This window comes from Thunnus thynnus, chromosome 19, assembly GCF_963924715.1.
Source record: "Thunnus thynnus chromosome 19, fThuThy2.1, whole genome shotgun sequence".
NCBI classification, from domain to species: domain Eukaryota; kingdom Metazoa; phylum Chordata; class Actinopteri; order Scombriformes; family Scombridae; genus Thunnus; species Thunnus thynnus.
Window position 1 is genome coordinate 27674590 of NC_089535.1, and position 121896 is coordinate 27796485.

Sequence of the window (121896 nt, forward strand, 5' to 3'; positions counted from 1 at the left end):
ATGTCCAGAGCTATGAAAATAACATCCAAATTTTAAACAAACCCAGTAGTTATACTATAACTTTAAAATTGGGAGCATGTTAGCAAGACAAACACATTCATATTTACATTTACTTCACCATGACTGCTCAGTGTCAAAAACAAAAGCAACTGTATCAAAAGTTACATAACATACGACACATAACTTAACATAAACGTTTTATATAACATAACATCAAGTTTTCTTTATAATGAGCATTACAGCCTCACAGAGCTATTAGCATTGCTTTATGTTGATAGCTAATGTGCTATTACAGGCAAAGCCGCTAGAAGTGGCAGCCATGCCACTCAGAATTGATTAAGTCAGAATTTATTGATTCAAAATATCTGTATGACGAAATGGACAAACTTTTACAGCAATTTTTACAGTGAGGGTTCTACTTTGTATTTCATTCATTAGATTTTTATATTTCCTCAAAGGCCTGTGATCCCAATAACTAAGCTGCTCTGGATTTATAATCAGTGGAGATAGACTCCATGATTCTTGACTTTAGTAGGAACACAACTACAACAGGGCCAAGAAGATCAACGCTCTCCTCTATGTGTATGCCATTTCTTCACACTTAATCATGATATAACTTCTTTTCTTCAGGTGTTAATGCTAGTTCCAGAGATCATGAATACATTTAGGGTTCATACAGTGTTTGTAATTGTGTGTGGAAAGATTATTCAACAAGAGATTTAGCGGCAGTGATGTTTACTGTACACTCTAAATGTTTATTGCAGTAATGGTCAAGTTTTTGAGGTTTAAACTGATCTACTCTGTAGTTTATGAAAGAGTGAAGGATGGGATGACATGTTAAAAGTGCACTAATATCCTGTTGTGTTGTGTGCTACAGTGTATGAATCATCTTTTCTGTGTTGCCTTTTGTTTTTGTTTTTTTCAACCAAGTCAGAGTTTTTATTGCTCTAAACTATGTATGGGAAGAGAATCAGTCCTCTCAGAAGAACTAATAATAATTTAGCCATTCAGCTGTGTGTCTTCTATGTGATGAGCGTGTGATAGTGTGGGGGATGATTTGGTTAAAGCTACAGTGAGTGTGTAGCAAAGAGTTGCAGATATCCACCGCAGACTGAGGAGTAAGTAAGAAACGCTTGCAGTTCTCAGACAAACATGGCTGATTACCCACAGGAATGGGATTTCAAAGGCCTGAGCCGAGGCCATTACAGAAGCAATTAAAGTGGGATGCGCTGGAGGCCTGCATGGGCTTTAGCTCCACTCCAGTGTTGCAGCCTAATGAGGCCTAATCTGGTGAGCTGGTCTAATTAAAAGGGAGGGAGCGCTTTCCTGTGGGCACCAGGCAGGCAGCAGTTTGTGCTCTCCATAGCTGTGTGAGGGGGGGGAAAAGGAAAGTACAAGACAGAATATGCATTGTTTTCAACCACAAAAACTTTCATATTCCTTCATCTTCTGTCTGTTCAAATTAAAAGATTTAAATTGACATTTTTAACATGTTTGCTGGTCTCTGATCTTTCCCAGGTCTCTACTCTGGTTTGTCATGATTGCTTTTTGGCATGAAGCGTGCCTTTAAATGAGCCTTTTTATAAGAACATTTGGCATGGAAACTATAAGATCATCTCTTCCACGCTAATTTAAGGATCACTCCTTCTACATATTGTTTGTGTGGGTTTCTACTGAGCAGAATTAAAGGCTGGAGTGAACCACGCAGGACGGGTAGAGGCACACATGAGTGGCCAGCTGTGACTTTTCAAATTAACGGGCCGGGAGAACTCAGCAGCTCCTCTCTCAGGGTTAGTCCAATTAGCTTCACATTCACAGTAACAATGAGGCTTTTAATGGTAGTGTTTCAAAGTGCTCTTTCATAATGACAGAGGGTGAACACATTCCTCTGGTTTTTCAGTCATGACTCCAAACCTGAGTCACACCAAGTTTCCACTGAATTGGCTTGAACGCTATTTATTTTGTCTCAGTTGTTTGTCGGGCTGTAGCTTCAGACCGCAATGAAGAGATTTGGGGAAACCAGAAAAAAAAAAACATGATGCAAAATTACATCAAATGAATTCCTTAATCTGTGAAGTGGCTGATGTACCAACCTCAAGAGTTTTGTGACTGGCCCCATGTATTCTAGCAATGAATATGAATAGCAATGAATATCTGGAAACAGATTTATCTAGTGTGAGGGGATAGGAAGCTTGCCAGCGCATTAGCTGCAGTTTTTAAAGCAGCTATGATAGCCTGTGACACTCTTTTCTGCCTGATGCAGAGCTCTGACGAAGAGTCATCATTCAGAATTAACACACTAATTAATTTCGTGTTCCAATGTTAAGTAAATGATTCAAAACTGACAACACTAGTCTGTAAATGTATGCTATTATTCCCAATACATATGCATAAATGATACTATTTGTGCATGACACCATGAGCTGCAATTCAAGGATTATACATATTTGACTGCATGATGCCTTCAAGGGGTGAGATAAATTATATGAGCAAATTTATAATGTTTTCAATATTTATTGATGGACAGAGTTTAAGAAGTGATGACAATGATAAAATTAGTTAATTTCTTATCAGATGTTAGTATGCTTACAGGATGAACTAAGATGGCGACCAAGAAGGTCCAACCTCAGACCTCACTGGGAGGAGAGTATGGTCCCTGTACGTGAGGTGTATCACTTCCATTAGCGGCCATTTAAAAAAAAAAAAGTTTAATTTTACTAGATTTACAAATGGTCACATTGCTCAACAGTTATCATAATGTTTTTGTCACGTAAAAAAATAGATAAATATTCGTTCATGTTGTGTGTGAAAGAAATGCTGCGGTAAATTGCCAAAAAAATACAACATGGTTGACGTTACACAAAGTGCAGGTGATGTTAGCCTGCTGGAGAAGCCAACATTTATGTTAGCCCTATTAAACCATGTGAAACTGTTTGTTAATATCATATCTACAGGAATGGAACTGAAAACATGAAGCTGTTGTGTTATTAGTGACAGTGTTTGGTTTTAGTGTCTTATACTGCCTTCAGAAACCATAGGTCCACACAATATAGAAACTAGACAACATTACTTTACAGTATTTTTCAACTCCTCCTCGACAGCACTTGTTATACATGTTAGCATGTTAGCAAGGTAATGTTAGCATTTAGCGCAAAGTCCCGCTGTGCCTAAGTAGCGAAGGGAAAGCATTGTTGGTTAGTTTGGTGTGTTGGTTGAGCCTTAGAGCATTACAGACTCTTCTTAAGCTGTGTTTGGAGATGACTTCTTCATATAAATTATATTACTGATTACTTAAACCTGCATTAATTCATTTTTGGCCATTTGGGGGCAGCACGATCCGCTGTAAACACAACATAACACACATCCAACAGACACAGAACAACACTAGCATTCATTTGGAGTGACCTGGAGAATTAAAGTCCAATACCCACTCTCCTTTTGTCTCTGGTTTTGGTCTCTACCAGCTACTCCGGTAGCATCCAGATCTACTGTAGCTGTGAAATGCTCCACCATGTTCAACAGATACTAACTTTGTCATTAGTGCTGAGTGTACAGGGGGGTTTATCAAAGCTTTTTGCTTAAAACAAGTGGGTGAGAGCAGTGAAAGTGAATCAAAACAGCTATATTGGGGGCTATTAAACTAAAACAATGAGCTGAAAGACACTAAAACACTGCATAGTGGTGGGATTATTCACTACAGGTTTATCAGTATGAACAGCACCTTTCACATTACTCAGAGTTGAGTCAGAGTTTTTTGACTTATTGTTAATAAAATGTATTGATTAGTGCAGCTTTAAACATGAAGGATTGTCAGCCTTAAAGAACAATCTTTCTGCATTTTAACTACACGGCAAAGCAGATCAAGATTTGATCATGAATACAAGCAGGATCTTACTAAGGTGTTGCCAGTAATGGGAAAGAAAGAAAGCTGTACAAACACAATACATTATTGTTAGTATACAATATACAATATATTATTCATCATTCAAAATGATAAAATTACGTTTCTTAAACTAGCGTGTTGGTGTTACTGTCCTGAAATTAAAGGATATTATAGCTGAAACTGACCTTGAATCCCAACATCCTTCATGCATTATGGTATATATGAACTGTACATGTGAACCAGTTGTAAGTCATACCCTCTGAAAACTTTCATTCTCTTCATCATGCAATCTCACTAATTGGTTCTTGAATTTGTCAGGCTAATTAGTGATATGCAGATGAGGCTTGATTGGTTTGAGTGTGGCATGGATCTTGCACCATGGAGGGAGATTGGGAGACCCCCTCTTTGCTTATCAAGATATGGAGATAATTGCAATTAAAGTCATTTGCATGTGTTAATGAATTTGTCTTATGCTTTTCAAGATCACAGACATGGAGTAAATAATTGATTTCCTATCAGTGCAGACAGGCTGAGCGTATCAAACTGCTTTTGTCACAAACTGTGTGAAGTCAACAAACTGAATGCTGCCAGTATTATTCCATTACCAGAGAAGGATTTTCTTCTGAAACTAATGAAATCAATAGCTAATAAGTCTATATGACTGTGATAAATATGTAAAGACTTTGTAACCTCTGTGACCTCTCTGGGTTACAGGCCTCTCCCACCATCAGTGCCGACAATCCTAACCCCCAACCTCCTTGATCCTCCCCCTAAAGTTACTATTTCTGTCTTTCATTACAGGTGGAGGTTTGGCTGTGCTCATAGCTTAGCTTTACATGATATTCATTCATGTATGTGAGGATTATTTTAAGTGTAAACACAGGAATAGGTCATGGTTGGCTTTTAACAATAGATGGAAACAACTGGATATTTAGTAGCAAAAATTCAGAAATGGGTGTCAAGACTAGAGGTGTAAACAAACAGTTAGACAGTCTGATCATTGAATGTAGAATACTGGGATAAGACCCTCTCACTGGCTTACTGTGTGAGATATCTACATTTGTTTTTGAGTAAAAAGTCACAGTGTTATGAGATGATGGGATAAAGTTGTAATTTTAACAAATACAAATCCCAATTCTTCAAGCATAAAGTCATAATTTTACAAGAAACGACGCTAAAGTCAAAGTATTAAGAGAAAGAGGTTGCTATATTTGGAAAACAAATCCTGACTCAATTCTTTATGAAGTGAAGAACAGATTGCTCTCACCTGTTCACTAAAACGTGTATTAAAGTAAACATCTCTTAATATTCTAACCTTTTTCTAATACATTTGACTTTATTGTGATATGAGTTTTTCCTATTATCATTATTTTTCTCAAAATAAATACATATATACAGTACCAGTCAAAGGTGTGGACACACCAAAGTGTGTGTAACACATTTAATCTACCTTCACACAGTATGATCTTCTATCTTTCAACAGCACCACAAACTACAGGCTCCAAAATGACGGTAAAGTTGAATCAACACCTCTCTAAAATAGTTTCAACAAAAAACTCAACATTACAACCTTCACGATGGGATTTATTGCAAAAGGCTGTTGTACGGGCCTTTTTCACAGCAGATATTTAGACTCGTCACAGTATGAAAAGCACAGGTGTTTCTCATAACATTAACGATGGCTCTGTTCTATTCAAGTGTCCCAATAAGTCACGACAGTGTGTCAGTGAGGCAGCATTCACAATACCAGAACCCTGAAACTGAAGCAGCTAAATGGAATTCAGCCATCATTCATTTTATTATTTACACCTGTGTTTTTATACTGTCTCATGTCAGAATGTCTGCAGTGAAAAAGGCCTGTTAGACTGCATTCGTTTTAACCAGGTGTAGAGTACCTAATAAACTGGACACTGAGTGTATCTAGAATGTCTGTTTTAAATTTATAGCCTTTAAATTTCTAGTAACGTTATTTATAAGATCAGCTGATCTGTTGATTCACTGCCTGAATACACTGAATTAATTAGTCAGATTTGTATTTGATAGTCCACATTAATTATAAATGTTAAGCCTGTGGGGATAGGGTTAGTGTTGTTCATGGTGCATGTACAGTATGTGTCAGTATGTGTACTATTAATGAACCTGCGCACCTGTGGGGGAAAAGACTATAAAGCAGCTGTTACATGTTTTGATGCTGTAGATGTATTTTCCAGATGGCAGCAATGAGCTGGCTGCTGTCCTTGAAGATGTAAATATTGTAAAGTGATGGGACCTCTATTCTTCTCATTCCTGCCTTTATAATCCCCTGCAGCAGTGTGCAGTTGCTTGCAGTTGATATATTAATAAAGCAGGTGGCATTCATATGAGTCCGTTTGTGATGCAAACACCAACTGTCAAAAGCGTCAACAAATGATTCACAGGAGAAATACTTGGAAGATGGTTATGTATGATGGTTATGTATGAGGTTGTTAGAAGTGATCCTCCACATTGTTCCTGATCTAAAGCTATGTGATGGACAGCTCGTAAAGTTCTTACTTTCCAAGTTTCCCCGCAGAGAAGTTGTCCTCAAATGTTCAGCAAAGTGTTAAATTCAGTTGAAGATTCTGACAATGACCTATTCACATGATGGACAGTGACTGCCTAGAGTTGTCACTGGTTGCCTGGCAACCTCACAGTGACAACAAGACTCTATGAAGTCACTGCTCCATGTAACCCCCTGTAAACAACACCAAACAAACCACTACACCACTAGCTTTAGAGGTGCTAGACACATTTTTTTAAGCTTTGGACAGAGCCAGGCTAGCTGTTTCCAGTCCTTATGTGAAACTATACTAACCAGCTGCGGGCTATAGCTTCATATGTAGTGAACAGCATGTTATCAATGTCTAACTATTGTTTTAATGTCCAGCAGACTAATAACATCACATACACTGCATCTAAATTCACCAGTTTAACTTTTTTTGTTACGGTAAGTAATTTCGTCACAACAGACAATGTTTTGCTATTTTTTGGAACTGACCCATGGCCATTACCTGACAAATGTATGTGAGGAAAAACTTTGTTGAATCTCCCTTAATATAGTTCCTAAAGGGACACCCTAAGGACATGAGGAAGTGATATACCTCTCTTCTGGGGACCATATCCCCTTCTCAGTGGCTCTCAGGCCCCTAAGTGTGGGGTCTGGGGTGTGAGGTCTGCAGTGGGACCCTCTTGCTGAAATGGGAAACATCTTGTAACTATTAGTGTTTCCCTCTTGCCCACCCCTCCTCAAGGTCAAAGGATAATGGTAAGACCTGGATTTAATGGACTTTAAAGTAGGCTCTTCCCTTTATTGTTGATGGACGGTAATGTTTGAGGAACACAGGTATTGCTGGTGGTTTGATAAGAGTTGACCTTTCACATACACACCTAAGGGGAAAATTAAATGAATCCACATACACTATATATATCTACAGCAATAAGCTACCACCCATCAGTTACTCTATGAAATGGATATGCTCTGAATTTGAGAGGGTAAGATGGGAATTGGAAGCATCAGTTTTTTTGGTGGGTGAGAAGGGGGGATGGGGTAGTAATTTCATCCAATCAGAGTACTTTGAATAATTAAACTGATCAACTTAATTAGCTCAATTAAGTTGATTTGACCACAGAACACTGCCATATGGCGCAAGGAAACAAAAGAGGGGGGAACTAATTAAAAGTAAAATAATGAGGATTTTAATTAACTGGTTCCCCAGACGTCAGCAAGCGGGGATGTGGAGTTGTAATTAAAAAGTCCTGTAGTGCTGGCAACATTCTCTCCCTCCCTGTTTTAATAACGGCAAGGGCTCCATCCATCTAATTAAATCTGTAAATGAATTAGCAACATTGAGGGTCCCTGCTTGAGTTTTACACCCCACCTCCCACAGCAAACCTTCTAGATAGTTCTCTCAATTCTGTAATAATGGGAAGGAAAAGAGAAAGAGGGAAAAGATGAATGGAGGAGCATTCCTCTTAACAAAGCAGGAACTACTGCACAAGAAGAAGAAGAATAGAACACATGTCACTTAAACACATGTGCACCCTTCTGCATGACTTCTGGCTTATAGCAAACACATAAAGCTTAACATTCCAGTACATTCAGAAGGATAACTGATGGCTTCAGCAGTTACTATTGTTACATCCTACAAATTAGGAATGAGGAAGTGCTTACTGGGCGATCAATGTGGAGATATTTATCAACTTTGATTTTCAGTTGGCAAAACCTTATGTCTATGTGGAAATTAGAAAACGGTGTGGCTGTATACCAGTTGTGCCATATTATTTCCTGTACAGAGAGGTGAGGATAGTGACTGTTAGGCAGCAAATACTGCTAATGAGCTCTGAATCTGTAATGTTGCAAGAGTCCTCAAATGATAGGTAGACACAAAAAAGAATTCGAAAGAAAGAACTTTTTGTGAGAGTTTTTATCAAAACTTAGTCCTTAGAACAGATAAAGTAATTATAGCAGCTGACTTCAAAAATCATGTGGATGTTGATAATGATAGCCTTAGCACTGCATTTATCTCATTATTAGACTCAATTGGCTTCTCTCAGAGTGTAAGTAAACCCACTCACCGTCTTAACTACACCCTTGATCTTGTTCTGACTTACGGCATTGAAAGTGAACATTTAATAGTTTTTCCACAAAATCCTATTTTATCAGACCATTACTTAATAACTTTTGAATTCCTATCACTGGATTACATGCCATTAGACAAAACTGTCTTGACTAGATGTCTATCTGATAGTGCTGTAGCTAATTTAATTCCATCAGCATTGAATTCAATGCCATGTCTCAATACTACAGAGGACTCTTATGCTAATTTTAGTCCCTCCCAAATTGATCATCTTGTTGATAGTGCCACAAGGTCACTGCAAATGACACTCGACCCCATTGTCAAAATATCACGAAAATTTGAAAGGATTTGGCGTTCCACCAAACTAGAAGAATCTCGCTTAGTCGGGCAAGACAGTCTTAAACATATAGAAGGCCCTCTGTAATGCCAGAGCTGTGTATTACTCATCATTAATAGAGGAGAATAAAAACAGCCCTAGGTTCCTTTTCAGCACTTTGGCCAGGCTGACAAAGAGTCATAACTCTATTGATCCATGTATTCCTGTAGCTCTCAGTAGCAACGACTTTATGAGCTTCTTTAATAATAAAATTCTAAATATTAGAGACAAAATTCATCACTTCCTGCCCTTAACAGGCACCGATTTATTCCCAAACACAGGAACCTTAGAAACAGCTGTAAAACCTCAGTGTTTCCTCTATAATTGTACAGGCCTGGTGGGCTGCCAGGCCAATGACAACCCATGCCAGGCCAAAAAAAATTTTTTTTAATGCCAAAAATAACGCCAAATATCCATTCATTCGGAAATCAATAGCATTTGGGAGCCTCTGTGCAGCGCTGTTCCAAAACGTGAGTCAACATCTGTGTTGTTGCTTGGGAAACTCTTGGTAGCTCCTTTAAGGAATAGGGCAGTGCGCATTATCTAATGATATAGCTACTCTAGATGGCATTGCCCTGGCCTCCAGCACCACCGCAAGGAATCTTGGACTTATCTTTGATCAGGATATGTTCTTCAACTCCCACATAAAACAAATTTCAAGACTGCCTTTTTTCACCTACATAACATTGCAAAAATCATTACATCCTGTTTCAAAAAGATGAAGAAAAACTAGTCCACGCATTTATCACTTCTAGGATGGATTATTGCAATTTCTTATTATCATACTGCCCTAACAAATCTCTAAAGACTTTCCAGCTGGTCCAGAATGCAGCTGCAGGTATACTGACAAAAATTAGAAAAAGATATCATATGTCTCCCATATAGCTTCACTGCATTGGCTTCCTGTAAAATCCAGAATAGAATTTAAAATCCTTCCCCTCACCTACAAAGCCCTTAATGGTCAGGCACCATCATATATTAAAGAGCTCATAGTACTCTTTTACCCCACTAGAACACTGCACTCCCAGAATGCAGGCTTACTTGTGGTTCCTACAGTCCCCAAAAGTAGAATGGGAGGCAGAGCCTTCAGCTATCAGGCTCTTGTAACCATCTTACAGTTTGGGTTCAGGAGACAGACACCCTCTCTACGTCTAAGAGTAGATGTAAAACTTTCCTTTTTGATAGAGCTTATAGTTAGGGCTGGTCCAAGTTTGCCTTGGACCAGCTCCTAGTTATGCTGCTATAGGCCTAGACTGCCAGGGGACTGACTGCTGTCCAGTGCGTCACCTCATCCCTGCTGCTATTACTATTAGTCATTTTTGCCCACCGCTACCAATATAATTATTAGTCACATTTTTATTATTACTATTATTGTTATTGTTATTATTGTTGTTGTTGCTGTGGTTCTCTGTCTCTTTCTCCCCCTTTCCCCCTCCCTTTTTCTCTCTCAGTCCAACCAATCATGTCAGATGGCTGCCCACCTAGAGTTTCTGGTTCTGCTTGAGGTTTCTTCCCGTTAAAGGGAAATTTTTCCTTGCCACTGTCGCCATGTGCTTGCTCATGGGGGAATGTTGGGTCTCTGTAAATTAAAGAGTACAGTCTAGACCTGCTACTGAAGTTTGCAGATGACACCACCCTCATCGGACAGGTGGAAGACTGATCATCTGGTGTCCTGGTGTGGCCAAAACAAGTTGGAGCTCAATGCTCTAAAGACAGTGGAGATGGCTGCGGACTTAAGAGAGAACCCAGCCCCACCCGCCCCATCACCCTGTATGACTCCACAGTCAACACTGTGGAGTCCTTCCACCCATCATCAGCCAGGACCACAAGTGGGAGCCAAACATCAGCAGCCTCACCAAGAAGCCTCAGCAGAGGATGTACTTCTGCGGCAGCTGAAGAAATTAAACCTGCAAAAGCCAATGATGGCAAACTTCTACACCACCATCACTGAGTCCATCCTCACCTCCTCCATCACCATCTGGTACGCTGTTGCCACTGCCAAGGACAAGGGCAGACTGCAGTGTATCATCCGCTGTGCTGAAAAGGTGATTGGCTGCAACCTGTCATCCCTCCAGGACCAGCACACCTCCAGGACACTGAGGCAAACAGGAAAGTTCAAGGCCGACCCCTCCCACCCCGAACATAAACTTTTTTGAACACTCCCCTCCAGCAAAAGGCTGCAGTCTATCTTGACCAAAAGCTCACACCACAAGAACAGTTTCTTCCCCACAGCAGTTGGCCTCATTGTCAAGGCCCAGGACCCCCATTGATATGGACTCTATTTCTCCCATGTACATTACATATTAACATAAAATCTATAATTTATATTGCACATCTGTGAACTCATCACATCTAACATGGTGTGTTACATTAACACAACTATTTGTATTCTTTGTATTATTACACTTGCACATTACATATACTGTTTATACTGTGAACATTTGCACATTCCCAGTCAATATGCTGTACATTATTTTTTAAACTCAACAGCTCTCTTCACATAGAATATATTTCTACTTATTCTTTATTGTAAAATTTTATTTATATACTTATACCACCTGTCTTTTGTGGTAGTTGTATTTTTCTCACTTTGTATAGATATTTGTTTTTTTCCTCTTACCTTCTATTTTTGGATTGTTATGCACCACAACACTAAGTCAAATTCCTTGTATGTGCAAACTTACTTGGCAATAAATGTGATTCTGATTCTGAGCCCTTTACCCTCCTATTTCAAACTCTTTAAATCCCTTTTATACCTCTATCTTGCATTTCTGAATCAATGATGTGCTACAAATGTTTACACCATAAATATGTCATACTTCGTCTGTGGGAAAAGTTTGAGTGGTTATATACTTCCATTTAGCAACAAGTTTACTTAGACAAGTGGCTGCAATGCAAACGGTATTCTTCACATACTTACCTGTGTGCATTGTATGCACCTGGAGGGTTGAAAACAGGAATGGGGAGAAAAAAATCGATTCACATAAGAGTTGGTAATTTACTATGATTTTGAATCAATTTACAGAATCTAAAAATCCATTTTTGCACATTGGCAATGACATTATGGCTTCTCCTTCAGATGTTCACAGAAAAAAAGCATAATTGTGTGCAATGCAAGAAGTCCTACAAATTAAATAAAAAATACAATGTTGGTTCTTGTACTCCAAATGACACATTGAAGTGTTTTCTGATCTGATGCCCCACCATTAGCAGAACATCATTTGTCTGAGCCTTCCAAAACCATTTAAAATCATGTTTTAGATGTGACATCGCTATGGTTAAGGTTTGGTTTGGTTTAGGCTCCAAAAACAAATGCTTAGGTTGAGTAAAACATTGTGATTTGGGTAAAAATAAGTAGAGATTGGGGTGTGACCATGGTCATGTTTTTAAAAAAAAACAATGTTGACTATGCATGTATTAGTCAGAGCACGGGCTGAAACGTCATGGAGCTCACCAAAGTGTGCACTGCTACATTCTGCAAAACGACGCCTGTTTGGGTGAAATAACACGTTTTTAGGGAGTCCTGTTTTGGGGCACTTGCTGAAATGATGATACTGGCATCTTTCTTGGGAGGACTGTCTCACTTTGAAGTATTTAATGCACTTGATAGTTAATATCAGCTGGAGCAGACATATCAGATCCTTACCTCTTGCATCTTAGCCCATTTACTCCCTCCTTTACACATATTTAATCTAACACTCATTACTAGTATGATCCCAACTACTGGACACCAACTTCAGACGGTACACTAAAGTTTGTGATTTCAAGTAGTTGAATTATATTTCAATCCAGCACTTTGGAGAATATAATGAAGAATGAGTACATATGTGCAAGATCACATGACGATTGGGAGTTTTCCACAGTTGTCAACAATGTCAGGGTACATCTGTGCCAGTCTACCTTTGCTTAAGTGTTCGGTGAAGCATGTTATATTGAAAGCCTTGCACAAGAAGATGAAAAGTTTACTGCTTCCAAGGCAACATCTTGGCAGGAGTCTGAAAAGGTCTTCAACAATTCTTGTTCAATGTAATCTGATCTTCTGATCTTCTGCTTACTTTATCTGTTGTAGTCATGTCGCACAGAAAAGAAATGTGACTTTTGGACAGATCTAAAACATGAAAAACATTTTCAATACCAGAGGGAGATGTGCTTAATGGAAAACTGGTGGTATATGTTTTGACAAAATTTCTAACTTTGAAAATAGAGAATATAATTACACTAAAGCTTTTGAATGAGATGAAAAACAAAAGACATCTGAAAGAGAAAGAAACCTTAGTGAGACATGCACCTCTAACACAGGACCTCGAACCTAAAAACAAAAATGCCCTTGAAGTTTTGATAAGTGTACAGGTCATCCTTAATGTTGCAACTGAACATAAAAGCAGGTTATTTTAAGCTTTTGACCATGACAAGTGCAAGCTGGAAGGACGCGTCTTAATCAGCTGTGGAGGTCTGAGTTCCCCTGATCACTTGCAGCTCTGGGACTGCTGTTTTTTTGCTTTTAAACTTCAATCTGGAAAAAGGTCTAACTAAAAGATGTTTAAAATTGCTTGCTGTAATCATTCCTCCAGTTCATACTGACCATTAGAAGATCCCATCATAATGTGTTTTTATCTCCCTCTTTTATAACATTCCTTCCACTGTATCTCAACAGGGAAACACAAAGAGGCAATATTATACTAATATGACTAACTTTGGAAGATAAACACTTGACTAACTCAGACCACTGGAGCCTCATATTTGCTTTAGATACATTTTTCAAATACACACACACACACACACACACACACACATATATATATATATATATATACAAATACATTTTTGCACAGAGCAAGGACTGTGGATTTTGGCCCCCATCATATATTGACAGCATCTTACATTACAAAGTGCATTATAAAATGATCTTTTAATGGTCAGTATGAACAAGAGGGATGATTACAGTGAGGAAAACCTGTTTTAATGTTCATATGGACACCTGGCTATTGTTTTGAGGCAGGCTTGAATAATTGTGATCCTACTCTATAAACTTTAAACTCCACATTCCTCCTCTAACTGCTTCACAATAAAACCCTTCCAGTGGTTCCCTGTTGGAAAGCTTTTAACATGAAGAGATTTTATTAAAGTATTGACAGCTAGAAATACATACAGTATGGCTGTTGTCAACTGCACTATTAAGTCTCATCTATTTTAGGGTTATAATGGAGATCTGCCAGCAGCCTGCTGGGATGATGAAGACAAACTGTTCAATGACAACCAGAGGACTGAAGAGTACAGCAGCTGTTATTCCATGATCCCATGATCAGCTGCTGCCCATCACCTTTCTGTCTTCATCAGTCTTCGGGAAGCACTGCATGTATTTCATTTTGTTTATGACTATGTGTGTGTCGTCACTCTCGTCTCTCCTGTGAGTGGCAGAGCCAAGGTGCCAAGCCGGTCCTCAGTGGGCTCACCAGGAATACAGGCTTTCATTAGCACTCTGTAATTAGGAACAGATGCAATTTGCAGCACGACACTCAGCTCACACAGTGGCTCACACACAAGAACCTGCACACATGGAGGCCCAGTGACACGAACTGTACTTCAGTCACTGACACAGACCTGTGGCCTGTTTCACCTCACAGCAAACTCACATTCATATGACTGTAAAAATTTATAGTCATCAGTGCTTTTAACGCGTTTTGCTTACCTTTGTGACGTGACTTTCTTTGGAGCAAATATTCATGTGTCTCTTTGCATTAATCAGTATTTTTTTTGTATCACATATCACATCTTCCCTTCCTCCCACCCGCCCCACCGTACATACATTACATACATACATATACATATATACCCACATACCCACATGCATACCTCATTTGGTAAATGTCAAATTTAAGAAGTTTAGTTATCAGGTCTTGATTGCAAAAATGTAAGAAATTAATCCAATATTTTCTGAAAGATATTTTTGTTTGATGTAAGCCTTTCAGTTGCTATGCAAGAAGAAAGCTCATTAATCCAAAACTTCAAAGATCAATAACAAACACTTTTCCAATGTCTAGCAATGAGGAGCTTCACTTGTATTTGGCAAAGGTTAACCAACTTACTTTCATGAGTTCTCAGGGCCAATGTTTCTGGAATAAGACAAAGAATACAAATCTCTAGGCATACAGGGCTTTCTCTGTGAATGATGTTGGAAATTGTGTCAATTATTCCTTTCCAAAAGTCTTGTATGTGTTTACACTTCCAAATGCAATGAAATAGGGTTCCTTTCTCTGCTCTACATTTCATACAACTGTCTGAGATATTGGGATGGAATTTATTGAGATTTTCAGGAGTTACATACGTTCTCATAAGACAATTATACTGGATCAATTTAAATCTACTATTAATAAATAATGTTTAGGCTTGATAACAAGCCTTTTCTCATTCCTGCTCTGTAATATCTATCTGAAGATCCTCTATCCACACCATTTTTTTATATTTCTGTAGACAGCCATACCAATTTCTTGTATATTATTGAAATATCCCCTTCAGCATAGGGGTCTGATGTTGCCAGTTCTTCAATGATACTTAAAGGACGGCATTGGTATGACTGAATCCTAGAGCAAATTAAACTCTGTATTTGAAAATATCTGAACAAATGAGGATATTTAAAGGGGACCTATTATGCTCATTTACAGCTCTGTATTTTTATTTTTGGACCCCAATAGAGTAGCTTTGCATGATTCACAGTTGTTGTTTTTTTTTAAAAACTCCTTATTAACTTATACTTGCCCTTTATGCAGCCCCTCAGATCAGCCTCTGTCTCTAAGAGGTAGTCTTAGGTCCTGTCTCTTTAAGGCCCCACTCCTGATGAGCCCACTCTGTTCTGATTGGCCAACTTTCCAGAAGCTGCCAAAGGGCAGCACGTATTACAATCTTGTTAAATTGCTGCTGATGCAAACCCAACATTTCCTGCTTTACGGCTTCAAATTAAAAGCTTTTAAATTACCAAATAACAGATGTTATATAATGTTGGTGGAGTGGAGCAGTGAACTCATGCATGGAGCAGATGACCATATAAAGAAATCCATCACAAGCGACATCAGCTCAGGCTGAAAGTAGAAAAAAACTGTTGCAAACTGAGCATTCAGAGCAGTCTGAAGCTAGTGCTTTTTGCTCACAGGGATTACTTCTACATACGTTTACCTCATTATTTAACACATTGGCCACTTTTAACATCAACATCCAACATTGTAACATTATATATATGACTGAAAATAAGGAAATGCATAATAGGTCCCCTTTGATCATTACTTTTGATTACACTGAGGTAAATCACATGTGAAAGGGATTACTTGTTTATCACCCAACTCTGCAGCTCTGTGGAGCTTTTAGCCTCTTTAGCTCATTGTTTTGGTTTTATGGCATATTTACTGTATGATGCAGTTTCATCACTCTCATCAACCCCCACAGGCAGCTGTTTCCAGTATAAAAATTTGCTCTGTGTCTGCGTAAATAGGTAAACATCAGTCATAACAACTTTATATGTTGATGATATGGTGGTGTATCTGTCTTGATTGTTCTGAATATTTTTCTTGGCCAAAAAGTGTTTAACAGACAAGAAACAAGGGGAGAGAGAGGGGTATGACATGCAATGAGGGACCCTGGTTGGAATTGAACCATGGACAAAATGTTGGTCTCTACTGTGTCCGTGCTGATGATGAAAAAATGGAAATTTACCTGGTTTAGAGAGTCTAACAAAAACATACTATTGATTGCATTCTGGGAAGTTTAGGAATCAGTGTTTTGGGAATCTGACCCATACTAGAGACTAAAAGTCAGTCAGTATTTCAGCCTCTGTCTCTTTGATTTTGGTTCTTTTTTAAAAATGTGTCCCCTGCATGTCCTCGAACTCCATGGAAATGCAGTAGGGGACATTAGAAAAGTTCATGAACTTTTCTTGGCCAGCTAGACTGTTTGTCAGGTTAGCTGGCTCGATAGAGATGAAATAGGCTTTCAGTGTGTTGATGGTGGAGTTGATGAAGGTACAGGATTTTTCCCACTAGTTCAGTACATACTGTTATGAAACGCATAAACATAATAAGTACCTGACAACCATTCTAATCTTTAAAGCTGCAAATTTGGAGCACTTCTCGTAATTATCCTCAGGTCCTAGATGGACTGGTGTTTACCTCTTAAAGCTGGAGTGTGGGACTTTTGCATATAAATGAACGTCCATTACATTCAAGCCCTTGCCAAATGAGTTCACACAATGCTGATTAAGCCTGTCACTGCCAGATTAATCTCTCTGTATTTCACAGTATACAGACTTTTGAAATCTGGTGTCTGGTATGATATTCCTGCACTTGCGTCAATCAGCCTTTATGTATTTTACATCAACCAGCAATGATTGGTTTCCCCTCAGATTTGGAGATGTTTGGCCCTCAGGTGTCTGTGACTGCAAGGCATACTGGATATGCAAGCTGTTCTAGTTTTAGCTATAGGACTGTATATGTCACTTTATTAAGTTTAATATTTTTTCAGTTGAGAAAATATCCATTTAGATTACCAATATGTGATCAGTTTATCCAAATAACACCTATTTAGAAATTTGCTCTGATGTTTTCAGAGTTGTGAGAAGCCACTGGCTGTGTGAAACCAGCCAGTCGGCATACGTCATAAGGCACTTGTCGACAGTATTTTTGTAATTACTCTCACTGCCAGAAGGGGGAGACAAAAGTTCTGCACTGCAGGTTTAAACTTTTTTAATTAACATTTTGTATTTTCTTTATTTTTTTATTTTATTTTTTTTTTTTTACAGCAGGTCATTCCTGGAGCCTGCAGCAACATGTCTGCAACCCTACACCCCTGTCCTCTCTCTGCCCCCACGGCCTGCACTACACTTCCCAGTTCCCCTCAAATCTCCTGATAGTCCTGATAGTCCAGATACAATATCACTAATATCCCTAATTGCCTCATTAAATTGACACACAAGCCAGGACCAAAGCTGAGGCGAGGACCCTAATTAGACACCTAAACATGAAGCCAAGGGCATTTTATGGAGGGGCACTTTGGGGAATGTTTTAATGAGGACATGGTGCTGAGAATAGCTTTAGAGTCATTTGTTGACGCAGGAGCTGCACCCGATGGCCAGCACTCCCTAACCTTATTCAGACACACACACTGACACACACACAGTAAAATAAGGACAAAACCTTAAGTTGAAAGCCCTGTTAGTGTCCCCTAGAGGCTGTCATGTTTCTTACACATCAAAATATCAAAGTGCTGGATGGAGTAAACTACATCCTGAAAAGTTTTTGTTTTTTGTACTCATTTAGTGGGGCTAAAATTGTAAAGTTTGTCTTGAGGGTGTCATAAGAAGTAAAGCCACGGGGTCATTAAAATCAAAAAGCTTCAATCTCTGAGGAGCATGAATGTTTTAAAGGGGTACTCCAGCGATTTAGTGTTGCACTTCCATAAAGATGGAAGACTGGCTTTCTGTCAGAACATTGTAGTCTAGTCTTTTATGTTTAACTTTTAAACAAGGAAAGGCTTTAAGATGAGGACTTGGTGGTTATTTTTGCAGATGTACATCTAGTTAACTTCCCCAGCTCTGATAAAGAGCAACACACTGCTACATTTCTAAGCTATTCTATGGAGAGCATATTGACATTTAATGGGGGTGTATCATGCACATCACTAGGCCTATATTTATATTCTGGGGCTCTACTGGAATAGTTTTTGCATGATTTACAGTTTAAAAAACTCCTTGTTTATCTTATACTTTCATGATTCCTGCCTCAGTCCTGTGTCTCTCTATCTTATGCCACTTTCCCAGTGGCTCTCTCCCTCTCTCCCCTTGTGTGTGTGATTGTGTGAGTGCAGACAGGTGTGCTGGAGTCAGAGCAGAGCCCCCTTGCCGCAACTCACTCCATAATCAAGACCTTTACTTATACTCAGCCCTGCCAGATCGTAGCCTCTGCTCATCCCGTCTGCACTGGCTCCATTTCCTGTCTCCAGTACCCCGCAGTCCCGTCTGCTCTGTCTCCTGTCCCTCATCTTGACAGCCCTGCTTCCCTGCCCCGGACCTCCGCTCCTATCAGCTACTAGCCCAAGCCCCAGCCCCAGTTTTCCAGCTACCAGTCTAAGCTTCCCCAGGCCTGCATCCCATTTCCCCCCTCCATGCAGTATATACCTTGTCCAACCATGTCCCTGTCTCCTCGCCTCTGAGTGTCTGCACTTGGGTTCACCTGCTATACCCCCACTTAACAATACTGGCTCTTTATGCAGTCCCTCAGTTCAGCCTCTATCTGAAACAGGCTGTTTTAGCTCCTGTCACCCCTTGTGTTGAGCCCACTCTGTTCGGATTGGTTAGCTCCCAGAAGCTGCGTCTCAGCTAATTTCCCGGGACTGAGCAGGCTATGTCAACAAACAGAAGTAGAAGGATTTCACTTCTTTTTCTCCTTCTTTACTTGAAATGGAAACTTCTCAAATACATCTGTACATCAGATATAGAGGTGTCTTCAAGGACTGTCAAAGGGGGGCCCCTGAACTCAGGGACCAAAAATATCTGTGCTTCATATTGTTTTCACGCTAGCAGTAGAGAAAAGCATACACTAAAATATCACTATATGCACTTGGTAAATGGACTGCATTTATGTAGCGCTTTTCTAGTCTGACAACCACTCAAATGGCTCTACAGTAGATGCCAACATTCACCCGTTCACACATATTCATACACTGATGGCAGAGGTGCCAACCTGCTCATCAGGAGCAATATAGCACCTTTTTTTTTTTCAGTCGAAAGCAATACAGTACAATGTTTCTAATGCTCACTCATTCACACACACACACACACACACACACACACACACACATATACACACATACACACACACACATACACACACACACCAATGGCACAGCCATCAGGAGCAATTTGGGGTTCAGTATCTGGCTCAATGACGTTTTGACATATGGACTGGAGGAGGTGAGGTGAACCACTGACCTGCTGATTAGTGGATGACCAGCTCTACCTCCTGAGCCACAGCTACAGCCACCCCTTCTATATTTGGAAGAAAACTAGTTTCACATTATGATATTGGAATCAGAGATGTGGCACTACTGTTACAAGGCCAAATATCGTGCTGTGGAATCAGACACAACAGCATATGGACAAGAAAGTGTCCTCCGGAGCTACGTTACATCAGCCAGCGCCTGGTGAAGATCATCAGAGAAAACAATGACAGACTGAAAACTCTGCGCTGCAACAAACTTTGCGGTGCTTTGGTAAACCTGACTTTATTTTCTGACATAATACTATCTTGGACTTTGCCAACTCTGAATACAGAACAGCACAACAGTGACTATGTTACCCGTAACTTAATGCGGCTGCATTCAGCTTGAGCACAATTAGGTCTTGGTTCCTCATTGTCCATCATCCAAAAAAAGAAACAGCATTTGGTTGCAGTTTTATACCCCTTCATCCAATATTGTTTCCCAAACCAAGCTGAAATAAAGACTGCAGACTCATTTTTGAGGTTTTTTGACTGTTCAGCGGCACCAGTGTGCTCAGGCAGCATTCTGGCTTTTGTGCAGCTCTCAGTAAGTTTGCAGTGATCCGCATAACTAACTCCAGTGTGCCTTTTGTTTTTATGATCCTTGCACACCAGTATGATATATCCAAAATCGATGAGGGAAAACCTTCATTTTTAAATGAAAATAAGCCCCAGTAAGGGATATAATGCTGATCACTACTAACTTGCTTTTGCTAACCAGCTGCTCTCCTGGTTCACCACCTGTGTTCCATAAACACACCATCAGTAGCATTGGATGTACTATGGTTGTTGTAGGATTTCCCCCTTTAGAGCGATCAGGGAATCTACAGCATTTTTCTCAGTTTTTTCAGGTCATAAGGTACCAACTTCAAAACATTTCTACTACATGGGTGAGCTATAGTTGTAAGAAATCATCATATTTACAGCGGTATAATTCCTCTTTAAAACCCACTGTACACTACCTGTTCGTTGTCAAACAGCAGACAGACAAAGTTAGTGACTAGCTGGTGAATGTAGCAGAGAATTTAGCTGCTGATACACTAGATATTTTTCTCAGGCGTTAAAGGAGAGAAAACTGAAACTTAAAGGAAAGTTGACCAGAAGCACGACTCAAAATGAATTTTCTGTATCTGCTGGATGTTTAAAGTCCAGATGAAACAGCATTTCGAGAATATCTAACCTCTGTATGGTGACGTATTTCTGAGTGAAACAGAACAGACAGATGGGACATAATGTTGGGAGGAATTTGTTTGAACGTTGAAAAGTGGAATCATAGCTCTGTGCTGCTAAAAGTGCTCAAGATTGATTGATGGGTGGATGCCATGATATTATTGGTTGAAATTGGTTGGTTGAAGCTTACTTAAGCACACGTCATATTTTGTTTTGCAGGAAGAGAACAAGATTGGATTTTGATATAAAAATACAAAGAAATGGATTTTTTTGTCATTTTTGGGGCATATATTTTTTAATAGGTGCACAATATAACCAGGGATGTAATCTAAAATGGTTTAAAAGGCAATTTTCATTTCATCTCGACTTTAAATAGGCAACTGTTTGCTAACAGGTTCACCATATCAGCTTTTTAAAATGTGATAATATGTCAGTCTTGTGTTCGCTGCCCACAAGTGGACAAAAAAAATCAGTTATTGCAGTTCTAAAATAAGGTATGCAGAATATAGAAAGACAGTATATAAATTCCACTGTCAGCTAGTCATGATTAGTTTCAGCTGGTGCTGGCGACCAACTGAAAGACATTGACATGATTTCAGCATTCATGGAACTCTTGAAGGTGAGCTTAAGCTTTATAACAACATTGTCATGTGATGTCTGTGGCTTTTCCTGCCCGACACAACTGTTCCACACATCTCTGATGTGAATAACGATTGAGTGGCACAGCTAAAGAGCAAATGATAACGTAATATCTCTGACAAACAGAGGTCATTATTTCCATTTCCCTCTTAAACACTGACCACCTCTGTCTTTATCTGGTCCACTGTCAGCAGCCCCTCAGACAGAGTCCAGGTCTGAACTCAGGATACTTCAGAGACACGTTCAGTGCAACTGCAGTAGACTGAAAGGCACAAAGAGCCCATTCACAGAAGCACAACAGGAAACAGCCATACAGCATGCTTCCTCATGGAACATGTTTTGATCCCAGTTCTGCAACACATTCTGGACTCTAGCCTGGTGATGAATTACTGAATCTTGTTTTCTCACACAACAGATCACACTTAAGCAGCCCCTATTAGGTTAATTCTATACAGATTATTATTCAGTGATGATGTGTTAGCTGGAGTTAAGGGCTTTTCCAGCCAAAAACATTTTATTCATACTGATACAGCCCAGACGGGAAATGACTTTATATCACAGCTATTTTCTTCTCAATACATCCTCTGAAATGCTCTACATTTCCAACCACAACATTTAATTGCTGTTGCTTAACCTTCAAAGTCTGTATGTGGATCTAAAGCCATATGACCTGACCTGACTCTTAATTCATAAATAAAGCCATTAAAAATGAGCAAACCTGCATGATCCAAAGAGGCACGTTTCATATTTCCCCAGGATAAGGCGGCCATCTGTTGAGTAAATAAACCTCTTCATTGGGTGTGAGGTAATGCACTTTAATTTGATGTAATGTGATAGTCATCTGTAGGAAATTGCATGTGAGCATCAAAAGCCATTGAAGCATTATGAGAGAAAACAGCTGGGTGACCAGATGAGTCTGCAGCTCAGGAAGAGTGATCAATTTCGATCACGGTGCCTGTCGTTGGTCTTTACTGATCAGCAGGGTGTGAAACATTCAAGGCTGTAAAATGCTCAGATAGAACTTTACTAACACATAATGTAGGTCAGGCTAACTTCAAGTAGACATTTGAGGTGAGTAACTCATTCTAACCTGCCACAAGAACATGTTTGAATGGCATGTTTTGTGGAAGAATTCAATTGATTTCTGTGGTAGTTGAGGGTTATTTGTGATTAGTGATATGTTGAAGACTTCCCACTTAATCTGACATTGGTTTACCAAATTGGTATACTGATCCGATTGGTTTAAAATTACGATTTTGAGTGTCCCACCTGCAATATGACATGAAAGTGGCCAAGCTCTCCAAATCTTGCGACAAAATGTATCTTTGAGAAAACAATCTTAACACAAGGTCTATTAAGTAGCTCTACTGGAGCTTTCGATCATATCACACAATCATCTTGGCAGATGGACTTGTCCTGCTGTCTCAGAATTGTAGCTGTTCAAATTTCAGTTTTTCAGAGCACTCAAAGACTTCTCATCCATGTTGGCTTAAAAATTTAAATTTAATGTTCATTCTTGATTTGATTGAAGATGGAAAGCTCCAAAACAGTTAATAAATGGACCTTGTGGTGAATTTTTTGTAAACTAACATTTCTATGGTCAAGAACGAAATCTTTAACTTTAAATCTCTACAAAATATAGGACCTATGTGAGTGTTGTCTGATCTGGCACCCCTATTTGCAGAATGACATTGTAAGATTCTTACAACACCATAACTATTCACCATTACTATTATCTGATCTCCCACAGCTATGATTAAGGTTTGGTTAGTTTAGGCACAAAAACAACATAGTTAAGAGTTAGGGAGAGATCATGGTTTGGATTAAAAAATAACTGGTTAGTGAACCAAGGTTAAAAGAAGAACCATTTAGAAAGATCAGGGTCATGGTTAAAACTCAGACAACTTAAAACAGGAAACGAACTGTAGTCTTCCATATCAAAGTCACATTTCCTACCAGATTCTAGGCTCCAGGCAACAATACACTACTTCCTTCTTTGCTCCTGGCAGACAGCGGTCATAATTTACTCATCCACTTGAGGTTACTTGTAGTCAACAATATTTGGACAAATGACTGATGTTGCTGATTTTCTTATAAAACATAAAAATATTCTGGAAGAAATTACCTCAGTTTATTATGATTCTTTAAAGCCACAGTCCAGAACGATCTTTTGGTCCTTGTACTAATATTCATGGTGCCCAATGAATGAATCCTAATAATTTTTGTGATCAACTAACCTTTCATCTAGCACCATCATCATGTCAGAGATCCAAATTGTCCAATTCTTCATCACCCAATACCTGCAGAACTAACGACATTTCCATCAGCTTTAGCTGTGCTTTGTGTTTAGTGCTAGACAAATGTTAGCATGCTAACGTGTTAAACTAAGATTGTGAACATGATAAACGTTATACCTGCTAAACATGCTAGAACTGTCATTATTAGTGGGCTGACGATAGCATTTAGCTCAAAACACTGCTGTCCCTGAGTATAGCCTCATTGCTGCTAGCATGTCTGGAGCCAGTATACTCCGTCAGATGTGCACTTTTGCACTCACTTCACGCAGTGATTGACCAGCTGTGTGAAGGTGAGAAAACTGTCAGGGTTTTAACTTGTCTCTTTAGTTCTCTTTTACATTTACATATAATTATATGTCATTGTTCACAAGGCCACCACTGACTCAATTACACATACACAGTCAGAAATACACACTAGAGCGCTAAATGCATATTATAGTAACTTGCCGCTGAAAGTAGTCCCCGACAAATGCAATATTTCGTCCTGTTTGAGATATGTTTTCTAAAAACTACAATGCCCAGCTGTTTTAGGCACAGGGTAGACAGGTTAAAGAAGTCAGAAAGTATTTCAAGAAAGGCTAACTCATGTTGGTTTCTTCTTCTGAATTTGGTTGTGAGATTTAGGGTTAAGAATAAATATTGTTCAGAAGGGTGAAATAAATATTCACAATCAGGTCAACCGTGTTTGAGAAATGCAGACATCTGAATAACTCAAAGGTGCAATCAGTGCTTCACCGGCTGTTTTTAATTTTCTTTTAAATGTTACTCTTAACCTGAATTTCAAAGGGATCCAATAAAGTTTATTCTTCTGGTTTATTCTCTCACTGGTTATTCACTAAAACACCATAAAGCCTGAACCCCAGTTTTTAAATGTAGCAGGTGGAACAAGTCAAGTGTGTCCACATTGTTCACAATTTTACGAAAAAAGTCTCCACATATTTTTTTTAGGTTTAATTGGCTCTGGAAACCAAGACTTCCCAAATCCCCTTTCACCACTGACTTTAACTTTAAAGTGTTTATTATTAGGCTGAAATGAGCCTTGTGTTGGCTCTGTTTGTGTGTTTGTGCAGCTTTCATCCTTGAGGTCAATGCCTCAAGGATGTGAGTTTGGTTTGGACCAATTCTAAATCTGGCAGTGTTTGTCAGCCTTGTACTAGCAATACTAGCAGTATTTACTGTGGTGGCTACAGGAGCAGTAGTAGACATACCAGTAGCTTTAGCTGTAGAACTAGCAGTCATACTGAAAGTGGGGTAAAACTTGTGAGTAGTTACTAAGGAATGAATGAGGAATGAATCAGTAATGACCTGATAATTGATGAATCATTAATAAAAGGTTCCTCAGTAACTCAGAACTGAGGACTATACAGTAGATAATGGTGAATTACCAGCAGTGGAAAGTAATTAAGTACATTTATTTAAGTACTGTACTTAAGTACAATTTTGAGGTACTTGTACTTTACTTGAGTATTTAAGTTTCCAGTTTCAGTTTTCAGTTTGTAGTTGTGTCTTCTTGTCATGTTTCAGGTGTCTAGCCCCTTTTAAATTTTTCAAATAAATAAAACCCAAAAAGGTAAAACTCTGATATTTCACAAAAGCACAGACGAGAGAAAAGGTCTGGAAAGTGAATCCAAATGTATCAGAACTTTCTTCTTCTTTCCTACACAAATTATCATCTGACAGTCCCTCAGATTTATCTGGTGACTCTTATAAAGTCCTGAAGATCCAATAATGACAACAAAATGCTGCTTATGCACTGATTCATCAGCATTATTAATGTATTTCATTAAACATATTTGTAGTCACAGCTCAGTTTTCTGCAAAACAAGTACTTTTACTTTTAATACTTTAATATTTTATAATACTTTAAGTAAATTAGCAATACTACTTCTATTTTTACTTAAACAGGACTTTTACTTGTAGGTCTTGCTTACAGTATGGAGTATTTTTACATTGTGGTATTTCTACTTTCACTTAAGTAAAGGATCTGAGTACTTCTCATCACTGTGAGTTACTAGAGAACAAACTGGGAGATACTATGTTAATGAATCATTAGGTGGTGATTAGTTCATAAAGTTTCTGTGAGTTGACAAACTGACCACATCCTTCATGAGTTGTTTCTGGTTTATTCTGTCTTTCTCCTATAAAAGTTGGACGGACACTAATTAGTAAGCTGTAAGTGGCTGCACCTGTGTCTGATGAGAACTCTGGGACTGACTGGCAAGTGTTTAAAGGTGGAGAGTTTATGCCACATTCAAGACATATCGGAGTTATCATAATGACAAGATCCCAACTTGTAAATAGCACACTCATCAACTTCCAAGTTGGAATTATGACTGCGACAATTTCAGCATCAAAGATTACAGAACAGACAGCCATTGATGGACATGCACATTGAGCCAATGTCATCTTGTTAGGAAAGTAAAAAACACTGCAAGTGAAGTGTGCAGTGCAGGCTGAAGCCCTGACTTTTGACTTTCAGCATTTTTACATATGTTCACCTTGAGTTTTGGAATTTTGACCATGTTTAACATAGATATTCGACATCATAACAGTATATACGTGACAGAAAATAACAAAAAGCGTAATGTCCCCTTTAAGAGGTTTAATTTTATTTTCCACTACAGTCAATAATGTGCAGACAACGGGATGAGTCTTATGTCACAATAAATACTGTCACAATGTCCAAATGCTCAAAATAGCCCTCCCCAAACTGTGTAGTTGCACTCTGCTGAGCAGGACACAGCCATGTTGTTTTTCATCAGAGACAAGTGGACCATCCCAGAGAAGTGACTGAGAAAAGACAAAGATGAAATGTGGTAGACCATTCACTCAGCCTCCCCACACCACAGGTCATATGGCTGTGGTCGTGGCCTTTTTTATGCAAAACATACAACTGCATTAACCATCAGTAAGGATTTGACAGTATTATTGTTAGAACTACAGTATAAGCATGAAAATATTGAGTGTTATCACTGATGATCTGGTGTGACCTTTTACAAGATATTAGGGCAGATCCTGGATGAAACACAGCACCCTGAGAAAACAAGATATTAATTTGTGAACATGAGGTTTTTAGTTACAGAAAATAAACTAGTATAATCCACATTAAAACACACACACACGTAGTCCAGACAGGGCTGTGTAATTACAGACCTGTGATAGCACTCTGTTTCAAAAGCTGGCCTCTTGCCATACGGCTAACTGACTCCTCCTAACAGGCCACACACACACACACACACACACACACATTCAAAGAAATTTTCAGTTTCTCAGGAAGTCCACCTCATAAACTCACATTTCCATCATTTTTCAATTGAATTTGATTTTTTTTTTTTTTTTTTTTGATCCACAAACGTATTTGGAAATGTTGGTGAACTGATAAAAACAACAAAGTGCAATGGAGACAGATTTGGTGAATAAAGCATGAAGGGCATGTCACCCAATCTTCCACTGAAGAGATAAAAACATCAGATCTGTGTGGAGCGATGAGGAGACTGTAACATTCCTCAAATTAATACATGAAACAAACAGAAATGTCATATTTTCATCATGTATTCCACATGGTTTTCCATCTTTTGAGCTTTGACTACCGCTCTTTTAACAACATCATCTCGTTGTATCCTTTTCTTCTGCAACGGTTTAATGGTACCGACTGGAGAATCAGTGCCACCAACAGTTTATCTTGATGAACCAACTGCTAACGGGATAGTTTGCATTTTCTGAAGTGGGGTTGTATGGGGCACTTATCCATAGTCAGTGTATTACCTGCAGTAGATGGCGTCCACACCCACCCAGTTTGGAGAAGCAGACAGGAGCAAAGACACAGAAGTTAAGCACTGTACTGCAAAATGTATTTTAGCCACCCAAAAAAGGTCCACCTAAAAAAATCAGTATTAGTTTAAATGTATTCTATATTTAAAATATTTTCAACACTTTACTTTGCTGTCAGACAGCCCTTTCCTTTGGCACTACATTTTCTTAACCGTAGAACTTCCATATTCCTACGCATGCTGCACATTGTATTTCCCAGCAGATCAGCTGTTTAGGTCAGAAAGTGCTGTTGCAGAGTTACACTCTAACTACGGCGTAACTACACTGTACGTTGTGGGCTGTAATCTAAAGCGTCACCTATTCTTGATTATCCCGTTATCAAACCAGTTGAACACAGCTTTGGACAGATGGTACATGGAACCCCAGTCCTCCCACCAGTTAAAAACAACAATGAATTTTGGTCTTTTTTTCACTCAAGACGCATGTGGAGACACATTCTAATGCCAGGTGTGAACAGGGCCTAAGTAGCAGTGAGTATGTAATTGAATCCCTGTTTATACTGCATGATTACACCATAATTTGTGGGCCGTAATCTAAAGCAGTGGTTCCCAGACTTTTCTGGACCATGGCACCCCTTCAAAGGAAATTCTTGGAAACCACTGACCTAAAGTGTTACCTGTGTTTTTATTATTTGGGTGAACAGAACCTTCAATGATAAAATGGCTGCCAAATTAGATTTACATTAAAACTAATAAATAAAAAACTCTATACAATATCATTTATTATTGTTATCATGTAGTAAAATGAAAGATGCAGGTTCAATGTATTGGTTCACCAAATCCTGCAGAGATGGAAATATGTAATGTGACAGTTAAATATTCATCATAATCATATCTGTCCTCAACCGGCAATAATGGACATAACCCTAAAATAAGAAGTTTACCTTTCCAACAAGTGAATGTTGTTACAGAAAGAATTTTTGTTTTGCTGGCCTCCAGTCTTTTCCCTGAGGGGAAAACGTGTGCAAGTTGAATGTTAAAATGCATCTCCAAATCCTGGCTAAAAGCTCTAAAAACACGGGCAATAAAAGGGCAGTTGTCCTGTTGGCAGGCCCAGCTGGCCACCAAGAGGGCACTCTTTACTGACTTGGCTGATAGAAATCTGCAGTGACATTTCCCTCTCCTTTCTATCTGAAAGAGCCCAGGACTGACATTACAACTAAGCATTTCAAAGGCTCAGTCAAATTGCTCTTTTTGATATTCAGTCAGGCCAGCTCTCTGGGGACTCGTGCTTTGGGGAATCATATAATAGAAGAGATGACAAGGAGTATCTAAGACCTAGACACTTTTCAACAGAGCAGGGAAGAAGCTGCAATATAGAAGGGCTGTGACCGAAATACAAGACCTCTGTGAACTTTATGAACTCAATAATCGTGTGTGTCCAATTGGAAAAAGTCAGAAATATCTACCTGTGATGGCTTTGAAAGACTTCACTTAGAGGCATGAACTTTACAGAAAACATGGTTTTGTTGGATGTGGGAGTTCATGCTGAGGATGGAAAGAAAATGTCTGAATTCAGAATGAGTGATCACCAAATTAAGACACTCGTGACATTTTGTGTCCACAGAGTGTTTCAAATGGACGGATTATGAGACAATGGGTCCCTGGACCTCTATGCTGTGACCGTTTTTCATCCTTTTCAGCACCATTTCTCAGTTCAACCATAACTCTGTAGTGCTGTTGTTTGTTGAAAACTGCTGTCCGAATCATCTCCAAAGCTTCCTGCAACAGCAGATTCACACTGACACAAATACTATAGAAGCCCAATAGAAAATATTATAGGAAACCATCAAAGGAAACTAGGGATCCAGTGGGAGTCATGGAGAAACAAAAAACAAATTCATGCACATAATTTAATGATTCATGCTCTCAAATTAATAATTTGTGTGCACAAATAATTGATTTATATTATGTATTTTGCCTCCTCCCCTCTTGCAGAGGATGGTGAATGCCTTTGGCACGGCAAAGTTTAAAGAAGACAATATTTATCAGGATTGACCACTCACGTTTTCTGCACTGTCTCACGTTCTCATGCTGCCCAAACAAATCCCACACATAGCAATAACTGTTTAATGAAAAATATACAGTAGCTGTATAGTTTAATTAGGCGGATTCCACACACAGGACAACATCTAAGCATCAGGCTTTATTTCCACATTTCCACACAGACCTTTAGTTTAGCTTCTTTCGCTTTATGTAATGTTACTTTTTGTAATGCATTAGATCAATAAATCTTAGCAATTATGTTCACATGTCACTGAATAATGTGGAGTTTTGGAGAAATGTCACCACTGTTGTTCTGTGTGTATGTAGGACTCTGTCCTCTCAGATTATTTATTACTTGTAGCCATCACACAGCAGCAGGAATTATACAAGCTCACATTAAATCTCAGTTTAACTCATGTACGTGCGAGCATGATTTGTGACATCACGAGTTTGGAGCCAAACATGGTCCAATATGCAATTTACACAAGTGTGATGTAGAAACTTGAAGCCTCTAGTGCACATACACTGAGAATGGACTAGAGAGTGAAGTAGTAAACATGTGCATCCAGCAGTTGAATTTTAAAATAAAACAAATTTGCATATTCATAGATTCTGTATTTTTCAATGAGGGAGAAGGAGTAGGTGTCATTTTAAGAATTTTTAATGAGGCTATTGAACTCAGACCCAAATTATTATTCAAAGCAGAGTATTTTATATGTTTTAAAACTGTCTGGAGGGGTCTTTAATTATTCTATCATTGCATTCTGTACTTTACTACATATTAGACAGATGTCAGAAGTCAGTCAACCACTGCTAGATTTGAAGCTTAGATGCTGTTTCTAAAATACTAAAATACTGTATAATATAGTATAGTAATTGTCATACTCTGTGCAGCTGTATTATGTTGTCTCAGTATCAGTAGATTAAAAACTTTGACTGAGACTCTCTGACTCTGGGCCCCTTGACCCTGTCTCCACACGTGTGATTGATGATATTTAATGTGAGGTAGAGGCTCTAGTCATGGTTTAATTGGTCATTTCAGCCTTGAAAAACACAGTAACCTTCCCCATTACATTCACACTGACATACTCTCTCTGCTCAGGTTACTCCATGCTGCTCTCTGCTGGTAGAACACAAAGGAGGGCCGATCGATTCCCTTAAACTCATCACATTTTGGCTTCGGCTTTATAAATATTACTGACACATACTTGACATTTTCAGAAGCTGTTGAATCTCAGCATTTCATTTTCAGCACAGAGAATATGAAACAATCTGGCCATGGTACAGTTTGTAAAAATGCATTTGACTGATTCTTGACAAGTGGGACAAAACAGGATTGAAATAATAATTTTAAAAAACTGAATATATGTTTGTGAAAAGCTATGATTTGGCTATCAACCATGTTTTAGAACAACCTCTCAGTTTTAACACTGAATAACAGTTTTCAGACACCAAAGATGTGTGCTGTTTTCATAAATACAGTTTACCAGAATCATACTATTTTTAAATTACCCACATTGGTCTTACAGTTAATCACTTGAGATTTATTTTAATATTTTTATGACACTTTGAATTACTTCCTTTTAGGTGTTTTATACATCGTCCCCTTTGCATTTAATATCCAAGAGATAAGATCATCCCAGTTTAAATAAAAGCAAACTTTGCATTTAGACTAGATACGTACTGATTCTATTAAACAAACTCTGTTGAAGAACCAACCATCAACCAGTTTTATTTTCTTAACCAAACACTTCATTACGTATAGGAAAATGGAAAAAAAATTAAGTTTAGAAATTCTCAAAGTATTGAAAAAGTTTTCTGCACACCTGAATATGTGACAAGTGTGTCAGAGGAAAACACAACTTGAATAACAATGAGAAAGTGAGTTGTGCTGCCTTGTATTACAAACGCCAACAGCCATAGTTTCTGGTGCATATGTCATCATAGAATACATTAAATATGAACATTTGCAACTTTGCAGATGTGTCCGTTAAAAATATTTCCACTTTATGTTGATAACAAATGTAATATAGAGGGCAATACATTTCTTTCTGTTGCAGATTATTAGTATATAAACATAACTTTTAAAGTACAGGGTTGCATATGTCTTTTTCATGATGGTCATTAGAATATACTTTTCACAGACTTTATGTTTTATTGCCCAGTTCATTTATAAGCAACATGTGTTTCAAAAACTTCTCACTCTGCAGCACCCCTACTGCTTTTGTAAGCATATCATAATTTTAAAAATAATTACATCATAACTTGTTTTTCCTACACTTCCTGTTGGTTCCCATTCTGTGCCATGTAATAATTTGAAGCTGCACTAATCAATATTTTTTTTATATAAAACTCACTCACTCAGCAGTTCTACACACGAGTATTTGTAGAGTTGGAATCAGTACTCTGCAGATATTTTTCTTAAGATATGTTTTTGGGCGTTTTTGCCTTTAATGGACAGCTGATAGTGGAGAAGCAGACAGGAAACAAGGGGAGAGACAGTAGCATAACATGCAACAAATTTCCCAAAACAGAGTTGAAGCAGGGATGTTGTAGTTATGTGGAATGCGCTGTAACCATTCAGCTACCAGAACACTCCAGTACTCTGCAGATATGATGATAGATCTGCTCAGAAATGTCAAAACTCACAACAGAACTAAATCATCAGTCTAGTACTTCTGACTCCCACCAAGCCCCCCTGAGGTTCACAGCTTCAAAGTGATGGTGACAGTTGGCAGCAGTCTCACATATACTCTTTAAACTGTGAATTCTGAGTGCTAAAGTCTGGCAAACTTCCCAACCAGATTCAAAATCTGGTTTAATTCAGGTTTAGTTTCTCATTTTTACACAGTTATGTTGGACATGAATCTCACTCTACATTCAGAAAGTCCCAACTGTAAAAATTAACATTTTACAAATCATGACCCAATGAAAACATAATTGTTGATTTAAAAATTACTCAATTGAAACATTCTGTAAAACACTGGACTCCACAGATTTGACAGATAAATGTCAGTTTAATGGGATGGATATATAGCTGTTTACACTAATGTCTTCTGCGGCTGTGGAGGAACGTTGTCAAGTCAGAGAAAATGAATGTTTGGGCTTGGAGACTTAAAATAGGATGAGTGGCTACGGTGGCCCTGAGGTGCAAAACATAACATTGGGCAAAACATGTTAGAACATATGGTTCAATCAAAAATGAGTTTAGTACTGAAAATTATGTGAAATTGAATGTGTATCTCTCTTTGGCCAGCTGAGATGTGGTATCTTACCATTACATTTGGAAATTACACATGTTGGTACTGAAAAACAGGATCAGCTTTGTCAGTTATGTGAGCTAAATGAAGTAGAAAATGCTTTCAGTTTTGTTTTGTCTTTTGTATTATAATTACAGAGAGTTTCATTCATTCATATTAACAGATTAGAAAGCACAAAAACAAGTCAGAAAACCACCTACATTTCACAGAACAGAAAAGGTAGAGACAATAATTGTTGTTTGTGATTGGACTGAACCCTAGTCAGTTCAGAGTTTACGTGATCAAGATTTGGTCAGTGAAGTAAACTCTCACGAATGCACTGACTGGTCATGAATGTATAGTGGGATGCTACTGGGCCAATTGTTTACACCATTTTGTCTGCAGCCAAGTTGTCTTGTTAGCTTTTTCAGATAAGACAAAGGCAACCTTTTTCTGATTGAGGGGCGTCACTCTGCAATGTTTAAAGGACAGGTTCACAATTTTTTTAGACTGTCTTAAAACAGCAGTCAGGTGAACACTGAAAAGAGGTTTTCAGTCTTTTTAGCATCAAATTCCCTCTTTGTGTTTCCTCAGACAGTGTTTCCCTGTTGAGCTGCAGTGGAAGTATAGTAACAAAAAGAGGAACTTTGGCACTAAAAAGACTGTAACATTGAAAGATATCTTCTTGATTTGACTCATTTGGACACTGAAGCTTCATATCAGCTTCAGATAAACTTTTAAATACATTTTTGCACAGAAGGAGGACTGTGGATTTTGTCCCCCATCACTTCCATTGTAAGGTCATTATAAAGGGATCTTCTAATGGTCAGTATGAACAGGAGGAATGATTACAGCAAGAAAAACGTGTTTCAATATTATTTGGGCTCCTAACTGTTGATTAAGACAGACTCAAAAATTGTGAACTCATCCTTTAACTAAAAAGTAGGTCCACCCATTCCACCCTCATCCTGCACATCTACTGTAAAATGCAAACTTCTACCTGGCTGACACCATGCATATAATTAAAGGACACTAAAAAGAGAAACAAATCTCTTCTTCCTCATAACTTATTTTATCATCTTCCCCTCTTTATACTATTATACTACTATTATACAGTCTATATTTTAACTTACATCTCTTTTCAGGATGTAGGAATGGAAATTTGTGCAAGTGTGGACATCTTTTCCTCTTTTCACTCATTCACTTTTTTTTGCAACTATTGATCTTAACAATCAAATATTTTCTCAAATGTATTTTGTATTGTATCTGTATGAAAAGAAACTGCTACAATATGTACTCCATTACAACGACATCATGAAGTGTGTTTCTTAACTCTTTATGATGGGGTGAATATGTGAGGAGAGCAAAGGAGAAAATGAAGTGTTGGTGTGGTTATGGAATATGTAATGTAGAAACCCAGGGGATGTCCAGGTGCACCACATGTGTCGATGACCCTCCTCTAGCCACTGGTCTCAAACACGAAAGAGCAGATTAAAATGGATCATTAAAGCTGCAGTGGAGAAAGACAGTTTCTCCTTTATGATAGCAATTCCTTTGAGCAATGTAACACACAGAGCACCCCAGGATTTTGACAGCTCCTGTGTGTGTGCCCTTTGATTGATGAGCCCTATTCCAAATGTTTTTTCATCCAAGTCAGTGGGAGTTTAAGTGCCTTGTGCATGTTAATACCAAACAAAACATTAGCCAGAGCGGTCCCATTGCTAACTCCCTCTGCTGATTTCATCACTCATCTCTCTCTCTGTGGCTCCACATGACTCCAGGACACAGAGAGGTAGAGATGGAGGGAAAACTAGAGGGCCGACTCCATTAGAGGTTAGTAATTTTACACACATGCTGCTATGAGATTTCCACAAGTTTTATGGAATCTGTCATTTTATCTGTTTTGAGTCAGCGATTCTGGATTTGTTTAGAATGAATACATGAAAGCCTGCTCATTTATTGACAAGATCAAGCCTAACAGGAGATGATGGATGACTGAGCTTTGTAATGCTTAACATGTTCTCTGTGTGGTTAACAGGATGTAAACCAACACATAAAACACACAACAGAAGCTTGTATGACCCTGGCCTATGTTGGACTTATTCATATGAGACAGCTGTCACTCTGTCACTGTTTGCAGAGACACCAGTCTGCAGCTCAGTCCCATACACTGATTTACATCAAATTCTGTTTTAAACAAACATTATACGCTTTCTCTCTCCTTTATCTCTCATTCTTTTTCTCTTTTTGGAGAGTTGGTTAAATGACATTTAAACTTTGGTATAACTAATTCAATTTCCATCTCTGATAGAAACACCAGCTCACCAAAGTTGGCCAGTGTCCAACCCATGACCAACAGTGGTGGAAGAAGTATTAGGATCCTTTACTTAAGTAAAAGTACCAATACAGCAATGTAAAAATACTCCATTACAAGTAAAAGTCCTGCATGAAAAATCCTACTTAAGTAAAAGTAAAAGTAATGAGCTTGATGTAGTTAAAGTATTGCAGTAAAAGTACATAAGTATTATGAGCTTGATGTAGTTAAAGTATTGCAGTAAAAGTACATAAGTATTATGAGCTTGATGTAGTTAAAGTATTGCAGTAAAAGTACATAAGTATTATGAGCTTGATGTAGTTAAAGTATTGCAGTAAAAGTACATAAGTATTATGAGCTTGATGTAGTTAAAGTATTGCAGTAAAAGTAGTGGTTTGGTCCCTCTGACTGATATATTATTATATATGACATCATTAGATTATTAATAGTGAAGCATCAGTGTTAGAGCAGCATGTTACTGTTGTAGCTGCTGGAGGTGGAGCTAGTTTACACTACTTTATATACAGTTAGCTAGTTTAGTCCAGTGGTTCCCAACCTAGGGGTCGGGCCCCTCCAAAGGGTCAGCAGATAAATCTGAGGGGTCGTGAGATGATTAATTAATTAATCTTTGATTTTTGCTGAATTATTGGATCATTTGAACATTTATTGAAATGAAAGCATGTTAGAAGTTTAGAGGGAAAAATCACTATTTGGTGGAGCTGTTAACAACTCATAGACATGTGAAATGTGACCCCGACTACACACTGCTTTTTGTAACCACTGGTTTCATCTTTAACAATGTGTTGTATTTTAAAAGCTTGTTATATTATCCATGGTGTCAAATCTTCATCTGAAAAGTAACTAAAGCTGTCAAATAAATGTAGTGGAGTAGAAGTATAAAGTAGACAGGCTTATCAGCACAGCTGTGCTTTTAGCTCAATGCTAACATCAGCAGACTAACATGCTCAGTATGACAATGTTCAACATGTTCACCATCTTAGTTTTGCATGTTAGCATGCAACATTTGCTAATTAGCATTAAACACAAAGTACAGGTGAGGCTGATGGGAATGCCTTTCGTTTTGCAGTTGTGAAACTATAGCTTATTATAAAAGTCAGTAGGATTCATCAACTGGAAACCATGAAGGTACCAAGTTTTGTGCCAATCCATCCAGTAGATGTCAAGGTATTTTACTAAATTAAAAATTAAAGCTTTGACCTGCTGTCAGCACTAACAGAAAATCAAGTCATTAAAATTTATCTTCCGGGCACCTTAAATATCCGTACCAAATTTCAGCCACACAGACTAGTACTGACAGACAGGACATTGGATTTTTATTTGACTTTATATCTTGTATAATTTATTGTCATATTACAAACCTGATAATATAAAGTTTAATTATTTATCAATTTTCTATGACTACCCCAAATAAAATGTTTATTGCTTCAAGGTGTCACTTTTATGGGTGCCAAGACTCCCTGTCTCATCCATAATTTGAACTCTAGTTTTCAGCTAGCTTTCAGAACTTTATTTCCCCCAAACCTGTGAATTATGACACTATTTTTCTTCCGTACAACTTAGTTACCTACTAAACGGTGTGATAGCATCTACACTAAAAAATCAGTGATAGTAGTCTTGAATTTCATGATTTCAGATTGTTAAAACTCTTCACAGCTCAACTCTCAAGTCAGACTCTCATCCTCCGCAGAAAGACATTTAGCAACACAGGATGAGCAACTGGGAGCTGCCATTTACTCCCCACAGCTCTGTGAGCCGCTGCAGAAAAGCTGTATATGAAATCCGCCTCAGGACTGAAGCAGAGGGTTTGAGTGCCACTAATGGCTTGATGTGGCCCCCTGACTGTGTTCATTTCAGAGCAACCCAAGCTCATCCTCTCCCTACTGGGCAGCTAATGCAATTACACCCTTGCATATGCAGGGGGCTCCCTCTGTCTCCATCTCCACCTCAGCCCACTGCACTCTTAGTGACTTTGTGTGTGTAGGTGGGAAGGTGTGTGTATGGGTGTATGTGTGTGTGTGTGTGTGTGTGTGTGTGTGTGTGTGTTGTGAAGGGAGAGGTAGAAGCTGGGACTGGTAGATCTCATGCTCACGATTTACGGTTAATCAATCATCGTGCCGCCTTAATGACACCCTGCTGCTTCCCTAATGTCTTCTGGCAGAGGCAGCCTGCCGCTGGCACAGAGCTCATGCAGGCACACATATGGTCGCCTCAAGTGAGTGACAGGACCCCTTTCATGTGCGCTGCCCTGCACACTGGATGCCATCAGCCACATACAGCCACTGCTGGCTAGGACTGAAATGGTGGTGATGGAGAAAATAAGAAAAGAAAGAGAAGGAAGAAAGTGATGGAGAGAGTAGAGGAGAATTCCTGCACCACACTTGATTGGCATCCCTGCCTCCCAAAAGTAAATTACCAAGAACAATGTAGCATGGGTAAGTGAGGAAAGTTTTACTCTCAGCCTCTCTGCTGACAACGTCTGCAGTAATAGGATAAATCTTAAGATGTTTGGGAAGAAATGTACACTGAAGTACATCTGGTAACTTATTTGAGAGTCCAAATGGAAAGTAATTACAAGATACTCACAGATACCACAGATAACGGCAAAGTGAAGGCTCAGACAGACAAATGCAGTTAGAATTTACAAAAATATGTACATATTTTGAGGAAGTTAAGTACATTTTTGAAGGACTTGACACACTTAAGCAAGAGTTTCCTTATGATATTCCACAACATCCAAGGATGGTCCTTTAAAGAGGCTTTGAGGGAAGAGCTCAAATCTACTTTTATATTGTTATATATGTTAGAGTTGTGTGATTTATGTCACCACCTGCAATGCAATAATAACATTCAATCCATGTACTGCAGCAAAATGAATGGAAACTAGTTGCTGCTGGGAAAAAGCAGGAAAAAAGCATTCAAAAACCTAAACCTGTGGTGGATGATGTGATTTATACTGTGTAATGAATGGGATAAAACACGCAAAAAGTATTGCGTTTGAGGGTTTGCTCTTGACTTGGGACACAATAATTTGACAAAAAGAAAAACAAAAAAAAACACACATACCCCAGTGCCCACTTACTAACTTTTTTCCTGTGCTTTCAACTGCATCTCACAGGCTTCATCAGAGGGTGGAGTCTACTCATTTGTCATGTAGTTTTCTCTGTTGTAACGGGGAGACTCTTTGAAGGACCGCTATGACATTGTGATGGTCACATGACTGACGGATACAGCTGAAGGTGTCAGTAGGCTAGCTTTCAGTAGCCTTGCTAGCTTGTCTAGTTGTGCAGTGGTAGAAGGTGAACAGGAAGTACATAACACAACTGCCCTTGAATAACTGGTAAAACTTTCTACAGCAAAGAGAATGATGTAGTAAAGTTGCCATTTCTTTATTCTTCAACCTTTAAGTTTTGATTAGTTGTGATTTGAACAATGCAAAAGTATTACAACATAAATACACTATGATGATGAGAGAAACAAGCAAGCTAGCCTCCCTCTCGAATATGACATATCCGTTATGAATGACCATGCAAAAATAACTTGCAGTTAATCAGATTTTGAAAACTACATTGAAGGATCCCTTGTCTGACAGTTATATTATCACAAATTGTTCTCAAATTCTTGGGTTTGAGTCATTGTGAGCATGCTAACATGCTGACGTTTAGCAGCTATTATACTGTCCCCGCAATGTGTGGCCCTTATTCAAAGCTACACAGCTAACATTGTGAAGTCCTCCAATAATCATAAGGCGAACAGTAACTTTTCCTGGATATTTAATTTTATATATATATATATATTTTTGTAAAACTGCATAATGCAAACAGAAATCAGAATCTAAACAATGCTCATACTGACATGTATGTAAGAAATACAAAATGGCGAGGACCACCGGAATGGGATTCATCCTCTGGGGATCATGAATGTCTGTACAAAATTTCATGGCAGTCAATCAGATAGTTGTTATATTTCAGTCTGAACCAAAGTGTTGGGTTGACTGACTGACCGACATCACCATCCCTAGTGCCAGATCAAACTCAAAAAATGTCTCCTGAATCAGCATTACAACTAAAGAAGAAGGACAAAAACAGCAAATGGCCATCAAAAGTAAAGCAGAACTTTACTGGATGCAGCCTGTAGTCTCTTGCTGCCATTGGGATGGTTTAGGGAAAGTGGGAATGTATGAAGGGTTTTATCTGTGTAGATGACAGGTACTTTTCTTGAGATGGGGTTTTTCTTCTGATTCCACTGAAGATATTGTGACATGTGGACTGTAGGAATGCAGAGTATGTATCAGGCTGTTCAGATTAAATGACCTCCACAGAGCAGAACCTCACCAAATATAGCAGTGATGTTTTTGGAGCAGTCAGGAGGAAGGCCCCTGTGAGTCCAAAATGACATTTATCCCAATCTGACATGGCATTTGCCCCGGACAAACCCTGTAGCCGAGTGTCATCACATCAGTCAGAAAAAAGACTACATGAGCCCTTTGGAGCCATTTCACAGGGTACCATACTGTGGCCCAAACCTGGCACAGGTTAGAGCGCCATTTTGCATCCCGGCCTCTCATCTATGCAGATAATCAACGGTGCTGTTTCTATGGCAAAGAGTTGGGAATCCATTTGCATGCAGGCCGCTGCAGTTAGAGGCCCATCTGTCCATTGGAGCGCTTTCTAATTTATGTTAGTTGTTGTTGTCACCGTTGTCAACACACAGCACACCGTCCCCCTCAATAGAAGTGACAGCAGAGGAGCTGTGGAACTAAAAGAGCAATCCATCATCTGAGTAAAGCTCCAGTTTGACAGCTCACATAGACTGAGGCATGTGAAACTATGAGCCTGAGGTGATTTGTGACAATAAATGCACATGGGAAATATATACATATTAATAAATTCCTTTTCAAAACTGTTTTTCTCACCATTTATATATTTTCACTACAGTATATATGATACACAGAAAAAAGGGTTAACAGTTCTACATAGAACACTAAAAAAGCGTTTTTTCCACCAACATTTTATGCAAAGGTTCTTCAAACCAGTAAGAACCATTCCACTTTAAAGAACCCAGTTCAGAAGAAGTATTTTATGAATCTTAGAAAGTTGAAAGAAATTGTTAGATTAATCATCATACAGCCAACCCATATTCATATACAAGGATATGACATAAAATATGTCTGTCCTTTTTTTCAGATGAGCTACAGCATAACATCTGAATTCATCTTTTTAAAACATCAACATCATGTAAAATATATCCTTAACATAATTACGCACCAAAACTTGGCTCTGGACCAACTTAAAACTCTTATGTGAGGTCAGTAATTCTTCTTGCTGTATATTACCAGCCAGATGAAGCATACATACATACTCCTGCTTTTATTGCAAAAAAATTAATATCAAAGCACACATAATCAATATTTTTATAATAAACGAGAATTATCACTGACTACAGTTCCCCTCAGCTTAGCGAAGTTTAGCTTCTTTTAGCATTGTTTTGGTTGACTCTCACCACTCTCATCAGCATTGTTTTCAGCAGAAAAGCTCAAAATACAACAGTACCCTCCCTGCTCAGCACCAAACAGCAGACAGACAATGTTAGCGACCAGCATGTGAAAAATAGTAAAGCATTCAGCAGTTAAAATATTACAATTTGGAGTTGGTGGAGACCAAAACAATGCTAAAAGGAGTGAATATTGGACTTGACTGATTCATCAGTTGACCAGAAACACTCCAAATGTCTGCTGGATGTATAAATAGTCAACTGTTCCACTGTTTGCCAACAACAATAAGGCGATAATATTTCAGTGTTGTCAGTTGAGTTTCTTTGTGATCTGTCGGCCATAAATTAATTTCTGTATCTTTAAAGCTGCATTCATCTTTTTTTTGGCCACTCTGGCCCAGAGCAACAAGCTGTGAACACAACACTAACATATTATCACCTACGATGATGGACTTGTTAGCAAACCGTTGCTTATTTACACATCCAGCAGACACAGTGCAACATTAGCATTCATCTGGAGTCATGTTTGTGTCCACTACTTCATCAAAGTCCAATATTCACTCTGTCATTGGTTCGGTTGGGGTCTCTACCAACTGCTGAGGGAAATATTTGGCTATTTAGCTTCTACATGCTCCACTGTGTTCACCAGCTGTTTAGTGCTGGGCAGGTAGTGTACAGGGGGTTTATCAGAGCTTTTTCACTGAAAATTCCCATTGATGAGAGTGGTGAGGACGACCAAACAGTAAAGTTGTAGGTTGTAAAACCAAAACACGAGTGTCAAGTCAGGTGATAATTCTCTGTAGGTCAACAACCTCTTTACATTACACATTGTCATTTGATCCATTGTAAATGTAAAAAATAAATAAATAAAGGTTTATGGTAGAACCCTAAAATAGGGCACCTATTTGTGCAAGCAAAATAACTTAAAAGGGTTCTCCATTGTAATTTTTTCTTAGTGTATTCTTTGTGAGTTGCTATCAATACTTGTTTTTCATACTTTTGTTTAACATTTGCTATGCCAGCAACAGGGACAAGACTGTTATTTTGGGCTGATTTTCATAGAGCCCATGCATGTATTGTGCTATGAAGTTTGTTAAGGATGTAGTGGTAAGCATGCAAAATGTTTAGCTGATACAATAGTATGATGCTGCCACCTACTGGATGCTTTTCATCACTGTCTCTTACACTTGTTTATGTATATTATGTGTTATCCACATGGCTGAATTACTGAGTGCTGAAAAGTCTGGAAATTACTGTATTTGCATTTTAACATGAGGTTTTAGCATGTAAAATTTAACATGTAATAGCCAGCATCCCTATTTCTGTGTTGTGTTATTGTTGGGTGCTGTGGCTCAGGAGGGTCATACATTATGGCAGGATCATCTGCTCTTCCTATCCACATGTCAAAGTGTCCTTAAGCAAGACATTGAATCCCAAACTGTTCCTGTAGTACCTCGTTCAGAACTGAGCCATATCACAACATGTCTCCTATGTGGTTGCAGCTTCATTCTAACTCAACCTACTAACAACCACCTCCTTTTAAGTGTGACCAAGACAAAGGAGATGGTTGTGGATTTTAGGAGAACCAGGACTACACTAAATACTATTTCCATCCTGTGGGAGAAGAGGTAGAGGTGGTGGAGGACTACAGATACCTGGGCGTTCACCTTGACAAGCGACTGGACTGGAAAGGTAACACTGAGGCTGTCTACAGGAAGGGAAAAAGCAGACTCTACTTCTCGAAGAAACTTAGGTCCTTCAATGTGTGCAGCAAGATGTTGCATATCTTCCAGTCTGTTGTGGCAAGTGCAATTTTCTTTGCAGCCATCTGTTGGGGCAGCAGCATCAGAGCCGGTGACTCTAAGAAACTGAACAAATTGATAAAGAAGGATGCTGGGGACTGCTATGGAGCCCCTAGAGTTGGTTGTGGAGAGAGAAATGTTGCATAAGTTGCTCAACATAATGAACAACATCATTCACTCCCTACATAACCTTCCGGTCAGACAACAGCAATGCAAATTAATAGCAATATCTTGACTTTAAGTTTAAAATTCTATTTTTATTCTACTTATTTTTTATTTAGTATAGTACTTTTTGTATATATTTTTGGTATTTCTCACACACACCTCATTGTGTGTATTTTTGTAAGCTACGTGTGTTGTTTTTTGTGTTGTGTTGTTCTTTTTGTCATTTATGTGATAGCTGCTATAACACTGATATTTTCCTTTGGGGATAAATAAACCACTCTGTTTATCTGATGATGTTGGAGATTGCATCACAGTAATACTCCTAACTTCCAAATGGTTTTCTTTATAGAACATTTTATAGGACATTTTACATGCTGTGGTCATGGTCCAGCATTCTAACACAAAGTCTGTGAAGTTAAAACATGGCATTTGCCTACACCCTGCTCAGTGGGGTTTTTTTTTGCAATATATCTGTAAAGCATCTTGTAATATTTTTCCTCTTAGTATCATTTAATTCAATTGTTTTTTGTGTGTCCAACTGGCCAATGAAGTCTACCTAGATGTAGACTTTCTCCCTCTCAACTTTTCCCAACACCACTTGTTTTCTTTGTTGAGTGTAATAACTATGAAATACTTTGCTCACATGTAGTTAAATAAGCTCAGGAACATTTTTTATTTTGGGCCATGTGATCATTAATGTCGGTTGTGTGCTTGTAAAAGGGGTTTAAATGAAAGTTTTACATTCCCTTACTTTAAACAAAGAACTTGAACACTGAGCAGCCGATGAATAGAACAGGCTATATTTTATACAAAAACAATGATAAAAACAACTGAAAAAACAAAAATTAAAATGTCAAACTCACTTAAATACAGCAAAATTAAAACTATGACATCAGCCATGTTTAGACACCCAAACCATGACTAGAGAGTTGAACAGCTGTCTCTTCATTATCACCTGGGGGGAAAAAAAGCACAAAGTTGGAACATAATAACTTGGCTTGCAGAGGGGTGCCACATGACTCTGAACATCACAGTCCTGTCCATGGTCAACACAAACCAGCCGCGTTCTCCACCGTAAACTCACATGGAACAGTGATCGTACGGTAGAGATCTACAGCTAACGTCCACCAAGTCTCAACCAAAAAAGGAATGTGTAGCTTTCCTCAGTATTAAGCCGGCTGGGAAATAAAGTTGTCATTTGTTACCGAACGAAAAGTCCAACCAGCCAAACATCACCGTCTTTCCTGCTCCACTAAAACACTCTATCGAACTCGGTCTGACTGGTGGTGGCAGGGTTCCTGTTCTGGTTGGGCTGCTGCTGGGGCATGTGGCCTCTCCGTCTGGGAGGCGCCAGGTATTCAAACATGGAGGTGTTGTGGGTGGAGAGCATGTTCTTCAGGTCTGACGGCATGGGGTCGGACCAGAAGAAGTCGTGGTTGAGCGCGTCGTCGCTGTCTGTGCGCTGGGCCGGGTCCAGGACCAGCAGCTTGTCGATCAGGTCCAGAGCGTACGGGTCTTTGACGTAAGCTTTGAGACGATCCTTCACTTTCCTCTTTTGGCCTTTAGGCAGCTCCATCTTCTGGTACAGCTCGTATTTCTTATCCACACCAGGCCACACCTAAAAGATTCATTCAAACTCATTTTAAAAAGGATGTACTGGATTCTAAATGTGAAGTGATGGCAACTTAAATCCAAACTTCTTACCTCAGCAGTGATGGAGCCACAGAGCTGGCTGATAAGTGTGAGCTGGTGCTGCTCTGTGTTCCCCTGCATGATGGGACTTCTGGTCCACATCTCTGCCATGATGCAGCCTCCTCCCCACAGGTCAATAGGGGGGCCGTAGTCTCGCTCACCTACCGGAAAAATAAACAGATTAATGTTCCAGACTCTCACCATGTAAAAGGAGGAACCCTGTGGAGATTTTTTGACCAATAGTAGAGCAAAGTTTTGATGTTTTGTTTGTCATTGTGACACGATACACATTCCTGCCAAGAGTTTCACCCTATTCCACTGATCTACAGGTGGCAGCATCGCACCAACAAACACAGCAATGTGCCAGTTAAGGTGAATGTTAGCAGAAACTTTATTTACCTTTAAACTAAGCCGCAGCAGAGTTTATTCACATGACAATGACCTTTAATGACCTCCCTAAAGTGGTGAGGTGGAAAAGGTAAAGTGAGGTGAGAAGCAGGAATCTAACAAGCAACATTATTCTTTCAGGCTACTGGTCAGTTTCACAGTGTGGGAATAATTTTTTGCAGCAAGCAATTTGAATCATACTCACTGATTTTGTCCTTTGTAAATCACTTTGTAATGTGTAATAATTGTTAAGGTTGGCTGCTCTGGTGTTGTTGCAGAATGTGGCCGATGCAGTTGAGTGAAATGCAAGCATTGTGCCTATACAGAGGTTTAGTCTTACCCAGCAGCAGCTCTGGAGGTCTGTACCACAGTGTGACCACGCGGTTGGTGTAGCGGTTCCCCTGGCTGTTTTTGGCCAGGCTGAAGGCTCGAGCCAAACCGAAGTCAGCCAGCTTCAGGACCCCGTCTCTGGTGATGAGCACGTTAGCTGCCTTCATGTCTCTGTGAAGAATCTGATTCAACACAAGGAAATGTCACGTTTACAACCATCAGACATGTATAGACAGATTTTTAAATAAACAAGGTGGTAGGATTTCCTGGGTTTAAGCAATGATAAGATACATTTTCCTCATTCTTATCAATTTTTCTATTTTGAAAAAAACAAACATGACCTCACATAACATAAACTCCTCTATGGTGCATCAGTGCTCACATGTAGCATCCTGATGGACTGCAGATGTATAATAATCAATATTGTTTATAATTTCCTAAGTATGAGTGGAGGCATTCTGCACTTTGCAGTCTTTGCACAGCACAAATATTGCATCAATTCCTGCTATAATGATTTAATATGTTGACTTCTTGTATACTTCATGCTAAAAACAGTATACAGTAAAGATTAGTACACAGTATATACACTTCATATGTAGAATGGAATTGAACACAGCAGCCACGCTAGCTGCTCTGTGAAACAAAGTTTGGGTACAAACTGTTGTTGAGACATTCACTCTGGACAAAACATACAGACAGACCCCCACCACCATCCCCAGACCCACTCAGCTAGCATGGCTAAAAGCTTTTTGAAAGCATCTGTTCAGTTACCTGCCTCTCCTGGTCTCCATCATTTGGAAACAATGCTACTCTGCAGGAGACTTTCAAGCAAAGCCAAACAAAAAAGACACAAACTTCAGTTTAAAGAATCAAGTGTGTTGGACGCCGACAAGAACCCACCTTGTTTCTGTGGATGTAGTACAATCCGTTGAGCAGCATCTGCATGACCTTCTTGATCTCTGCCAGAGTGAACTTTACATTGGCGTTACTCAGCAGCCCGGCCAGATCGTGCTCACAGAAGTCAAACACCAGGTAGATGCTGCCTTTGTATCTGTTGAACTGAGTAGCTGGAAGAATGATGAGGGAGAAACAAAAGAATGAAAACATCACGCAACCAAGTTAACACAACATAGTACATGTTCCAATCAATGAGGAAAGACGTATGTTCATGACATTTATATACGGTAAGCAGAATGCATGCAGGTTGTGGGTTATAAGCACACACATGCATTTTATTAAAAATAACCCACAAGTGGGGCAGATAAGTGAGCTAAAAATAAAACCATGTAGACCCAGATGAAGACAGAAATGGATTGTTGTTGCAAAGTCACAGACTGGAGACTTGTGACACCAACCTTTTGTTCTGCAGATCTCTATCAGATTCACCACATTCTCATGTTTGAGCAGCTGCAGGATCTTGATCTCCCTCAGAGCTGTGATTGGGAACTGAAACACAGCAGCCAGAGAGAAACGACAATAAGTGACGCACTAACATGAGTTCAGCATTTTTGTCAAAACCTCTGATTTATACAGTCAGAGCACAAACAGCAGCACTACGAGCACAAGATCTATGCTGCAGCTTTTTTCCCAGTCAGTGTGTTTATATGCACTTAAATGCATTTGTGAGTATTTAAAAGTGAGTTTGACCATTTGTTAAAGCCCATGACAGCAATAGCAATAAAACCTAAAACCTCTTAGTAAGCGTTACACTGTCCTCTCTTACCCCTTCTTTCTCATTTTCCATCAGAACCTTCTTCAGTGCAACCTTCTTGCCGGTCTGTCTGTGCTTTGCTTTGAACACCTCCCTGTGAAAGACAGAAGAGAACATTACAACACAAGCTTCAAATAAAGCACACTTTCACTTACAGGTGTCAATGTATATTAATTGCACACTAGTTTGTTCTTCTGTTAACTAATAAATATGTTATGCAGCACCTATTTAAACTGGTTTAAAGTTGGTTGCGTGAATAGATGAATAGATGTGGAGCTGGTAGTCAGAGCTAACCAGCCATGAGCAGCTGCTGTCAGACTCTCTGTGTGGTGCCTGTGTTGAAGCTGAGCTAGAGACTCAGCATTGAGAGGCTCTACAGTGTGTGTCAGTACATAGCCATAGCCCTGTTGTTTATCATGGCTAACATTACCATCATCGGTCCAGAATCTCGTTAACCTCTGAATATAACACAGTTAGTTATCAGTGGGCCCATGTGTCTTGTTTACTGCCACACAAAAGGAATAAACCTTTGGGTCATTTGCATTATCACGGTTCTCAGAGTATCAGCGCTACCAGCAGCTCTGTGTGAGAGGCACAAACTGAGACTACAGTTAGCAGTGTTGTGACATTTATACAAACCGAGGCTACAGGTCGTCAGCGTTGTGATTTTATACTATTATACCGATATTAATAATTGGCGACGGCTGAAATGAAATATTCCTTGGAGTCTTAGCTATTATGTCATGAGTAGAGAATTGGACTGAACTGAATTTTTAAATCCAAGCAGACAGAATTAAATAAGCCAATTTTGAACGGAAAAGGTAGTTTTTACACACAATATCCGTATTGCTGCAAAATTCACCTGTATTAACATCACATGCAAGCATAGACCTGTGTGTGATTATGCGTACAGTGCAAAAAAAACCGCCTTTAACGCCACCTGTTCTCTTAGATCTTCTTTATGACTAACTTTAGCTATTAGCACAGCTAGCCACACAGACACACACCCACACATACATACATATTCAACTTAACTATACGGTACAATATTTGAGTACTACTCACCCAAAGGTCCCCTGTCCTATTTTGGCCATTTTTTCATATTTGGAGAACTCATCACAGAAAGGAAATTCAACTCCATCGTAGTATTTCGACATGATGGCGGCCTCCCGGTCGGGCCTGGAGAAGGGACATTTCATTCGACATTAGGCAAATTATGTACAAAAAATGCTATTTATAACCTGTCCCAGGTAGTTAAAGTGATTATTATATACGTGGTTTACAAGTCAGATTGTAAATGTATGTAATTAATGATGTAAATCCTTACTTTTCAGCCCCACCGGCGTTGCTTGTTTTGTCTCGCTGCATCTCTGTATGTGACGCTCCTACGTACGCTGCATTCAAGTACAACTCGGGCGTCTACAACTGCTGTGCAAAGAACTGTTTCAATAGCTTATTAAAATTATTAAAACATTTAATGAAAATAATACAAGGCCATATTTAATTTTTACTAACAACACAATGCGACAATATATAATAGAATACATTTTATTTATAAACCTGTCATTCGTTTTGACAGTTTCAGTGTTGTCCAAGCTCAACTGTCACTGAAAGTTCTGTCTCTCCCATAATTATATCCTGTGACTGTGATGTGTCTGCATGCTGTATTTACTATGTTCTTGGGTCGCACACATAGGCCTGATACAAGACAGATACTATGGAGGTATTACCGATTACAAACAGAAATTTTTGTAAAGCTGATTTTTAGGGCAGTACCTGAAGGCAGCAAATTGGGACTTTTACTGGTATGAACAGAAGGCGACACCTGGCGACCTGGAGGAGTAATAAAACCTTTACTCAAGTAAAAGATCTCAAGATTTGTTCCACCACTGCTTATTTTCATGCCTATAAATGTGTCATAACATACTGTAAATGTAGGCAAACGTCTGTTGCAAACATCAAAAGCTGAGTAAATCATGTTTTTGGTTCCTCTATGACAGAGTGAGTATATAGTTTATTTATTGAGGACATTGGTGTAGATATGGCAAATATGTAATGCAAACATTGCATTCATAACTATTCAAAGAAGTAAGAAGTAGATAGATAGATAGATAGATATAGATATTTTGTGTGTATGTGTGTGTGTGTGTGTGCGTGTGTGTGTAATGTTAATTTGTCCTATCCATAAAAACAGAAAAAAGTGGTTTGTTGTAAACATTTAACAACAGTGTTCATAGTATTCAGGCAGTAATGCTTAACTAAAGCGTGAGTCATGATGATTTAATGCATGGATTAATGCAGGATGTATCATGAATTATTGTTGCTCACCATTGACAAATTATCAACTCACTATGACTTTGTTATTAGTCAACACTTAATAAATGAATGTTAATTCATAGTTACTTCATACATTGATTGACAGTTTTTATACCCACAGTTATTGTGTGTATAAGACTGAAGCTGATCATGTACAATACATCCATCTAGTGTTGCTAGTTTGTAAACGTAACATAAAGACCACTGAGTCATGCAGCAACATGTAGATCTGAGAACCAGCTTGATAAAAGAAAAAAGCAGCTTCATAGATGCTGATCAACTGCATGGCTTTAAAATGCCCTTCACTATATCTGGAATTCAGCTAATTTGGTGGCATATCAGTTAACTTATTGGTCCATTTAAAACTCAGAAAGTCGTAGTGACTTGATTGTTTGTTAATGGTGAGCAACAGAAATTCATATATTCATGCATTAAATCATCATGAGTCATGTATTAGTTCAGCATTTCTTAAAGTCCCCTTCCACTCAAAAATGTTTTTTGCTTATTGTTCCTTCAGTTGGATGTTTGAGCTTCACTGTGCAGAATGATTTATGTGCAGAGTTTGTTTTCACATTAATCTGCTAAAGGTTGAAAGTTTCTCTGAGCTCACTTTAGTGCTCAGTTTAAGGGGCGGGCCTACAAGTATGATTTATGACATCACAGCCAATCCTGGTCCAATATTCAACTTACACAAGTGTGATGTGGAAACTTGAAGCCTGCAGTGCACAAACACTGAGAATAAACTTTACAGTGGAGGAGGAGGCATCTTGTATCCATTAAATTAAATTTTGAAATTCACAATACTTGCATATTTATAGATTCTGGATTTTTCAATGAGGGACAAGAAGGAGGTGATACTTTAAGGATTTTAATGTGGTAATTGGACTTTTTCGAGGAGGAAACATATTAGACACATATTATTATAACAAGCAGAGTTTCTAGTTTTAATGTATCTTACAACATGTCTTTAAGTAGCCTACACACAATAGAACTTTTATTGTCAGTTTACACTGAAATTCATTTAGCGTCATTAAATTTACACACAGATTAAACACACAGTGACACATGTGACACTTTTCGTAGACGTACAAAACACATTAAACAATCATGACTATTATATATATCACATTATATCCTCTGGATTCAGATCTCAGGTACCAGCACACTGATTTTGGTTTAGCAACGGGATAGACAGATGTATAAAAGAAGTCTTCAGCCTGTTGCGTTTAAAGTGAGACTCTTAATCGCCTGTTAGGAGGCAGAAGTTGGGATCCTTATAATAAAGTGTTACCATTTATTCTCATAAGAAATTAAACAAAGAAAGTGTCGGATTTACGTGCAAAAATAATCAAAACATTTGAAAACAATTTGTAGATAGAGAAGGAGGCGTGTCGTTACGTCATTACGCCTGTCAAAGGAGCCGCCCGTATTTGGTTGCAGCTTCCGCATCATGGCGTGCATGTCGCGCGTGTGGCAGCGGGGCTCCGGGCTTGCCGCGCGGCTCCGACAGCAGCACTGTGCGTGCAGTTTGGCGGGTTTTTCAGTAAGACACTACAGCACCAAGACGGCTCCTCACATACCCGGCATGGAGTACCAGGTGAGCTGCGTTACAGTCAGTCCCACCTGTCTTTACACCGGTCGCTAGCGAGCTAGTTAGCCAACAGCGCTAGTTTGACAAGTTTATCACAAAACTCTGGAGTTATTGCACAAAAACATGGCTGACAGCACCACAGGAGACTACAGAAACTTTATCTGGCGTTGTTAGTGGAGGAGTATAATTATAAACTGGTAAATTAGCTGTTTGTCGCTGAGGCTATAAAAGTTAGTGCGGACAGAGCGGCACACTGGCAGCTGTACTGTACCGACTGTTATACTGCCACACTGACGGGCTCAACGCCAGAGTACAGCCAGGTTGCTTAACAACACGTGGTCTAATCATCTTCTTTGATGCCATATTTGAGAGTTTGACCTTTGCTAGTTTCACTTCGTGTTGCTTTTTGTGTCATACGGCTTGTGTGTTATCTTTTAACTAACAGAAATGAAGCTGATATTATCTTGAGAGCCACACTAACAAACATAAAGCTGCCAGGACAGTCACAGGAGACCGATTTATCTTCCCTTGTAACAGTTAATACAAGTGATCAAGTCCATATAAGTGCATCACAATTGCATCAGTCAGTTTGACTCAGCCTATACTCAGTAAAATATGTTATGCAAACCACATTAAAGGGAAAATCCACTGTAAAGCAAATAGTACATTGGGTTATTCTAAGAATTTTGAAGAGAAAGGTCAATTGGCTTTATATGCTTTATTCTGTTGCATACTTCTGTCAAAGTTCAGTATGTCCCAATTTGGTCAAAGTTCAGAACAGAAATGATTCCTGCTTTGTTGCTAGAGCCCTAAAATTGAAGAAGAAATGGTATTACAAGAAAGTTTTCCAGAAACATCACCAGTGGGATGTCCTTGCTGCAGCAGGGTGGGGTCAGAGGGGTGTGTCTGTGATGAAGGTGGATGAGACTATACCTGCTATAAAACGTGATGCAGCAGCACTGTCAGGCAGGAATAGTGACTTGGAGGCCTGACAGAAATGGTAAGCTGAAAGACCTTTTATTTAATGCGGGAGGCTGATGGAGATACTTAATCTAATGGGTTTTATTGAAATGAAAATGTGTTGGGTAAAGTCACCATCATAGCTTCTGTCATAGTGTCTCAGTGCAGCTGTTCTATTAATCACTGTCTATGGAGCAGCTCCAATATTTGTTTTTGGGTGACTCTTAAGTTTGTCTAATTGCTTAAATGACAGGGCTGGTGATATTCTGTGGTTTCTTATTTTTCTCAAATATCACAAAAAGACCAAAACCAACAATGTGTTAGTCTCTCTCAGGCCCTGTTTACACTTGGCATTAACATGCGTCTTGAGTAGCCACTTGTGATCGGATCTCACTTCCCCGCTCTATATGCAAATAAACACGAACATCATTTCCGTTCGCAAAGACCATATAGAAAATAGAGGACGTCAGTTGAGTAGGCGCTCCTTCAATGTGGTCCAGGACGCATTGTGTTTACACTGCTAAACGAATGTGGCCACATGCGGCCCAGACCACCCACGAATGTGGTCTGAGTGATCGAATCTCAGTCTGTCTTCAATGCGTCTTGGGTGCGTTCACACCTGTATTTAGAGCTGTCCACTTGTGATGGGATTACCTGAGACGGATGTTAATACCAGGTGTAAACAGGGTCTCAGTACTACCTAGCCTCCTGTCTGTGGCTCCCAGCCCCAGCTGCATCAGTTCCTACCGAAGACATGAATCTTTGAAAAGTTTCATTACAAAAAAGGCTCAGTAATTCCCAGAAAACAGCTGGTCATTGTAGTTTAAGCAAACATTACTCAAACAGGAGGTAATGGTGCATTTGTTGGGGACTATTTTCAACTGCAGATTAATCCACATTTGGTGCTTGATTGCAGGAGTTCCCAAACTATGTCTTTGCAGGAGTGATGAAGAAGAATGCAGCACAGACTGCTTCATGTTCAATGTCATTACTGGAAAAATAACCTATAATAGCACATGAAGTTAAACGATCATAATTCAGCTGTTTTTGCCAAATCACATTGTCTCCTCTCGGTCTAGTAGCAAATGTTCCGGGGCCTGAGACTAGTCCACGGCTTGCAGGTTGGGAACCTCTGCTAATAGAAAAAATCTAGAATATCACCAACTTATCCTTTAGTGACATACTTGAAACTGAATGTGAAGAGATGAACAAGTTGAAACGTGCTAAATAAAACTGAGCTTGCTGTTATTATAGAAATAACATGACACTGACATAACTTGTCTGAAAATGAAAGTGAAAACTGCTCATCCTGAATTCCCCGAACACAAGTCCAAAACCCAACAATGTTCAGTTTAGTGATAGAAAGCAGCAAATCCTATTAAAGATAAATTATCGATTAATCAACTGATTGTTTTATCACAGTGGATTTTCTCTTTATTTTCCCTTTTCTCTCTATCTTTTGACATTAGCTGACTAAGTCATTCATCTCATCAAGTGATGTATAAGAGCTAGACTTCAATCTGTGAATCAATACAAGTGGCTGTCAGTGATGAGACCCTGACTCTTCTTCTTCATCTGTTGCTCTGCTGACTGAAGAAGTTACCTGCATAGTTCATTCCATGGTTGACTTGTTTGTTACTCTTTGCTTTTTTTGCTGCAGGATGCCATTTGCACTCTGAACACACTACAGACTAATGCCAGCGCTCTGGATCAGGTACGCCAAGAGCGGAGCCACCCTCAGCTGCAGCTCCAGGCCATGAGAGGCTTCCTGGAACGAGCCGGACTCACAGTGAGTCAGTTACAGCAGCTCACGCAGAGCACGTTTGACACACACAGTGATGACATTACAGTGTTTTTGTTGTCTCTTGTGATACTTTGAGCACTCATTACCTTTAGTCTTATCTGACGTGTGTGTGTGTGTGTGTGTGTGTGTGTGTGTGTGTGTGTGTGTGTGTGTGTGTGTGTGTGTGTGTGTGTGTGTGTGTGTGTGTGTGTGTGTGTCAAAGGTGGAAGAACTAGATCATCTCAATATCATTCATGTGACCGGGACAAAGGGCAAGGTGAGCTGACTGCTGTGTTGTATGTAACATTTTAAAGGCTCAGTTAGTAGTTTTTTGAGCATAAGTCACACACAGATGCATTCACATATAGAACTGAAGATGGATATAAGTGGGGATAAAACAGCTTTTTGTGTTTGTTGACATTCAGATTCAGACAGCCTGTTCTTTTTTTTAATATCGAGCTCCAAGCTAACATTATGCAAGCCCTGACAGAAGGTCATGCAAACATGTTTTCAAACGCGCGTCCGTTCATTGAAGGAAGCAGTGAAACTATTGTGACAGCGGTATCAAGGTGTCCTCTTCAAGTGCTTGTGTTCATTTTTCAGGGGTCAACATGTGCGTTCACAGAGCAGATTCTGAGAAGTTATGGCTTCCGCACAGGATTTTACAGGTAAAATAGCAGCATATTAATAATATTTCCACTGTTTGATACAGAGGCATGACATTGCCAGTACACGGGCTTTATGCTTTTTGTTTTGTAGAAACCAGAGACAGCGTTTCCCAATCCTAATGTAAAAAATGTAAGTTAACTACCATTGGCTGAGTTCCAGTTAGCTGTGCTGCTTCTTATATAGCAATAAGAGTGGGGAAACTCGCTTCAATGAATCTGTATCAGCTAATAATCAAACTAAACTTCATATTTCCACACTCTTCCACTTTAAGTGTTGCTTAGTAGGTGATTCTAAAACAGAGTCCCTGGTACTCTGCTTAATTATGCTTAATTATAAGCCAGTACAGTATGTGCTGTTCAGAACAGAGGTGCGAGAGAGAAAGTTGTCTGACAACATTTTTTTTCATGGAACTTTAGCCTTTATGTAATGGTGTGATAATATTGAGGGAGATGAGGAAACAGTGAAAGAGAGGAGGGGGGGGGGGGGGGTTGATGACATGCAACCACTTCAACTCTCTAGTATTGGTCCATTGAACACATAGGCCCTGTTTACACCTGGTATTAACATCCGTCTCAGGTGATCCCATCACAAGTGGACAGCTCTAAATACAGGTGTAAATGCAACCAAGACGCATTGAGGACAGATTGAGATCCAATCACTCAGACCACATTCAGAGTAGGTCTGGGCCGCATGTGGCCACGTTCATTTAACAATGCTCATAGTTAGGGCTGAGCAGCATATTCATATTTTGTCATTAATCATCTCATTGTAATAACACAGTGATTTTGTCAACTTTAAAATAAAGATAATCCTTAGACATAAATCTCCTTCAATTAATTTTTAAATACTCAACAATATCAGCTGAAATTGACAGTTACAGTTCATTCTAATGTCTAACAGATTCTGGAAGGGTCTTCTTGTTTTTATGCTTTAATTTTCCACATCACCCAGCTGTACCCTGCACATCCAGCACAACATATTACCATTTGAATCTGTTGTTTCTATTGCTTCCTTATTCCTAAGTTTTATTTTAACTGTCCTTATGTGTTTCTAGGTATGTTAGTATATTTTTGTACTACTATATGTGTATTTCTATATGGATATGGCTGGAATGACAAATACATTTGAAACTTGAACTTGAACCTGAAACTGTCCTGGAGGCACAGTCACACAGTGAAGTCTAGTGTATGAGTGTATGCCCTCAACAGCACTTCTAATAATTCATTTTGATCAGATTGATTAGTTTGATCATCCAATAAAGATTACAGAGAGTAACTGCAGGTAAAAACAGAAGTATTTGGAGTAGCCTGAACACAACAAGCAGCTGCAGGAGGAAAGATTATTGAAGCATATTTTCTAGGAAATGACTGTGTTTGTGTGTGTGTTTAAATGTCATGTATTATTACATATTCATACAAAAATGATCAAATTTGCCACATCAGATTGAAGATATGACATCTATTACATGGACCTGCAAGTGTAATAACATAAATATATAGGTATAAGTAACAAAGTTAACATGTGCAGTATGTTTTTGATCTCAGCAGACTTGTTGTGATGCTTCTGTCTTGGTTGCAGTTCCCCACATTTGGTACAAGTCAGGGAGAGGATTCGAATCAACGGTCAACCAATTGGGAAAGAGCTCTTCACTAAATACTTCTGGCAGGTTTATGGACGGCTGGATGAAACTAAGGTGGGTCCATGTAGCAAAGCAGAGATGTATATGTTTAAAACACAGCCCGTCCCGTGTTAACTGTACCTGTTGTTGCTAACCATGGCTATTCATTTACTTCACTCGGGGGAAACGGTTCAGTGGATTAACCTTTGTCTAACAGTAATGGCAGGCATACCGAGCTTGATTTCTGTGGCATTTTAGTCACTCGTGCATCCTGAGAACTCCCCTCAGCTGTGTATTATCAGTGTCACAGGTTGTAATTGAGTCGAGTACAAAATGAGACCCCTCATGTCAGGATGAGCGTGACCCTCATGTGACAGCATGCTTGGGTCACATTACTAGCATTCAGCTGTTAGACTTCTTAAATATTTCAGACACTTTGATGGACACTCTTTAAAAACACACTTAAAGTGTAGCGTAGAGAAGTGATGTCACAGAGACAATCAGAGAATCTTGCTGAATCACTGTATTTATTGTAACTGTAACTTAAGACAGTACATTTGAGCAGATAAAATGTAGTTCACTCAGAAGTCAATGGAAGTGTAGTGAAGTGTAAACATACTGGTACACCATGAGCTCACCTACATGTGTGGTCTTCACAGGTAGTGAACATGCTTTTGAATCAGATTGAAGGAGTTTCCCTCAAACATCACACCGCCCACACCTTCTGAGTTAAAACTCAAATAATGTTTACACTAGGGGTGTGCCCAAATACAAATTCATTATTCGGCAAAGCACAAATAGTGGGTTTTATATGAATATTTGTTTCATACAAATATTTTTTAAATTATTTGTTGGGGGTGTTCCCCAGAGATAAAGCTGAGCTACTGATGACATGAAAAATGCTCCCAAGGGACTCTCCATAACCTGTTGTTTCCCTTCTCCTTTCCACAAAGTTAGGTTGTAAAATAAGGCAATGAATGAAAAGTGCAAAGCAATAATTGCCTTTGAAGTGCCTCCCCATACTTTGCACGGTGTGCTGTCTCTGGGGTATGGGTTTATAAATAGGTAGAGGTCTGTCTGCAAGGAGGTGATGAGTAAAGTTTTAGCTCAGTAATCGGCGCAGTCGTCTTCAAGACCTCCTTCGTACGGTAGTTTATTCATGAACACTTATTGTAACATTTTAATTTTCTAAAATTAAAAGTGTAATAAAAACAAAAACAGGATTTTTAAGCCTCTTTCCACTTTCATTCGAATACAAATACAAATAATTTTGCTGCCTCAACAAATACAGATACAAATACAAATACTGGGATCTCTGCACATCCCTAGTTTATACCAAATAGAAATAAGAAAAAAGGAAAAACAATAGTGCCAAATTTCATGAAAACTATCTGTTTCTGTTTGGCACTGCAAGTACATTTTCTGACATATGTAAAGTTCAAAATGTCCCGTTAACTTGGTTGTCAGATATCTGGAACACTTCAACTCTCACTGTCCATTCACATATAGATATTTTCTGTATTGAAAAGCTTTAGACATACAGACCAAAAATCTAAATAATTTCAAATCCAGCACACTAGATGAAAGTTCTGAGATCATGATTTTTGAAAACACAGGAAAAACATAATTGAAGCTTTTGTATTTACTGGTGTGTGTTATTTGATAGAAATTTTGATGCAGAGTGATGCAGTCATTTTCTTCCTTCTCTTTGACCTCTACAGGAAGCCCATGGAGGGACAATGCCAGCTTACTTCCGTTTCCTCACCATCTTGGCCTTCCATGTCTTTCTTCAGGAGAAGGTTCGCTATGGACATCATACATGACAGCTGCTAGATAGGTGGCATAAGCTCTAGATTCACTATTTGGCAATAAAACAGTCATACAGCCCAACATACACTGCAAAGTTCCAGTCTGGCCTGTAGTTGTTGAGATGTCTTGCTCTGGATCAGCATGTAGGATCGATCGACCAACGAGGCTCACTACATTTTAACATTTTATTTCTTTACTTACTTTCTTGCCTTCAATCTAAACAACTTCTTTTTTCCAGGTGGATTTAGCTGTGATTGAAGTTGGAATTGGTGGAGCATACGACTGTACTAACATTATACGGTAAGATTCTCCTTTTAAAGGTCGACTCTAATGCAAAGCTGCTGTCAGTTGTAATTGACTCACTCAGTCTGGAAATAATCAACTAGAATTTGATGTTCTGTACACTCTCGATCACAAATTTTGTTCATTTATTTTCCCTTAAATGGCCTAAGTTTCAGAACTGACTTCTGTCTGTAAACGAGGAGCATTAATATGTTGCAAAGTAGAGAATGAAGTTTAGTTTAGTTCTGATGTCTGAAGACCATTACTCACTCTTAGGACAGAATGATTTATGTTTTCCTAAGTGGATATCGAGTGTTGATGATTAAATGTGAGGCCGTCTACAATTGTTCATAAGTATCTACAGAAACAGCATGATGATCCTGGGTCAGTTTTCTCATTCTGCTGCACAAACTGTCAGATCAGATCATCCAGTGAACACTCTGCTCTCCAACATACCGTTTCCTTGTTGAACTCTGGCCACAGTCCAAAGCTCCTCTGACCACTGGACTGGGTGCAGTGATGCGTATCAAATGTTCTTGTCTTTTGGCAAGCACCACTTTGCATTCAGTAACTGCACTTTATTGTTTTATCTGTGAATGTCAGTAGATCTTCACAACAGAAACTAGTGTGAACTCAGGAGGGAAATTATCTTCCTACCCTAATGTGACTGATGTACTGTCATCACAATGTTTCTAATACATAATGTTATTACAGCTTTATCCATGTTGTAATATAACTTTATCGATGTTCTTGTGTCAACAGGAGGCCATGGGTGTGTGGCATCTCCTCTCTTGGTATAGACCACACTCAGATTCTTGGAGACACCATTGAAAAGATCGCCTGGCAAAAAGGAGGCATCTTTAAGGTGTGTCACTATAGAGAAATATGTCGAGTCATTGTGATCTAAACTGAACTACATGTCCACTTACTATCTTTCTGTAGAGCTTTCGGTTTGTCAATGGATGGCGTGTGCTTGGTTGTCATGGAGATGGAGATTGGGGGGTTTTGAGTTAATTTTGATTTAGCCAGGATTTTGAGTAAAGCCGAACCGCATCTCCATGACAACTGAGCAAACTCCATCTGCTGATAAAAGCCATTAGATGTGGTTGAAAGCTCCAGGAAAAACAAGTAAGTGGACCTTGAGTTAAGTTTGTTTTTTTTGTTTAGTCAAACCATTTCCAAAGTCAAGACTGACCTTTGACTGTCAGTTGCAAGTGATGCTGTATACCTGAATTCAGACTTGGTGGACATTGATGTTCTTTTAAGTTAAAACCGCTTATTGTTACATTGTTGGTACATTTCTACTTCTAAACTGTTCTGTCATCTCATTGGCTGTTTATGGTGTGCGTATGATTTCAGACAGGGGTTCCTGCCTTCACAGTCAAACAGCCAGAAGATGCAATGGCTGTGCTGAAGGACCGGGCCAAAGAGAGGAGAGTAAGTTTAGTAACCATTCAGACTAACTGATGTAATCTTCTCAGACAGGGATTGCTCAGTGAAATGTACCTGTGTCAATACTTGTCTCTTCAAATGTCTCCTTCAGCTGCTCACTTTTCTTCATTACAATCTAACTTGTTGTTGTAGTGTCCTCTGTGGGTGTGTCCAGAGCTGGAGAGCTACCAGGCAGACTGTGGACCTTTACATCTGGGCCTGGCAGGGCAGCACCAGCGCTCCAATGCCTCCCTGGCCCTCCAGCTGAGTCACAGTTGGCTGCAGAGAAGATGTTTACCAGGTGGGACGGGGGTGGTTAACTAACATTTGGACTGAATGTCAGTGACAAGAAGAATATAATAAATGTATTTAAGACATTTTGGACATAAATTTTGTATGCAATGCTGTGCTAATTTTGGGCAAAACACAGCCTGAAAGCTTTTCTCAACATGCACCTTGTGCAAATTTGACTGCAATTTAACATATCTGAATAAAGGTGTTACTTAGTAGTAGAGACAGTGCTAAATGCTAAAATTCACCATCTAGTCACTAGTAACTGTGTCTGTTTGCTGTTTGGTGCTGAGCAGGTAGTGTACAGTGGCTTTTTAGAGCTTTTTCTCTGAGAACAGCTGCCTGCTGTGGCCGAAAAAGACGCTATGAAAGCACTGAGAGTGAACCACAAGAATAAAGTTGCATCCAGACAGCTAAATAATTAAGTGAAACTCCCTCTAAAGCTCTGTAAAGCTGAGGGGAGCTGCAGAGTCAGGTGATAAGTCACACACATTTGATACAATATTGTTATAAAAATATTGATTATAGCCACTTTAAGAGCATAAATGTATCCCATATCATCTCTTAATATGGGATACATGCTCATGCTCAGAGAAAATAAATACAGTTTAATTAACCACAAAACACTGTGAGTGTGCACATTTCTAAGTTGTTGATTAGATTCTTCTCATGCCAGATCAATGCAGGACAATAAGGGAAAAACACCACCTTATACAAACACAGTTATACCAGGTGCAAAATATCACACGTGCACACACTCTCTATTCTTTCTGTAAATGTCGTCATATCTGAAAAAAGCCGCAGTGTACACCTACCTGTATGTCTGAATGAGAAAAAGCCTTCATTTTACCAGATACAGTAATGTAATTTATTCCATGAAAAGGCCTGAAAGCTGTCCCTGTTCTCACCACAGCCTGTCCTCTCTCAACAGATGAAAGCTTTCCTTCCACCAGTGTTGAGAGCACAGGTGTACTTCCAGCAACATCCTTCAAGCCCAGCCCCATCATGGTGAAAGGTCAGTCCTGAAGACGAAACACAGTAAAGTGCTTCAAATGTTAGAGAACCATGATACTGCTGGTAGTTGTGATACTTATGAAGTAGATTTTGTGAAGTTACCAGGCTTAATGTGACATCACAGAGTGTGGTTTTCTGTTTTTCTGCTGTGGTGTCAGGGCTGGCAGACACAGAGTGGCCTGGTAGGAATCAGACTCTGAAACACGGACCTGTCACCTACTTCCTGGATGGAGCTCACACCATGCGCAGTATGCAGGCCTGTGTACACTGGTTCAAAGAGACTGCTGCCCAGCATGAAAGGAAAGCAAGGTGAACATCACTCACTAATGACATGACACTCAACCATAAAGCAACTTAATGTGACATTGTATATACGTTGAGTAGTTTTACCATGTCTGTGTCATATCTATTTACTCTATTTTAATAATGAGTTTTTTATATACTTTTATATACTGTAAGTAGCCTAGTAGTTCAACAGATGTATATTAGCACATTTCTCGAGAACCGCTCATCCAAACAACTTCACACTCATCACCGCACTTCCCTGGGTCTTCAGCAATACACCTACCATGTGTGAAGTCGATTGGATGAACGATTGTTGAGATACACAACACACATACATACAGAGATTCCTTTCTTTATAGTTAGATGGCACCTCTCGCCCAACAAGACCACATGTTTTAAATGTTAGCTCAGCACAACATGTAACATGTTTTTTACGTGAGGCTGTACCCCTGCTGCCCCATCATCCACATTGGTTGGCCATTTGGTTGTTTGTGATAAAGCACCTCCATGAGGCTTGATAACTGCTGCTCTGTGCTTTCTCCAACATTTCAGACGTCTGCTCACAGAACGATAATAGTATAAAACCTTGTTTGTGTTGCAGTGGACCTGTGGCCAGAGTCTTGCTGTTCAATGCCACTGGAGAGAGAGACTCAGCAGCCATGCTTAAACTACTGGTGGTGAGTATAATGTAACTACCTTCTGCCAGTGGCTTCACAGCTATTAAGCAGGGTACTTACATTTGTTGCTGAAAGGACCAGTGTGTAGGATTTAGTGGCATCTAGTGGTGAGGTTGCAGATTGCAACCAAATGAATACACCGCCCTCACCCTCCCCTTTCAAGCATGTAGGAGAACCTATGGTGGCTGTGAAACTCCCGAAAAACGCAAAAGGCCTTCTCTAGAGCCAGTGTTTGCTTTGTCCGTTCTGGGCTACTGTAGAAACATGGCCATGCAACATGGTGGGCTCCGTGGAAGAGGAACTGCTACCTATGTAGATATAAAAGGCTCATTCTAAGGTAACAAAATGCAATGATTCTTACTGTCAGGTGATTATACACTAATGAAAACATACTTATGAATATCATATTCCCTTTCTGCTAGATGCCACTAAATTCTACATACTGGACCTTTACAACAAGTGACCAGTATGTAAAACTTTGCAGATTCAGCACTAAAAATGAATGAATGAATAAGCAAAAATATGGTGGGCTGTTTTCAAGCATAGATGAGCTGGGCAGTTGCCCAGGGTGCCAAAGATGTATATCCCAAGATTAGACTCAAGTTAAGACTCACAACAAGGACACAAGTGTGCATATTAAGGCACTCAATGACAGACTAGGCTACAGTATGCGTTGAATGATAACATGACACAGACCTGCATTGGAGTTAAGTTGAAATAAACTAAAATATCATTGATACTTGACCATGAAAAGATCAGTGGCGCAGGTGCAGAAGCATGTGATCTGATGGCCACTCCTACAGTTAGCCCTAAATGGATGAAGACAGCTCTCAGTTTTACCTAGTGTGGGCATTAATGCTGGACTGACTCTTGTGTTGCTTGTTAAGTAATATGGTGCTTTTCTACTTTGTGTTATGTTCCTTTTCAGCCGTGTCATTTTGACTTTGCTGTGTTCTGCCCAAACATCACTGAAGCCATCGCTTCTTGTAATGCAGGTGAGATCATCGGGCCTGTTGCCTACTGAAAATGATAATGGACCATGCCAGTTGTTTTGCACATTTTCTCCTATGAACTACAAATCAAATGCTTTTTCCATAACTGCTAATTTTCCGAGGCATACTATAGTATTTATTTATTTCCTACCTCTAGACAGACAGTGGTTCAAGTTTATTTAAAGGAATTTTGAGAAATGTGTGCATTTGCATTCCTTTCAAGAGGATGGATGTCACCCTCATGTCTGTGGGTCAAGTACTGGAGTCAGGGCATGGTTAGCTTAGCATAACGACTGGAAACAGGAGGAACAGCTAGCTAGCCTGGCTCTATCTAAAGATCCAAACACTTTGTATCTTGGTTGTTGGATGCAAACATAAGTATAAAGCGCTATTGATGTTGATCTTGATACTGTATCTTGTATTTGTTTTACAAAAAAAAAAATTTAATCAGTGAACTTTGTTACAGACCAGCAGAACTTCAACGTCTCAGTTGAGAATATGTTGACTCGCTGCTTGGACAACGAGAGGAGCTGGCGTCTCCACAACAGCACGGGGGACAACGAAGGCACACAGCTGCTGATCGAGGACAGTCTACCTTTGGTCCCTGAAAAGAAAGCAGACACCTTGGTCTTCCCCTGCATCCTTAGCGCCCTCCAGTGGATCACCCAGGGCAGGGATTCAGTGCTGGCAGACCCAGCCGAGAGAGTCCTAGCAGTGAAACCCAGCATCATGGCCAAAGCTGCTCCCCTCTGCGACGTAGCCGAGATCCACGTCCTCATCACCGGAAGCCTGCACCTGGTGGGAGGAGTACTCAAACACCTCGACCCAGCTTCCTCCAAGTAAATGGAGTGTGAATTTGTGAATTCAAAATGTTTCTAGGCAGGTGTTCTGCTTACAAACACGTTTTCCTTTGTGGGAGAATTCTAATTTCTGCCAGTATAGATGAGGTTTTTGTGCTACTAGCTTTTCAGGCAGTGGTAGTAGTTGTTTACCAGAGAGGGATTAGCTGCACCCAGTACTGTCAGCTTCTCTACTGTGGCTGATGCTAGGAGCCAGCTAGTTTGGACCAAGGCAGCGGCAGGCCTCACATCGGCCCCAGCTTCACCCAGAGCCTTATGGACGACCGCACAAATGTGCCGAGCTCATGCCTTTAGTCTTACTTGAAGCCAAATGTGTTTACATGAACTGCAGTGGTGTACATTCATGTACCATAATGTGAGCTGAACTAGCTAAACTGGTATTATGTGCGCTTCAGTAATCACTGATGCCGCCTGACAGTTATTATATACTTTCTTATTTCTACAAAAAGCTGTTGGCACCAAAAGTGCTACATGAACTACATGGACTTCTGACTTTATTTTGGTTTTTACTTGTGCATTTGGAACACTTGAATATTACCTTTCACAGTCTTTTTTAAAATGAAAGCCTCTTTCTATGCTTTCTTCTTTTATTTCGTCCATATTCAACAATGTGCTTCACACACATGGCCCACTTATCTCTTTGTGTAAATATTCTAACACTAGTGTTAGCAACAGATAAATTCATGGAACTGTCTGAACTGTCTGTGTAATTTGAATTGTAATTATAGTAATATTTAAATGGTCCTTAATTTAAACTGGCACTATCTGGCTGTAAATCATACAGTTTGTATTTATGTCTGTATATTGGTGAAAGAAAAGGTATAAAATATACTGCTGGGTCTTATCTGTTTGGAGAGACATCATGGAAACAGGTCATCAGCTCCACAGGTGGCTCAGACTCACCCTGTAGCCTCAAATGACTTTTAGATTTAATATCACTATAAAAAAAAGTACGCTCTTTTTTTCAATGTTCATGTGGACCCATAATGACACAAAATGCACCTAATTTGTACCTGTCACTTGTAAGTAGCAAAGATGAAATCTGCTCACATCTTAAATATGAGTCAATTAAAAATATAAAGATATGGGAATTGTGTCGAGCATTTGTAATATTTCTTTGTCTCTTTTGTAAAACTAAAATGTAAATGGATGTGTTTTATGAATATAGACAATCCTTGTCTATTAATTGTGATCAACCTATCAATTTTTGGAGAATATGTCCCCAGTAGGGCATCATCATCCTCATCAGTGGTGGAGGGAGTCAAATAGGCAGCACAAGCATGCACTAACACAGATCCTCATGAGTGGACACTGAAGATCACAATACTTGCATCTGTATGGGAATTTCTAGTAATGTGTGAGTTACTAAACAGCACAGAGACACTGTTATGTTTGTTGACCTGAACTTGGGCAGGATTTGGAATAAAAATCCACCCAGGACTGACTCAGACCAGCCCACTGAAACCCACTTGAAGATCAGACCACCCATACAGCCTGTGTCACTTTGTTAGAATTATGTAGTTAAAAAGAGATTTGATTTCTTAGGTTAAGTCATTATTTGTGGATTAATTCATGAATTAGAACGCCTGTATAGTGTTATACAATGATAAATATATTGATATAAAGTATAATGTTATAATTGATATTTACAGTGTCAGATCAGATTCTGTGGTGGATTAATAACACCTTTCCATATAAAACAGACCGCTACAGCTTAACTACACAAATCACATTCTCATAAATGACCATATAACTGAGTCAAGACAAACAATTAACATTACATACATAACATGAACATTAATAGGAAAGGTAGCTGGTATTTATCACAGGTGTACTTGCATTGTAACCGGTATTTCAATTTTTCACATTCTAACTATTAAACATCATGGATATATAACGAGGGAAGAAAATACTTTATGAAAACACATGCCCCTGCCACTCAGTCAGACGTATGACGTAGGACGTACGGCGTGCAGACGCGTCAGTGACGTGGTAAATCCAGGGCGCCCTGCTGCTGGCGGTGAGTTTAAAGAGTCTCGGTTGGAGGGCTGCAGTGAAAACAGTCACGTACTCAATGTGTGCTTCTCTCCACACATTACACATTAAGGTTTGAACCGAAGGAGATGCCAGAAGACAGGTATAGTTGAGAATGTTTTTATACTTTGTAAATGTAAAACAGTAATCCGAGCGCCTGAAGTTAACTTTAACAAGTCATCCATGTGAAACTGAGCCAACACTACCAAGTTAGCTGGCTCGGTTGTGTCCGAGTTCAAGAACTACTATTTATCTCTCAAGCTAGTTTTAGGTGAAGTGCAAGTTTGTAACGTTAGTCGTGTAATAAGCAATAACTGAGTGTGTAGTCGCTGTCTTGACCTGCTATAGTGTGAAACTCAGCTAATAATAATCGATACCGCGCTTTCTCGTCAGTCAGGCCTTCGTTCGTTCTACCTATGCTTCCTTCCTGCTTCAATAAACAATAAAGTAACTATGGAAAATGTGCATAAACAGTCACTGTAACTCTGCACTCATGTATGGCTGGAAACAGAAGTGACAGAGTAGTTATATTTTCTTTAGCAGTTAGAATTGGCGCGGTCACCCCGCTGCTGGCTGCAGCAATATGGCGGGCAGAGAGGTTCTTTTCTCAAAGCGTCGCAAACCAATCTTTTTCTGAGCTGCTGTTACATAACGACAGGAACAAGTGTTGTGTGTCGCCTTGTCAACATTTTTATATTTGAGAGGGTTTGATTAGTTCGTCCTTCCATCCAGCATGCCACTGCAGGACCTGCCCTGCCTGAGTCTCCAGGGCTCCATGTTGTCCCAGTCCAAGAGGGTCAACAAACGCAAGACCCGAGGCTGTCTGGGTGAGGGTCTGGACACTGAGTGCACCCCAACAGAGCTCATCCAGCAGTGGTCACCTCCACACAAGCACCAACGCATCATCACAAAGGGGAAAGAGAACGACAGCAACCAGTTTGTTCTGGCCAGGCGGTCGAGGAGGAAGAAAGAATCCACTTCAGGTAGGAAACCTCTTTCTGACCTCCTGTACAGGTGTGGTGTTGTTTGTAGCTGTGATAAACCGTCATTCTTTGCTCTTTTTTTTTTTTTTCATTCATTACAGGCATTTCATGGGACCACCTTCCAGATGAGCTGCTTCTCAGGATCCTCTTCTACCTCCCTCTGCATGACCTCCTCAGGATGTCTGTAGTTTGCAAGCGCTGGCACCGCTTAGTGTGAGTGTCCAATCACCAGCATGCATTTTCAGAGAGTGACACAGGAGTGAAACGTTCATCCTTAACTCACTTGATCCTGATTTACTGCTGTTCCACAGTTTCTATTACATTTGCACCCAATTTCACCCGGTTACATAATTTTTTTTTTTATGCTGTCACAGGCCCCAAAATGATCGACTTGCACGTGGTGTTGTGTTTTTTGTTTTCTCTTTCTTCCCCAATGACATCAACCCGCGTGTGTTTCTGTCCCAGGTTTGATGAGACTCTGTGGCACAGCGTGGATCTGGAGGGGTTGACCCACATGGGTCCAGCTCTGCAGCAGGTGCTGAAGACTGGAGTCCGCAGGCTGCGCTGCCCTCGCTCATTCGTGGAAGATCTGCACTTCACAGGCACAGGGTGAGTCCAGCAGTTAGTGGTGCTTCATCTGGGCAAGTAACATGTTAATTTTCTTGTCAACAAATCCCATGAAAAGACCAAACCCAAACATAAATTGGTACATCTTCTTCCTCTGTGCCATAGAGTTCCATTGTTGTTAAAACATCATTAAGCTGCACTGGATGACGTGTTCCTTCATCACCATGAACACACACAGTAGTTTATTTTAACTCAATCCCACACACACCATCCTGCTGCCAGAAATCCTCACTATAACACCAAATATAGATGAATCCACTGCTGAAAATAGTCCCCAACAAATGCACTATTTACTCCTATTTCAGTAACATTTCTTAAAATCTACAGTGACCAGCTGTTTTTAGGAGTGCAGTGATGTAAAATTGTATTACTCATGTAGTGTTTTCCTTTTGTTCAGCACACTGCAGATAACTGAACTGGACCTGTCCAGCTCCATCATCCCCACCTCAGCTCTGGAGAGCATCATCTGTCGCTGCAGGCTGCTGGAGTGTCTGAGCCTGGAGGGCCTGCAGCTCTCAGACACCATCATCAGGTCAGTTCTCAGCTCTCCTCATCCACTGCCACAGAGCACCCAGAGAACAAGCATCTATTCCCTCACAATCCTCACTGTTGTCTATCATACACCACACTCCTCAATGCATCTGTAATATATTATATTGAAGCATGATTAAAATCTTTATATCTCTCCTGTTAAATATTTGGAGATGTTATGTAAAAGCTGTAGTGAGTGAAGGTTTCAGCTGCCAGCAAACTGACTCAGCTGTAGTTAATTATTAATTCTGTGAGTGAGAGAAAAGACAAATCTTTGCTTCCTGGTTAATATGTTCTCTACATACTATGATGTAGAGCACAAATACAGGCCTTACAGTTAATTTATACAAAATAATTACAATTAAAATCACAACATTGGTCAGAAAATCTCTAGAGATGTTCCTGAAATGGTTCAGCCCCATGACCAACTGTCAAACACATACAGTGATTGAACTACGGATGGACCCAAACCAATATTAAACTTAATTATTAAAGACCACAGTATTGATGAGCTCTGACGTTACCGGTTCTGCTCTCAGTATTGGAGACATCAAGAAAATAGATTTGCTATTTATTTAGGCTACATAAACACATTCGTCTGACATGTTTTTTCCCAATCCAGAAGAGAGATGGCTTTCTCTGGGTTTTGGCATCATTTCTGGCCGTGCCTCTCCTCTGTTCTCTGTGTCAATGTTTGAGAGCTGGGCTCAACTCCTACACACCCAAAAAAAAAAGATAACGTTAAAAGATAACATTTACTTGAGTTGACAACAGGTACACATGTTACTGTAAGTGCAATAAAACCTTTGAGTAAAAAGCCAGTAAGAGTACTTTATCAAAACAGAATAAGTGCAGAACAAAAAGATATTTTCATCTACTCTGTCTGCAGTCTCCCATCACCACCACCAGCATGTTTGACACAACCACAGCACACTAGTTAGACTAACAGCTGATTGTCTGTATTAGCCAACCTGTCACTTGTATAACTGGTCGTGTAAATGATTGAATCTCATCATCGTGGGTTACTGTGTTTGCTACTTCAGGTGTGTGCATGCTAGTGATCTGTTTTTATATGCTCCTCTTTTCTTATTTGATTTCTTTTGTCCTCTGTCTCTCTCAGCTCTCTGGCTAAGAATCCACAGCTGCTGCAGCTCAACCTGAGCGGCTGCTCCGGCTTCTCTGCTCCCGCTCTGAGTGAGCTGCTCAAATCCTGCTCCAGGTCTGCTGCTCACTACTCTTCATATGCACTTTTTCATGTCAAAACAAACAGCCGCTGGTGTTCTACATCCTCCGTCTCTGCACATTTACTAATGCTCTGCGTGTGTGTTTTTCCCGTGCAGAATAGAGCAGCTGAACATATCATGGTGCAACTTCAACAATAATCATGTGAAGAGTGTTGTCAGTAACGTGAGCTCCAGCGTTACTCACCTCAACCTCAGCGGCTACAGAGAGAGCCTCACACTGGACGGTGAGTGAGAGGTGTCGGAGGCTGAGGGTTTACAGTCGCTGTCTGTTGTGAACAGAGCTACTCTACATTCATCTTGTCCTCATAAGTGTTGTTTCTCTCTACAGATGTGAAGGTGCTGGTGGCGAGATGCCCCCATATTCAGACTCTAGATTTAAGGTAAGATTGTGTTACACAATCAGATATCTGTTTCACAGAGACTATCTGAGATGCTTTAGAAATCAACAACATTACACTTTATAAATTTACATTTCATAGAAGCTAAAAATTAGCAATATGATGTCTATATGTCTAATATTTGTCACCATGGCAACCAAAAGTATTTGTTTTGGTGCTTGTGTTGCGGTGGGAGAGAGGCTACTCTGCATCATGAGGGAACGCTGGCACACACCGGCCGGCCTTCTTGCATTTTGTTCGCTCTGAGTTGGAATTGGTTCTATAGAACCGGTGGATTAACTAAAGTACTGCACTGTCTATCTTCTCTATTGGGATTTGTGTATTTTTGTCTCATGGGTTATGATCTGTACTGCAGCCAGCCACCGGGAGAGATCGAGATGTCTCGCCTTCACTTCTTGACAAGAGAGAGATATAGATGGAGAGAGGAGATGCTGCATGACTCTCCGTAGCTGTATATCTCTCATTTTTAGTTATGCTAGCAGCAAAACGCTGGGGATAAAAATGTCAGTCCACCGCTTTGATCCAGACAGAAATATCTTAACAACTATTGGATGGATCACCATCAAAATGTAAACTGACATTCATGGTGCCCAGAGGATGAATCCTACTGACTGTAATCCTGACTGTTTCTCTAGCGCCACCAGCAGGTCAAAGTTTTCACTCATGTTGTGAAATATCATTGACTTGATGGATTGACAAACAGAGGATGTATACAAATGACTCTACATCTAGCACCACCATGAGGTTGACATTTTAGTTCTTTAGTCAAATCTCTCAACAGCTGTTGCTGTTTATTTGGTCGAGACGAGGCCTTTTAGTTCATTGATTTGATTTTCCCGCCCTCTATCAACCTGATTTCCAGCAGCAGCATCAGGCAGCTGATTTCAGTGCTCTGATAGAAACACACTGTACACTACCTGCAAACACAGTTAGCTACTAGCTGATGAACATAGTGGAGCATTTAGAAGCTCTAGAGGGGAATATTTCTCAGGCGTTTGAGACAAAACGGCACTAAAAGAAGAGTGAATATTGGACATATTTAATTGGACAAAAATACAACTCTAACTGAACACTAATGTTGCTCTGTGACTACTATATGTGTGAATAAGCAGCTGTTTTTAACAACTTGATAAGGAAATCAGCGTTTTGTTTTCTGATTGTTTTGCTGCCCCCAAAGTGGCCAAAACCAATCAATGAATGCATGTTGAAGCTCTCAGTATTGACCCTGGTTCCTCTGTGTTACAGTGACAGCACTCTGCTGATGGCTGACTGCTTCCCTGTCCTCGCACAACTGAAATATCTGCTGCATCTGTCCTTGAGTCGCTGCTATCACATTCATCTCGCTGCCCTCACGTAAGTTCCCCCCACCCCCCCCCCGCCACTGCTGTCCCTGCTGCCGTTACCTTGAGTGGTGAAAACCTAACCGCAGTTCTGTTTGCAGTGACCTCGGGAAGACGTTCCCCATGCTGTGCCTGCTGGACGTGTACGGCCTCGTACAGGACAGCCACCTGCCCGCTCTGAAGAAGGAAACGCCTCGCATCAGCATCAACTCCAGGCCTTTCTCCAGCATCGCCCGGCCCACGCCTGCCAACGTGCTCGTCGGCTGCTTCAGTGACCGCGTCATGTGGAACAGACCGTGTCGACTGAGAATCAAGTTGTAAGCGTTTTGGTTTTTTTTTTTAAAGATGGAGCTAGTTTAATCCTGCAGTATTTTGACACACAGGGAGTCTGGCCTGGTGTGCAGGGATGGAGCCTTGTTTCAGTGTTTCTTGCTGCTACAGAAGATGCTTTTAGTATTAGCTAGCATGACGGCTGTGCGATATGACCAAAATCTCATATCTCAATATAGGTAATATCATATCCAGATAACAATACCTATAACACTATAGCACATTTCTGTAAATTCAATGAATAGTTTATATCAAATGACCAAATAGAAAGGCCTCTTATTACATTTGGAATTATACACTCAACAAATAAAAGGTACCTACTCATATTTGATGATTTTTCTCCTTTTATTTAGAAGCTTTGAGCATGATTCTAGATGTAAAACAGGTTAGGAGACTCATCTGCAGCATCATTTGTAAAGTACGTTGCAGTTGTTTGGTCCGTGTCAGACTTTTCATACCTAAACTACATCCATATGACAGAAGTAGCCCCGCATTTATGCACAAGCTCCTGGTTTTGTCTTGGCTGACCAGAGGCCTTCTGCTGTTCTGTGTTACGTTTACTCTCCTCCATGTTTGTTTGTGTTGCCTTCATGCAAATTTCCCGCCTGCACCCTGTGCCCTGCGGAAGAACACAAAACGTCGTCCAAATGATGAAAATATTGCCATAAAGAGTGATTAGTGACACAATGAAACAAACGATAGAGCGTAATATGAAACGATAGATGTTTTTCTGCCATACATAATATATATGGTCATATCGCACAGCCCTGGCTGGCATTAATGGTACCAAAGGTCATAGTGGACCTTAAGTACTGAACATGCAAGCTTGTAGAGAATTGTAATACTTTTTTAAAAAAATAGGAAACTTGAATGTTGAATCCAGTTCTTGTTGGAATGTGTTAACAGAAACTTTTTTTAATGGGTTATTGAATCTGTTTTAGGTTCAAATAATGTGTTAATTTAAAATATTTTGTAAGGGAAAGATGGTTGAAAAGCTCAATGGATGTTTTAGGATGTCTAAAAATGTTTAGGACAGTTCATTCTTTTATAAATTGTAATCAGATGGTAATGTGTCCTGTTGACAGCTGTAATAATGCCCTCGTGTAAAGTTTGAATCAGTGCAGAGGTTTTAATGTGAAATGATGGATCTGGATCAGGTGTGGATGTTTCTGTTGAGCCACACTGTTGCTAAAGAGACACTACTTCACTACTGTAATAACTGGACCAGGTTGACATCAGTGTGCATTTGACTTCTCTCCAACTGGACACCAGTTGCTTTTACAAGCTCATTATCACAGTTTGCATGTCTGTGTGCAGATGTGCTCTATATTACCATTTCATTCAGATGTCAGAGACTGAACTTTAATGGAACATGAATTTTGTACTTTTTTGTATTTTTTCCCTTCTAAGTCTTTAAAGTAAACCACTGAATACACAAACAGTTCTTTGTGTCTGAGCTTTGTTTGTCTGTAACACTTGAGTTATTTATCAAAATGAGATCAAATATGAAAGTTAGTGTCAGCTAGCAGGTATGTTCACCATGTTCATTAGCAATGATAGTTTGACAGAAAAAAATCTTAATAGCTTTCAGCCACATCTGTGTCTCGTGTGTATTTGTGTGTGTACAGTAGGTATGATGATGGATTGCGTTGAAGGGTCGTCAGTTTTTGTTGTAGCAATGATTGTGGCTGTGCATAGTATGCATGTACATGTAAATAGATATGTATACTTTACAGCAATTTCCATTTCAAATGAATTATACATGACATGATGTTTAACTACTTTGGCACAGTGGTTGAGCTAAGTGTGAATATCAGCATGCTAACATGCTCACAAACGAAGACAGTTATGATATACTGATGTTTATCAGGTATGTTTATCATGTTCATTTGAGTTTAGCATGTTAGCATACTAACATTTGCTACTTAGCATTAACCACAAACTACAGCTGAAGCTGATGGGAACATCGTTGGTTTTGCAGGTATTTGGTCATAAACCACAGTCCTGGTAAACTGACATTTTGACTTGATGATGGAGCTAGATGAAACATCAGTAGGATTCATCCTTTGTGGAAACATGAATGTACACAAAATTTTATAGCACATAATCCAGTCCTAGAGCCACATCACTGGCATGGCTAAAAACTAAAAGACTAACAAGCCAAAAGCAACAATTAAAGCTATTAGAACATTTAACTGCTCATAAACTGACTTCCACTGATGTATATGAAACTTCCTACCTAGCATGATGGCTAACTGAATCCACTCACAAAGCATAATTGTGATGATTTTATGTTTTAGAGTGAAGGAAAAGTTCAGGTGTAATAACATTAACAATGACTCCATCCAAGTGTCCCAGTACCAGGGTCCTGAAACTGGAGCAGCTGAATGGAATTCAGCCATCATTCATTTTATTAGTTACACCTGTGATTTTTCTGCTGTCATACGTCAACATGTTGGCTTCATTCAGTTAATTCACTTCAGTATAATATACAGGTGATTGGTGCACATCACCGGCAACCTTTATAAGTATATTTCACATACAGTATATAACAAAACTGAGTATCTATAAACTATAGATGACACTTTGAATTTAGTAGAATTTAGCAAAGTTGTGTAAAAGTGAATTCTGCGTGTCGTGTTAAAATATAGATATCAAAGTTGTAAACATCTTCTCATGTGACTTGAAGAGAAAGTGAATAAGCGCATTTCCCAAAATCTCACACTATTCCTTAAGTCTATGCACTGTACTGTAGATAACAAAGAACCAGTAATGAGTTAAAATAACCACACACACACACACACTTCTTTTCCACAGCCCTTTATCTGATTCAAAAACAAAACATCCTAACATAGTGACACAGTATTTTCCACCTTTGGCACACTGCATATTACAATTTCCTGATCATTTTGTAAACTCGTCTTCAAAAAGAACAAACACCTCCTGGTTCAGAGTCCATGGCGGTGAGGTGTTACAAGGTGCACCAACAATATTCTACGGTGTTATACAAGAGACCACCTTGATTTTTTATTAAATACATAAAATCATTACGACTACTTCACTGTGTCCTCTTCATCATTTCATCATCACCAACCCGCATTGTTTGTTGTTGTCGTAGTGTCAAGTGGCTTTACTGGTGAAAAATCATTTGTATCAGTTTATATTCAAGAGGTAATGCATGCTGAAATGTGTTTTTTAAGCTGCAAACTAAATTATATGATTGTACTGTGATGAAACACATCAACACTGGTGTTAATATTGACATTGACACCAATAAAAAAAAAAATCAGTATTTGATGGGCTGAAAATGGCTCAACACACCATCTACTGTTTTAAGTCAGCCCTGAACCTTGCAAGGCCAATGCTGACATAGAGTTGACCATTCGGGACGTCATAAAATTAATATTAAAAAAAAAAAAAAACAACGTTAACAGCTATGTATTGACACCAGGGTTCCAGGTCCATGGTTGTCCCGTAGAATTGGGCTACTTTTGAAGTGTTGCTGCAGATTGAATGCAAATTACATAACTATCTATAAATAAAAATCTGCATTTGAAATGAAATTATTCATTTATACCCAAATCCTACCAAACTGACTCCATATCAGCATGTACACACACACGCGCACACACACACACACAACGTGCTATACACTAAACACACACACACACTGGCACATTAATGATTCATGGTGTTACTTTATGGATATTAGAATACATTTGGCAATGATAGCAATGCTGCTAGACTTTAAAAGCAGTGTATATGGTTTGGCAGAGGCGTATTTTGAGTTCTGGCATTAGGCTGGTTTTGATTGGCCATTGTGCTGCTTTTGTCACACAGACCTGGCAACCCTGACTGACACTCCCCCACAGACACAGACCGACGCACACCGGAGAGCCTCTCATAGAGCCGCTAGCTCAGCTACAACACAGACGCCACACAGAAACTTTTACAAAAGGGCCATGAATGTGCTTCTAGTGACTGTCAAAGCTCCAGCGGACTCTCTGTGTTTCCAGCATGGACACAGAGAGTCTGACAGCAGCTGCTCATAGCTGGTTAGCTCTGACTACCAGCTCTATATCTATTCATGCTACACTGAGAGCTGCGGTCATTCAGTGTTTCCCCCTTACCTCCCATGTCACACACACTGCGTAGCCATGAGGCCACGACCCCTGCAGTGGTTGTCCTGTGCAGTCCTCTGCTGCATCTTTTAAATATGCTGGGACGGAGGGAGCTAGCAGAATTTGGGTGTGTAGTTACTCTTTAAACTATTTTGTCTTGTTAGTCTTCTCCAGGCACATGCTGTTTCAGTAGCACTTCTCGAGCTAATTGTTCTGTCTCGTGAGGGTTTCGAGACAGACTTTTGACCTAAAAAAATGGAGTAAAAAGCCCCTTTAAGCATGGAGTTGTGTGTTTAATGCACTTGATAATTTCCCCTCCAACTTCTCACCTGAATGGCCCAAAAAGCTAGAAAAAATATAAGCTATGTTCCAAAAATATCTTTAGTCAACAAACAAGCTGTAACAAACTGCTGCTGTGCTTTCAGTTCACCATATAAATGTATATTTTTATATACTTTCAGCAAACATAAGACTGACTTTATCAGATAAGACTGGTCACATTCTATTTTTCTTATTGTCAATGAACTGATCTACTAACAAGTACTGTGTGTGTGTGTGTATCTTCTTCTGTGCCATAGAGCTGCATTATTGTCCACAAACTATTAAAAACACATCAATGAGTCACACTGTTGCACTGGGTGACATGTTCCTTCATTTACCATGAACACACACTGTAGTTTATTTTCACTCAATCCCACACACACCGTCCTGCTGCCAGAAATACTCACTAGAGCATCAAATATGCATTAATCCACCGCTGAACACAGTCCTCATTAAATGTAGTATTTTCTACCATTTGACTAACATTTTTTATAACTACAGTTAGCAGCTGTTTTAGGAAATTACCAAGCCTTTTTCAAAAATGTTTGTGAGCTGTTTTTTGTTTTTTTTTTTTTTTTTTTTAATTGATGCCATCAGTAGAAACCAATGTGCCTGGAACTGCCACAGACAGTATTGAGAGATGGACTGAGACACTGGAATTAACACAATGACAATAAGAAAATATAGCAATATACCTCAGCCTTATTCTTTAAAAGTCATGAACTGATAGCCAGACAGGTGTGAAAGCACATCAAAATCTTCTGTCCGTTTTCAATCTGACCTTATAAGAGACATGCATCATCATCATCATCATCATCAAGGCTATTTTATTGACACAATGACGGAAGTCACTGCTGCGACCAAAACTGGACCAAAATCTAATCTGAAAAGGAAACATATTTACAACAATGAATGTGCTTTCTATTAACAGAAGCCATCCTTATACCTGATATTTCATTTCTGCCTCTGCTGACAGATTCACTGTTGATTTGATGCAGTGAAAGACACTTAATAGCATCTGCAGAGCTGATTATAACCTGTTGTATCCTGGGGATAGTGGGATGGAGATTAATAAGAAAGAAAAATAATTGATTTGGAAAAATGCACAATCCACAATTAAAAAAAAAAGTAACATTGATACCTTTTTGTCAGGTATAAAAATCTTCAACACCTGTGGAGGCTAAAAGCTGGTACTTCCCTTTAACCACATCCCTTTGAACACTGTTGGCTTGAGAGAAACCAGTCGAGTCTTGAGCGCTCCGCACTCATGTCAGTTTTCCAGAACCACAGTGCGGAGCTGATCCTCGTCACTCATGCTGATTGTTGCGATGGCACCGTCGTTGAACTCGAATGAGGTCCCGCCGTCGACCACCATGCAGGCATCCCAGCACCGCGAGCGAACGCAAACCCTTGAAGGAGCAGAGGCAACACACAACTCAGAAAGGTACGTCTTTACAGCTTGTATTTAGCTTACGTCCTGAGCAGGAGGAGCAGTCACTGACTTGCTGGCGAAGCCTCTCTGCCGGCCGCTGGAGAACACTCTGTTGACAATGGGCTCCCTGACACTGAAGAACAAGCGTCTGTCCTCGGGACTGAACACCAGGGACTCGTTGTATTCATCAGTAACTGAGGACACACACATACACACAGATAAAACACCATCCTCGCATAAAATGAAGCGCCTAATAATGTACAAGTCAACAGTAATAAGTATAATCAACTCACCTTTTTCAATAAATTCACGATTAAGTGGGATATCAAGGCCTGTTTGGGACTTTCCTGAAATAAAAAGACGTGTTTTGTTGTTGTGAGACAAATCAGGGGGCATTTCTGGAGATAAATATGCTTTACTTTATGCTTCATTTCTGGTTTCACAGAGATTTTAGCATTAAAACCTGCGTACATACGTACCAATTTTTAGAACCTCCTCCACAGCTTGTTCAGCAAGTTTGTTGATATTATATGACCTGTGGACACAGAGAGAGAACATCATTGAGCTGATTAATACAGGCTTTAACATATGGGATGTCATGTTAGAAAATATGGCTGCAGAGTCAGCGCTTCGTTCCAATTAGGATGTCGAGGCTCAGTTTAAAGGACAGGTTCACAGTTTTTCACATCTGTCTGAAAACAACAGTCAGGTGCCCATATGTACACTGAAAAAGGTTTTACTTGCTGTAATCATTCCTCCTCTTTATACTGGCAATTAAAAAACCCCCTCAAATGTGTTTTCCGTTTAAGTTATGGGGGCCAAAATCCGCAGTGTGTCCACACATTTTGTGCAAAAATGCATTTAAAAGTTTATCTGAAGCTTATATGAGGCTTCAGCAGTCTGAGTTAGTCATATCAAGTGGATATCTGACACATTTACAGTCTTTTTAGCATCAAATTCCCTTTTTGTGTTGGAATCGCTGTTTGTCTGTCTGTCTGTATGTGTGTCCTTCACATATCTCAAAAACCATTCATCCAGTCTACGTCATACCTGGCGGATGTATTGCTGGGGACTCAAGGAAGTGCAGTATCGAATGTGAAGTTGTTTGGATGAGCGGTTCTCAAGAAATATATAAAAATGCCTTATAAACAACATTGTTTCTGCCTCTTCTTCTGCCCATGGAGTCAACAAGTGGAAATACGGACAGCGCCACTCTGCCATTGCAACCCACATTGTGGTCAGAGGTGGGATTACATCCGTAGTATTAATAACTTGAAGAAACTTAACCATAACGTTGAAAGATATCTACTTGATTTTACTCATTTTGACGACTGAAGCTTCATATTAATTTCAGATGAAGACCATGGTCTTGTGGCAATCTCTTTGATAGATCTCTGGTGTGCAAAGCTGAAATATAGGCTACATATGGGCTAGAGGAAAGCTCAGGGAGTGTCATGAAACAGGGAATATTTAAATGTAATGAGAAAACTGCCATGACATTTACTGAGAATATTCATGCTCCCGAGGTAAACCCTTTTTATGACCCTAAAGAATTTCCTCTACCACCACTCTCAGGACAAACTTTACATGTTCAGCTCCACTACTAAGGCTGAGAATAATACATTGGTGTGTTGCTCAGTTGTGTGCAGCGGGTGCAGTGTCAGCCTATACAGCCTGTTGGCATGATCTACAGAGTCACAATGGCCACATTTACAAGAAATAAACCAGGTTGAAATAAACCAGAATTATCCTTTAAGTCCTTTTTTTTAGTCTTGTGTACCAACTTAAACCTTAAGTTTCTTGAATATGCAGTAGCTGAGGAATGGATGAGGCACTAGTTAAACATTTGATGTTAAGCTGAAACTTGAGTATACTCATCTGTACCAGGCTTTGGATCCTGTTCCTGTGCAAATGCTGAGTCCGGAACTCTTCTGCTTTTCCCAAGGGCCGTCATCCACTGAGATCTCATAGTAGGAAGCCCTATGGAGCAAGAGTTTAACATGGGGTTTGAAGGATTTTAACTTCACCCTGTGGTGGACAGAGATTCCCCTGATGAGTGCTGGAAACACGAGCAGGGTGGTGGTGAAGGGTGCTTGGGATTAATGGGGGGTTACAGCATGCACACAGACACAAGTGCACCATGATTCCATGGAGTTACGAACGTCAGTTTGGATGACAGAGGTACCTGGAGGACAGAGATTCTCCGATGAAAATTTCATTCAGGCTTCTGATGGGGAGGAGACTAGGCTTGGAGAAGCTCTCGTGTAGTGTTCCTGTCCCTGAGAAATGTCACTGAATTAGTACAAGAACTGCTAGAGAACAAAAACAGCAAAAAAAGCAGATACAGATACATAAAAAAACAAACTCCTGATTAGATCCCAATCTCAGCCCGATATAATCAATCTAATCCTAATCCACAAATGTAAATTGTGTTAAAGCAACAGTCAGCAGCACAGGAGAGCAGACAGGAGGACACAGACAGACAGACAGAAGGACTGGGACAGGTACACATCACAGGTGGTGGAGTCGTACTCCGGTGGCTGTCCATGGTGGTGATGCGGTGGGCTTGGTTGTGCTGCTCCAGGCTCAGCTGTTGTTCGTGCAGGTCCACTGGGGTGGGATTGATTCCGGTGCCCTCTAGATGCAGTCGGATCCTCTGACGCCACAGCCACCTGAACACAGCAGAGAGGTGACGTCTCAAAGCAACACGAGGCTTCAACTCAGCCACTGCTCATCTGTTAAATAGTTTACAGTTCAGTTCTGAAGTCTGTAGTGAATACAGTGAGACCAGCATGACAAGTTACTTGTTAATTTAATCTTATAGGGCCAGTATAAGATAAATAAGGAGGTGTTTGAACTGTAAATCATGCAAAGATATTCCAGTGGAGCCCCAGGTTTAAAATATAGAGCTGGAAACATGCAGAATAAGTCCCCTTTTAGTAGTTTGTCATCATGTGATGTACCTGTTTAATGAGAGGTCTTTTACATGTTATGATTTTTATTGTGATATTTCAGCACAGCAGCTTTCAGTAGTAGTTAAACAGCTGCATCGGGGTCTTTCTGCAGCTCTCTGTCCAGTATCATCATCTGTTGCAGCTGACAGTGCACCTAAGGGAATGAATGGAAGTCCAATATTGACTCTCTATTAGCTCATTTTTTTTGTTATCCACCAACTCCTGATGGGAATATCTGGCTCTTTAGCTGAAGACAAAATGACTCAAAAATGTAGCTGGAGGCGGGTGCAGATGAGAACAAGCTAGTACACAAAAAAGATGTTTTGTCGATCATGTGAGTGCTCTTTTGTTCTATTCAATATGATACAGGACAAAACTGAGCTAAATGGAGATAAAGTGGGAAAATCACGGAGCGTCCAGTGTGGAGTGTGTGCAGGAGAAACAGAGCAACTATTAGATGTGGTAAATAAATATTATTCATAATAATTATATCATAATCCATAGTTTTCTGTACAAGTAATGATTGTGACAATTATCTGTGATTTTGATTTTAGGTGATATGGTAGCCAGTGAAGTTGCAGCTGGACAGCTAAACAATGTGCTGAAACACTTAAAAGACCCAATAAGCATCAATTTTTGATTTAGTGATTCAAAGCTTAAATGACATTAAGATATCTAGGTTAAAACTGGGTTCGATTTGCTTGAAAATTAAGCTAGGTTGCATAGAGCGTTTCAAGTCCTAGGACCTGCTTGTTGATTGAATTTATCCAGGTTTTACCCTGAACATCTAGGCATCTTTTGACCTGAAATCACCACATAAATTCTTACTGGGCACTAAAATCTGTGAGTTACACTTAGATTACATCACCCTGTGCAGCAGGTTTAGTATAAACCTCTGATGCAGTGACCTCTTGTAGCAGTTAGGTGATTTCTACAGGAAAGTAAATGAATTTAGGCAATCACACAGAGTCTGAGGACACAGCAGTGTGATTTTAGAGACCATGTGACTTGTTCCAAAACAGGTTTATTCTGAATTCTAAACTAGTAGCTAATAGATCTGCAGCCTTAAGATGTTTACCAAATTACAGTTGGCAGTGATGAATTTTGGGTGATTTTTTTGTTTGATTCTTGACATTACTATTTTTTTTTCTTTTTTGTGGTAGCAGCTTGTAGGGTGTAACTAATCAGCTGGAAACAGATGATGAAAGTGGACAGAGCAACACAGGAAGACAGGGCAGAGAGCTCACCGGGAGGAAGTCAACACCCAGATTATTCACGGGTAAATACGCACCTGAACTCACCACGACAGAGTTTCTCCAGGGCCTCTGGGAAGGCACGAGTGTACCGCACAGGCAGACACAGATGACCTTCTGACCTTTGGATGAAAGAGGGAAATGCAATGAACTCAGCATGAATATAAGATGACTGTTAAATAATAACAATGTGGTTTGATGACATGACAACAGAAACACCATTCAAATTGACTCTGGCCAAAATCCTAAGAAGCTTTCCCCAAAAAAAGCTATAGTATATCACGTGATCCATTTGTTCTTTATCCATTTAACAGTCCAAGCCCTTCCCGAACAGTGTTGCCCAGTGTTTTACCTCTCAGGGTCTGTGTTTACTCCAACAACTGGTTTGTCCTTGCTTAAAACCTTACTGGCAACAAGTAGCATTGTCCCGTCACCTAACAAAACAAACTGCAGTTAGAGAACTTGTATTGTGTAGTTGCATCCGTTGTCTGAAGCCTTTGTTCATGTGACTTTTTGCCCCCCCTGGGCTGAATAAGTTAAAGTCCTGCTCATTCTGTATGTCATGCCTGGACACAAAAAGTTGATGTCCAAGGAAGATTCTATTATTCAGTGTGCATTGACTCAAACAAATGGCAGAGATAATAACATAAAAGACTATATTTTCAGTTTGGAACAGACGAATAGCATGATAATTCAATGTTACAGGCAGAGATGGTTAAAGTACAAAAAAAACTACAAAACCCAAACAACCAAATAATCTGAAATTCCTACCTCCAGCAGAGATAATGGCATCTGCCCATCGCACCACTTCTTTATCATATTCTCCTCTCTTCACCACTCGCACCTCAATGCCTTCTTTCCTGCAAGCACATAATTACACAAGTCTGTTTGAACAAATAGTGTCCCAGCTGCAAGAAAAGAAAACCTCCCCTATCTGCCTCTTAAGAATGTGGCTGTGATAATCTCCCTGTGACAGGCCACATCTTACCGCAGACTCTTCACAATATGTTCCACATTGCTGGTGTGGATGTTGTGTCTTTCCAGCAGGCCGCTGTAACTGGAGCCCTTCATACGAAGCTGCAAAACACAGAAACAGCAAATAAATAAACAGATAATAAAAATCAGGTGACAGGTCAAATGTAACCTGTCTCGCCTGGGGGTTGTTGGTAAGCATGCCTGAAAGTGAAATGCAGTCTTACCAGCTGTTTCAAGTCCTCCTCAGACAGCCCTGCGTAGCGATACCGCTGCTGTTCAAACTCATATCTTGTAGTCTTTGTGACCACTGCCACTTTCTCAGGTTTGAATCCAGATTTGGGCTGTGATGAAGTGTTACATATCGAAGTGTGGAGGGGGCGAAGCGAGGTTCCGTACATCAGGGTGACAGCTCGATTCCCGAGGCACACCAGGTTCACCACAGCGCGGCGAGTCATTCTTCTAACTGAACACACAACCATAAACTCAACTAACAGTCCAGCTGGAAACGTTGAATGAGGGTCCTGTTCGGTGCTGCTGTTAGGCAGCAGACATTCCGGATCCTGTCAGTCTTCTGGTCGGGTGTAGATACCGTCCATTCATGGAGACACACACCCAGCTGTCACGGAAGGTCAGCAGGTCCGCCGACCTCTTCCTATAACTTCTGTGACCTGATTACAACTTAGTGTTATAAGTTTCCAAGTCGAATGTTTCCGTTGGCAAATAACAAAACAGCAAGAGCTATTTAAACTTATCCTACTAACTAACAAGTATTTCGTGAGGTTAATAGCTAGCGTTACAAAGCTAAAAGTAGCTAGCAGCTTGCTCAAAAGTCGTAAGCGAGCGGTCCTACATGTGACACATCCTCCTGGGTTTGTTGTTTCCGCAAACCGCACTGAACCTGTGTCCGACTCCTCACGTCAAAGGGCTTTAAAACACAGAGTAACACACATGGGCAGGTGAAGAATAAACGACAACACAAGTGAAGACTGGCTGCACTGCACGTATCGTCCATGCAACGCAGCCTTGTTGTACGTACGCTACGTAAACTGTGATTGGCTACGTCAAACGCGGCTGTAGGACGGAGCGGTGACGTTTTGTTTTGGCTGATCTGCTCCGCAGCGCATGGTGCGTTCAGAGCATCGGTGTATTATAAGATCATCTATTATAAGGTATTAATATACATGGTTCAGAGTCACGCGAAAGACTGGAGAGATCTTGTTTTTTTTATTCCATCAAAAAAAATCTGTTCATCTCAGATTTGGGTGGTAAATAAGACCCAAACACGACTGTTAGAATTACTGTGATCACCAATAATAAAGTCTTTAAATTGTTATTTTCATTTTTAAACAATATTTTCTGGAAACAGTTAACTGTTCGGTTTTATTTTCTGTAAGTTTAATTTACCAAAATGAATGTCTAAATAACCCCTAGTTGCAAAATGCAGAGGCCATGACCTCATTGTCCTCAATGTAAGCTATGGCCATGAGCCCAAACACAGTATCACTGTTCAAATGTCTTTCAGGTAGATCAGCACTTACCGATCATTTTGTTATTACATTTAAAGAGATGTATTTAATTTGCAATACTGTACAGGACGTGTTTGTGTCACACACTACATGTATTTGCAAGTGCAGATGAAAACCTGAAAGAACAAGTCCCACCTGTTCTATACAGCGGACATACTGTAGATGTTACAAGAAATATTGGACCATGGCCTTCCACTAAAGCAGTGGTTAGAGGGGACACAACCACTTTTGTTAAATTATAGGCCTGGTAAAACTAACCTATGTCATGTACTGAGTATCACATGTATATGGGATAAATTGTTTTAATACTATCATTTAATCAGAACATTAATAAATCAGGATACAGCAGATGTCAAAAGATCTACACAAGATAGGTTGTATGAAGAGTATCAAATCTATTTGTCCTTGGCCGTTGAACAGAGAGGAAACTGCATTTATGTCAGCTGATTTCTCTTGGGTGTAAGATTTTGCCTATAGCATTTAAGTGTGATAAAATTAAATCAGGCCATGAGCCCATCTGAATCTGTTTTGGATCATTATTATGAAAGTGGTTGGCAATGAGTTCAAACACTGTGGTTTCATATGGTTTCATAGTTTTTTTCAATAAAGTAATGTTTTATGAGTAAGACCTGACAGCAACAGCTCACGTCACAGTATGAAGATCTGAATCTGAATAACCTCCGAAAATGTTGTGAGGTAATCTTTGTACACAGTTGCCTGGACTCAGGCTGCGTTAACTGTGTACACAGTCACTAACTGATGCAATGACAGCACATAGTCTCACATGTAGTGTGAGTCATTGGTCCAGGAGCAGATGTTTTCATAGTGAAACTCAGAGAAACTGACCTGGGGCCCCAGACCCCTAGTAACCCCAAAAGCCAGAGGTTCACTGCTTGTCATTTGTTTTTTTAGATATTTGATTAATTACAAATTTATTAGGGGTTTGCACCACTAACACGCAGTATCAGCTAAGAGAGGTCCTGCATTGTAACCCTGTATTTAGAAGGGCTCCATTTCAAAATCACATTTTTGTCCCCAAGGCCCCCTAACTGGATATTTCAGCAATGCTATTGGTTTTTGCAAAGGATAAAGATGCATTAAAAAGAATGAACGAAAACTATTAAAAATCAATTTGAATAGAAAAATGAAATGTTATTAAATAAAATAGTGAACCTCAAAAGCCCGGGTTTACCACCTGTCAATTAGTTGTGGTAATTTGAATTTTTGTACATTGGATACAATATTTTGCACCACTAAAATAATCTGGCTTTAAGACTATCACATGAATTGGGTCACTGTCTGTATCCTGGAAGGTCATGTAAGTAATACCAGGTTGTGGTCTTTTAAAATCAATGATCATGTCTTTAATCTCTTGATTTTTCCAGAGATAAAACTCATTAACAGTTACACCAAGACACAAAATCATCGCAGACTGGTCCATGTTTAGACCAATCATTATCATTTAAAGGAATAGTTTGACATTTAGAGAAATATGCTTATTCACTGTCTTGCCGAGAGTTAGAGGAGAAGATTGATACCAGTCTCATGTACACTAAAATGAAGCTATCTCCAGCATTCAGTTTGCTTAGCGTAGCTTAGCTTAGTTTAGCTTAGCTTAGCTTAGCTTAGCTTAGCATAAAGTCTGAAAGCAGGAGGAAACAGCTAGCCTGGCTCTGTCCAAAGGTAACAAAGTTTGTCTATCAGGACCTCTGAAGCTCACCAGTCAACATGTTATATCTCATTTGTTTAACCCCCAGTGGCTCCATGTTCATTAAATGCTACAATAAAACCTAGACAGTAGTAGAGCTAAAATGTGTAGTTTGCCCTGAGGGTAGCGCTTGAGGAAACATCATTAAATAGAAAAGGGTCCTTGCCTCTTCCTTGATAATGTAGCACAGAGAAAGGTCAGAGGGTCAGAAAAACACAAATCAACATTAAGATTCACCCAAATCCATGGATATCCACAGCAAATGTCAGGTGTTATACGAGTGGCGTAGTCTCTTTAAGAAATAGCCACAGTGCATAGGAAGTGCGCATGACGCATGTGTGTGGTCGAGCGAGAGCGAGAGAGCGAGCGTGTGTGACTGTGTTAGGGGCGACCGGAGCAGTAAGAGAGAGAGTTAAGTTAGCAGTTAGCTGTGACAGTAATAGTACAGTGTATGTACAGTTCGAGCTGTTCTGACAGAGAATAAATGCTGCAACTCCTCAAGATTGAAGCTGAGTTCCCGTTTCTTGCTTGCTACCTGTTGATAAAGTGGAGGGAGTTAACCCCGAAGTTAGCGGTGACTTCGGCCCTGGAGCAGTAAACTAAGTCTCCCCTGTGCTTCCCGACCACGGTCTGGACGCTGAAGCAGGAAAGGTTAACACTGGCGACCACGAGGGGACTCGAACCCTCAATCTTCTGATGACAGGATAAGCAGCAACAGTGGTGAGCAAAACGGTGAAATAAACCGGAAAAGTCCGCAAAAGTTCCTGTGTTTCCCCGCCTGACTAAGAAGCTAAGCTAAGATGGCGGCAGCTAACCAGCGCACCGCGGCCAATAACAGGCATAATCAGTCTGGAAACGTAACCAGTCACTCCAACCCGTTCATGTCACTGACTGCAGTAAGTGAAATGGAAATAAAAACGGACTATGTGAGTAAAAGGAACGGAAATAATGGACATTATAACCCCTTTCTATGTGAAAGTGAGACTGTTACAGTGAAACAGCAAACGAGTGAGACATCTTATGTGCCAGCTCGGCTAAAGTTAGCGAGCACTAATCCCTTTGTTGATGCCGACGGGGAAAGTTACTGCTTCCAAGACTGTGGGGCAGACACAAAAAGCAAAGACTCGTACCCCCATGTGCTCAATCACCATGCCCATGTCCAGCCATTACAGCTATACAGCACAGTTTTGCCATCAGCTGCGGCCACTGCAACACCCAGTGCAAACCCCTTTGCATCAGCCCATCCAGGGAGTTTTGCTCAGAGCACACCAGTCCCCTGTTACTCTTCACTCCCAACATACCCACAGTTGCACACCCCTTGCTGCTGTTCACTCAAAGACACTAACTATGGACATTCATTTGAGCAGGGCAATAATCAAACTGTGCAGTTAAAGCACTCCTTCCCCAAATGTGAGCGGCCCAAGTCACGTGCACACCAGCCCAGTCCTACATACTATGAGCCTTCATCTGAAAGTGAGGATGACTATGATCACAAGGAGAGAGTCCCCACCTTACGTCCTGGTCAGTATGATGGCACCACTCCATGGAAAGAGTTCATTCACCGGTTTGAGAGTTGTGCTAAAGCAAATTACTGGTCCAAAAAGACTATGGCTGTTCAGCTTAAGTTCTGTCTGGTGGGTGCAGCAGGGGCAATAATCCACAGAAATCCACGGTCTTCTCAGTGGGACTACAGCCGTCTGGTGGAGGAGATGGAGACTGCTTATGGCCCCTGTTCAGAGCACGCTGCTGCCGTGGCCATTGAACTGAGACAGCGGGTCCGCAAACCAGGTGAAGCTCTTCATGTGTTGAGGGATGACATATATGAGCAAGTGTCAGTAGCCTACAGTGACAAGACTGATAATGAGCAGGACGCCATAGGCGTTGAAGTTTTTACAAATGCTGTAGGGGATGCAGAGATTGTACAGAAACTATTAGAACAGCGACCCCGCACACTAGCCCAAGCTTATGACATTGCACGCCGCCACGAAACCACCAAGCAGGCGGTGTCGCGGGTCACCAGCCTCATGCAATCAGTGGCATACAATACACCAGAACGGAGGTCCCGTGCTGCTGTGGTTAGAGAAGGAACTGAGGGAGAGGAAGCAGAGACTGTTGTGGCCACCCCAGCTGTCAGTTATAAGCCAAAAACCTTGGACTTCCACCGCACATCGACTCCACAGAAAAGCAGCAAGGATATTAAGTGGGAGGATATTCGTTGTCATAAATGCTCTGGGATTGGCCACATGAAAAGAAATTGCCCCTCCCCTAAGAAAATGACCAGAATTCAAGCCCCAGCAGCCACCCATGATTGCCCAGAGCCCACTGTGCTTCATCTTAAAACCCATGATCAAGAAATGAGCATTCATATGCTAGTGCATGAACTGGATGTCTGTGCTGTTCTAGACAGTGGAGCACGGAAAAGTGTGTTGCCTCTGCACCATTATAATGCTATTCACCCAGATGCCCGTCCCCCACTTCAGCCGTCAGTTGTAAAGACTCTGCTAGGTGTTGGGCCCGGAGACGTTCCTGTGATGGGGGAGGCCCACATCCCTGTTCAGATCAATAACCGGCAGGTGAGCGTGCATTTCCTGGTTGCTGACATTGCCAGTGACGAGGCCCTCCTGGGCCACCCTTTTCTCACCCAAGCCCAAGCACGCCTGGACTTTGGAAACCACCGCATTGTACTGTCTGGTGAGGAAGTGCCATACTTCCACACCCTAAGCAAACCAAAGACACATGCAGTGAGAGTGGCCCGGACTGTGGTACTGGAGGCTGGGCGGGAGTATGTGGTAAGAGGCCAGACCCGCATTAGAGAACCTGTAAAGGGGGAGATGATGCTAAGCCCCACCAAAGGTTTTGTTGAGAAACATAGAGTGCTAGTTGCCCGTGTCCTGGTGGAGTCACACCCCTTTAAGGCTGTACCCCTACGCATCTTTAATCCGGGCAATACAGCTGTAACCCTCAAAAAGGGGGCCATCGCAGGGTTCCTCCAACCTGCAAAAGCCCTGCAGCCTGACACCACCACAGCCAAGCCAGAGCAGCCAGAACATCCCACCGTTCCCCAGCACCTGCAGGAGCTTTACAACCAGAGTTCAGCCGAGCTCAGCAAAGAGGAGCAGCTCCAGCTAGCTCAGCTGCTGTGCACCTATGACAGTGTGTTCTCAACTGGACCCAGCGACCTTGGCCGCACGTCCCTGGTGCAGCACGACATTGTGACTCGGCCAGGTGTCCCAGTTAAGCAGCCACCGCGCCGGATGGCGGGGGAGAAACTACAGGATGCTGACCAACAAATACAGCAGAGCCTGGAGGCTGGACTGGCCCGTCGTAGCCACAGCAGTTGGGCTTCACCCATAGTGATGGTACGTAAAAAAGACGGGACGTACCGCCTCTGCATAGACTACAGGGCCCTAAATGACTGTACCATTAAAGATGCTTACCCACTGCCCCGCATCCAAGACACCCTTGACACTCTCTCCACTGCCAGATGGTTCAGTACGCTGGATCTTGCCTCTGGCTACTGGCAGGTTGAACTGACCCCCAGAGCTCGCCGAGCGGCAGCCTTCTGCACCAGGAGTGGACTCTTTGAATGGAATGTCATGCCATTCGGACTGTGCAATGCTCCGGCGACATTCCAACGGCTGATGGACCGTGTCTTAGCCGGTATGCAGTGGGAGACCTGTCTAGTCTACTTGGACGACATCATTGTGCTGGGCCGGGATGTGCCAGAAATGTTGCAGCGACTTGGCCAGGTTTTCCACAGGCTGCACCAAGCTAACCTGAAACTCAAACCTGCTAAATGCTGCCTCTTCCGTCGTCAAGTAGCCTACCTGGGTCATATCGTCTCGGCAGATGGTGTTGTTACTGACCCCTCCAAAGTCCAGAAGGTGCAGGAGTGGCCCACACCAAAGTCCATCCAAGAGATTCGTCAGTTCATCGGCCTGGCATCATACTATCGCCGATTTGTAAAAGACTTTGCTACTGTGGCAGAGCCCCTCCATGCCCTGACCAAGAAGTACGCCCGTTTCCAGTGGACAACTGAATGCCAGGAGGCGTTCGACAGACTTAAGCACCTGCTAACCACCACACCAGTCCTGGGTTACCCATTAGACCAGGGTAGCATGATACTGGACACTGATGCAAGCGATGTTGGCATCGGTGCCGTTCTGTCACAAGTCCAGCAGGGCAGGGAGCGTGTGCTGGCCTATGGGAGTCGCAAACTGTCTAAAGCTGAACAGAACTACTGTACCACACGGCGGGAACTTCTGGCTGTGGTGGAGTTCACGTCACATTTCCGGCAGTACCTCCTGGGGCGTCCTTTCATCGTGCGCACTGACCATAGCAGTCTCCGGTGGCTGACGAAAATGAAGGAGCCAGAAGGACAGCTCGCCAGATGGCTGGAGAGACTCGGCGAGTACGACTTTGAGATCATCCATCGCCCTGGCCGGCTGCACAACAACGCAGACAGCCTCTCCAGGAAGCCGTGTCGCCAGAACTGTCCATGTAAACTGCCGGGCCCCGCCCCTCTTCCAGCAAACCTCAGGCACCAAGCTGTGCAGTGTGAGTTGGACTCTGACATCAACCAGGCGGTGCAGAGTCCAGTGGGGGTAGAGAGACATCCAGCCGTGACAACAGTGACTCCAGTGGGGGTAGAGGAAACCTTACACACAGACATGGACAATTTAAAGCCCCCTGAGAGAATCTATCTCACTAGGACCAGGGAGACTGCACTGTTTCCTGGCTGGTCCCTGGAAGAGCTGCAACAGGCCCAGGAGGCTGACCCAGACATTGCGCCTATCAGGGCATGGAGGGAGGCCAGTGGCGAGCGTCCCTCATGGAATACAGTCTCCCCACACAGTCCAGCCACAAAGGCCTATTAGAGCCAGTGGAAGCGGCTCTACGTCCGAGATGGAATACTAGTCAGGCGGTTCTATTGTTTGGATGACACCCAGTACTATCCACAGGCGGTGCTGCCACGCACCTTCCGGCCTGACGTCATGCGGCAGATGCATGAGGGACCAGTTGGTGGACATTTTGGTGTGGAGCGCACTGTGGCACGGCTGCAGACTCGATACTACTGGTACCGAATGAGAGAGGATGTTGCACTCTGGTGCCACACTTGTACCAGCTGTGCGTCCAAAGCCAGGCCCCTTAAGGCACCACAGGCCCCCATGGGAACCGTCAGGGTGGGAGCCCCAATGGAGCGTGTCGCCTTGGACATTATGGGGCCACTGAATGAGACAGAGCGCAAGAACCGTTATGTGCTCGTGATACAGGACTATTTCACAAAATGGGTGGAAGCCTTCCCCTTACCCAATGACCAGGCAGTAACTGTGGCTGAAGTGCTGGCCTCTGAGTGGGTGTGTCGCTATGGGGCACCACAGATGTTGCACAGCGACCAGGGTCGGAACTTTGAGTCAGAAGTGTTCCAGAAAATGTGCACACTGTTCGGTATCGAGAAAACACACACCACGCCCTTTCGACCTCAGTCTGATGGCCAAGTAGAAAGGTTTAATGCCACCCTGCAAAAGATTTTGGCCACAACAGCAGAGCGCTGTCACTGGGACTGGGACCTCATGATCCCCTATGCTGTCATGGCCTACAGAGCGACAAGGCACAGTTCCACTGGATTCACCCCCAACTTCATGATGTTTGGCCGGGAAGTGAGTGAGCCGGTAGACCTCGTAACTGGCTTGCCCCCTGACTCTGAAACCGCCCCCTCTGCTCCTGAGTATGTTCAACGCCTCCGTGAGCGGCTGGAGCTGGCGCATCAAATCGCCAGGGATGCACTCGGTGAATCTGTGAAACGTGCAAAGAGGCAGTATGATAAGAACTGCTGCCGCACACAGTATCAGGTCGGAGATGCGGTGTGGTATCTCATCAAGGGCACAAAGAAGGCCAAGAACAGAGTCAGGAAGTTCCTCCCATCATATGAAGGCCCCTTCTTCATCCTAGGGCAGCTGGATGACCTAGTGTATCGCATCCAGAAAGGCCCAAGAACCAAAGTGAAAGTGGTTCACCATGATCAGCTGAAGCCCTATCGCAGCCGCGAGCTGATGGACAACACCTGGGCCATGGAGCAGGCTCAGGGCTGGGCACCGGTGGAGGTGTCACCTCCAGCCTTGGACGCGGATTCTGCAGACCCAGACCTGGAGCTCTCTGGCCTCTTCTCCAACGCGGACACGGAGGAGACCTCCGGCAGCACTCCACCAGATCCAGCAGGGCACACCCCTGCATCTGCTACCTCCCCCCCCTCAAACCTTCCTCACCCGGACTTTCCTTCCCCCAGGGACTTTCAGGATAGTGGGGGTGGAGGGGTGGGTCGTCGTCATCGAAGACCAAGCCGCCGTCGTAGGCCCCCGGCCAGGTATGGTGAGTGGGTGGCTCATTAAGGACAGTTGATGGACAGTTCCGAGGGTTAAAGGACAATTCCCAGTGTTAAGAGAAAAAGAATGAGGGGAAATGTCATGTACTGTTTGCTACTGTTGGAGCTAATTGTTATTTCATATGTTTACTACATTTATAAAAAAAAAAGAAACTTGAGGAGTATTTGTTTGATAATAATTATCCACTGTGATACAACTGTATTTTTCTGTTAAGGGAACACCTTTATGCAGTGAAGTTAGTTTCATATGCTCCCGGTCGCCGTTTAGGGCTCAGATAAGTTCATGCCTGTGTAGTAAGTGTTATTAATGTCTCTTCCAGAGTTTATTATGCTAGGCTGTGATGTGTGCACCCTATAAGAAAGACTGCTACATGTTCATATTTGCACTGAGAAACTGCACCTGTCGCTAGTTCCCTCCTACAATGGACTGTAAATATGCTGGTTACATTGGATCCTTTCAGATGGACTCTTTACAAATGAGGACTGTATACCTGTAAAAGAAAAAAAAATGTTGATGTGTATCATTGTGCTGGAGTGGAATTATGGGGTAATGCCATCCAGAGTGGGGGTAGTGTTATACGAGTGGCGTAGTCTCTTTAAGAAATAGCCACAGTGCATAGGAAGTGCGCATGACGCATGTGTGTGGTCGAGCGAGAGCGAGAGAGCGAGCGTGTGTGACTGTGTTAGGGGCGACCGGAGCAGTAAGAGAGAGAGTTAAGTTAGCAGTTAGCTGTGACAGTAATAGTACAGTGTATGTACAGTTCGAGCTGTTCTGACAGAGAATAAATGCTGCAACTCCTCAAGATTGAAGCTGAGTTCCCGTTTCTTGCTTGCTACCTGTTGATAAAGTGGAGGGAGTTAACCCCGAAGTTAGCGGTGACTTCGGCCCTGGAGCAGTAAACTAAGTCTCCCCTGTGCTTCCCGACCACGGTCTGGACGCTGAAGCAGGAAAGGTTAACACAGGGAAATTCACAGACATTTCTTTTCATACCTTGTCATGGAGTGGAGAATTCATCAAGGGTATCATTTTTAGGAAAATTGAGGAAATTGTCCTCTAGTCACACAAATCCAACCAGCTGTTTTTGGCAATCTTACCATATGTCATGCTGTCATACTCTGGATTAAAGAGCTGAACCAATCCATAAGACCCAGTGCTGGGGGTCAGAGCTATAAAGACAAATTATGTATCTAAAAGCAACATTGATGGTCAGCAACATAAAGCAGAGCTACATTTCAGGCACTAGCTGGATCAGGAAAACTGAGAAAACTGCCAGAGTTTATAGTGTTGGTAATGGCTGACAAAACTTGACTGTAGCTGTATAATTCACTATTTGCAGATGTGACCACATGTTCTAAATCTGTAAACCTGAAACACAGCTAGTTTGACAGGAATGTCTGCATGTATGTGGATGTAAACCACAAAAATCTGCCACAAGCTGAGATACAGACACAACTCACATTTTCAGGAATGTGTTAAAATGCTGGATTTTTTTCTCTCTCATCTTTTTATTGATGTTCTGATCTTTAACAATCATAATGTGCTGTCCAAACTAAAGTACAAACAGAAACATGATTTCCACCTCTACAACTTTTACAAAACTCACATTTGTATTTTTAATTTTGTTTGATTTGTTTTTAATCTTAATCTATTAATCTTTTTGTAGGCTTTTTTCACAGCAAATATTTAGTTTACTTGTTATAGGAAATAGGAAAAGCAAAAGCACAGGTGTTACTAATAACGTTAACAATTGCTCTGTTCTTTTCAAGAGCGACAGTGAACCAACATTTACAACACCAGGACCCTGAAACTGAAGCAGCTAAATGGAATTCAGCCATCATTCATTTTATTATTTACACCTGTGATTTTCCTGCTGCCACATGTCAAAATGCCCTCTGTTAAAAAAAGCCTGTCATTGAACAGTCAGCACCTAGACTTTGAGGCGTGGAGTTTGAAACACCACCATGCTACTGATTGCTACAAGATATGGACACTGACTTACTTAACTATTTGTACAGGGTTCCAAACAGCGCAGACTGTCTGGAAGAATCAACCTTTGAAACACACCACTGACATGTTATCCCCTTATAAAGTTGTTATGGAGAACTTGTTAGCAAACTGTGGTATATTTGCACATCTGGCAGACACGGAACAATATTAGCATTGATTTGTTGTTGTGTTTCTGGTGGGTGATTGAATGTAAGATCAATATCCACTCCATCTGGCTCTTTGGCTGCCAAATGTGGCTAAATGATTTAGCTAAAGCTTTACGTTCACCAGCTAGACACCAACTTGGTCTGTCTGTGGGTAAGTGCTCAGCAGTAGGTGTACAGTGGGTATTTCAGATCTTTTTCACTGAAAACAGGAATGTTGTTGATGAGAGCCTTGAGACTGAACCAAAACAGTAACATTGTGGGCTGTAAAATCCAAAACAATGAGCTAAAAGAGGCTAACGAGCTAAGGGGTAAGACGTGGCTGTGTGTTTGTCACTATGAGCAACACTCTTCATAGCCATTTGATTATTGCAGCATTAAGTACAATTTTGAATGCAGGACGTGTACCTCTAAAGTTGTATTTTTACATGTTATTTCTACTTTTATTGAAGAGATTATTAACATTCTATCTCAATGGAACATATTTCTGCCTTGGGTCAGTGGACGCAAAGCATATTTGGGGTTTTGATCATAAATTCTTCAGATTTATGATGGCTCACAGACAGCTCACTTCAATAGGCGAACTGAAAGCTAAACTGAGGAGTCCAAAACATAAATAAGCGATACTCAAACCCACTGGATTTACTGACACAAGAACACATTTCTAGTGTTACATCATCTGATTTGGATCACTAACAAACATCTACAGAAATATTTCATTCATTAGTATGACCGTGACCGTGACCGGGGAATAGTGTTTGTAAAAGGCTACGTGACCTGATTTAAGGGGTAATTATATTCAACTTCACCAGGGAATATTTTTCCATACAGTGAGGTCACTTATTACAGTACAAGCTCTACTTTTTTCTGCTAATTGTGGTGTGACATTTACTCTGCGGAATTACCTCGAATTATAACACATCCCGAGTGAGATGATGTGTATCATTTAACCCTGCTTTTTGTTTCCTATGCCAGAAACAATTCTATGTGTCTACAACTTTACCCTAACTTCATCAAAGCAAGCATATAGTGTTTAAAAACACAAAGGAAAGGGAGAGAAAATGACAAGAAAGGAGGATGAGATGAGAGGAGAGGAAGATATCTAACTTTAGATAATGGATCATTCCTCAACTGTATAATTCTGTCATGATTTTGATAACAACTCTCAACAAAGTTTTTCATACATCTGGGCTTTACCTGAAACTGTGTCACAGGGCTAACAGTGTTATTATGGGAGGACCATTTTCTAATTTGTCCTCCTAGTCTCCCTCCCTTCCTTGTTCTGTCTCTCCTTTGATGTCTCCCCTCCCTCCTTTACCAATTACAGCAGGTGTAGGAGAGTACTGTCTCCCTACATACTCCCAGTGCTTCACTTCAGAGCTCTTCCAGTCTCTCCGGCAAAACTCCTGCACTTCTTACCCTGCTGCACACCCTGCTGCCTCACACGCCTGCCAGGTCGACCCTCAACACTGAAGAGCAAACACCGGTCCAAAGAGGTATGTGACAAAGAACCTCTCTTTTTGCTTTGTACTAAGATATATGGGACTACTTGTTGACTGAACTGGGTGTACACATTTTTCTGTAGCAAAGAACTTGAATAATCTAATTTGGATAAGTTCACTCAAATTAAAAAGCCAGCAAACAAACAAAAAAAACAACAACATACAGATAGTTTGGTTTCATTTATTCATGTTTCAGATATCTGCCTCTGAAACATCTGCCTTTATGATACAGTTGAATGAGTTGAATGTTTGTTGTACTTGAAAAGTGGAACAATGGTGAGCTCGAAGGCAAATATCTCAAAACCTGGACAATAACAGCAACATTATTATCATAGAGATAAGTCAGAAAATACATGTGTGTCATTTGAGTGAATGCCAATGAAAATAGGAATTTTGCAATATAGAGCTGCAATTAATTTATAACGTCATCTTCATAATGTCCATTTAATGCCACCCATAATGTCCTTGAGATTTTATTTTTATAATTTATGGCATCATATATGATTCAGATTTATTGAAAAAAGCTGTTGCACGTGAATGTGAAATGTGCATATTAAAGGCTGGGTTATGATTTTTTCAAGTTATCTTTATACAATACTCACATGTCCATAAGTATGTTGAGAGAATTATTGACTGCTGTGATCATTCCTCTTGTCCATACTGGCTGTCAAGAGCTTCCTCCCTACTGGATTCTGATGAAATAGATGGGGGACAAAGTCTGAGATAGACAAATTAAGTGGGTATCTTCAAAAGTTCCAGTTTATTTACTACGAAATTCACTTTTCAGGGTTGTAAACAGGACTGCATGTGCATGTAAGTGTGAGCTGCTCTATCGGTGTATTTATGTATTTATATTTCTTCAATAGCATCCCAGAAGAGCCAGGTGCAGACCATTTTCTACTTCTGTTCTTATTACGCACAGTGTCAAATATGAGAGGTCTGGATGATGATAAAAGCAACATCCTGAGTATATGGGGTTTGAACTTAGTCTGAGGCTGAAGAATCACACACTCATACGTAGATAGAATGACAGGCAGTTCCAGACTAGTGCCCCCTTTCTGCTGTCAGATCTGCTGGCCATCAGATTATTTCATTCCCTCCAAAATGTGTCATTTCAGGAGGTTTGCAGCTCATAAAAACACCATACCAAACTACGAAAACCCAGCTTTGCATTTTGGTCACAATGACTCTTCTAGGCTTTTCTCCATGTTGTTTTGGTGGTTCTGTCCAATTCTTTTGCTTCAACAAAAACCATCCGTCAAAATAGTTGAGCAACAGAACGCAGCCCATTCATTCATGAATGACGCCACTTTGTCGACACTGTGGTTGTACCAAGGCAGAAGGCTAAGACAAAAAACATAGACTCATCCAACAAAAAAGTTGAACCTGGTTCAACTTGTCGTAGCACTGCCTAGTCACATCATCTGGGAAGGCTCTGTTTTGGCTCAAATACATAGGTGAATCAAATACATGCATGCATAAATTCCTTTTTAACGTGAGCACTGTATTTCTACTGTTTACTAACTGATCACTGTGATGAAAGCTAAAATGACTGACGCCATGATAACTTTCCACGACAGTGATATAATTCCACATATTATAAACCGCCGTGCGATCATGGCATCTGATAACTCATGCGTCTGTTACTGTACTGAACTTCCTGTATAGTGTCAACAGTACCTGAAACAGCACAACCCCATCAACACAGCCCCTTGATTTTTTTTACACAGGGCTTTTTTTTTTTTTCTGAACACTGCCTAAAGTCAGGCCATTTAGTCTCAACACACCTTGGGTAGTAAAGTAGTTCCAGCAACAAACCATGACCACCATGAAGTATCTCTACACTGGCTCAGCAAAGAAACATTGTCTGAGGAAACACACAAAGAGGGAAGACAAAGTAATACTGGGAAGGAATCACTTCACTGCCAGTATGGACAGGGAGAATTATTAGAGCAACCAATAACTCCAGTAGGCAGATTTATAAAAGCTCTAAACCTATCCTTGAAAAAACAAACACCCTGGTTAAGTACTACAGCCACCTGAGCTGGACCTGAGCCTGCTGGTAAGTATTCACACCTTCCATTTACAGTAATGGAAATATTTTGGTTTACTACAGCAGGATGCAGCGTTTCAGGGAAGGCATTCACATACGCACCATGAAGGCGAAGAGGAAAGTGGAGGAGATCTCAAAAGAGGACATCCAGGCTTTCCTCAAGAAGAATGCCTTTGTGCTCTTCACGGTTGGGGCAGTTGTTGTAGGTGTGTATGTATGCCTCTACGAGCTAAATGGAAATGTCTAAAACTCCATTCAGTCAGAGTCATGTCAATGCAACAGATATACATACATATAATGCACAGTCCCATGCTGTCCTTCTCTTTGCAGGTATTGTTCTGGGATTTGCATTGCGTCCCTATAAGATGACCTATCGAGAAGTGAAGTATTTCTCTTTCCCTGGAGAGCTGTTGATGAGAATGCTTCAGATGCTTGTTCTGCCCTTACTGATCTCCAGTCTAATAACAGGTACAAAATATTACACATCATGTCAGAAATATAACTAGGCGGTTAGTGGATGCCAGATTTGATAACGTTCATTTTGTTCCATATTTATTTTGATCAATCTGAACATGTCACACTCTAAAATGCACAATGTGAAAGTAATCAAATGACATGGAGGCTACTGGCCATTACAGTTTTTACAGTACAAAACCATCACTGTAAAATAATCATGCAAGTTCATTCTTGACCCTGGAAATAGTAGTTTGACAAAACAATCATCAAATGACTATTTCCAAGGTAAAGAATGAACTTTCAACTTTTCAGCCAACACATCTTAAATCACAACAGCTACTAAGCTAGCAAGGCAACAGACTCCATCCACTGATGAAGACAGCATACTACAGTTCAAAAACTCAGTCAAGGGCTAGCAAATGGACCTGGGGATTGTTCTGTTAAATCACTGTTGTAAGCAAGTCAACTAAAGATTGTTTCATAGATTGTTGGATAGTTTTTAGAAGACTGAAGAGGTAAAAAAACTACGCAGTATTTCACCATTTAAAAAAAACAAGATTAGAGAAAAGAAAGAAAACAAGACGGGTTTACAGCAAATTAATTTGTGCCTCAGTGACTGAGTGCTTCAACCAAAATGCACCTTGGGACGTTTTTATGTCTTATTCATTTATTGGGACCATGTACAGTATTAAACATAAATGTTACCATTTGATGTACTGTACTAGAGTTAGCTTATAGCAAATTTTCAACTGTAGTCCATTCAGCAGGTCACAATTAAAACATGTAACAGCACAATAACAAACAATACAAAGCAAAAAAAACACAGGACACATAATACAAAATAGCACATCACATACACCCACAATGTCAACTAGAAATTACTAATGTATGCTTGTCAAATTAAAAGCAAGATTATTTGCCTTCATCAGAAGATCATGAGATGAAATGCAGAGTCAGTGATTACAGAGCTGAGTAGCTTTTAGCAGACTTTTTAATTTGGTTTTAAACGTACTGATGGAACTGATGGAACTCAGGAGGTCTTATGGCTGTTTTTCCAGCCTGCCCCCAACATGTAATGCAGCAAAACATATAGGAAAGAATCATAGCATGCGTAAATATCTTGGCTGCCTCCAAAAAGAGACAGTTTCTAATATGTCTAAAATTTGCTAAGTTGTACTTTATGGTATTAACCATTTTTAAAAAATGTTTCTAAAAGTTCAAATTTGGATCCAATGTCACACCAAGATATTTAAAATCAGTGACTATGTCAATCCTTTCACCTTTGATGAGAATATCAGTGTTAGGAGGTTGTACCATGGTTTTAGAGAAAAACATTTGACTTGTTTACATTTAGACTCAGTCATGATTGATCTAGTCAATGTGTCATCCTCTCCGATGCAATTGTTAGCTTAGCAGCTGTTAACTCAGCTGTTTTTGCATGTGTGTACACATCAGTGTCATCTGCATGCATTTGCAGTTCTGCATCATGACACTGTTGAGGGAGATCATTGATATATAGGCTAAATAATAGGGGACCTAACACTGACCCTTGTGGAACACCCATTGTGCACTTCATCTTACTAGACAGTGTGTCACAAATTTTAACACACTGTATCCTATTAGATGAATATGAGGACATCCATGCCAGTGATCCAGATGAGAAGTTTAAATTTAGAATTTAAACTGCAATATTAAACATCATGATTGACTGTGTCGAATGTTTTACATAGTTCTAAAAATACAGCACCAACTACTCCTCCTTTATCAGGTCTTTATTTAATTTGCTCTATGAGTGCAAGATAGCAGTTTCAGTGGAATGATTTGCTCTGAAGCTCTAAAATTGCATACAATGAAGACCAAAATGGCTTGTATTAAGAAATGCTGTCAGTTGTTCACTGATAATTTTCTCAGCAACCTTTGAGAGTACTGGCAGTATACTTATTGGTCTGTAGTTACTGGCTTCAGGGTGGTCTCCAGATTTCAAAATAGGCATGACAATGGCACATTTCCAGTCATTAGGAAACGAGCTGTTTAAAAGACAAGTAAACGTAGTAAACTCTCTTTATGTGTTTTTTTTGTTTGTTTGTCTGTGTTTTGACTATGACTCAAATAACCAGATATTTTCAGTCATCAGTACTGATGATTCAACTAGAAGGGTTTTATGGCCAACCAAGCCTCAGAGATACTGCAGCTGCCAGTCACCCCTCATGGTCTATACAGAAAATAAGCGTGCCTTTTACTTTTGCTTTTGAAGTCATGTACACAAAAAAATGTGTCTTTCAGACTTTCTATACCTCTATGCAAGAGTTTTGATTGGTTCACATTTATCCCTCGTCTGACAATCAGTTAGAGCCATAAACAGGAACAGATGATCAAATGAGGAGACACTTAAGTAGCATTTGTAACTCACAGATTCACGATGGGAATCCAACCAGCAAGGGCACTGCCTCTATAATATCTGTGTCATATGCCAGAGAGGATCTGATGTGTGTTACCCAGACCAACCTCAAGAGACCTTCTACGAGGTCAAAAAGGAACTTGGTCATTTTTTAACACAGTCTCTGCAATCAGGTGGAAAATTCTGCTTGTGCAGCATCTAGCGCTTCCTGCATGCTCTTTCCTCTCCCTTCACAATGCAATATTGTACAGTGCTACAATAGAGGTCAATGCAACAATGCTTTTCCTCTGTTGATTTAGCATGGAGTTGCTCTTTCAAACATTTTCTTGTTATTTGGTTTAAAGATTTTATAAACCTATGAACTGTAAAATATGTTTTTGCTTCAACCAAAATGTTAAATGTAAATACTTGTGTTGTTTAAAAAAGAATTATTGGCTCTTGGGGGTGGCTGTTAGAAAGTAAAGACAGTGAACTCAGTCGGATAATGTAAGACGATTAACTTAACTTGTATAACTCTGGTGTATATGCATCACCATGGGTCTGCAGGTAAAGCAGATATTAGGTGACTGTGACCTTACCACTGACTCACACAAAAATATAACATCATCAGCTGGTTGAAAACTAACTGTTGAGCAGAGTTTGAAAGATCAGTTTATATGGAAGTGGCATTGCCAGCTCCAAAGGATGTCATTGTGTGATAGTTGCACTGGGTTCAAACAGGAATTTAAATCGGAAAAGTCCCAACTGTATGAAAACTAAAATTACAGACAGACTATTTGTAACCTTTGAGTTAGTCACACCAGAATCCCAAAGGTCACTGCGCCTGGATAGAAATCAGAGAGTCTGCAACCTTTGTAATGACAACTGTCTAGGAGACAAGTATCACATGTAAACATTATGAGTAATAGGGACAAGTACCTCTTACTACTACCTACTGATCAATAGATAGAATTGACATACTGGTCAGGGAAAACTTCACCATATGTCTTGTCCATGTCTTGATACTCAAATACATCTATGCAAAGTGTATTTTCTCCCTTTCTGTCCATTAGGAATGGCAGCTTTGGACAGCAAAGCCTCAGGAAAGATGGGCATGAGAGCCGTGATTTACTACATGACCACGACCTTTATCGCAGTCTTCATCGGTATCATAATCGTCCTCATCATTCACCCGGGAAAAGGATCTAAAGATGAGTTTGGAAAGCAGCAGACGATAGAGCAAGTCAGTCCTGCTGATGCCTTCTTAGATCTGATCAGGTAGCCTGCATATAAGTCAGAGAGCAAGATATTAGTGGGACTGTGGAACAATGATATTCACAAACATTTACTACCTAACATCACTAACACCACTGTGTGATTTCTCATTTCAGAAATATGTTTCCACCAAATTTGGTCCAAGCCTGCACACAGCAGGTGAGTTTTTTAATTAATATTTACTACATTTGCAGTACTTTGTATCCATTATTTCTTAAAACAGGGAATCTTTTAGCTAGCAGCATACTGACAATTTTGCTATTCTTTAGTGTTACGAAAATGACTGGCATTTTGGCTCCTGGGATGTCTATGTTAAGTTCATCATAAGTTCATAAAGTGTGCATTTCCTTTCAGCCTTCCTTTCAGCCTGAACCCAACTTGAACCCAAAGCCAAAATATTAGTTCCAAAACTCTCTGTCTGCCTCCCCCTGACTGTCTTTCTCTCCTCCTTTCTCAGACACAAATGTAGAGCCTTGACCAGTCTACCCCTCTACAGTTTGTATGACACAGATTTCCTGACAAACTGGAGACTGTAAAAATCTCTGTTACCCATTCAGGTCTATATAATTTCAATAACGACACACAACCAAAACAGTTAGCTATAGTCACAACCTGCTGGCTTGACTTCACTCCTTGTGCACATTTGTGTATGTATGTAGAACAGGGGTGGGCAAGGGACAAAAAGATTCAGGTGGTCAAGATAAAGTGTGGCACAGCAGGGAAAACTAAACTTAAAGCTTCACTAATTGATTTTTTGCCACTGTTGGGCAGTGGAACGAGCTGAAAACAGAAATGTTTAAAATAAACAAAAACATTTACATTTTAGCTCATTTTCCAATACCTCTAATGGATAGCCAAATTCAATAACGTCATGGGTCACAAACCCTGGCAACAACAAGCATGTCCAGATGTGTTCATCACTTTGTAAGTGTCCTTTGGAAACACCTCTGTTGTGTTGTCTGTAATGTGTTGTCTGTATATGCAGTGTGTTTCTGTAATGTATTGGATTGTCTGAATTTTGCAGCGCATTTTCTAAATGCTGTTCATGTGTATTGTCAAATTGATGAAGAAGTTTTGTTCTGAAGATGTTCTAACATCTCTGGTGTCTCATTTTCACCATAACAATGGTTCTAGCTTGATGAGCTAGCCTATATTGACTAGCACAGTTTAGCTATTAGTTATTAATCAACATACTACCACAGTTTTCCACATTCAACTTGGACTTCTGAATTTATTTTCCATAATTGACAAGGTGTAGACTCTATTACACAAATAAGATTGTAGTAATTGGTTCATAATGTGTTGTGAACCGAAATAAGTTTCATAATAAACAATAAATACATGGACCAAATTAGTATGCGATGTAATCATTAATGCCTATTTTCAGCATGAGCCCAACCTCAGTAAAAATTAGCACATGAATATCCACAGCAAGTTTCAACTTATTCCAACCATACATTTTCAATCTCTAATGAACACGGAGGAAGTTAACATGAGAGTGGTGCTAGAGGAAATTGTGCCTTCAGAAACATCAGGAGTCATCCTCTGAGGACCATGAATAACTGAAGCAAACTTTATGAAAATCCAGTGATTCCTTTTCATTGACCAAAGTGTAGGTCAACAGGCAATTTGACCTGATGGAGCCACAAGACAAAAGGTCAGGGGGCCAATGAAACTATCAGGAAACTTTTGCCCCAGTCCCCATTTATAAGGTTGAGCAAGGAGGATATTTATGAAACACTAATGTAACACAAAGTATTAATTCTGTTAATGAAGGTTGAGATAAGTATTCTGTTTCAGCTCTATCAAACTCCACTGGTGTAACCCTGATCCTTAAATTCCTTCATTCTTCAGTTCAAAACCAAATATGGAAAGCGAGCAGTCCATGTGACCGTGACAGTGAATGACACGCTCTTCAACTCGACCAATGGCACCCAGGAATTCATGGAGATCACCCGGGAGGAGGTGATACCAGTGCCAGGTCAGGTGAATGGGGTCAACGCCCTCGGGCTGGTGGTCTTCTCTATGTTCTTCGGTCTAATTATTGGCAACATGAAGGAGCAGGGCCAGCTCCTGAGGGATTTCTTCGACAGCCTCAATGAAGCAATCATGCGCCTGGTTGCCATCATCATGTGGTAAAACTTTATTTTTCAGTGGGAGGCGTTTCCTGTTGAACATGTTACCATCACACTTATGTTAACTTGTTCCTCTCCTCCTCCCAGGTATGCTCCCATTGGTATCCTGTTCCTAATTGCGGGAAAGATTGTGGAGATGGATGATCTGACACAGATGGGTGGCCAGCTGGGCATGTATACCATCACAGTTATCGTTGGCTTGTTGATCCATGGCGTTGTTATTCTCCCCACCCTGTATTTTGTTATCACTCGGCAGAACCCCTTTATCTTCATTGGTGGGCTTCTGCAAGCCCTGGTAACAGCCCTGGGGACCTCCTCCAGGTGAGCCCTGTGTGCTACTACCAAAGATTCACAAATGAATTGCAGATACTCCCTGAAACAAACAGTCTAGCTAGCATTTTAGGAACTACTCTTGTTTGTTCGGAATGGCTAAACTGTAAACACTTTTGTCTTTAGATGTGGTCAGACTGAAATTTGTACAAACTAGTTTGTTTCAAGCATACCCTGTCCTTAAAGGTACCCTGTGAAGTTTTGGACCACTAGTAACTTTGTGAAGCAATGTTTTAAGAAGGGTTTTTGTTTGTAGGAAGCATACACATGCAAGTGAGCACACGCAATTCACATCATGCTGTCAGTTCGATGCTGTTTTGCTGATCAACAGTTAGTGGTGGTAATGTACCAAGAAATGCAGCACTAATAAAAGCCATGAAGAAAAAGACTGCTAGCAAGTAAATATGGATGTGCGCAACGCACAATTTAAAATATTCAAAAAAATTGATTTTATAAGGAGGGAAATACATTTAACACAAAAGACCTCAAGGACAAAATCTTACCCTTAACCCTAACCCTTTCTTCTCAAAATGTAGGACTGTTTCTTCAGATTTTTTTTTACTTGCTTCCGTTCATCTCCCAGCTCAGCCACCCTACCTGTCACTTTTAAATGTCTGGAGGAGAACAACAGAATTGATAAGCGAGTCACTCGTTTTGTGCTGCCTGTGGGTGCCACCATCAACATGGACGGAACAGCTCTGTATGAAGCGCTGGCAGCCATCTTCATTGCCCAGGTCAATAACATGGAGATGAACTTTGGTCAGATTATCACCATCAGGTAGGACTCAACAAACGAGGAGGATAACAGTCAAGGCTTATGCTGTTATCAATGAGAAGCCATTGTTTCATTTGTCTCCATGTTTGCTCTCAATCAAGTATTACAGCAACTGCAGCTAGTATTGGAGCTGCTGGCATCCCTCAGGCAGGCCTGGTTACCATGGTGATTGTACTGACCTCTGTTGGACTTCCTACTGATGACATCACTCTCATCATTGCAGTTGATTGGTTCCTGTGAGTAGCTTCTTGTATCATGAACCATTGAAGAATATTCCAGTATAATATCCATTCAAACACAAGTGCGTGACATGTTCTGTAAAGTGCTCTGACTGTACCTCACATCCCTACATCAATCATCTCTGTCGTTTTAAAGGTCAAAAGCAGCTCTGTATCTACTACCACCTAGTGACATACTTCTCTCTCCCTGGGGTCTTGTTCTACATCTTCCCTTTTGTATTGAATATTTTCTGCAATGAGTTTTAACATAGAAACATAATTAGGTTTCCCAAATTAATCATTTCAATTAGAATACCCTTCCCAGAAATTACTCAGCTAACTGGGGTAATAAGAAAAAAACCCTTCTCTCCTTTAACTAGGATGGACCAAATATGAATGTCTGTCAAAGCCTCCCTTTGTGAAGACAGGCGCTTCTTATACTGAATAGAATAAAGTATAGCATCTAATGAATAGAAGCTATATGGTCTATAGCTGAGGTATGTTTCAGAAAGCAACATTACCAGTTAAACCAAGTTTACAACAGGAAATCAGGCTTATTTTTAGGATATTCGGATTTATAAAGTCTGGACACAGCCCTCATTGCAAAAAGTCATGCCTTAACACAATTAACTATTAAAGGTCTATTTCTTGGCCAGGAGCAGTGACTGGAGTCCTGGAGGTCACTTGTTGTTTTTACACTTTGGTTTTTGTTAAGATTAAATAACTATATATACATATATAAAACAAGTCGATTAGCAAGCTTTAGAGGTGCTGGCAGGTGTTCTTTTTTACCTTTTAACAGAATCTGGCTATCTGTTTCCTCTTGCCTCCAATCTTTATGCTAAGCCAAGCTAACTGGCTGCTTGTGGTAGCATCATATTTAGTGCATAGACATGAGAGTGGTGTTGATCTTTTAATCTAACTCTCTGCAAGAAAGCAAATATGAATATATCCCAAAATGTTGAACTATTGCCAGATATTTCCCTCAGGAGTTAGTGGAGAACAACACAGAGCTAAAAGAGAGTGAACATTGAACTTACATTCACCAGGTGGACAGAAACACAACTCCAAATGAATGATAATGTTGTTCCATAACTGCTGGATGTGGAAATAAGCAATGTTTGCTAACAAGTTCGACATATTAACTTAAAAGGTGATGATATGTTGATGTTGTGTTCACAGTTCGTTTCTGCTGCCCCCAAGTTTACTAAAAAACTGGTTGCAGTTATTACAGTTGTGTAAATCATAGTTTCACACTTTCTAATCCTAATTTTAACTTTGTAATGCTGTCCATAAATATAGATGGAGTTACAGTACTTGTGTGTTTTGCCTTCTTAAATTGTAATCTCTGTCTTTCGGTATAGGGACCGTCTGCGCACCACGACCAACGTTTTGGGGGATTCGATCGGAGCAGGCATCGTGGACTTCCTGTCTCGACACGAGCTCCGCAGCAAAGACGTGGAGATGGGAAACTCTGTGCTGGAGGAGAAGGAGAGGAAGAAACCTTATAAGCTCATCTCACAGGATAGTGATTTTGAAAATGACAAACGTGCTCACAGTGAATCTAACATGTAGTTTCATCTTCAGCACCAGCTACATCTGCTAACACACACAAACACTCACAGCTGGCACTGTTCTGGGGAATTCTTTTTGTGAGATGTTGTTGTCAATTATCATTGTCAGTATTTCATACACATGGAATTTGTTGATATTCTTTATCGTCATGTCCCAGAAGTGATGAGTTTCTTACATTCCTCTTCCATACAAAATGACAAAGATCACATGCTTTTAATATACGCATCTGTCATTTGTTTCAAATAGGACTGGTAGTTTTTGTTTTGTATTTTTACTACTTTAATGAATATTCTGACATGTAACTTCATATTACCCTCATGTAAGAATGAGGTAGTTTTCGATGCGTGCTGACTGGAGGATTTAAAAACTGAAGTGAGTGATTTGAGCAGTCATGTAGGCGTAATGAGGAAACTGACTGCTGTTGAAGATATCAACAGGACATGATTAACTCTACTTAAATTGAAATTTTAATTGCAGAGTTATATTTCTATATAATCCCCAACAATAGTTGGTTAATATTATGTGTTGGTATTACAGGCATATTAAACATTTTAGGATTTTTATGTTTCAGTTGAACAGACGTCACATCTCACACATCTAGCACTGCAAATGCATGTGTGCACAACCACATTTTAACTGTGTGTGACTGCTGAATTTTTTACCAATATTGCTCATTTAGATATGAGACACGTGAATATTGTATGATGAATACACATTAAAGTCTCAGATTTCATTATGACGGTGTGAAACAGATATTCAAGACTGGACTGAAATTCAATCACTTTTTGTGAAAACGGTTATATTAGTTTTTGTTTATTATAACTTCAGTGAAATAAACAGAAAAAAGCCTCTCCTGCCTGTCTCCTTGTTTTAGATGTCAGGGGTCATTACAGTGGGTTAAATACATCCACTGTATTTCCTCAATTTTGCTCATACAGCTTTTGTCTTTGGCTTTCTGTGTCTTTATATACAGTATGAGAGTGAAATGGTTGAGTGTGGCTTGGTGTATCAGATTAAATGCCCCTAGAGAAAGGTGTTCATAGTACACACACTGAGACAGCTTCTGTTCTCTCAGCAGATCATCACTCTGTGTGGTTAGCATAAAGCATAAAGACACAGCCTGCAGCCCAGACTGTGAAACATTTGCAGAGAAAAGTGAATGAATGAACTCTGTCCTCCCTTCTTTCAACAGCTACTGTCAGTTCACCTTTAAGCAAGGCTGAACCATGAGGCTGCATATATTTATCTATTATCTTGTACAAACGGAGATATTCAAGGGCAGCAGCACTTTGGGCTATACCTAGCTGTGGGATGTGCATGAATTTATCCATGAATGGCACCATTTTGTATTTGTGCCATGTCCTCCTTACCAGCAAAGCTCTCAAGTGGTGAGAGAGACCGACAGAGACCCACCAAACTGCCAACCAGGACAGCTCGTCCTGAAGCTGTAAGCTGCTTTAAAGGATAAGTCTGGCAATATTTTTCATATTTTCTTATTTTAAACAAAAACCAAAAACGACAAAGTATTGATCTTACTAACCAGGAATAGGTACAAGTAATAAATAAATAAATTACTAATCAGACATGTACCTGATCAACCATTTTTTCCCCTGTTTGATCTTTTTCCCCTCAGTATCTATAGACTGTGATGACCGATATGACATTCTAAAAATACCTTATTGGCCCGAATATAACCCTTTTTCTGGGGGTTGTATTATATTCAAGGGCTAGACAATTACATATTTTTCACAATGTCAGATATTCTTTCATTTTAACTGGACAGAGTGTCTCTTATAGAAAGTGTTGCATTATGGGTTGTTTGTAGCGTTATTGTTTCTTGGCTAGCAAGTTTCTTCAAGTCAGTTCATAATATGTCTTTTAGAGTTAATCAGTTTTAAAAGTGTTCAGGAAGTCCAGCTCAACCTATAGGAGTTTCTGATGCTTCTGCTGTTAATACTCACTAGAACAACAAATGTGCATTAAACGGTTACTGGAAACTGTCCCCAACATATTCACCATTTCCTCCTGTTTGACTCACATTTGCTAAAAACTACAGTGACCAGCTGTTTTAGAACATTACTGAATCTTTTCTAAAAAAAAAAAAAAGAAACTACATACTGAACTGCTTCTAAAGATTTATGTCTTCAGCAGGAACAAATGGATTATGGGCCTGAGTGCCACAGACAGAGTGGAAAAGACAGTATTAGTTTTGGTCTTTTTATATCATATGTGGACGGTAATAGAAAAATAGAATATCACCAGTCTTAACTTTTAAACACTGTTCAGATCCATCATACACAGTACACAGAGAAGCTGAACTCATGTGTGATCTGTACAGGCTGTATTCTTTTCAGTGTCCCTCCATCAACTGTTTCTCATCTGTGGCTGTGCATTCATATTTACATTTTTCAGTAACTGCAGTAAACATGTACATAGACCTCACCAAGACTGTGGGTGATGCTGTAAGTCCTTGAAGGAAATGTACATTTTAAAGTTACATAAATAACCTTTTGTCAGGATCTAAATCAACATTTAACGAATATCTTTATATTAACATCGACTCAAACGACTACATGTGAAATGTGAAACAGATGAAATGTGTGGCTCACAGCGATAAACCTACTGAATTGATGGCATGTTTGCTGTATGGTTCGGTCTCACTAAGCCTATTCTCATCAGCAGGCAGCTATTTTCAACAGATATATCACACACATACATGCCACACTAAATAGCAGTCAGACAAAGTTAGAAACAAGCTGGTGAACAAAGTCGAATAGATGGCAGCTAAAGAGCCTGAATACTTAAGGAGAGTACTAAATGTGACTGAGCTTAAGGTGAGGTAATATTGACCTTACAGATGTCAGGCAGCCAGAAACATGACTGTTTAAATCAAAGTCACTAATAAACGACTACACAGTTTTTACCCAATTCTGTTTTAAAGGGTAATTCAGGTTTTTTTCAGCTGTATTTTCATTTTGATGATAATTTAAAATGTCATTGTTACTTCACTGTATAATGTTATGCAACTTGGGAACAATGCATACCCATGTATTCACACAGGATCAACAACAAAAAGTTTAATGTCACCTGGGAAACATTTCAATGTTGATTAAAATGTCTGGCCCTGAATCTCACAGGTCATTGTCAGATCTGCATGAAATACATAAAACTGGCTTTTTTAAGGAAAGTGGGAAACAACACCATCTGGACTGAGCACAAACATTAGCTTGTAGCTATGATTATCTTTAACTGAAGCACTGTGACTCTGTGGAAACAAGTTTCTAATATTAGATTTACTAAATGCTAAATGTACTAGTTAATTTTGGACTCAAGAGTAGCCACAATATAGTCGTCACTGATCACAGCAGACACAGGGTCAGCTGCTGATGAGGTAGTTTTAGTTTTTACAGCTACACACCCTCATTCATATAACTAATGACTGTTATTCAACTGAAAGTTTGATCTTAATCTGTTTAGTAGGCCTGCAGCCATTGATACAGTCAACCACTTCTGAGTGAGCCAGCTGGTTGTGTGTGTTTGCTTATATAAGTGTTAAGAGGCAGTTTCATTACATGTGCTGTAGAAAGGAACAGATCAACCACACAACTCACACAACAAAGATTCTCACTAATTCTAGTGGAAATAGAGTAGTTTCATTTAGCTGACAGTGAAGTCTGTGGATTATCCTGAATAACGGGGAAGTACATGCTGATAAAAATGTCAAATGTATTTTTTAAGTCTTTAAATTGGTTTTTGCGGAAATCTCATTGTACTGGGATGTAGGTTGATATGTTTTTTGAGTTTTAACACAGTGAAGTTGTTCAACCAAATCAAAGAATTGTGACTTGTTATCTATCAAAGAGTAATACATCTGTTATTTATACTGGATCTATGTGTAATACACGGGAAGCATAGTGAGCTGGACTCGGGCAGAAGACTAAGAAGTGAATATTATTAGTATAAATTGTATGTGTGTTAAGTTATTATGCTCTCCCATATAGCATGCACTGGCAGTTCCACATTTCTTTTAAAGAGATTGTCGCATAGTCTGTAGATTATAAAGATGAAGTCATCTGTACATCAATTGCACATGTGTATAAATTGAAATCACTTGCTGTAGTAAAGACAAAAAAAATGTCTCTTTTCTGCTGTTGTTTCTTGAATAAGGCTACTTTAAAGGGTTAAGATTTATGGGAAACATGATTATGGGAAAATACTCCCATAATCACAAACTCCCTTTTATTCTTTACACTCCCTTTCCAGTCTGACACTATGTGTCATTTCCATAAAACATAATTAAGATATCATCATGCATGCTAAATCCACTTGTCTTTTGAGAATGCTATCGATGATAAACAATTGTCCCTGCACAAATAAAATGGAGGAACTGTTCACAGCTGCAATCTTTTTAAATTAATTACAGTTTGCAGTAATTGCAGTCCATTGCTGATAACATAGTCTCTGACTTTTGAGATAGGTTCAGAAATTGTGCTGTTTGGCTTCAACTATTATGATAATAATGATATTATTTCATAAATTAATAATGGAAAAATACTATGTTCACAAGTCTGAACATACCAGATCAAAACCATAGTTCTTGCTACTCATAGCTGAAATCAAACTGTACATTGACACAGTTTCCTCTTGAAATAATTGTTATTGATTTTCTAGATCATACAATGACAGCAAAAGATCTTGGAAAACTAACCAAAAAAATATACATTACTGAAAAATCATTTGGCTTTTTATGCGTGTATATTTGGAAATCTGACTTTCTAAGGTTGCACTTTGATTGAGGTGTGTTGACAAATGTCTTGCATTTCATAATGTCCTGTCAGTACTAAAGAAGTACATTTATTCCTTGTATATGGACCGCAAAATGAGTATATTATGACAATATACAGTAGGCTACCTACTGTATATTACTAGTAGATAGTATGAGGTTGAGACACAGCTCTGTTGTTTGTGTGCTGGCCCTGTCATACCCTCAGAGTTTTGGTGCTTCTGTGGATCAGGACCTGCCTGCTCAGCTGCTCTGCATGAACTCCAACGGTTTACAGCTCTGCAGATGCTCAGAGAGAGAGGACTTAGATTTTTAAATTTTTAAAAAATTGTCATTGTATGTAATTAAAAATAACGATGTAACTTTATGGAAAAACCCTATCAGACACACAATGTTATTCAAAGCAGAGTATTCTTTTAAATGTATTAAAATGTATCTGGAGGGGGTCTTTACTGAAGGTAACAAACTTTTTAGTTTGTGGGAACATGTGACCTCCCAGATAGCGTACGGAAGTGGGCCACTTCAGGCAATGATATGGCACTGCTGGTCTTCTTCTGGCCTGGACAAAATGGATGTGAGCCTGAAGTGGCCTACATATAAAATAACAAATATGGCCCAAATATCCCAAAACAAACATGGGCCATTTGGGGCAAAGATGTGGTGCTCTTGGCAATGTGTAAACTGGATGTGACCCTAAAGTCGCCCATGTGATACATAGTGAATATGGCCCAAATATCACAAAACAAATGTGGGCCACCTTTGGCAACAATCTGGCACAGTCGACAATAGTTAATGTGGGTGTAAACCAAAAGTGGCTCACATATGGTGCAGCAAATGTGGCCCGGTTATCTTAAACATACCTAGGCCAGTTCTGACAAAGATATGGCACAGTAAGCACTGGCTTGACTTGATGTGAACCTAAAGTGGCCAACATATGATATGGCAAATATGGCCTAAATACTTTACAACAAATTTGGCCCACTTTTGGCAATTGTATGGCACAGTCAGCACTGGCTGTCATAGTGTGAGGCTAATGTGGCCCACATGTGAAATTGTAAATATGGCCCATATATTGCTGAACATTATCGGGCCACTTTAGGTAAAGATGTGGCACAATTGATACTGGCTTATCTGAATGTGAGCCTGAAGTGGCCCACATATGATGCAGCAAATGTGGTCCGTTTATCTTAAACATATCTGGGCCAGTTCTGGCAAATATACGACACAGTAAACACTGGCTAATCAGGGTGTGAGCTCAGAATGGCCCATATTTGAAATGGTGAATATGGCCCAAATATGGTTGAACAGTATTGGACCACTATAGGTAAAGGTGCAGCACGATTAGTACTGGCTAATCTGGAAGTGAGCCTGAGGTGGCCAACATATGATGCAGCCAATGTGGCCCAGTCATCTTAAAACAAATCTGGGCCAGTTTTGGCCAAGATATGGCACACTCAGAACTGGCTAATCTGGATGTGATATGATATAATATGAGATATGATTTGCTGTGGTTCTAAATGAATCATAAAATTTTAGAGGTGAAGCTCAGTGTAGGTGCATACACACCGATAATGTTTACAACTAGGAAGGTAAGATTCTCTGGAAATGCTCCCAGAAGATTATTTTTCTACAGCAAAGTGTGCCCTGGCCTCTTCCTCTTATAAACATGGAATTGACTGTTCTATGTTAGTCCAGGGATCATTGTCCTAACAGTCCAGCCACAGTCCCCACCTCTAGTCTAACAACTGGTTTCCACTGCTTTGTTTGGTGCAATCAGGGTTGAACCCCACATATACCCAATGGAACTGATAAAAATGAACTGTGGTCCAGATTCAGGCCAGATCTGGTTTATTTAGTTTTTGGTTTACATGTGGCATTGCTATGGTTTGCTTGTGACCCGGATCTGGCAAACAGGACCGCCCAAGTGCCATCATTCTATGCGGTATGTGGGCCACAATTTTGCTATCTGGGCTCCAGCATCAGTTTATGCTTAATCTATCTGATGTATCTGTATCTTCCATACGATGTATGGAAAAATGAAAATCTTAGTAAGTGTTTATGAACTTGATGATGTATAATGCAAGAATCGAAATATAAGGGGTTTTTGTTTTTTTGATGCCAGATGTTTTGCGTGATTGTGACTTTACGTCTCATGATTATGAGATATGACTATGAGATTATGAGATATTCTAAGGCTGATATGCTAAATTATGATTATGAGACTGTCTTCTTTTTCTTCCATTAATTTATTTTCCCTTTGGTGAACGCTGTGCGCTTCCCATGGTACAATATTTCATGAGATATTTGTTGTAGTGATGGGTGTGAATTAGTGTGAAACCGAGAGATGGCGATAAGGCAACAAGTGGCGAGCAGCGCCAGTCGGCTGCCAGAAGAAGAATGGTCTGCAGCCGCTGAGGAGAAACTACTTCGCTCCGGACCTTTCGCCACATTACTCTCTCCTCCATCACCATGCAGTCCGCAGAATGTGGAGAGCTGGGCCGAGCGCTGTGCATCATCACCGGGGCCTCCAGAGGCTTTGGCCGGACGACAGCGAGGGAGATGTCCCGGCTGGTGAAGCCGGGCTCCGCGTTCGTCCTGGTGGCCCGCTCCGGTGACGACCTGCGGGCTCTGCAGGCGGAGCTGGCCGAGTCGGAGGCTGGCAGAGCGGGCGTGGTGGTTCAGTGTGTGGTGGCGGATCTGGGGCTGATGGAAGGAGTGGAAAGCGTCGTCAAAGCAGCTAAAGAGGCTTTTTCTGAGGATATAGATCACATTATGCTGGTCAACAACGCCGGTAAGAAGAAACCTGTTGAGCTTATGTACCCGGTCAGTGAACAACGAAGAAGAAAGACTTGTCTTTGTGCAACAGTACCGCAGCTGAATTCATCGATTCAGTCTGTTTTATTTGGCTGGAATTAAAATCACCTGGTGGAATGTAGTTAAGTATATCCAGTAGTAGCCTACAGTAAGAACACATTTAAAGGTACTTGAACTTCAATAATTCCATTTTATGCTATTTAATACATAAACTCCACTAAGTTACAGTTCAGAGGGAAATATTGTACTTCTGACTCCACTATTTGACACCTATAGTTATTTATTATTTTACACGTTAAGACTTTACATAATAATCATAATAATATCTTTATTTATATACCACTTTTTAAAAAATTTTTTTACAACGTACTTAATTAACATTCATAAACACAAAACACACAGCAAAAGAACATATGAAAAATCAATGCATTTTAAATTACACTTATTTGAAAAAAATATGAATTATTATCATGAAATTATTATATTAAACACAATGCTGTCCACAGAATAAGGTAAAGGAAGGAGATCAATGAGGAAAATAAAACCATGAGTACTAAACAATACAAGACAGTGAAAAACGGCATCACATAAAAGCTGATCTATAAAAGACCGTTTACAAGGGGATTTAAAAGTGGTACTGAGTCTGCCAGCCTCAGATCCTCTGGCAGGCTGCTCCATAATTCTGGGGCCCTGACTTAGGAGGCCCGGTCCCTCAGTAAGTGAAGACCTGCCAGGGGATCTGAGGCTGCACACTGGCTCATGAGGAGTCAGCAGGCCTGCAGTGTATGAAGGGGTCAGCACATGAATAGCTTTAAAGGTGATACGTAACATTTTAAAATCAATTCTAAAATGTGAATCTGAGTCAGAAATTACATGTAGATTTCTTGCTACTGGTTTAACATTTACCAACAATGGTCCAAAATCATTCATAAAAACATGTGATGTGTCAGCCAAATATTAAAATGTCAGATTTAGATTGATTTCATTGTAAAAAAAAAAAAAATGTTGGCCATCCAAAAATTGATATCATTAAGTTTAAAAGAGCAGCGGGGCTGTTAGAATCAGTCTTAAGGGCAGGTATATCTGTGTGTCATCTGCATAAAATGATAAGAAACATTATGATTCTGTAACCCAACAGTATATTGAAAAGATAAAATTAGTTCCACCTCACCTAGACAAACAATAAAAGTATGCTACATTTATGTTATTTATCAGTAATAATCTAGTGATATAACTCTCACAGGGACCAGTTTTATTCTAACAGTACTTAAATAATTTTACTTACAATGGTAATGGATGTAATGGAGTATAATTTGGTATTACATCTGAATGCTTCCTCCACTTTTGTCAAGGACAACTAATAAAAGTCATTATTGTAAAGATGTTTTTTAAAGGGTCAGTTCACCCAAATTACAGATACACTCTCCTTCTTAACTATGGCAATATCCAGATTTGGCCTGGTTATTTGCACAGGCTCCTGTCTTATCATTTCATGATGGTCTAACTCTGAGCAGGGCCAGCCCCAGCTATTTGGGGGACCCAAGCAGGATTTTATTACAACTTTTTAAGTTATGTCATTTGTTGCCTGCTCTTAAGGACATTAGTTGATGGAAATACTCGCTATGTATGTATGAGGATGGAAACACACAAGTAACACCTCCTTCCCTCTCCTCCCAGCCTCTTTGGGTGATGTGTCCCGCTATGCCAGGAGCTTCACCAACATGGCTGAGGTGGACTCCTACCTGTCTCTTAATGTCAGCTCCTCGCTGTGCCTCACCGCCAACACGCTGCAGGCTTTTCCACAGCGTCCAGGTCTGCGGCGCAGTGTGGTGAACATCAGCTCGCTGTGTGCCCTGCAACCTTTTAGCTCTTGGGTGCTGTACTGCACTGGCAAGGCTGCCCGAGATATGATGTTCAAGGTGCTGGCAGAAGAGGAGCCGGACCTCCGGGTGCTCAACTACGCTCCAGGTGGGGAACTGCCCATCAAGTCCAACCAGTTAGGCAGAAACAGAAACTGGATTGGGGAAACTGAATGAATTATTGTAACAATACTGGATCAGACCAGACCAGACCAGTAAAGTCAGTTTTCAAATGCAGCATTATTTTTTTTTCTACATTGTAAAGTAACCTCTATTTGAAAATAAAACATCTTGGAAATACCTTGAAAAACTCAAACTTTCAAATACTTACAAAGTTTGAGAAAGTATGGAGAACCTAAAGAGCCATGCAAGAGGTTACAAATCTATTAATTGACTTATAATTAGTTAAACAATAATAAGGGGTCAAGAAAGAAAAACCTTACAGATCAGTAAATTAGTTAAGTAGTTCAAATTATGGAGCAGTTCAGTAATTGATATTTAATTGAACAGTCAAGAGTTGTTTGTGAAACACTTTGCAAGTACAACTCAAATCAATAAAATGAAATAAGCCATCAAATAAAAAGCAATTAAATAATTGACACTTTATGGGAAAATAGAAATACTAATAAGATATTTTACAAATGAAATCAATGAAAAAAATAGATCAAATTAAAACTCCACTTTTCAATTCATATTTGTCTTTGCAACAAAAGAGAACTAGTGAAATACACATTTGCTGTTTGAGCTTTCATACCGAAACAACAGTCATGAAAGGCATAGAGTTTGTGATAAAATATGAAATTATTTATTATGATTATAATTATTAAATAAAATGATTATTGGTTAAAATGGCATTGTTTAATACAAACAGACTTTGGGAAAAGACATTTTGAAATTAAAAACTAAAAATACCCCAAATATACTCTGTTATTGTTAAAAAAAAAGAAGAAGAAGAAGCAGGATGAAATTAGATTTAATAATAATTAGTGGAGTTCACAATTATATATATTATTTCTTTCACAATGTCTTATTTAATTATTTTTTTTATTTATTTTAATTTTAACTTCTTAGGGTCTCCATATATAGGAATTTGTTATGGGCATTTTTCAATATTTCCATCACAAAATTCCAAATATAATGTTGAATTTTTATAATTCAGTATAGCTGTTTACTAAAGCAGAATAACCAGTAATCAACACTCAACAGGTTGTCGCTACTTTGCACACAAATGTTTTCCGTTAAATGTAGATATATATGCTTGACTTCTACAACACTGGGGACTTTTGAAGACTCTGCAGACTTTGCAGTTTGTCTTTTGTTCTTTCCACTCCAACCATTATTTTCCTCTCTCTCACTTATTTCCTGTCCTCTGTATTTAATTAGGACCTCTGGACACAGACATGCATATGGTGGCCAGATCCAGAACAGCCGATCCCAGCATCAAGAAGTCCCTCTCAGACATGTTCTCTCAAGGCCAAGTGCTAACCTGTGAGGCGTCCTGTGCCAAGCTGATGAAGCTGCTGCTGGAAGACAACTACACATCAGGAGCTCACATCGACGTCTATGACGTGTAGACACAGCATGAGTACCTCTAACCATTTATCTTAGGGCCAGATGATTTATATGTGTGCCTTGATTTTAATTGATAATCTATTCAATTATACTTAACACAAAATATATAGCTGACTCAAAATGCACTGTCACAAGTGGTGGCCTTGTTGAACTGACCGATATGACAGCGTGAAGTATTGAACCCATGTTCATCAAATTAACATTCAAAACATTCCATCATCCATCACATCTAATGACAACACATAACCAACAAAAGTCCCACTGACCAGGAACTATAGACAGACGTTCACAGACAGTCAGTAGCAGGGGTGTGCCACATCATATCGTTAATGAATAATACCAGTATAAATCTTAATGTGATAAAGATTGGTCATATCACGATACTTGCAGTATTGTGATATATTTAAATATTTATGTCATGTCTGTCAATTTCAGTTGTGTGGAGTTAGTTTTCTTACATTTATTAACCTTCAGAGAAAAAGCGCAGAGGCACCACATGACACAACATACTCCATCATATAATGATAACCACATAGATGCGTCAGGATCTGATTTGGCTCAGGTGACAATGATTGATCAATCATAACATTGCATGATCAATCACAGTGTGGTAATCAACCAAGGCAGCATGTCGTAAGAAAATAAAACAGACTTTTTGTCAGACTTTGGATAGAATGCATCACTTTGTGTGATGATGTCTTCTTTCATCCCATCACCCTGCAATCACAAGACACTTTGGTTGAAGCATTGTCAAGCACCTGCGTAAATGTAAAAAGCCAATTAGAAACCTGATTATGAGTATATATGGCCAAGAAATCAGTGTTCTCCTGAAGAAATCTAACTGGGGAAATCAGGATTCTCCAGTCCCTCACCCCAATTACAGAAACCAGGTTTACTGTAAACATGACAAGAAATCAGCTTACTTGAGAAAGCTGACTGTAACCTCGTTACTTGGTCTAGAGTGTAGATTTTGATACAACCATTTAGTTGTTAAAGGGGGGTTTTGACAAGAAACTTTGAAAAAGACTGTGGGTAAGATGAGGGCTGGTCTGAGCATTGCCAAGACCACAGAGTTGCTGGGTTTTCTGAAGATATCAATCTTCAAAAGTGAAAAAGGAATGGAACAATTTTGAAAATATTTACTGTGTAGGAGGAAGTCATTTGTAGAATTGGTGGTGTACTTCAGGCTGTAACAAGTAATCACCAGCTCACAGTCACAAGGCAGTTGTGGGATACAAACACCAGTTTTAGAACATATGACATTCAGTCTCATTCACAAATGTTTTCTTATTGTTTCACTTACATTTGTTCATAAAAATTGAAAAACAGAAAACCTCTCCAACTTCATGAAACATGCACATACCACTGATTGGTTCTTCACCATCTTTGTAAGTCAGGAGTATGACATGATGCAACAAAGGTCCTTGGCAAGAATTGAACCGGGGATGTTACGGTTGTATGGTATGCATTGGTCACCATGATGCTCAAGTAAAGGCTTTTACAAGATACCAAAACTGTAAACAAGGAATTATAGCTTGAGTTAAAAAATCTAAATGAAAAACCAAAACTGTAAGAAACCACTATCACAAGCACAAAACCAAAATAAAAGATCAGAAATGAAAACTGTAAGCATTAAGCCAAAACCACTTACAAAAAAACAAAATAAACCCAAAAAAAAAAAAAACTTAAGTGAGACCAAAATAGAGAACATGTATAGTTTTAGTTTCTCCACCACCTCCACCTTTCCATTCACATTTATAGGAACCAGATGAGTTGGTTGGGTGGGTTTAAGGTGACACTGTGTGTGTCATTCTTTTGATGAGGCCTATATGGTTCACATTTCTAAACAGGACCAAAATCCAAAATTATGGAACACCTATATTGCTCAGTCTATCATCATTCATGGTAGATCTCAGGTAAGTCTTAACCAGCTTCAGTCTGGAAAAGCTGTGTTCACAAGCAGCAGTACTCACAGGTACGGCAAGGGCAATTTTGCATAATCAAGGATAGAGCAGAGCCACTTTGTGTTCTCCATGAGGCTATCCCATCTTTCAAAGTATTACCATGAAGGGTTCTCGACCACACCTGCAATGGTCCGTTATATACAAACGTTTGGGAACTGCTTGTTTAAATATTCTGGCCAAACTGTTGGTTTATTTACAACCTGTTTGATCGTCTGTCTGCTCATGTTTCTTGCTCCATCAGACTTCTTTTTATCGATGTTCCTGTGTCCTCAGACGTTAACCTGACGAGTACAATGTTGTGATAACCAACAGAAATTATAGGCAAAACTATGAGAGCAAGAATCACATCAGCATTTAAAATGGTAATCAATTGATTTTCTCATGAGGTGAGATGAATCTGTGTGAATCTTTCACATCGACTCAAGTCAAGTCAACTTTGAGCAAAATGTCTTGACTGCTGAGGAAACAGATTGCCGGAGAATGGAGGAAACTTTTGTAGCTTATTAGCTGTGTTGCACCGTCCACTTATATCTGCCGGAGTATAAACTGCTCCACAAAAGAGGAATGCTTTGCAGACAGTTTTGAGACAGGAGTTGATGATACAAGTTTTTTGAGTAAACTGTATGAACTTGTACTGTTAGCAACTGAGCTAAGACGTTTGGTAACTGACAGTTTTTAAGCTAGCTAGCTTACAGAGCTCTCCCACCTCTTTAATAACTCTTAATTGAATGAAATGATGTACAACCCTAAAAAGAAAATAATATTTTTAGCATGTTCCCAGCTCGCTTGCACGTTAGCCGTGAACTATCCTGCTACAGTAATTCACCAAGTAGTTACTATGAGAAGTCACTCTGCCACCAAGCCTCTAGCAACACCCATTTCACAAAGACCTGAGGATACATTTTGCTGTGCCACTGTGACCAGGCCTTATAAGCCTGACCTGTGAAACTGGATCTATGTTATCAATGTTTGGGTGATTTCATGTAAAATCTACCCTTTATTTAATGAAGTATTTGTATTGTCTGGATGACTGTATCCCTTAAAATGTTTACCATACGTGTTATCAGTTGATGTTATTGTAATATTAATGTTCTTGTTCTGCTCTGACTGCAATCTGTATCCTACTCTATAATTTCTAAATCTTGAGGTTGTACTTTTAAGGTGCCTTAATGTGATATCTGTTAAAGTGTGTGAAATGAGATACTGTCTTTTCTGAATAGTTAACTAGTAAACAGTAAATGATGTTGTTGTAATGCTGAACATTATTTTAATATGCATGAGAGAAATGTGGACATGTTCCACTTTTTGTTTTTCTATACAAAATATTTTTCACATTCCTCAATGTATGTGATTTGTATGTAATTGTTAATGAGAAGTTCTTAGATTGTAACTGCTTACCTCAGCCTGTTATCCCAATCAGTTTAGTAAACTTGATGCTGTAAATTAGAGAAATAAATCAGTGAAAGCAATACTGGGGTTATTTTTTGTTCCTTTCGTACATGCCATCTACACCCATGATGCAAAAATATCACAGTGCAAAAAATGATATTATACAAGTACCACTTCATAGCAACTCACAATCATGAATGGTTTCTAAAATTTGTATATTTATTTGCTTAAACCTGCAGGGCAGAACTTTTGTCTCCCCCTTCTGGCAGTGAGAGTAATTACAAAAACACTGTCAGCACATGCTTTATGAGATATGTGACCAGTTGGTCGCACACAGTTTTATTTAGATAAACTGACCACATATTGGGAATCTAAATTGTTACTTTCTCAACTGAAAAAATATTAAAACTTAATAAAGTGACACATTAACAGTCCTGCAGTAAAAAATTACAACAGCTTGATCTTAAACTGCCGGTTGGTGTGCAGTGCATTCTGGGATACTTAGCTTCGGTTGACTTCAGCCACCCTTAGCACTACTGGTGTGCCAGCGCAGGAATGTCATACCAGACACCAGATTTAAAAACTGTATACTGTGAAATACAGAGAGATATATCTGGTGGTGACAGGCTTAATCAGAATTATGTGAACTTGTTTGGCAAGGGCTTGAATGTAACGGACGTTCATTTATATGTAAAGTCCCACACTCCAGCTTTAATGTTAATAAATCTTTTAATACTTACAAATCAATAATAATAATCCATAGTATAGCATAAATAAAAAAAGTGATCTTGTGTGCATTACCAAAATTATAAATACTTCTTAGCGCCTTGCCAGTGAGAAAATGTAATGTTGAGGGTGCTCATAGAGGAAAGGCCAAATTAAAAAAGTCCATCCTACAGGGACAATTGACTGTTCAGCAAAATTCATGACTATCTGCACATTAAATTATGATGTTTCCTCTATCTGACTGGCAGTTTTGACAC

The 121896-nt window shown here is 40.0% G+C and overlaps 7 protein-coding genes across 10 annotated transcripts in view; 5 read left to right on the forward strand and 2 right to left on the reverse strand.

Moving 5' to 3' along the window:
- Positions 1 to 1489, forward strand: part of lmo4a (LIM domain only 4a) — an 18512-nt gene extending 17023 nt beyond the window's left edge. Inside the window, exon 5 of the mRNA XM_067573975.1 lies at positions 1 to 1489. This exon is cut by the window's left edge and continues 1756 nt beyond it. The gene's annotated coding sequence lies outside the window, so the exon portion shown is untranslated.
- Positions 1490 to 43612: 42123 nt separating this feature from the next.
- Positions 43613 to 48430, reverse strand: cdk9 (cyclin-dependent kinase 9 (CDC2-related kinase)). Its single transcript, XM_067574443.1, has 8 exons — positions 48276 to 48430; positions 48014 to 48127; positions 46961 to 47042; positions 46593 to 46683; positions 46138 to 46304; positions 45248 to 45419; positions 44533 to 44681; positions 43613 to 44446 (listed from the first exon to the last, which is right to left on the reverse strand). Exons 1-8 carry the CDS (start codon positions 48314 to 48316, stop codon positions 44081 to 44083), a joined length of 1182 nt encoding a protein of 393 aa, XP_067430544.1. The 5' UTR covers positions 48317 to 48430; the 3' UTR covers positions 43613 to 44080.
- A 2258-nt stretch (positions 48431 to 50688) lies between these two features.
- Positions 50689 to 64611, forward strand: LOC137170485 (folylpolyglutamate synthase, mitochondrial-like). Its single transcript, XM_067573908.1, has 15 exons — positions 50689 to 50861; positions 53476 to 53604; positions 53822 to 53875; positions 54202 to 54266; positions 55846 to 55960; positions 57607 to 57684; positions 57933 to 57994; positions 58739 to 58841; positions 59336 to 59413; positions 59561 to 59708; positions 60630 to 60713; positions 60871 to 61021; positions 61599 to 61674; positions 62603 to 62669; positions 63133 to 64611. Exons 1-15 carry the CDS (start codon positions 50715 to 50717, stop codon positions 63507 to 63509), a joined length of 1734 nt encoding a protein of 577 aa, XP_067430009.1. The 5' UTR covers positions 50689 to 50714; the 3' UTR covers positions 63510 to 64611.
- Positions 64612 to 65524: 913 nt separating this feature from the next.
- skp2 (S-phase kinase-associated protein 2, E3 ubiquitin protein ligase) lies at positions 65525 to 72454 on the forward strand. Its single transcript, XM_067573909.1, has 10 exons — positions 65525 to 65663; positions 66293 to 66543; positions 66645 to 66756; positions 67009 to 67152; positions 67568 to 67702; positions 68822 to 68920; positions 69042 to 69169; positions 69274 to 69325; positions 70589 to 70696; positions 70785 to 72454. The coding sequence occupies exons 1-10, from the start codon at positions 65650 to 65652 to the stop codon at positions 71002 to 71004; spliced, it is 1263 nt and encodes a 420-aa protein (XP_067430010.1). The 5' UTR covers positions 65525 to 65649; the 3' UTR covers positions 71005 to 72454.
- Positions 72455 to 76010: 3556 nt separating this feature from the next.
- nadk2 (NAD kinase 2, mitochondrial) lies at positions 76011 to 83086 on the reverse strand. Of its 4 annotated transcripts, none has more exons than XM_067575361.1 (12): positions 82294 to 83086; positions 82083 to 82171; positions 81866 to 81954; positions 81447 to 81528; positions 81133 to 81216; positions 79420 to 79559; positions 79073 to 79166; positions 78772 to 78867; positions 77367 to 77422; positions 77181 to 77234; positions 76958 to 77081; positions 76011 to 76864 (listed from the first exon to the last, which is right to left on the reverse strand). In XM_067575361.1, exons 1-12 carry the CDS (start codon positions 82546 to 82548, stop codon positions 76726 to 76728), a joined length of 1302 nt encoding a protein of 433 aa, XP_067431462.1. In that variant the 5' UTR covers positions 82549 to 83086; the 3' UTR covers positions 76011 to 76725. The 4 variants fall into 4 exon arrangements, with proteins under 4 accessions (XP_067431462.1, XP_067431460.1, XP_067431461.1 ...); XM_067575359.1 differs by having other exon boundaries at positions 78772 to 78915; XM_067575360.1 differs by having other exon boundaries at positions 79396 to 79559.
- A 10611-nt stretch (positions 83087 to 93697) lies between these two features.
- Positions 93698 to 107373, forward strand: LOC137171367 (excitatory amino acid transporter 1-like). The gene is made up of 10 exons (XM_067575357.1): positions 93698 to 95332; positions 97455 to 97597; positions 97722 to 97859; positions 101298 to 101502; positions 101616 to 101658; positions 103354 to 103634; positions 103722 to 103955; positions 104548 to 104742; positions 104841 to 104975; positions 106322 to 107373. Exons 2-10 carry the CDS (start codon positions 97459 to 97461, stop codon positions 106530 to 106532), a joined length of 1581 nt encoding a protein of 526 aa, XP_067431458.1. The 5' UTR covers positions 93698 to 95332; positions 97455 to 97458; the 3' UTR covers positions 106533 to 107373.
- Positions 107374 to 113624: 6251 nt separating this feature from the next.
- spra (sepiapterin reductase a) lies at positions 113625 to 120995 on the forward strand. The gene is made up of 3 exons (XM_067574311.1): positions 113625 to 114106; positions 115807 to 116097; positions 117372 to 120995. The coding sequence occupies exons 1-3, from the start codon at positions 113785 to 113787 to the stop codon at positions 117560 to 117562; spliced, it is 804 nt and encodes a 267-aa protein (XP_067430412.1). The 5' UTR covers positions 113625 to 113784; the 3' UTR covers positions 117563 to 120995.
- Positions 120996 to 121896: the final 901 nt, after the last annotated feature.

Excerpts from the sequence above, each read along its gene's own strand:
- skp2 (XM_067573909.1), top strand. Across the intron at positions 69,170-69,273 it reads AGAGAGCCTCACACTGGACG|ATGTGAAGGTGCTGGTGGCG; the intron begins GTGAGTGAGAGG and ends TTCTCTCTACAG. Across the intron at positions 69,326-70,588 it reads ATTCAGACTCTAGATTTAAG|TGACAGCACTCTGCTGATGG; the intron begins GTAAGATTGTGT and ends TCTGTGTTACAG.
- cdk9 (XM_067574443.1), bottom strand. The coding sequence starts at position 48,316 with ATGCAGCGAGACAAAACAAGCAACGCCGGTGGGGCTGAAAA. Across the intron at positions 47,043-48,013 it reads ATAGGACAGGGGACCTTTGG|GGAGGTGTTCAAAGCAAAGC; the intron begins GTGAGTAGTACT and ends TGTCTTTCACAG. Across the intron at positions 46,305-46,592 it reads AGAGATCTGCAGAACAAAAG|CTACTCAGTTCAACAGATAC; the intron begins GTTGGTGTCACA and ends TCATTCTTCCAG.
- spra (XM_067574311.1), top strand. The coding sequence starts at position 113,785 with ATGCAGTCCGCAGAATGTGGAGAGCTGGGCCGAGCGCTGTGCATCATC. Across the intron at positions 114,107-115,806 it reads TATGCTGGTCAACAACGCCG|CCTCTTTGGGTGATGTGTCC; the intron begins GTAAGAAGAAAC and ends CTCTCCTCCCAG. Across the intron at positions 116,098-117,371 it reads GGTGCTCAACTACGCTCCAG|GACCTCTGGACACAGACATG; the intron begins GTGGGGAACTGC and ends GTATTTAATTAG.
- LOC137171367 (XM_067575357.1), top strand. The coding sequence starts at position 97,459 with ATGCAGCGTTTCAGGGAAGGCATTCACATACGCACCATGAAGGCGAAG. Across the intron at positions 101,503-101,615 it reads GCCTTCTTAGATCTGATCAG|AAATATGTTTCCACCAAATT; the intron begins GTAGCCTGCATA and ends TTCTCATTTCAG. Across the intron at positions 103,635-103,721 it reads CTGGTTGCCATCATCATGTG|GTATGCTCCCATTGGTATCC; the intron begins GTAAAACTTTAT and ends TCCTCCTCCCAG.
- nadk2 (XM_067575358.1), bottom strand. The coding sequence starts at position 82,548 with ATGGTTGTGTGTTCAGTTAGAAGAATGACTCGCCGCGCTGTGGTGAAC. Across the intron at positions 81,529-81,865 it reads TGCCATTATCTCTGCTGGAG|GTGACGGGACAATGCTACTT; the intron begins GTAGGAATTTCA and ends TTGTTTTGTTAG. Across the intron at positions 77,423-78,771 it reads GGAACAGGATCCAAAGCCTG|GTCATATAATATCAACAAAC; the intron begins GTACAGATGAGT and ends CTGTGTCCACAG.
- LOC137170485 (XM_067573908.1), top strand. The coding sequence starts at position 50,715 with ATGGCGTGCATGTCGCGCGTGTGGCAGCGGGGCTCCGGGCTTGCCGCG. Across the intron at positions 58,842-59,335 it reads AAAAAGGAGGCATCTTTAAG|ACAGGGGTTCCTGCCTTCAC; the intron begins GTGTGTCACTAT and ends GTATGATTTCAG. Across the intron at positions 62,670-63,132 it reads CATCGCTTCTTGTAATGCAG|ACCAGCAGAACTTCAACGTC; the intron begins GTGAGATCATCG and ends ACTTTGTTACAG.